Below are 117,411 nucleotides of genomic sequence, written 5' to 3'. Positions count from 1 at the left end.
CCCACTCTCGCCTGCTGGGGATGCTGGTCCTGTGCCATCCAGGGGCCCTTTCAGCCTCCTCATCCCTCCATGCAAAAAGCACATGGGTGAGGGCCCCCTCCACACGAGAGGGATGTTTTTTCCACCTCCCAGTGAGACTTTCCAGCCCAGCCAGGGTGGGCAACCATGCCACCATTCACCTGGGCTGTGCCTTGGCTGCCAGAGGCTGCAGGGTATGGCTGAGGTTGTTGGATGTGGGTGACAAGAAAGCTGACACACAGTGTGATTTGTCTCTGTTATGCACTGCTTCAGGACAGTTCCAAGTTGTTTCTCATGACCTTGTGGTATTTCCTCAACATCACTGGGTCAGGATGCTTCCTCTTCTGCTGCCTTTGCTTTCCTGTCCTCATTTTTTTGTGTTTTGGGATTTTTTCTTTGTTGTTAATAGGCTCTAAGCTGTTAAGCAACATCAGTATTCTTTGTTCAGTCAGGGGTTTTGCAAGTTGGATGCAGGATCACCCCTTAGTTCTCACTCCCTCTGGTTTTGTCCATAACCTCGAGTGATCTGCTGTTCTTGATTCCTGGCTGTTTTGGTGGGTTTCAAACTGCCTTACTCAGGTCCATGGGTCTGACTGCACAGCAGTCACACTTGTCTAGACCCAGCCCTTTTCCCTCATTCCTCACCTGGCAGTGATTCAGACAGGGCCTGTTCCCAAGCTCTGGCTGTGGGTGGCAGGATGTGACACACAGCCAGGCTGGGCACAGGCTGCAGCAGGACACCACAGCTCTAAGCTCTCCTGGCCTCTTTCACCACCTTATACTTGCACTTAATTGTACAGGAGAGCACTCTGAATGACATTCTAAGTCGTACTCTTGTCCCGAAATGGCTTTTTTAGTCCTGTGTGCAGGAGGCTGATCCACACACAGAGTTGAGGTATTTGGTTTATTTACAGCTCTGCACAGAAGGAAGTGCTGGGTGGCAAATCCACAAAGCCAGCACAGCGACTACCAAAACTTTTCACTATTTATACACAAAGGCATTTATGTTCACTGGCTACAAGTCACAGAGTTCTCTTCTTAACTAGTATTTTATCTTCTACTGATTAAATGATTCTCTCACTTCTTTTGCTAATTAGTCCTCATGCTCAGTCTTTCTCCTCTTTTGAATCAGTGAGTTTTTTGGGTAGGTGGGTGGTGAGTCAGTGGTTGTGATCTCCCCTTGCCAAAATTACCCATTCCCGATTTAATGAGCTGGCCTTGCTTTGTTCCTTGCTATCTGGCATTATCTTAGTTTATTCACCAAATGTCCTTGGGTTTTGGTTCAGCAGTGAGCTCTGTCTGGCTGCAGTTGATACATTAGCTCAAGTTTCTTCTATTCTTTTTTTTCTACGGCTGCTGCAATTACTGAGACACACTAAACATAATTTATCTTTTAGGGAGTTGTTCATCATTTCCTCCAGTTGAGGTTATGAAGCCACAACAGCACTCAAAAGCCTCACTTTTTATGAACATCACACATTTTCCTGAAATTAATCACAGGGATGACTGGCAAGTTAATTGCTTCAGGATTTTTCAAATGCAAATATTCAGTGCTGCAATTAAGACAAAGCATAATAGGGTTAGCATTAAGAGAGCAACAACAGGGTGAAGTATCTTACTGAAAATCCCTGTAAGCAGTTGGTGACCATCCAAAAACAGTGTCCCACCATTGATGTTCTGCAGGAATAGCTGCACCTTTCTTTCTGTTGTCAGATTTCCCCCCTCAACACAAAGTCTGGCTCTGCTCATCCTCCAGAATGCAAAAAAAAGCATCTTTTAAATCCAAAGCAGTCAAATAATTATTTGTCCATGATTGTTTTACTGCTCTTAAATCCTGTACCAGCCTATACTGCTGAGAACGAGGCTTCTTTTCTGGGGTCTGATTCAGACTGACCCTCTCCAAGCAGTATTCAGGATGCCATTCTCAGGTTCCTCTGAGCTCTGGTTCATTATTAAATGGATTCAAGCCTCCCGTGCCTTTTCTTGTGAAATACATAGAGGTTTTCTGAAAAAGGTTTTCAAGCATTTAACTTGCAGAGTACATCTTGTCCTAACAATTAGGGGACACCCTGGCATACAGAAACTCGTCAGTTAGTTTAGTGTCTCCAGCTGTGCATTCCATGGGTTGTAAGAATGGCTGTGAAGCTCATTTTCCCATTACCCCAACAACCAGAATTTTAACTCAGCAGGCCCTTGCAGAGAGTTATTACTGAATGTCTGGCTCTGCTATCCACCAGAAATGCCTGGTTTCAGCTGATGTATTATCTTAAATTTCTGTCTTCTACTCTTTGTTTTCTATAGCTGATGCAATTACTGAGACACGTTAAACATAATTGCTCTATTTGGGATCCGTACATCAATACAAGTGATTAACTTATGAATTTTCAGCAGTGCCTTTGTTATGTGATCAGTTTTGTTTAATCACAGGACTATGTTTCAAAAAAAGGAGGAACTCTGAGCAGTATCACTTGCTGTGAAGGGTGAAATCAGGGTTCTCCTTTCTCGACACATCAAGTACTTTGGTTCTCATATTTTGTCCTGAAACAGCAACATAAAAACTTGAGCCCCTTACTGGGAAATGTTTTAGTGTAAGGCACTGAAAACAGTTTTCATGTTTATGTAATGATTTATAACAGCTTGTTTCACTGGCAATACAGTTCTACAGATTAACACAACACAACAGGGATGTTTAAAATAGACTAAGCAAAATTTAATTAAAATCTGAGAGCAGAGAGTATGTTTTGAAATAATTTTAATGAACAGAAAAAATGGGGCATGATGCAAAAGATGAATGACCAAGCATTTTTCAAAGCCATTTCACACCATAATTTAAAAAGAAATCAAAATATTGTGTAAATGCAGTAGTTGGCAGGATCCTTATGTGACAGAAACAACTAGGCAAAATCCTTACTCATAAAATTATGCAGGTATTATACAGGATGTTGTCTAGTCAAACCTTATAAATCAAAGTGGTTCAGACCATGTTGCCTCAGGCTTTATCCCAGTGAGTCTTGAAAACCCTCAGGTATAGAAATTCCACAGCCTCACAATGATATTCATTCAAATGACTGGCTAATGACTTTTTTCCCTTCTTCAGATCCAGTTGGATGTACTCCCCATGTTCCTACCCCGTCTCTCATTCCCCCACTGAGCATCTCTGCACAGATCCCAGTGCCACCCCATCAGACAGGGGTGCTGGGGGGCTGCTACAGCCCCACCCCCAGAACCACCCCTTCCCCAGTGTCCTGAATATGGCTGGGACAGAGTTAATTTTCTTCCTGGTAGCTGGTGCAGAGCTGTGTTTGGAGAATAGTGTTGATACCACACAGATGTTTCATTGTTGCTAACTACTGTTTACCCTCAGTCAAGGGCATTTCAGTTTCCAGTGCTCTGCCAGTGAGGAGAGGCACAAAAATCCAGGAGGGAGCAGAGCTGGAATGGCCAAAGGGATATTCCATACCATGGAATGCCATGCTCAGTGTTTAAATGGGTAGAGTTAGCAGAGGGGTCCTACTGCTGATCAGGGACAGGCTGGGCATCAATCATGGGTGGTGAGCAACTCTGCATCACTTGGGCTTTATTTCTTTAAATTTCAATTAGTAATTATTACGATAATATTTTACTTGTTCCAATTATTCAACTGTTCTGATCCCAACTCACAAGGGTTTTTTGTGATTCTCTTCCCCATCCCACTGTGGGGGGATAGATGAGGGAGTTACAGCTCCTGCAGGAGCTTTGCAGCTCCAGTGCAAAGCTGGTTCAGTGCAAGCAAAAAGCAGCATGTCCCACGTGGTGGGAAGGAGTGGGTGGGGATTTGAAAGGCTTTAAAATAAACAGAGGAATGGAAAGATCAGAGAGAAAATATAACTGGCAGAGGGTGCATTCTTGGGGGGGGGGGGTGTGTGCATGAAAGGGTCTGAAAAATACATCAGTGGGTAGAATGCTCTCCCTGGTTTGGAGCAGAGAGAAACACTTAAACCCGAGGCATTCTCTTTAGTTACGTGTTCCTGAGCCTTGTTCTTCTCTAGTAAGGGATGAGCTATAGGGAATTGGGTGATTTGCTGTGTATGAACTCTTCCACCTCTTCCTGCAAATGTCTCAAGTGTATTTGTCTGCTGTTTGACTTGGCTGAAGTTTGGGTCACAGTGTTTGACATGCAGGTTTCATCCTTACAATGAGAAGGACAATTCTGAAGAGTGTGAATGGTGGGATGAAACCAGTCCTCATTCATGTGAGAATCCATCCCTGTGTGGCTTCCTGTTAGTCACAGAGAGGGAGCCAAGAGTGTCTTTGTCTGAGTGTGGTTTGGTGGGGCCTGATTGCCTTATGTAAATTGGATATTGTAATTAAGGGGATCTTTTTCCAGTACAAAAATACCTGAAATTTGAGAGATCCAAATTACTTGAAGCAGTCAGAGCTGCTGACATCACTAATACCAGGGTAATCCCATGTGCATTGGACTATCCAGGTAATGAGTTTTCTGCAGTCTCAGGTCCTTCCTACCATCGCCTTGTGGGCTGTGTTCTCTTCAGCTGCGTGCAGAGACTTACGGCTCCCATTACCTATTCACTGTCTGGGGGCTTTCCCTTCTTCCAGCTTTCCTGCACATTTGTTAGGCATTTCTGGGCAGAGGGGGTGGTTCAAACTGTGCAGGGCAGACAGGGGAAGTTCAGGTTAGACATCGAGAAGAATTTCTTCACTGAAAGGGTTGTTAAGCACTGGGAGGGACTGCCCAGGGAGGTGATAGTGGTGTTCAAGAGACAACTGGATGTGGCACTCAGTGCTGTGGTTTAGTTGATATTATGGTGTGTGGTCAAAGGTTGGACTTGATCTTGGAGGTCTTTTCCAACCTAATTGATTCTGTGATTCTGTGATTTGTTAGACTTCAAGCTTTCTGGGCAGAGGGGGTGGTTCAGACTGTGCAGGGCAGATAGTATCTCTCCTGTTTTTACTGCAGTGATCCTTCCTTCCGCCTGCCCTCCCTTCTGCCCCCCTCCTCTCTTCCTCTTTCTCTTGTGTAATCCTTGCATGGCTCCCCCCACTTGGAACTTTCCACCCTGTGGCATGCTAGCTACTATCAAGGCAGACAAAGAACGCCACAACAACGAGTTTTGATGTAAAAAGTCGTTGTCTTCGTCTGGCTTTATTGCAGCATCAGCTACATTTATACTGGTTCAATATACATACTGTTCTAAAAATAGCATAGCGTTATTTCCAAACATGGCATAACAATAACTCATTAATTAATTTCAGCATCTTACACAGTTGTCAGTTCTAACATCCTATCTTATCGTTTGCATCCTGTCCACAGCAACTATCCAACAGTCGACCTCCCTGCTTCTCTTGGCTTGCTTCTGCTTTCTAGTTCCTCCTCACGTCTCAGGGGTAGATGATGATTGGTTTGTGGTCAGAGGACAACTCTGCAAGGTCATCAAGCCAGCTGACGGCCTTCACACCACCCCACCATGGAGCCAGGCACATGGAGCTCATCATCCTGGAGACCCTGACCCGTGATCACCAGAGGGGATCTGCAGGGAGCAAAGGGACCAGACCCAGATGTCACCCCCAAGGTTGGTGTGTGAGGACTCCAGTGGCTTCTGTGGTGGACAGAAGGGATTCCTACATTTGAGTGTTGAGCAGTGGTTTATTCTATATGAACAGGACAGTTTGAAGAACATGTGGATCTTCTTGGAGTCCTTTACTGCAAATTTTGTGGTCATCGGAAGTGATTGTGGTAATGGGTAAAGCAAAGTGAAATTCAGATGTTCTGCTTGAGAGGCATGGAAGAGACTGTGGTTTCAGTTGATGCTTTAGCAGAATGTTGAGTAAATATACAAATCTAATGATGTAGAAACTTGGGTTCAACTTTCAAACATAGAGATTTATGTTTCCTTTCTGCTTTAAACAAAATATTTCTTTATTTCTCATAAATATTTATGGAGAGTCCTGTAGCTAGTCCCAACTCAATGTGAATTCCCAGGCTGGTTACTCTCAGCCAGAGCTGGATTCATCAACCAGAGCAATGATTTCACCTGAAAATGCTGTAACTGTTGGCTCTGTTTACAAATTGTCTGTGCTGGTGCGTTTGCCAAAGCCATTTTGCCTGCCTGGACACTGAATATTGACCTAGGGCTTTTCTTTTTTACACTATGAAAACCTCCACTCCTGGCCCAGAAGTAGCTTAAAAAGAGAGTCTGAAGTCAGTCCAGGAACTAACATCTGAACTCCCTCTTAGTTGTTGTTGTCCAGGCTCCTGAGCTTGTTTTCAATTACATGTTGCATTTTTTTATCTCTTTCGAAAATGATGAAATTTCCTATTGTACAGGGAGTATATGGTACAAACTTCACTGAATAAAGGAGTAAAGATTTGCTGAGAAGCAACAAAGAGCCTAACCCACCAACAGCTGATAAGGTGATGTATTTTTCTGTCTTCAAATTGCAAGGTAATCAGAAGTAAAAACTGAACTAATGTATCAAAAAAGAAAGAAGAGCTTTAACTGTGCAGTGGATTGGACACTCCCCCAAAGCAAACTCTACACAGCAAGTCCCAAAATTAATTAAATAACCCCAATGAGTAGAAGCCATCAAAAATGGGGAAGAGGAAAAAATGAAGAAAAATATCCCCCCTCCAAGACAGGGACCATTTCTTCAATTTATATAGGACAGTGTGACTAAGAATTAAAACTTTGTTATCTAGAATATTAAACCTATTTGTTCAAGGGGTATTGAAATCTGTTAATGATCATTATGATGACGGTATTTAAACAGTTGCCACCGGGACATTTACAAGTGGTGATATTTTTCTCTAACCATTTTTCTACTTTCCTGGTTTCTGATAATAAAATAGGAATAGAAGAGTGCCAGCTGTTACCGATAAGGCAAATAAAGGCAGTTCCTCACAGCTGTTTAGCATTAAAATATTACAATTTGGGTGGGGCAGGGAGAGTCTGAAACCTAAAACACAGCACGTGGTGTGTTTGATTGTCCGTGAACTGCTCAGGTGCAACTGGCTTTGCATCACCTTCCTCCTGCCGGTCCCTTTAATCTTGTTACATTAAAAATTACAGAGATGAGCTCCTCCATTCATGTAAAGTACTACTGCTAACAGGAAATTAAATGGTAGCAAAGGATTCAGCAGAACAATGTTGGGAGACTTTTGTATCCCTCGAGGTGGATTAAGCATGTTTGTGCTTAAATGCAAAAACATTTAATGAACAATGTCCAGAGCAGAGTCCTACTGCCATAACTGGTTCTACAAGGACAGTGCAAAGATGTGGCACGGACTGATTCCTTACATTTGCCCTGGAATCCATCGTGTCAGTGCTGGCACAGGGCACCTCATCCCTGTGGTCCAGTCCCCAGCACCAGCTCTGCTTCCCAAAAGTGGCTCCTGAGTGCCCCCATTGCACCACTGCTACCAAAATGCTGCAGCATTTCTTATCTCATCACCCAGTGGAAACTCCCTCCCTCCCTCACAGGGAGCAGCCCTGGCTCTGGCATCCCTGCCTCCAGCCAGGGTAACCCTTTCTTGCCCTCATTCTGTCCACGCCAGAACATTCCTTGGTCAGGAATGACCATTGCTAGGCAGTTACAATTTGAATTATCCCTCCTATGCCATACAAGAAAACATGTTATGGACTTAATTGATGCTTGCTCTTTGCTATGAAATACGTTGGTATTTCACTGACATATTCACTTCACTGCAGTAAAACACAAATAGAGGCGCAGACACCAAGCAGTGGACTGTGAGAGAAGGAAAATGCTTTCCCCACACCACAGAGTTGAGGAATACAATCAGTGCAGGTGGCTCAGGATGCAGCTGCAGGAGCTGCAGGTTGAGCTCTGGTGGGTGGGAGCCCCAGGCAAGAACTGGCACTGACCCTTTGCCCCTCAAAGGTCACAGGAACCTGTGGCACCAGCGAGGGGAATAAATTGCTTTAAGGATCCAGATGCCTGAGACTCTGCTATGGGAAACCTGGGCTTGAGCTGCCAAGTCCACAAGGAAGCCATGTTATCTCAGGAATAAACATGGGAAAACAGCATCATGAAATGTGCAGGGTCATATCTGAATTGCACCAGTTGTGCCTTATAAACGTTCAAGAACACCAGAAACAGTCTTTTTCCAAGGAACAACGTGATCCCTGACTGATCACATACACGTTCCACTGATGTTTTCTGGCTAAATTACATATATATGAAACAAACCCTGTAAAACTCTAAATGCAAATTTCTCTGTGGGAAATCCCTGGGATGTTAGACATCAATATCAGCAGCATTAGAAAATGATGATCATAGTGAAATATGCATAAACAAGGAGTATTTATGCTCTTCTGAGCAGGGTGAGGAAGCCTTCCTTTCATTAGTTTTACTGCATCCCTAATGGAGTTAGAGCCAGCCCAGATAGATAAGGGATATGTTGCATTCCTGTTGAGGTGCTGTGCAACAAAAACTGTGGGAAATTATATCTTAGGAAACTCTTGAGTCCTCATTTCTAGTACAGTGCTATGAAAGTTTTAAGATAACAACAACAAAATAAAACCTCCCCTTTTTTGTCCATGGGATTGTTAGGCAAGGGATCAGAGGAGTGTACCATTGGACTGGGGTCCTATCTGACTGGAATGTTACATAATCCAGAAGAGAAGAGCTGGGAAATTTACTTTGTTGAAGTTCCCCGGGGTTTTTAGGAAAGTCCTTGGAGCTGTACATCGACATGGGGTTTGTGACAGGGAAGCCATGAACTTTCTGTGATTCTGGCCCATTTCCTGAAATGACACAAAAAAACCCTCACAGTTCATCCATATGAGCTCTGAGAAGTGGGACTCAGTAAAGAAGAAGAGATTGCTCTAAATCAGTTGCTGGTTATGTGCAGAGCTGCTCTCAGGCCAGTGCTACAGTCGAAGTGAACAGGGATGCAGGGCGTTCTGGTGAACCCTGAGCTCCACACATTTTACATATCACTAACAATCATCAGTTGTTTATTTGTGCAGGAGATGTAGCTGTGTCCCCCAATCCTGTCTGTCAAGCTGAGCAAACAGTTCCTAAACCAGGTCTAACTATAATATACTTGGACATGCACATATACGATGAGTTGTAAGTGAAGGAAATGAAAAGCTTGATCAGGAGATTCTCCATGTCAGGAGAAAGCAAGCACCACAATAAATGTCAATTCCCTGTTCTTTAATATTGGGCAACTGCAGAACAATTATGGGGTGTGCCTTAAAAAGATGAAAGACAGATTTGTGATGAGTCACACAGCAGTGATCTCTGAAGGGCAGGTGAACATTTGTTTTTCATTCATCTGTAAAAAGGGGTTGCTTTCATTTTCCTTTTAACACATCAGCTCCTGCAGCACAGTGAGGGAGAACTGATTTTCTGTTCTGATTTATTTTTGTAGCTCCTCTGAATAAATATTCCTGTAGATAGAGTGAGTATTTGGCCTCCTGTCTCTAGACCAGGATTTAATGGTTGCTAGCGGAAGGGTCTTAAAGATCATCTAGTCCCAACTGATTATCTTCTGCTCTGTCTCTGAGACCTCTTTCCTACTTCTTTCTATCTCTCTACCTCCCCTTTCTTGGTAAATAAAATCCATATTAAATAAAATCCCTATGTTGTCCTCATATGGTCTCCTTTGCACTTTCATTCGGGCAGAGGCATCTCTCCCTCATGGGATCTTAACACCTGCGCAGGGTCCCTTCCAGCCACAAGCATTCCCGGATTCTGCCAGCTCCTCGCTTCCCTTTTCTTCTTCCCTCTGCTTCGAGCTGGGGCTGTGCTTGGGAATGTCCAGCAAAGAAGCCTTTGCTGTTTGCTCTGGGAGCCCACTCAGCTTCGGGACCTTGTCACCTGAACGTGTCTCTGTCACACCAGAACGCCTCTCCTGGCCTACTCTCCCTAAGGAAAGTGCCCCTTTTTGCCCATCCTTGGCAGCGCTCTTCTCGTCCCATTCTGCCCGTTCTGGATGGTGGGGCAGAGCCTGCCTTCAGCGAGTTTGCTGGTGACACAAAACTGGGAGGTGTGGCTGACACACCAGAGGGTCATGCTGGCATCCTGAGGGATGGGGACAGGCTGGAGAAATGGGCTGAACCTGGCAAAGTTCCACACGACAAAGTGCCAAGTCCTGCACCCGGGCAGGAACAACTGCAGGCACCGGCACATGCTGGGAACAGCTGGCTGCAAAGGAGTTTTGTGGAAAGGACCTGGGGGTCTTGGTCCACAGCAAATTTCATACGAGCCAAAAACATCTCCTTGCAGCAAAGAAGGCTAAGGGCAGCCTGGACTGTATTAGGAGCATTGCTGGCAGGCTGAGGGAAGGAGCCCTTGCCCTCTTCTCAGCAATGGTGAGGCCACTCCTGAAGTGCTGTGTCTCCACTGGAGAGGGGCCACTGAAAGGCCATGAAGATGATTCACAGGCTGGAGCATCTCTCAGAGGAAGAAAGGCTGAGGGAACTGGGGAGGAGAGACTACAGAAGTCCACGGGGGTGTAATAAATGAATTGGTTTCAGGGTGTTGGTTATTACTGTTTAGATGAGATATAAAAGAGGGGAGTTGAGGGTGGAATAGATGGACATGTTAATTGAAGGGAAGTTGCGAGACTGTACGGGTGTAATGCTGGAATGTAACCACTGGAAGGGGATATAACAAGGACCCAATGGGTTTAATGGAAGGAACTTTCTAGTACATTGCTTCGTAGGGTACAAGGGATGAGGACGATGCCCTGGACTGGGATTGGAGAACGAGCCAACCAATGAAGAGAACTCATTTGAAAATGATTGGTGAGGGATGCACGGAGGAATGGACCAACCAGCAAGCAGGAAAGGGACCAATCAGCACGAGGATTGAGAAATGCACCAATCCGGTGGCACCAAAGGCTTTAAAAGCTACCAGGTGCTCTGCGTCTGGTCCTCCTGCGGAACTTGGAGTCCAAGGCAGCACCTAGTGGATCTCACTGTCTTTTCTTTGTGTATTGTTTTACTCTGGTTTGTCATGTGGAGCCTGGGCTTATCCTGGGTTCCCGCTCTCAGCAGTTAATAAATAAACGAGTTGACTTTTCTTCTCAAAAGTCTCAGCCTTGTTTCACAACAGGGGGGCTTGATCAGGGTATAGAAATGCCTGAAGGGAGGGTGCCAAGAGGACAGAGCCAGGCTCTTGGCACTGGTGCCTAAGCGACAGAACAAGACACAAAGGGCACAAACTGAAACGCAGGAGGTTCCCTCTGAGCAGGAGGAAAAGTGTCAAGGCCCCGCAGGTGGCGGCCGGCCCGGAGCCTGCCCGGCGTCCTGAGGGAGCCACACGGGCTGCCTTTGATGTCCAGGTGTCAGGGACATCAGTTCCTTGTCGGGAGAATCTCCTGGCTGAGGCTTAGGGCTTGACAGGCACCAGTGGTGTCAGAGCTAAGGGCAGGTGCCCAAAGCCTGGGGAGAAGGAGCTCCTGCTCAGAGGGGACACCAAGGATGCAGGAGGGACAGGCCACAAGGACATTCGGCAGAACTTCCCAGATGAGGAAGAAACTCATAAAGCCAACTCAGCAGCTGTGCTGAAATCGGCTCTGACCGGGGATAAAAGTGCTTCAGTCATGGGGAGACGGCGACCACCGACCCCCAGCTCAGTGACCCCAGAAACCCAGCGAGAACAAAGGAAACTCTTCAAAAGAAGAGACAGACTGAGCACAGAGAAGGACTAGTTAGCATAAGAAGCGGGGAAACCTTCTAGCCAACAGAAAAATAGTAAGAAATTAATATTAAGATATTGATACTACTAAGGTATCAGTAAGTTATTGCAATTTGATATTAGTAAGAGAAAGCATTAATTTAATATTCAATAAACAGCAAAACTGGCTAAAGGGTCTATGTTCTCATCTTCTGAAGAAGGAGCTGCTAGTGTAAAGCCTGTATTTTTGAGAAGCGACATTTCCTATGCTGCTAAAAACGTCTCCCAGAAAGAAAAACAAGACAAAAAACCAAACCAAAACAACCAAACAAAAAGCCAAAGCAAAACAAAAAACCCAAATCTAAAGCAAAACAAAAACACAGCACAAAGAAAACCCCAAAAACAGAGCAGAGAATTGAAATCAAAACTTCAGAGTCCCCAGAAATGACGAACTGCTGTCACTCAAATGTTATTAAAACCACCCATCTCAATCCCCTGAATTCTAGTCATTGTTCAGCATTTCACTGCAGCTAAGAAGAGATCACATAAATCACAGTCATATATTACTTCCCTCCCTCCAGGCACTATGTTTAAGTAAAAGCATCAGCTTCTCTTTGCTTGTCTGGGTGGATTGCACTTGGTCAGAGTCTTCCTTTAAGCACAGCCTGCCTCAAAATGAGCATCTTTCACCTTTCTTTCCTTTCTTGTATTTTGCTTTTAAATATAGTGGAAACTTTCCACTTTGAGTTAGGTATCACTACACAAAGAACATGAAGAAATGGTTGCCACTGAGAAACTGAAAATGTTACCTATTATTTGATCAATATTTCCTACGGCTGCCATTGAATTGGACCGCCAGGGATCCATGGAATTTTAACAGACATGTCAGGACCCTGAAACTCTTCTCATGCTCTTAAATGGAGAAATAAAAAAGGAACTCTGTCCGGGTACTTTGTTCTTTATAGGACTGGTTGTTATGTTAACATAGGAGATAAAAATGGGAGCATCTAAAATGTGTTTCTACATGGTCAGGGGGTACGAGGGACTTCTTCCTGTGGAATGCTCTGCTAGGGATATTTGAAATGGGAGCCTGCCCCTGGCAAAGTGTGGGAAAGGAAGGTCTGGCACATTAGGGACAAAGCTGCTGGTGTCCATCCAAGGTGACCACCACCCATGTCTGTGGCTTCCATTGTCTGCCCAGGACAGGAAAGCACCTAAAGGTTGGGTATTTCTAGAGATGCAGACCATCTGGAAGCCACTGCTGCCACCTGCTGTGCCATCCCATCTTTAAATCCACAAACCCACGCCTTGAGTAGTGCCACAGCCTAAAGCTCATGGCTACCCATGGGATTTACCTACTGGGGTTAGAAAAAGATGGATTGCTGTGCAGGCTTTAACCTTATTGCATGGTGGTGACCCCACGTGTGTAATAAGCACCCAGAGGTATTACTGCTGGCCTGGTTCCTACGGTATATCACCGTGTCCTGCAGCCATAGCGGAGGAGGAGGAGGAGGAGGAGAAGAAGATCCAGCAGGCAGGAATTGTGCAGCAAGATTGATTTATTTAATTATTTTACAAACTCTTTATAGACTTTTTTCTTCATAGTCTAATTGGACAAAGGACCAGCCACCCCTTGGGGATGATTGGCCAAAATCCTAAAACATCCATTGTCAAAATATTTTTCTACTATACCATAAACAAGACTTTTCAAGGTTGCAGGTGGCTTGGTTGTTTACATTCCCTGCTACCTCTTCTGTGAGAGAGAAAAATCTCTCACGGACTTAGAAAATAGCAAGAAAATCCTTGCTAGCAGCATTTTTGTACCTACACAGAGGTGTTTCCCAGCCCTTTCCCAGCTCAGGAGAACACAGGAAATCACTTCCTACCTGCTGCCTGTGGTTGGAAGCGCCACCTGGCATAGAGAACATTGACCTCCACCACTGCAGCTGTTTTTTTCCCCCAGATTAGTTTTTCAGAATTAGGATTCCATGAAAAAGCTTTTCACTTCTTCCTAGGAGGCAGTTCCCTTGAAAGTGTTCAAGTTGTAGGTGCCAAGTCAAAATCCCACTTTCAAAGCAACTCTGCAAGATTGCTTCTAATCTGAAAAGTGACTGAAAAAGTGGCAAGTGGTCACTTTCCCATGATTTCTTCAGATCAGAGGGTTGCCAAAGTATTTGAGGGTCTTCTGCCTGCCATATTTAAGTACTGTGTCATGAACAAATGAAAACAAAGCTGATGATGGCTATTCAGCCCTGCAGATTATCAACACACTTCAGTCCAGTCCAGGCGACTCAGCTTCATCTCTGAAAAAGTGAAAACCCCATGGAGTTAAAGACCATTTTTCAGGAGTTTGTGCTGTGAAAGGTTCTCGGGGTGGTTCGATCTTTGATTCAGATGACTTGGATGATGATTGCTTTTACTGTTGCAAAGAGTGGAACACTTGCACAGAGCATGAAGAACAGAGCAAATGTAAAGCCATAAGAATGTTGTACTTCATGGTAACTGCTAAACAGAAAGTGAAGTAAAATTTAATTGTAATTGATGCGAGATTAATTGTGGCCTGGAGCAGAAGGCAGTGACTGCCAGACTGCACAAAGCTCGAGGGCTGTCTCAGAGCTTGGCACTCTGAGGACTGCCAGCCATTAGCACTGCAATTATGTTATTTTTACAATTCAGGCATGTAGCAGAGGGTGACTGTGATGAAAAGGAATAAACGTCCTGCCAGTAACACAATCACCACCAAAAGAATTATTATTATTAAGAAGAATTACTTAATGTGGAAAAACATTGAAACAGCTATTGAAGTGCTCAGTTTGTATCCACCTCATCAGCAGCAAGGTGCTAAGGAGCAACCACTGAGTCTGCCAAAGTCAAATTGAGTCAAACTAATTTAAGTGTTTTTTTGGTAGTGCCCCTGGGCTGTGGAGCAGTTTGCCAACCAGTAGCAGGAAACTTCAGGGACTGGTGAGGGACACACCACCAGAAAGCTGCTGGGAACACAGCAGTGACCACAAGTGGCAGCCATGGTTGGAAACTTGAAGCTTTCAAGCTTCATTTGACGTTTCAAAGGCGGCTTCAAGCAGGAACCACAGAACTAATATTTTAATGGTGAGAAAAATGTAAAGAAAGATTAAAACAGGTGGGTTCAGTCTAAGGAGGAGAGAGTAGATGAGGACAATCATCAGACACATAATGGACCGGTATAAAAAGAATAGTGATGAGTTATTCTCCTTGCAATTGGCTTGGTCCTTTTTGGCTAATTCCATATATGGAATGCTGCAGGAAGCAACTTAAGTTAGGGAATCAGGGAATCAGCCATATGGGAGACTTCTGAACAACAGGGGGACACCACTTACAGCCAGTCCAGACACTTTCTGTGCTTCAAAAAAAGGGAAATTGAATAAATGTTCCTACAGCTTCCTTTCAGTCATGTGCTTGATTCTATAGTTAACATGGACAACACTTAAGCTTGCATGAAGTCACTGCAGTTTTTAAAGTAAGTTAAACTTACAGGAAGAAAAAATAATTACATCAAACTGTGTAGACTTGCAGCTTAAATTTGGCAAAATAATTCAGGTAACTGGATCTTTACATGTTAGCATTGCTGTTCTGTGTTGTCAGCGTCACTAAAATCAGCTCAACAGATATAACTGCTCTTGCCATACTTTCTCCGAAGAGATGTTATTAATAAACTGACATCAAAGTAATTTGCTGTATTGCTAGTGTTTTTATATTACAACTTACATGAAGTTCCATTTGCATATTAGTATTTAAAGGGAACCAAAAGAAAAGACATACTAAAAAGAAACAAGTAAAACCAACCCCCTAAAAGTATTAATGATAATGTACACTCACTTTCAAAAATCCCACCATTTTATGACTAACTTCCTGAACATAGTAATTCCAAACCAGTCTATTCCAATTCCAGACTATTTTATTTCCACTTACCAAAATACCTATTTGTTTTCAGATTAGAATAAAACCACAGAGGGGAAAGAAAGGTTAAAAACTGTGCATTTGACCTGTTTTATAAAACTTTTATATACTAAAAAGCTAGGAGCAGAGGAATTTTCCAGCTGCTGCAGCATCCTGTGAAGTTCTTCTTTCTCATGCAAGCTAACTGAGAAACAGTTTGAGGTTTTTGTAAACCAAGGCTTTATCTCACAGGTGCTAACTTGTTATGCACAGTCTTGTTATGGTACACTGAAGAAAATATTTTGAAATGGGTGTCAGAGCATTCCACCAATTACCCTGAGAGGTGGATGGTCAAGCAACCAATGGTGTTAATGCCACCCTTGCAAACAAAGCTATATAAACTGATTTCTATAATTAAATATAGCCACTTATCCTGAAACTGGACTCATGTTGTCTTTTCACTGTTCTCGGTACAACAGCGACAGTTTTACCATTGGTGTTTGGATGCTTACTGCGTTCTGGAGGCAATTTAATAGAGCCATAGATATAAAAATATAGAATTGTCTTTATTAATGAGGTATGCATTTGTTCAGATCAGGTTTCTTGGGATACAGCCTTCTATTTGGATTTCGGCTGGCCAGCCATTGTATCTGTTGTTCTTCTGGTCAGAGTGGTTTATCTGTAAAAATAAAATAGTTTTTTTAAAAAAAAAAATCAATATTTAGTTTTTTCTATTTACATACCAGTTTGTCAAACCTCATACAAGAGGAGGGGGTACTGAAGGAGGACTGGGAAGCTGAGGAGAATGTTGCACATCTTGCTTAATATAATGGGTGAAGATTCTGCCAGTTTCTCTCTTACACAGAGTGCTTTATTTATTTCCCAGATGGCTGTCATGATATACACTAAAATGAATATCTTTGTCCAGCAGAAGCTCTGGAATGTGAAGAATATTGCAACAATATTCTGCACCAGCACAAGCTGGGGGTGACCTGCTGGGGAAAAGCTCTGTGGAGAAGCACCTGGGGACAATGAGCTGTGCCTGACCAGCAGAGTGCAGAAGGCCAGTGGTGTCCTGGGGTGCAGTGGGAAGAGCATTCCCAGCAGGTCAGGGTTATCCTGCCCCTGTGCCCAGCCCTGGGGGCACCTCTGGGGTGCCGTGCCCAGCTCTGGCTCCTCAGCCCAGCAGGGCCAGGGAGCTCCTGGAGCGGGGCCGGCGGAGGCTGCGCAGCTGAGGAAGGGCCTGGAGCAGCTCCGTGCCCAGCACAGGCTGAGGGAGCCGGGGCTGCTCAGCCTTGAGAGGAGCCCCAGCTGAGAGGGGCCCTCAGCCCTGGCTGTCCCTGGCTGCAGGGAGGGCTCAGGGCAGGGCCCGGGCTCTGCTCCGGGGCCCGGCAGCGGCACCAGAGCCACGGGCAGGGCCTGAGCCCGGCAATTGCCCTGCACAGGAGGCAGAACTGCTGCCCTGGGCAGGGACAGCCCTGAGCAGATTGGCCACAGAGGCTCTGGGGTCTCCTCCCTGGGGATATTCCAGAGCCATCTGGACACAACCCTGTGCTCTGGAATGGCCGTGCTGGAGCCACCGTGGGAGGTGGAACCAGAAGACCCTCTGTGGTCCCTTCCAGCCTGACCCATTCTATGAGTGTGTGATATTCTGGGAAAAGAGCCCCATTGTGGAAGATTGACATGACTGTGGAGGGAATCAGCATCATCCGTGGACCTGACCTGTGTGTTGGGTTTTCTCGTTTGTGTCTGCCTCAGCCACACAGATGAATGTGACCGGGCTTACAGAAAGTGAACACAACAAGGGCACAGATGGAAACAGAAATCTCTGTGAAAAACAGTATCTTTAGTCCTCCTGAAACCTGCAGGCAAGTTATTCCTAAAGTTTTTGTTTCGGTATGCACACAAATATGAAGTGAAAATAAACCAAATCTGACCTTTTCTTTTTGGAGATTATCTGGCAGCTTGAAGCCTTTGGCAGCTATAAAAACCCAGCTTGACCTGAACTTTATATTCTTTATTTCTGTACTTCCCAGTTCTTCTACTAATTTTTTGGCGTCATCTTTCAACCTAGGAGAACATAGTGAAAAAAATAAGTGTTAAAAATTCAGGATGTGAAAAATGATGAAAAATATCATGGCTGATTCATGCTTTACATTCAGCATTAAGCCTGCAGAAGCAAAAATAAGATTTAAATAGTCCTGAGAGCTGTGGTAGTAGCATGACATTGAATTCACAGAGAATTGAATTTATCAATGTTTTTCCTTCTCAGTAAGTTCCTGATGTTAATACAACAGCATAGTAACAGCATAGCAGAAAGAAAAATGTATCTCAAAAACTATCTGATGTTTCAACAGAACAAAGGACAAGGGCATTAAACATGGATTAAGTCTTTTCCTGGACAATTATCATATCATGAGCTTAGCTAAAAACCCTTGAGATTCAGAAGCACCTGAATAATCAGGTTAAATGTAATAAGGAACCTAAACTAGAGACATCATAATTGGGGGTGTGGATAAATAACATTTCAGAATAAAGAAGGTTATAACCCAGAGGTAACAGCAGTGCTCTTTGGGGTGCTTTTAAACAATGTAATTTCTACCCATCCTAGGGAGCACCAACACACAGATATGTGCAATCATGGGAAAAGACATGGAAGTAAAACTTTCAGAGAGGAAATGAGAGAACAACACTGAGTATAGAATGGAATTTACCATTCCTTTACACCAATTCACAACAGTAATTTCCCAGCTTTTAACTGCTCTGCACCTCAGCCTCCATAACCTCCTTACTTGGTGCTTCCATCATCGTGAGTGGCCATCAGAAGGAGGGTCCCTTCTGGTGCATTCCTGACAAAATCCGTCATCTCACTTGAGTGGTCTGTGGAATCAGTCACACAGCTGGTTATTCATGGCACACACACCACACTCCTGTCCATGCACCCATGGTCACGAGCATTTTTAGGGAGCCAGGGAATCAACTTCCAGTGCCTCGGAGCGTTCTGTTTCTCCTCACTAATAGGTGAGGAAACTTATTGTTCAAAGTTTAGGAAATGTGTTAAAAGCTATTCTTTAAGTAGATTATCTTTTCAGATATGTGGAAGGATGTTAAGAGACAGATTAGCAAATTTCCTATGATGATTTTATAGCTATGATGATTTTGTAACTAAACTAGTACAAGATACATCACAAAGAGGAATTTTGCTGAGTGAAGTATCTGGATGTAGTATCTGGTTAAGTGCTATTCCTACCACAGTGAAATAAAGAAAAAGACAAAACAAAAAAAGGGAAAAGAACAAGATAGTTAATTTTTTAAAAATTATCTCAAACAGAGAGAAATTCAGCTTTTCAGGCAAAATTTGTCATCATAGCTGGCCAGAATATATTTTATGAAGACAGCAGCTCTTTGTTTCTAGCTGATCCCTATTGATAATACAGTCAAAGTCAAGCAGGAAAGAGGAGGATAATGATGTGAATATAAGTATTTTATTAATACTGAAACACTGACAAAAGCTCTATTACCCTCTTTTCCTTACCTCCTGTCCACATTTCAAAAAATTTTGTCGATATAGCTTTTCCTGTTTTATCTGTAATTAAAAAAAAAAAGTCTAAATATGAGGAAACATTATTTTATTCAATCTGCAAACATAGCATTTTCAGCTAAAGCTAAGCATCTCTACTTTTGTGTATTATTTGGCTTCTTTTGTTTCAGTTCTTAAATTGGAAGAAATACGAAATAGCACAAGTTTAAGATTTGGGGAGAATATATTTTGTTTCATGTAGTCTCCAAATCATCAAATGCAACTACAAAATCTGTATTACTTTTATTTTAAAGAAAAATTCTTTTTTTGGTGTGTGCTTCCATGTTTTTATATCTAAATGCACTATCCTAGGTCACAACCATAGATAGGAAAACTGGTTAAGCCAAAGACTATTTGAATGAGCTTAATTCTGTGCAGTGTTTGAGATGTCCAACCTTTCATCCCATTTGAATGCCATAAGACACTTACTGAGAACAGTCATTATCTTGCCTAATTAATTAGTGGACATGTGAAAAAATGCGTTTTACTACAGACTGGTGCAGGATAGTGGACAGATTTACCTGCTCCTATTTGCCATCATTTTTCTTGTGCATTCAAGATGAGTATTTCTCCTCTTACTCTCATTTTTAACTCATTTTTATCTGTTATACCTACCCAGTAAAGATTTTATGATTATTGGAAAAAAAGGCAGTAGTTAACTGGGAAAACATTTGGAACAGATTCTTGTCCATGGTTAATTTAACCTTCAACAAAATCATGCAAGTTTAGAGAAAGCCAAGAGCTTAGCAATAGTGAGACAAAAAAATTGGAATGTAAGTATTTTGTAATCAAAGCCAACTTGACTGTGCCTGTGAACTCCCTTTCTTCCTCTTGCCCACAAAATTTAGGGATTCATTCTTCCCTGGATCTGTTGTTGAATACACTGCACTTCATCACCATTCCCATTTGTCTAAATCAAAATTTAGGATTTAGGTGCCTCCAAACCTGGAATAAAGTGCACCTGCTGCTTTCCAGTGGCTTTTACTATAAGCAAAGACATGTAACGACAGTTTAATATTAATTAAACTTTGAGTTTGTCTTTCTGTACCCTGACCAAGTCTGGAAAAGGAATTTGTACCATGGCTACACCTTTAGGCAGTACTGCAACTCTCAGTTCCTGCTTCCTCCTTATCAGTGGAGCAGCAGATGTATTTTATCAAGGACTGAAGCTGAAAGTTGAGTTCTGCTGCTGGAGATCACAGATATTCTTGCTGTGCTACAATTCTTTTGTCTAATAAAATACACTTATACCACTTCTGTGGACACATTTTCTGTTCTGTTTTCCTATACTGATTATGAACATGTTTCTTTTGTTTACCCAGAAGACTGTTTTTATCACACAGATTTGTTTTTCTTACATTAATGTGAATTAAGTTTGCAGTATTTTCCCTTCCATACTAGCTATTAAAAAACCCCACAAACCAAAATATCCAACCCCCCAAGAACATTGGTAATTTATTGCACTACAAAAGTATGTCTTTCTCTAACATTTTTTTCTCGTACTTACAATTCACAATGGCAATGTTTATACCACTTCCAGCATCATCATTCCCTTCACTTACAAGCCTGGAATTGAAATTAACACAATATCAGTAAAATACATCTGTTTGGCAGGGCTGGTGCAAAATTATGTTTACCAGTGCTAAGTAATTTTCTGATATTTATGTTTTCTTCAGTTATTTAATTCAAGAGTTTGTTGTAAACAAGAGCTTAAAAATCTTGCACAATGCATCAGTCAGTTTCCTTCAGTGACTCTTTCAAAATGAGCCATATAAAGAAAATATTCCATACAAGTGCAGCCAGAAAGATAAAGAAGAAAAAAACCCCAAAACCAAGATAAAGTGGTTTTGTGGCTGTATGCTCTGTGGATTATGTCTCCAGAAAAGGTCACTGCAAGGTTTTGAAGTTATTCCACCTGTCCAGTAAGAAAAGCCATGAAAGAACCTGACTTTCAGAAGGTGCTGAGCAATCAACCTTCTGTAAATCTGCTATCCTGCACCATGAAAATTAAAAATCCCACTGAAAGCTAACAGTTGTCTGCAGCTTATGTAGAGGAACAAAGAAAATCACTGGAGATTAGGTTAAAAAAAAAAAGATAGAAGAAGAAGAGTTAAATGTTGTCAGATAAATTCTGATGTTTTCTACCAGAATAGGAGCCCCTGGATGGAGCTCAGTTGCTGCTACTGAACCAAACCCAAACACCTTTCCTCACAGTACAAAGCACTTGCTTAGATGCCAACTTGGAGTGGTACTCACTGCTCATCCTCAAAACAAATTTTAGCCCTCCTCTGTTTGCCACCGCCGCTGAGGATGCGATAGGCAAAGTTCCCAGGCGGGCAGGGAGACCAGTGGTCACACTTCTGCCTTTTGGGGGCTGGGGCTGCAACAGCAAAGATGAAAAAATGTTTTACTGGATCCTGCATGAACAATTTCTACATGGGATCAACCCCCAAAAGTCAAGGTGCTAAACTCAAACATCTAAACACAGAATCCTGACAGTTCTCTGGGATCATGGCAACATTATCACAGGTTTGTTTGGGCTGAAGGTGATCACTGATTATCAAATAGATGTTGGGTCCAAGTGCAAGCTTATCCAGGGAAAAATGCCCCATGTGGTAGGATTTGGTATGAATACAAGGTAATTATTATCTGTTATTCCATCCACAAGGGCTACAAGGATAAAGGTTTCCTACCCACAGCTTGAAGTGAATAGTTATCATTCTTATTTTAAGCCCTTTTTTTACACAGTAACTTACTTGTAGAATGACAAAAATATACACATAAGTCACCTGAGCTAAAAAATAATGAGAATTTAATCACAAAGTTTAGTTAGTGGTTCAACTGCTTATCATAAATATAAACTACATGTGATGGAAGATACAGCTTTGCACTTCTATGCCAGCAAACAGATACAGTGTTCTTATATCAGTGTTCAATTAATTACATTTACACACTGTCAGATACAGGCTGACATTGTGTTTCTTCAAAAACAGTGTCTAAGAAAAAGTTTAGCTTTGCTTTGATTAACTTTACAGTCAATTTTACTCTTACAATAGCACATAAGTAATTTCTTAGCTAACAAGCCATCTGTCATTTAGCACATAAATACACAATATCAGATATAAGAAAAAAAAGAGGAAATAAATACAGCTACACACCCCTCAACACTGGTTTCTTTCCCATCTCTTGAAATACAGCAATAGATACTGTGTTTTGGGGTACATGAGCAGCAACAAAGTACCCCAAATACCAAGCAGCCAACGATGTCAACAGCAGTCCGAATAATCTCCAAACAGCTGTGAAGGCAAAAATAAAAAAAACAACACCCCACAGACATAAAAATGTTTTCATAGCAACAAAAAAAATCTTGTAATATTTTCTGGATTGCTACCCAAACTGGCTGTTTTCTGTCTGATTCACTGTGCTAACCACAGCCTTCAGAGATGTGGCAAATAGAGTATTTGTGGCATTCCTATCTAGGACAACCCCTTTCATTTCTAAAACTTGATCTTCAAGCAGAAAATTCCCCCCAACACTCCCTTTAATCCACATCTATAATACCCCAAAGAAACAAGAAATTCAACTTAATCCTAGTAGGATTTTGACTCTGAAAAGTAAGTACCAGCTATTACAGAGGTGTTTTGCAGTTACTATTGATTTTTTGAGACAGGCAAACACTCCAGGAATAGTTTTAAATGCTGACCACACAGGGAATTCCCTGCACCCACCCTTGCAACACGCTGGGTTAAAACAGCAGAAGGCCCAAACAACCCCTTTCACACCATGAGCTCTGACTGCATCCAAAGAATCACAGAATAATTTGGATTGGAAGGGACCCTCACAGTTAATCTATCTGACCTCCTTTCAATGAGCAGGGGAATCTTCAACTGCCTCAGGTTGCTCAGAGCCCTGTCCAGCCTGACCATGGGTATTTCCAGTGATGGGGCAGCCACCACCTCCCTGGAGAACCTGTGGCAGTGTTTTACCACCCTTGTTGTGAAAAGCTCCCTCCTCATATTGAATATCTACTTTTCCTCAACACCAGAAGTGCTAACAGGCTTTCCTGATGAAATACACCACCTAATTTTATGATGCTAAACAAGGAAATATCACACTGCAGTAGTGGAACAGGCTGTTTGAGGCATGAGTCACTTCCTGATGTGTAAAGAAACATGTCCTTGAAAACAAGGGTCTGTTAAGTGGAGAAAAAGAAAATTATTAGTTTTATAGTCCTGAAAACTGAGTTCGACAGGACCAATGTCCAAAAATACCCAGTATGTTCACTTTGCTAGCCTTCTAGAAAATACTGTGTATTATCTAGTCTAAATCTTCCTTTTAACAGTTTACACTCATAAGATACTTCTTTCCTTTCCTTCTTGGAACTGCCTTCTATAAACATTAAGATTTCTGCCCTACCCTTTCTTTAGAATAAGGCCAAATTTTTCACTTGTCCTTGTCAAGTCCTGTTTTGCTAGTTCTGCCACTTTCCTGTGAATTCTGCCCATCTGGTCTGCATCCAAATTCTGAGAAATTCTGCAGAATGAACACACTGCTCCAACACAGACATTCCTGAGCCTTTGCTTCTGGTTATTCATGCCAGAAGGAACTTTGATTTTTTTTTCCATAAGAGGAGACTTTACTGACTCAGGTTCTGTTGATAATCCACCGTAAAGATTGAATTTTCCCTCTTTAGCTACTCCCTATTTGTATTTGTCCACATGGTTATTCCTGCATTCTACCAGCTTTAAAAATAAAAAGCCCAGAAAAACATTGCAGAACCATTTGTGTGACTGCAGGGAAATATTATGAGAAACTTGCTGTGTTTTCATCAAAGGATTAAGATTGAGAAAGTAATATAATGCATCTTCAGATATTATAAATTTCCCTGAGTATTCCCCATGAGAAATCTCTCATTCCACCACGAGCAGTGGTGCAAACCCACTCTAAAATAATACTGAAGATTACTCTGACACTTCATTTGTGCAGTGATGTGAACACAAACACTGACAAAGTTCACATGCAGAAATCAGGAAGCTGCTGGAACCAAGCAGAATGACACCAAACTTTGCTCTTTCCTGAATGTTCAAAAAAATTACCAGATTTATACACAAAATATATTTAATTCATAAAGGAGGCCAAGTCACAAGTTTCAAAGACAAAATCCAGGAAGAATGACGTGAAAATGACAATTCTATTGAGAGATTTTAGTGACTGTTTTTGGGGAGGGGATGGGGCGTGGTACATTGCAAAGATCTGTGAGAGCACGAGTCAGATTTTGTTTTGCTCATTCCATAGTTACCTTGGCAGGTTTACCCTAACAGTGATTTTGCACTGTTTTTCATCCTTATTATGGAGCAACCCTGTTGCAAAATGGGCTCAACAGTGCAGCATTTTACCTAAATAGACGAGAAAGTACAAATGTCTAACTGCTGTTATGCCTGATGTTATTCCCTGGTGGCTGGGAAAACCATGGAACAGATCATCCTGAGTGTGATCACATGGCACAAACAGGACAACCAAGGGATCAGCAGCATCCAGCATGGGTTTAGGAAAGGCAAGTCCTGCCTGACCAACCTGATTTCCTTTTATGATCAGATGACCGCCCTGGAGGATACGGGGAAGGCTGTGGATGTGTGTACCTGGACTTCAGCAAAGCCTTGGCAGCATCTCCTGGAAAAGCTGCAGCTCAGGGCTTGGACAGGTGCCTGGGTTAAGAACTGTCTTAACGTCCAAGCCCAGAGAGTGCTGGCGAGTAGTGCCACACCGAGCTGGTGTCCAGTCATGAGTGGTGTCCCCCAGGATCACTTCTGGGGCCGTCAGGTTCAATGTCTTTATTGATGATCTGGGTGAGGGGTTTGAGGGCACATTCAGTCAGTTTGCAGACAACACGAAGTTGGGTGGGAGTGTTGATCTGCTATAGGGCAGGAAGGCTCTGCAGAGCCATCTGGGCAGGCTGGATCGATGGACTGAGGTTTGGATCAGGAATAGTGTGGCCACAGGACCAGGACCCACCTGTGCTGGGCACTGGTGGGGCCACACCTCGAATCCTGTGTCCAGTTCTGGGCCCCTTGCTACGAGAAAGACATTGAGGGGCTGGAGCGTGTCCAGAACGGAGCTGGGAATGGAGCACCAGGAGCAGCTGAGGGAGCTGGGAAAGGGGCTCAGGAACAGGAGGAAAGGGAACGGCCTCAGGCTGGGCCAGGGGAGGCTCAGGCTGAACACCAGGAAGAATTTCTTCATGGAAAGGGTGGTCAGACCTTGGAAAGAGCTGCCCAGGGAGGTGGTGGAGTCCCCATCCCTGGAGGAACTCAGGAAACAACTGGATATGGCACTCAGTGCTACTCTCTAGTTCACAGGGTGGTGATAAATCAAAGGTTGGACTCTAGGAGCTTGGAGATTTTTTCCAACCTAAATCATTCTATATATATCCTGTATTTTACTTAAAACACAAGCTTCTTAAATATTTTTGAAATATGCCTTTCAAGGCTCATACATTTACCAGCCCTCCCGCACAGTTTGTACTTGGTTCTCAAAACTCATGGAGTATTTTCACTGTCGACCAACTTTTGGTTTTGCTTTTGGGGACTCAGAAGGCACTGAGGGACCTCACTGACCCAAACTGCTGGGTCCAGCTGGCTCTCTTAGGTTTAAATTTACTGAGGTTATTTATCCTGCACACGTACATCATTTTTGGGTTTCTCCATAGACACGTGCAAACCTCTACACAGTAACAGCAAAGCCATAAACTCAGACAAAGTTAACATAGCCAAGAGAGCTTGATATTTGTGATTAAGCAATTAAGAGTTATAAAGCACAAAGTCTAGCCAGCACGCAGGAAAGTCAGACTCTGCTTTTGCTGCTAGTAGAGGCTGTGGCTGCTCAGCAACAAGGAGCAGTGTGGGGACTGTGAGCTGCTTGTTGTGCCTCCCTTGCTCCATTTGCCACGGAGGAGCTCCCTGAGAGCTACTGCTCTGTTACTGTCATGAGGCAGAGATACTCAGCAATACTCACAGTGCAGGCAGAGAAGGCGGCAGAGAGGAGCCGGGAGGAAGGACAGTCAGGACGGAGGTGTGGCAGGACACATAAAACAGCAGAGCGCAAGGAAAAGATGGCAGAATCACAGAATACCCTGAGTTTAAAGGGAACGACAAGGATCATCCAGTCCAGCTCCTGGCCCAATACAGGACACGCCAACAATCCCACCCTGTGCATTCTTGAGAGCGTTGTCCAAACACTTCTTGGCGCTCTGTCAGGTTCGGTGCTCCCCACTTCCCTGGGGAGCCTGTTCCGTGCCCGACCACCCTGTGGGTGAGAAACCTTCCCCTAATACCCAACCTAAACGTCCCCTGAGAGAGCTTCCTGACATTCCCTCCGGGTCCTGTGTCGGCAATCCCACCTTTCAGCAGCTCCCAATTTCCCTTCTCGCTCAGGTGCCCCTTGGCAGCAACTAAATCACCAAATATAAGCCCAGTATTGGGTTATTTTGTGTTTAGCTGATTCAAAAACCCCACGTAGCCACACCTCGCTAATACACACACCCACCCGCACGCAGCTGGGCTTGAACAGAGGAAAAAAAGCAAAAAAGAGAATATATTTAAGACTCGAGCATGAATTATTCCAGACTAAGAGCTGGGTTTTGAGGCGGGATCCGCCTTCTCGCCCCTTCCCCATGGCGAGGGGGTCTCAGCCCGCCCGGAGCGGCTCCGGGGCGCATCCTACTCACAGTGCCGGATCAACTTCATTATTCCTCCTCCTCTCCTCCTCCTCCGCTTCGTCCCTCTCGCGGCCTTCCCGTGCCAGCACCGGGAAGGGAGCGGGAAGGGGAGCGGCCGCCTGTCAGCACCGCACCGCCCCGCTTAAAGTTAAATCACTTTAAATTATCTTCCGCAGAAAGCACGCAGCTGGCCGGCGGCACAGAAGGAGAGCTCATATGCCACTCACTCACATGCCCGTTCGGAAAGCTGGACTTTTTCTTTTTTCTTTCTCCCCCTCCCCCCAATGTTAAAATCATACAATCACAGAATGGCTGGGTTGGAAGGGACCTTAAAGATCATCTGGTCCCAGCCCCGCTGCCGTGGGCAGGGAACTTCCCACTAATTACATCAGGTTACTCAGAGCCCCGTCCAACCTGGCTTTGGACACTTCCAGGAATGGTACAGCCACAGCCCCCACTGTTCCAGTGCCCCACCAAGCTCACAGGGGAGAATTCCTTCCTAATATCCGATCTAAACCTTCTCTCTTTGAGTTTGGGTCCATTCTGCAGATGAGCCAGTTATTTCTGAGTTGAACCCAACCCAGGACTTTTTTCCACTGGAGACCCCTCCTCCTTCTTCCACCCCTTGCCACAGCATTGGGATGACACCAGCCCACCCTTGGTTCATCTTTTCTTGTGTGCCAGGTGTTACACACCATCATCTGTAGGTTTCCTTCCTGCTGGGATAGCTGGAATTTTCATTTAGAAAATCGCTCCAACTACACTGTGATTCTGTAGTTGCCCTTAAAACATCTCAGATTTAGTTTCCATTTTCATCCCCTCTGCCTCTAACGATGCACAGGAATTATGTTTAGCTCTGCAAAGAGATGAATAAAATCCTACAGGAGGATCCATACAGGAACAGAGTGGGGCTTTTGCATTCCTCCCAGGACACCCCTTAAAGCTGTAAATGTTTGCAGTCCCTGGAGGAGAGCTGTTTCTTGTCCTTGTCTGTGAGTTGTATGTTATAATATCCCATCAATTGCAGATGAAACCTAAGGGAGTAATTGCTGCTGGTTATTTTCAGCTTGCAAATGAAAAAGCAACGTCGCATAAAAACTGGGAGCGTGAATAATTAAAGAGGTAGCATGGGACAAATAAACTTAAGGAATGAAAAGCATAGGACAGAAAAGAAAAAGAGTTCTAAGAGGGCAGGAGGAAGTTAAGGACAACACTAGTCTGGCATACTTCCAACATATGCAATTATTTCTGCAGGAAGTGTTATCCTGCAAGCTGGCACATCAGAAAATTATGCCTCTGTTAATAAATGATTGAAACTGTTGAAGACTGCAATTCTAGCCCTTAAAGTAACAATAATCCATCTCTAAACCCAAAACCCTGTGTGATAACCAAATGAAAAATTCCTCTATTTTTATTTAAGCCAGGAATATTAACTAAGACTTGGAATAATTTAATTTTGAAATAAATTTCTTGTACGAGCACTGGTGGGTCACAGATTCCATAGAGAAAAATTTTAAGCCTTTAGGAACTTTGTCACCACCTCAATACGGTGAAAAAACCACTTCACTGGCAATCAGTGTCTATTGGAAAACTGCAATTTTACCTGCTTTTACCCACAAGAAAAGTGTAGCAGGTTACTTCCTTTTCATTACTGCCTAAACTACATGGAACTACACCCAGGCATTTGCTACAAATCCTGGTTTGCTGGCCTGCCAAATCCCAGGGATCCAGTGGCTGAGGGGATTTTAAGTGCCTAAGGATGAGGAAACTCTAAAATGTTTTACTTCAGATATCTCAGTTTTGCATCTGCAAAAAACCAAGCGATGCTGTCCTTTCTTTAGTGATTAATAGAAGATGTGGGGTGCAGAACCCTTCTGAAATACCAGTTCTGATTTTATCCTGCAAACATTCATTCTGTCATTTGAAATCTTAGGGGAAAACTTACAAAATATTAATCTTCACTCTTAATTCACGTGAGGCTGTAAGACCCTTTGGTGATAAGCAGGACAGGAAATCTATTCAGGAAACAAATGGCACTGAATGGAGCAGGTGAACGCATCTACAAGGTCTTAGTCTTGTCTTATCATCACAAAATCCAGTCAGCAGAGGAAGTTTATGGGCTAACACAGTTAAAACTACACCAGAGAGCAAGTTCCTGCTTTCCCTTTGAGTCATGGCACCAACAGAGAGCTTTTCTGCAAACACCCCACTTGAATAACAAATGAGCAGAAGTGTCATTGCAGCCCTCATAGGAATTTAATTTACATGTTTTCTGCTTGCCCACAAATGGCCAACAGTGCGTTTTCAATCCTGCTAGGACCAGTTCAAAGAATTTAATGATTTGAAATGGAGGCAGAGTTTGCAAGGCAGGGAGAGAATGCTGGACTAAATCTTTGCTTGTAGAGCTCACAAGAACTTAAAAAACCAGACCTCCTACATAAAGTGTGCAGCTGATGACTAAGTTAAGTAATCTTACCAAGACTTGGGGCAGACAGGAACATGCACATGGACAGCAGGGCCAGCAATGTGGAAGAGCAGTTATTTAACTCACCCGTAATTCGCCATGTGCCTGTGCCATAATTCAGCATCCTGTGTGGTGGTGGCATGAAGAGGAATGTGGAAAAATAGAGATGTAAATGTGTATTGTAATACAATTACTGTTTTTTTTATTGTTTTTTTCTGTTCTGGTATACCTTGACTGTCTTTATGAAATCCAGGAGCAAATAATTAAAACAAGATGAGAGCTTTCAGATATTTCTTTTGTGGATATAAAAGATTAAAATCACCTTCCCCAAGATATGCAAAAATGGATCATTTAACAAAGGGAAAAGAGCAAGCCTTGATTACTTTCAGCTGATAAGGTGGAAAACCTGTAATGCTTGTGAGCCTGGGACATTGCCGGCCTGCTAACAACACAAAGGTAGGGCTAATTTGTGTGTTTTTCTTCTGCTTTGTTAATTCAGAGGAACAGGTGGAAAATATATGGAATTGCACTTCATCCAGATAGAAGACAGTTACATCAGCAATCAAAAATAAATCAGCAGCTAAAAAATCAATATAAACTACCAGCCTAGAGAATGTTCAAGATGTCCAACAATAAAAATAATTTCATACAGTAAGAATACAGAAAGCTGAAAGTAATGTTAAATTTACAATTAAAAAGCACTCAAGGGAAAAGTAAATAGTATTCCTACTCATAGTACTTCAGAACAATTCTGTGTGCATGAAAAGAAAGAATTTGAAGAATCACAATACCTTGTTTATTAAGAAAAAGCAGTCTTTTCTAGCTAACAGCTATAAAAATCCAACACTCTAACATTTGTGTAGGTACTGGCAGCACAGATCCTTGCATTCTTTACAACAACCTGCGTTTCTTGGGGTATGCTGTTGAATTCCCTAGACAAACAAATGATGAGTCAAGGTGCAACCAGATGGTATTTGTCAGCCTCTAGAACAAAAAAAAAAAAAAAAAAAAAAAAAAAAGAAAAAAAAGAACCCACAAGCCATTTATTTTTAAAGAGTTTCTTTTGGTGGAGAAAGGGAAGAATGGTTAACGTTTACTGTTTAAGTAACACATTGTCCTGAAAAATTACACTGAGCACTTGCATCGTCAGCCTTCACATATTTGTCTACACTCCACTGTCATTATCAAAAAAAGCCGTATTCTTGCAATAAATTCTTACTTTTGTGTTTCATACACAAAGTGAAAAGCTGTTTTGTTTAAACAATCCAGTTTCCATGGGCAAAGATGAGCAAGAGAAGTGTGAATAAACAGTTCTGCAGCTTTGGATTCCGTGAGCCTGAAGTCTGGAGGGTGCCCTGAAGATGATGGTAATTTCAAGAGCGTAAGAGAAGTTTAGGCACAAGTAAAAGAATGAAAAGTTGTGAGCAGAGCTGTGTAATAATAGAATCATGGAATGGTTTGGGTTGGAAGGAATTTCAGAGACCATCCACGTAGTCTCAGCTCCCATACCATGGGCAGGGAGGACACCTTCCACTATCCCAGGTTGCTCCAAGCCCCATCCAACCTGGCCTTGGACACTTTCAGGGATGGGGCACCCACAGCTGCTCTGGGCACCCTGTGCCAGTAATGGAGAGGCTTCACTGAATATCAGGACAGAAATAAGCAAAACCTGCCAGCTTTGAAGGAAAAATATTAAACAGTTGGTGCCACTCCATCGTACTTGACCAACGCCCTTAATTTGCAACATAGACAATAAATACACCCTGCTGCCTTTAAAAAGCTCAGGGCTTAAAATAAGCGACTTTCTAAGGAGGCGTTTAGGTGGAGGGAGGAGGGAGATGGTAAACGATCAGAAGACCCTAAGCTAAGGGCCTTTGAGGCCGGATATTTAGAAAAGAAAATGAAAGTACTTTTAATGGGATTCGGGCAAGGAACAGAAACTGCTGGGAGGGTCCCGGAGTTGGGAAACGCCCCTTGGGCTCCACCTGGCGGGGAAAGAGCGCGGAGCAGGGCGGGCTCTGCCATGGGGACAGGGACAGGGACAGGGACAGGGATAGGGACAGGGATAGGGACAGGGATTTGTGTCCCTTCCCCGCCCGCAGTACAGGGCAGCAACAGCCCAGCTATGAGCCGAATCCACCCCAAACCAGCAGCACCTTCTCAGCTTCATGCTTTCTCTGCTCGATGCTGTCCAACACTGACATGAAAAGCTGAAGCAGAAACATCTGTTATTCGGGAATAAGCAGGGAAAAATCACCTCGGAGCGAAACACGGCCACCTCCTCCTCCTCCTGCCAGGGTCAGATGGGACCTAAAGCAGCTCTGCTTTCCCCGCAGAGCTACAGCCAGAAGGTGGAATTGAGAGTCACAGGAGGAATCTGGACCGATAAAATTGATCAGCTTTGAAGTTCATCTTAACAGGATTTAAAAAGACACACAGAATAGGCTGAAAGAATTAATAATTTATTTTACGCAGCATAAAATTTGATTTTTTACATAGTGTTTATCTGAAAATGGCAAGACCTGAAAGTACAAAGTATCAATTTTTGAAAAATTGAGTAATGAGGCTTGACAGTAAGTGGGATAGAGATCCTAACATAACCTGAAGATTGAATTAGAAAGACTATACCCCTGTTTTCAAAGTTTTGATCCCATTTTCTTTTCAGTCAATGTTAAAAACATTGTCTAATAAAAAACCAAAACAAAGCAACAGGTGAAGAAATGCCTCTCTAAGTTGGAATAATTTCCTTAAAGGTGAAATCCTTTCCACACTTCCTGAATAACTATCAAACAGCAGTTAATGTAGTGTTAAAACCTTAAAAGATCTCTGCATCTCCATATAAAATTTGCAATAAAAAATGTGAACTGCCTGTTTCAGGTAAGTCTTAAACACTGAACTTCGTATAGTTTATGCACACACACAGAGTATTGGCTACCAAAGCGATTTTTTCCCCAGCACATATTGCAGTAATCCATGCCTTTGTGCTGTCAAGAAATTGTTAGTTGTCTTTTTATTTCCTCTTCAACATTCTCAAGTCCATTTTTCTTTTACCACAGAATTTTCCAAAGGACAACCATGCTGCAAATAACCATTTAAACATTCAGCTCTATAATCCCTCTCTGAAAACACAGGGATAAACATGCCCTTTGCAGGTTTGACTTGGCCCTGTGAAAATTTCCCTCATCAGAGGGGGACACGATGAGAGCATTGTTACAAACAATGTCATTTGTTCAAGTGTTTTGCCTAAGTACACATTGCTGTAAAATCAGAGCAAACTCAGTTGCTCAGCTGGAGTTGTTTTTAGGACAAAAAATGTCACGGAAGGAGCTCTCACAGCTCCTTGTGGTCCTCCTCTCCACCCTCGTATTTCCCAAGGGCAGAGAAAAAGGAGAATGTACAGGACCAGGGAGTTATTTCCACGTGGGAAGTGAAAGAAATCCAGGGAACGTAGTCAAATGCACAAAGGAGTTCTTGGCACACAGTAAAATTCAGGGAGCATTGGCACAGGTAAAGCTTTGGCTCCGATTCTTCTCCTAATGGCACTGCAAGTATTTTCAACCTGCAGCTAATTTTTCAAGTGCTAAGGAACTACTTTAAAACAGGTCTGTGAAATGGTAAACAAGAAAAATGTACCTTTTGTTAGAAGGCTGAATTTGGAATATGGAGGTCGTCAGCTTTTAGGAACTTTTGGTTTTCTGGGAAAGAGAAGGGGTGAGTGGGCCAGAAGACAAATTAGAAAAATCAGATTTACACCCAGCAAATAAGTAGGACAGCAAACATACTAAAATATATTTATTTTAAGTGATTGTTATAAATTAAAAAAAAAAAAAAAAGAACACTTATTGAGGGCTACTTCTTTTTAAATTCCGAAAATTACCTTTTGTGTTTTACTCATTGCCTAGCTCAAAAGAAATTCTGTGTGTGCTTCCCTAGTCTAATCTAAAATTCCCAGTATTTCAAAGACTACCTGACCACAAAGATCCAGCCAAATGCAAACCATTTTTGTATCACTACTGCACAGTCACTGATGTCAGCATGTTTTATGAGATCCTGTCCTGTTGCTTACAAACTGGCCACTGCTGGGGGTGAGAAACAGCTGTGTGTGCCCTGTTATATGGAGAGGGGAATATTCAGCAGGTGGGCAACGATCCTACCTAAAGATGATCGTTGCCCTTTGTTCACCTGGGAGTGGATAATTCCCAGTAGCACCAACAGGCACCTTGGAGTGCTGGTTTCCAAAACATCCAGGCAAGTGGACCCTTATCAAAGGAACTGGGGACTGGCTGATGTTGCACCTACAGCAGCTTCTCAGCAGCTGCTGTTGCTCTCTGGCTTTTGTGTTTTGGAGCCATCCCATCCAGAAGTTTGGCTGAAGCCAAGTATTTCTGCTAGCATTCCCAAAGCTATAAGCAGGATGCTGGATTGCTCACAAGCCTGGATTAGCATCTAATTAGGCCTCAAAAGCCAGCAAATCTAACTGGCTCAGAAGATTGCTTGTATCCCATTACCAATCTGTCTTCACTTCTCTCATCAGCAGCAAGGGCTTCGGCAGCCAGAAATGAACAATTTATCAATCAGAGAGTCAAGTCTGACAGCAACTAATGTCTTGGTAAAAAGTACAGTACTTTTGAAAAGGATCAACCTGTTACGCTCTTGCCATTTTTAATGAAACTAAAGGCATCCTATTTATTTTTCTTTCCATAGTTTCCTTTACTTCTACCTCCATAGGTCACTGTACCAACACCTTTCATTACACAGCTCATATTGCCATTTATATTCAGGGCTGAGATGAGGATATGACAACCAACCAGCCCAGTTGTTGGAAACCCTACAGAAATCAAAGAAACTTCCAGCAGCACAATCATTTTGTAATATTGGAAAATTTAAAGACTTCTCTCTCTCTCTCTTTCTCTGGAAATGTGCTGTGTTAAGCAACTCTCACAAGCTTTTTAATATTTAAAAGGAAAAGGTTGGCAGACAAATGGCTCATCCTTCAGTGAAACAAAGCCAGCATACACAACAAGGAACTGGGTGGGGTACTCACAGGTTAACTTTAGACGATAAATTTTACAGTTGTTGAGCACAAGAGATACCAAACCCCCTTATACGTTGCATTTAGGTTGATCCAACATGCACATCCTAAGCACAGTCCTTCACCTTAGAAACAGAACAATCCCCTCTACCTAACTTCTTTTACAGCACCTAAATAAAAGCCTTATTAAAATGCCTCATTTATTTCCCTCAGCATTTAAATTGCGCCAAAAAACCCCCCATGATAACTCTAAAACTTGCGAAGGCAGGGGGATAGGATTAACCTATTCCGAGGGCTGGGCTCAGGTTTAACCACTCGAACTCAAACCACACCCCCTCAAACCCCTGGCGATTGCACCGATGGCATCAAATTCCCTGCAGGGCTGCAGCCAGGGGCACACGGCTTTCTGACACTTTCCGGGGACGTGGTGTTACATTCCCATCAGAGGAGAGCTGGGTCAGCAAGAAATATGGACACGTGTACAAGAGATGGTTTGGAGTGCTGTGATTTGGAGCATCCTGCCTTCCATAATAAACAAAGGATATTTTCCAGTATCATCTTTACTCAATGCTCTGGTTTTTTTCACTCCTCTTCCCTCCTTTTTTTATTTTATTTTTTTTTTCAAGGTGTGGTTTATTCTTACACCTGAAGTTGGTTAACAGGAGCATAAGATACCTCACAACATATGTATTTTTTGAAATATATCAGGGAAAGAGATCACTACAAGTTACCAAGTGATTACACCTGGTTATAGTGTAGTCTGTCACTGCGTTTCATCTTCTGTACAAAACTGCTAAAGAGCATTATTTTTCTTAATGTGTTGTAGGCTAAAAAGGAACCCTCAAGGGTTTCTATTGCTCTCTTTGTTGCCAGAGCAACAGAGCAATGCTCACCTGAATATCTGCCAGTGTAACTATCAATTTACAAGCCCAGATGAAGTTTGTGCTGCTCACAGGTGTCACTCCCACCATTTTTACTATAAGCCACATTTTAATTGTGAAGGAATGGCAGGAAAACTCAAGAATATGTTAGTATTTCATATGTGCTACTTGATTATTGCTCCTCTTCACTCAAGTGTTTCTCTTAAAATACCTTGACCAATGATATTCTAAGGGAAAGAGTAACACTTAAATCTTTTAAATGAAATACAGTGCACTAAGAAGACTTTGTTAACCAACTCAGAAGAAACCTCAGCTGTCATTAAAAACCCTCCTCAGAACCTTTCCCAATGAATTCCTTCAGAAAACTCATTGTGGTGAGGAGATAAGAGGTTCTGGGGTGAGGGGAGCAGTGATGAAACTTTTTAAGAGCATACAAGTTGTTTTTACTTTCTGAAATGAAAGAGGGTTTATTAACACTGTATCCACCCAAAATCCATACTGTGTTTCTGTTTGAAACAAGTGACAGAAGAATAACTTCTATTGCCATACTGTAGAAAAAGAAGGAATACAACTCTGAAGTTATTTGTTACGTGTAAAACCAAACCCAGGAGCACAACGTGGAACTCTTAATTAAAATATATTAAGAAAGAGATATGGAAAATAGAACACTGAGAAAACAGCTAAGCTCTATGGCTTATTTCATGTAATTCACAATTCTTCTCCTCCTAAAAACTAAGAGGCAGAGGAAGAAGGAGACAAACTCAAAATTCCCTCCTGTTTCCAACTCCGAATTCCAAGAGAAATCATTTTCAGATGTTGGATCACAGCATCAATTATTTTACTCTATTGAGCCAAGCAATCTGAAAGTGCAAGAATTGAAAAGAAAACCACAGGCACTTCCAGTTATGACGTGAAAGACACAAGTCAGTTAAAAAACCCCCCACAGTGTTTTATTTTTGCACACATGACGTGCACCTCTGTAAATGCACCATTTCTGGAAAAAAATTAAAAAAATCTTTCCTTATTCCATGCAGAGTCAGATGCAGAGGCAGCGTGAATCAGAGCTATATGAAGGGATTTTGGGCAGAAAATCGTCTAGGCGAGGGATTGGGAAATTCAGAGCTAAGCTTTTTTTCTTTTCTTCATTTCCCATACAGATATGCAAACTGCTCTGCTATCAAAATGCAAAGGAATACTTTTTCCTTTTTCTTTATAAAAAAAAATCCTCAATGTTGCATTGTTTATCTTTCCAATCCAAACACTTAGGCCGGTGTTACAGAGAAGCCACGGAGGTCTTGCAACTAGAGAAAAGAAAAGAAAAATTGTCCTATCTGCAAAGAAAACACCTCGTTCTGACCTCAGCATGACGATGTGCACTTGCAGAATAGAAGCCTGGTCAAATACATTCTGCCCTGCTCTCTCCCACTGTTGTTTCCAGTCCCACCTACATGTTTGTTTTCAGCCAGGCAGGACATACACTTTTCATTTGATTGACACCAAAATGAACACCTCCAACTGCTGCTCAAGCTGAAAAACAAGCCAGCATAAAGACTTTCACGTCACAGCCTGTCCATAAAGACAGGTACTTCTCCCTTGAATTTCTAGGTTGCTGAGCTCAGCCAAATTAAAACAAAAGAACGTGTCTTATTTAGTTTTCTTTTTGTTACATGCTCTCTAGAAATACAGCAGAACACAGACCTTGCTCTCTTGTCTGTCCATACATCAGCCTTTTCTAAATATCAAACTCAACTCAGAAAAAAAACAACAAACCCCACATGAGGGGGGGGAAACTGAAAGGTTTCTTTGTTTTTTTGTGCACCGAAGTGGAAAGTCATGAAGTATTAACTTTTATAAAATCCAAAAAAATTTCAAAGCCAAGCAGTTCTGTTTGGTTCTATGGAGCACCTTTGTGCTTCAAGACCAGTTCTAATCCACACACTTACCAGTGGTAGCATCCTTGTAAATTAAGAGAGGTAGTCTTGTTTTACTCTAAGGCTGAATAAGTTTGTTTCCCAGTTTTCACCACCTTGGACTATTTTGTTACAATTCTCAGGGAGGGTGACCCTCTCAAGTGGCAGCAGTGATCTTGAGGGCAAGAAACCACAAACCAACATTTCTTCTTGATCTCACTTGCTTTCCTCTGCTGCTTAAGTCTGACTTTCTCCCTCCCCCATACCATAAGCACAGTTTCAAAATAAACTGATGTAAACAGAAAGCAGTATTCATTTAATGCAATTAATAAGAAAGATTATTAATTTTTTTTCTCTTTTCCTACAGTCAGGGCTTGATTAGTTAGAAAATACTGACAGCTCCTTTTTCTTTGTGAAAGAGAGATGGACAATTTTGTTCAGACAGTGGAAGAACATCATGGTGTGGTTTTTTATCTTTTTTTTTTTTAACTTTTTTTAAAGTTTTTTTTGTTAAACAAGGTACTGTAGAGACCATAAAGGCTCGTTGTACTGCAGTAGCAAATCCAGTACCGTAGCACTTCAGAGGTGGTTAACAGTGCTTTGGTTCAGAACTGGTGTTAGAAAATAAAGCTATAAAAGTCATGATGCAGGGTATTTGGTGGGATTTTCAACAGCGTTTTGTAAGGAACGTAGAAAGGACTGAGGAGGCATTGGCTTCTTCCCCTTGGCAGAGCTCTTTGTCCTTGGTCTTGTTTTAAGTCTCAGTTTTCAGGATCCAGCCTCTCATTTCCACCGGTGGCGCACGAGGGAGGACTCGTCGTTGACCACGTCATTGTCCGTGTAGCGGTGCTGGCAGCGGGGTGGGATGAGCAGCAGGATGATCAGGACGAGCAGGATGATCCCACACAGGCTCATCAGGGCATAGGAGGCGATCCACAGCACTGGCTCGTGGAAGGAAAGGCTGGAAACGCAGTTGCTGGCGACGTCTGCTGTTGAGAAAGGGCCTTCGATCTCCGACACGGGAGACCCGTCAACTTCTGAGGAGTTACAGACAGAAAAGGATCAGGTCTACAGACACCATTTAAAACCACTTGTATATCCCTCTCCCTCTGTCACCACACATCTCAGCCCATTCACGTTTTACTGCATTTCTCATTGCAATAAAAATGCAAGAATCTCATGTTTATAAAAAGGAACTCTGAAGCATAAGGAGACCGTGACACTCCCTCATCTCCACAAGCTGTCTAGGAGAGAACAGACATTTCAATCAGTCAAAGCCCAAACCACTCGATCACTTTTTTCTCTCTGGACTAACCTTTCAGAAATGTCCTTTTAAATATCCTATGACAACCACCCTGCTGTAGGGCAGGGCCTGGGCAGTTTTTTGTTTGTTTCTGATATTTCCAACAACTGGAACAGCACCACAGGTGATATTGTGATCGTCTGTGTTTGCTGTCTTCTTAGGGAGCAGCAGGAAGGTTCATCAGTCCTTAAAGGACTTCATCCTAAACACAAGATGCAGCGTGGAAAGCAGCACAGATACTCTTGGGGGTGAAAATCCAGAAGGAAGGGGAGGTGAGGCAGGAGAGCTGGGTGACAGCTGTCCATGAAAGGGGAGTGGAGGAGAGGAAGGTCAGTGTCAGGAGTGAGGAACAGGAACACGAAGGAGCAATGGTGCTGGGCAGGGAGAGCTAACCCAGCTGCTCAAAAAATGATGACAAAGTTAAGGCAAGAAGCAGTCATAATTCACTTCTCTAGTCAGCCACTTCCAAGACACATCTGAGTATTTTTTTATAAAGGTCTCAGTTTTAACTGTCCTGCTCAATTTCTCACACATTTTATACATATATACACAGGCACACTCTTTACTGATTGGAAGTGATCCCATCTACTGAAAACTGGATTTCTTATTTTCACATATCTTAGTCATGACTGCTGAAACCATGTTTGAAGAGATTACCATAAAATATCCCTTGGAAGGAAGAAGGGAGCCTAGATTTGCAAAGGCAGGAAGGTGGTCTTTAAGGTTCTTTGTGGACAAAAAAATGCAGAATAGGTTGGTTGCTTTATCTGCATAGATTTTAGTCATCATTCAGTCCCTGGCCTCATAAGACCTTGTATTATTTTAAGATTTATGTTTTGTTAGACTTAATTCAACTTAATTGTGGGCTGGTGTTGAAAGGGACAATCCTGCACCCTCACTCCTGTCTCTCAGAGCCTCTTTTGTGTTGGTGGAGGGAATGGGAGGCTGCAACTTGCAGATCAGATGGGAAACCAACCTTCACAACAAACAAAATGCCCAAACAAGGAATTTTCTGTGGAATCACTCATCTGAACCAATCCCTTCTCCACCCCTAAGTGTGGGAAGACTCCTTTAGCAGGAATATGCCGTGAGAGCAAACCGGGGGAACCCGAGGCTGCACCCACGAGGACCCTGGCACTGGTGAATAACCAAACACCCACTCCCTAAATTCATTAGATGGTAAAATTCTGCCTAGAAGGTCTGTGGCAGAAATCCTTTTTGTCCAGAGTCCCAGGATTTCACTTCGTCTGCCATGCAATTATTTCTTCTGGACATCTCACCCCCACACACCGTTTGTTTGTCTCTATCAAGTTCTGCAACAACACCACTCAACCACATTTAACACCACTCTGAAATGCAAGGCCTAAGTATCATTACTTAGTAGTATTTTGAAAAAGTGGGGGGAAAGAAAAAACAGTGCAATTTCCCACCTTGGAAATAGCTTTGAAAATAAACAGTCTCTAATTACTCATTATTTGGCTTGAGCACAGTAATTACTCCTATTAAAGAAGAAAAGACAAAACTGTTTCCATAGTGGCTGACATTTTAAACTGCATTTTGAGAATGCTTGATAGCAGCACAGACTCTGCTTTCTCCCCTCCAAAAGGCAAAAAAGATTTCCCTCACACTCTTCCACCCCCAGAGAAATTGAGAGGAAATTTGCCTAAATTGTTCAAAGAAGCCCTTAACATAAACTAACAGTCACACTCAGCATATTACACATTAACTAAATTAGAGTATTTCGGTGTATTATTTTAGAGTATCTGGTGGTACCTAACTACAATACTTTTATAACCTTGAATAAATGAGATTTTCTTCTCTGTTGATGATTACAGGACAAAAAGGCGCCTCTGTGTAGAACTCAACACATGCTAGCTCACCCACTTGGGTGGTTACAAAGGAAAAAAACCTGGGATTAGATCAAATTCCTCATAAAATTGTAAAGTACAGCTTGAAAAGGGCCCCTGGAAGTTACCTAGACCAGGATCCTACTCAGAACAGGACTGTCAGGATCAACAGATCAGTTCTGCTGCAGATTTTATTTATCCAGCCAGGCCTTGTAAAACCCTGAGGATGGGGACCTGTTTCAGTGCTGTACCACCCTCCTGGTGAAGAAAAAACTCCTCATGTCCAGTTCCTGAATGTCCCTGGTGAACGTTGCTCTATGTTATGTAATTTCACCTTCACCTACCTTGGCTTGCATTCAACTTAGGGCCTACCGAAACTTTCCCACAGGGCTTTTTTTTTTTCTTCCTTATTTTTTTTTCCTTTGTTTGGGTTGGAAGGGACCTTAAACATTATCTAGTTTTAACCCCCTGCCATGGGCAGGGAACTTTCCATTAGACCAGGTTGTTCAAAGCCCCATCCAACCCGGCCTTGAACATTTCCAGGCTGCTTCAGTGAAACCAACTCGTTGATCTGAATATCCTGTCTCAAGAAGGGACCTGATCCAAAAACCTGTCCTAGTCATCCTGTAAACAGTCGTTTATCAATGGGCAACTTGAAATTATTTGTCTAAGTCTTAAAGGGTTTCATGTAATGAGGAAAAGGCATATTTCCTGCTACAATGGAGTATCTTCCTGCAGCAGTCTATCTAACTTTCCTCACTCTTGGTACATCCTGGAGAATTACAACAGTCCAAGGAATATTGTGGGATAAGCCAGTTCTCATCTCTAGCCAAATCTGAAAAGTAACCAGGAAGTTCAATGAAATAAAGGTTTTTAGTCCTGTTCCCTTAATTATTCTATTCATCAAGTACAGCTTTAACACCTTATAAAAGCACGGATTTAACTTAATGTTCACTCTAACAAAGCAAAGGTCATTGCAAAGCCACACCAAACTGTCTTTAACATTTGTCCATTTCTGAAGATTCAAGCCATCAGCAATTCAGTTTAATTTATGCCCACGAACAGCCTGGAAGGCTCCAAATAAATGGGATGAATGTAGTTGCTGTGGAGGGCATGGCTGGCCTCCACGGGAAGCCAGTTCGGCAGCTCAATCCCTCACCCTGCACCGAGGTGCTCCACTCGCAGCCGTGGCTCTCTGATGAAAGTGCTGTTAAATATGGAAACCACAAGCTGTGAAGAAGTGAGACTCAGCAGAACTGGCACATCCAGCGAAATGTCATCTGCCCCATGTGAGTGGAACCTGACAACTCCGTGCATCTTGTCCCGGCCAGTCAGATGATTCCTCAGGAAGCCGAGTTCCTGTGATGCTGGGTTAGACATATGCAGAAAACGTGGACGAAGAGACAAGGAGGAAATGTCTTGGAGCACCAGCTGGGTGTAATCATGTGTCCAAGCTCATGTAAATTCCAATGGCAGTTCTGTTCAGCAAGCTCAGTTCTTCGTCTCTGGCAGAGCTACGTGAAGTGGTCAAACTATGCTTGCAGGTAGCAATATTAACACCGAGGTGTTACTATGCTTCCCCGATTATTTTCCTCAACAAAGAAGGGCTGTCAGAGCAGTTCTTATGCACAGCAGCTGCCTCGTGTCCCCTGCTGACCACACGTGGTCAATATGTTCTGTCAAATGCCCCCTCCTCCCCCCACTGATGGCTGCAGCGGGACAGGGACAGGAGGCAGCTCCACACTTGCTCCCGCTGCAGTCAGGAGGCACCAGGAAGAATGAAAGGCAGTGAAACCTGGCCTGCATTGTTTGTCCAGTTACACTCTCCTGCCAGATACATTCATGAAGTGTCTTTCATCACTGCATGGCACCTCACAGGGGTGTCCATTAAGCAACTCTCACCAATATCGAGATTTTCTTTGGGAACGAGCTAAAACCTGACAAGTCTGAGCCTGTTAACAATGTAGAGATCAAAAAAACAAGCTTTAAAATTGCCCTAGAGCTGCAACTCAGCCAGCCAGTTCTCTCTTCCTCCTCTCTATTACCTGATTGCTTAAGCACTCCAGTCCTAACTACCTTCACCCTCTCTAAGAGCTTAAAGAAGCACTGTCAGTTCCAGTCCTTTTCTCATGCAAACCTCAGGTGAGACAATGTTTTTCAGGGCACAGACCACTCCTGTTTGGGACAGAGACCTGCATATGGGTGCACATCCTTCCCCTCCTCTCCCACTTGGATGTTCTTGTCATGTTAAAGCAATGTCTGAACAACAAGGAGAAGAAACCCCAAAATTTTTGGATTTAGCTACCCTTGGTAAGAAAAGAATAATCATGAAAGTTACCCAGCACAGTAAAATCAGCCAAAAATTACGAGCTCTTTTATATCTCCTCAGCAGCTAGTTAAAAAATTAATGGCTTTCTGCTTACACTGAGAAAAGTATTTGTTTAGAACTAACACAAACACTGCAAGTCTAAATGTGAGTCCAATTTTCACCTCAGCTCTTTCTTTGCAAATTTCTGAGGGGCTGAACAGGCTCAATTTACATGAAGAGAAAAGTGTGAGTAAGGCACTTCACTGCACACTGCAAGAGTTGGTTGAAGAATCCATTTATGCCCAGCTTTGAGCAGGAACTAGCCCAAAATGAAGTTGCATTATAAGCAGGGACTCATTTGATGTAACTGTTGGGGAAACTGCACACACAGACAGATGTTCCAGAAAGACCATCTCTGTGAGAGGGAAGAACCCAGCACAGATACCCAGAGCTGAGGCTGATTCACTTCATGCCAAAAGATGTTGCAATACAGTTGGGGTTTTTTTCCTTCCTTTGAAATGTGAATGGCTTGGAACTTCTTCAAAATACACCCTCACACTGCGGGAGTCACCACGCTTTTCCCCAACAGATAAATGGCAAAGGTGTTTCTCTGAGTTTCCTCACTCAAGTCCTGAGATATGTTTCTCTTACCTGCACAGGGGCTCACTGCAAAGCCCACTCTCCTCTGGGCTCTGTCAAAGATGACATAGAATCCTTCCATGACTGTAGCACCAATGACCAGAGCGTTTGTGGAGGAGGAGATGCCGAATCGGTAGCACTGCAAATTATCTCCTATCACAAGGATGGGTTGAATATAAAGCTGTTAAAAAGAAAATTTAAAAAAAGAAAAATAAATTTAAAAAAGGAAGCCAGAGTGTAAAAAGCAACACCTCACAGCAGGTAGAAGTTCAGACTTCTTCGTTTTTATAGTTCAAGCACACAAATCCCACTGGAAATAGAGAATGGATTGGGGCAAACAGATTTCTGTACATGATTTAAAACCAGTCAAAACTGACAGGCAGGTAAGAGGTAAAGCTTGTGGATTCTAAGATAAAGTTGAACACAGTCAGTCACGGCATGCAGGTCAGCAGCAAATTCTCGAGATTCTCACTATTTACCATCTTTTCCATAAGGGAAGGATGGCTGAGGAAGAACTTGGGATATGAACTCAAATTAGAGAATAATTTAGTTATTAAAAAAATTACTAGGATGGAGTTGATTCAGAGAGAATTCAGTGTCAGCTTCAAGGTTCTAGATCTTACAAATTCAAGTCACATTTCACCCCCTGTCTCCCCGAGGAAGATGAACGATTGCCAAGCTACATGATCAATACAGAAAAAGCTTATCATAAGGCTGTACTATATTTCAAGTTAAAATGTACTTAATAGGTTCATTCTTTCCTTTGCTCCTGCCTGTCCCTTGAGGTAAAAGAATGTATTAATAATGTTGGAGGATACCAGCCTGTAGTGCACCTTATACTGGGAGGAGAAGACAGAGAAGAAAGACAAAAGTGGCACATTATATTCTAAAAGTTGGGATGGAATATTAATAAAAGATAAACCAAGTGAGTTACAGAAACTGGTGAAGAGCTCACAAAGGGTCAATTGCCAAGATTTTCATATTCAGAAGAAGTGCTCCAACTCAAAATGCCTGGAGAAACAAATCAATTCCCTTCGCAAAACGAGAAGATCAAAACGAGCAGAGACATTCTGTATTGACATCTGATGTGGCCAAAGCTCATGAAAACAAAACAATAACTTGCCTATTTTTCCCAGAAAATTGAAAAAAAAAAAAATTCCCAACTAGATGGACTGCACTGAGAGGGAAATTGTGCTTTGTGCTTTTCCTTTTTGCTTTTAGGTTTGACAAGTTTGTTATTTTCCCTACTTAAAAAAATTTGATTAAAAAAGGTTTCCCTGGCATACAATAAGCCAGTCCCCTATTACTGCTAAAAATAGCTCCTGTTTTTTAAGAGCTGTATAATGTGCTTTACAATAGTAAAAATAAATGCACAGATGAATAAACAAAGAAGGTTGAGACCTGTGGTAGGATAGAGATCCGAAACGACCTACTGGAGTTTTCATCCCTCAGGTAAATGGAGAGTTTGGGAAATAAGGACCAGGGTTTTTCAGTTCTATCCCAGCATGCAAGCTGTGAACCAGTCCAGAAACCGGAAGAGAATTCTTGTATCTGTAAAACAAACCAAGCAAACAAAATTACACTTACAGATTACAGACATTTTGATAGATTTTTGTAAATGATCACTGCCACTTGGATACTTCTTTCACTCCCATGGAGAAATTCAAGCATGAACACAAATCTCAGCTGCTTCTTTAAGGACCAAAGCAAAAACCCAAGCCCCAACACCCAAAGTGAGGTGTGTCATAACCCATCATGACTTGGGAGAAGGGGGAAGAGGCAAAAGCCAGTTTAGCTCTCCCTTCCCCCTCTGTGTCTCACTGTTTCCACTGCTGCAGAGAACATGTGTGGTGCCACAGAGCCAAAGCATCACTGGGATTTCACTGCCTCCCTACCTCCTCTCTGACCAAACACCAACGTTTTGAAGCAGCATGTTACATTTTATAAAATACACAAACCAAAATACAAACCATGTGAATATGTAATGAGGTCCTCCCTGCTCCTCATGCACCTACAGCTTCTTACTCAGCTTCAGAGTTTTGAAGCCAAGGGCTAAGCCAAAAATCTCCTGGCTTCTAAGGGAACCAAGGTTTGCTGGAATGGAAAAGAACACATCCCTCTGTCTCTTTTGCTGCCCTGTCACTCCCTACCAGTATAACCTGACATGCTTTTGAAATAAAATTGATTAACAGCACTTAATATATCCATGGAACTAACAAAACAAAAAGCAAACTCCTACAGAGCTTGTTTGGCTAAGACAAACATCTTGCTCAATGCTCCTGCTCCCTGAGGTTGACCTGCTGCCAGATCTGAGCAAAAACCTTCCTTGTTTCACTGCATTACTTTGGCTGCTGGTTCTTGTTCCCCCACAAAGCAGCATTCAAGGGAGGAGCTTGATCTGAGGCTGCCCAGCCAAAGCCTCCCATCTGGGTGAAGAAAAAGATGGAATCCAGCCTCTGCACTGTCCTCATTTGTATTTATCTGTGATATTGATTATTCTGTAAGCATCAGCTCATTCATTAATATATGGCATATTACTGCTGACAGGCACTCGCCACACACCTGCCTGTGAAGTGTTTGTTGGGGCTGCACAGAGACATTTTCCTATTTCCAAGTGCTCTGCTCTGTTCTTGGGCCAACAAGCACAGACTCATGTGAACAAGGAGATTTACCACCACAAACAGGCCTTTTACCCGTAACTCTCAGTACAGGCTGAAGTGCATCCCTTGGCAAGGGGCAGAACACTCTTCCCTCACAGCTAAGTCCCAGGCCAGACCTGCTGAGAAATACAGTTCTTCTCTCTCTCCATTTTGTCTTGAAAAGCAGATCTGAGAAAAATCACAAGATACCACCCAGACAGGTCAGGCCAAGCCTGTGAAGTGCTCTGTTTTAAGTGCCTGCTTTAATTTCCCACAAAGATTGCTTAATGCACTGCACTTCTTTCCCTTCCTTCTGCATGCTGCAGCAATGCACTGGGGAGATGGGAGTGCATGATACCCAAAAGGCTATTAAAACAAAGATTTTAGGATTATCTGAGCCTTCCTTTGTTCAACTTTTTAACTTAGCATTGTATTAATGCTGTCCTGACTTCAGCTCAGTGAGGTGCAGTAGCTGCCTGGCTCATCTCTGCTCATCTGCCAAAATCACCACCCTGCAACACCAAACTACATCTTAACAGCTGCTCCCTAAAAGACTTCAGTCCACAGAAGTAAGGTTTAAAAAACCATCTGCACCACTAAAGAGCACAGAGCTCACAGCCTTGTTTTTTAACGAAGCTGAATACAGGGATGTGTCACACACAGTTAACCCAGCGTACCTGAGGGGGAAATAACTTCTGGCTGGGATGCTCATAACAAGCTATGAGGAGCAGGAACTTGTTAACCTGGCTCGCCTGTGGTCAGAAAAGTGTGTCTGACTACAGCAGATGATTTTTTTTTCAGTGGTACATCTCCTGCCAGAAGCACAGAGCCGCAGTACAATTGCTGAAAATACCCGTTTTCCTGACATTGCTCCTACACAGCTGGAATCCCATCCTTGCACCCTGTAACTACTTTCTTATTTAGCAGGCTATCTCCTTTGTTTAGAGCTGTCAAAGTAAATTTTGGGGTGTGTGGAGGGAAAGGGGTACAGCAAGCAGGTCCTTGAGATTAAAAAGAACTCCGAAAAAAAGCTACTGTATGCATTTTCTGTAGGAACAGAAGAAAAACCATTAAGCAGAGTGAATGGTTCCCCTCTAACACCTTAGTGATCTGTCCACTATTTCCTTGTCAGGTGGAAGGCCCCAGTTCAAATGTCCTGACCAACATCAGAGAGGAGTGTGGACCACTGTGACCCACTTCCCAGGAGGATTCCTTATCCACAGGGTGACGTTACAAGAGCCCTTGGGGTGGCTTCTTTCAGTTCCACCCCCATGGACTGAACTTGTTCCAGTCAACACTTAAGGGTTGTGCAATAGAGAAGAACTTGTACCTGGTACATTTATTTCAGATACTGGACATCTGCAGGCAGAGAAGAACACTTCATGCCACATCTCTGCTCTCAATCAAGTAGGGAAAAGGATCTCAATCTTGAATTGTCAGCACACAGGCAAATGCTCTGTCTTTGGGGCAGCTGCTTACTGTGTTTCCTGTGATTTGCATCAACAGCCACTGTCTGACTGTGAATCCATGACAAAAATACCAAGTTTGTTCACACTGAAATAGCTGGTATTTATTCTTCCTCTTTAACCTTCTTGGTGCTTTTCCTTGCATTGAACAAAAATTTATGAATAGTTTTTATTAACCAGAAAATGCTGCTTCAGCCACTCTACATACAGAGAACTCCACCATCCCCATGCCCTACTTCTAAAGCCCACTCTATTTCCAAAGAAAGATGCTTTTGAACATAAATAATTCAATAATGAAGGTCAAAAGCAGCTTTATTGATATGAATAATCCTAATGAATGACATTTATTCTAGACAGCAGTAAGAATTACACTTGGAAAGGAACTGCTTGCAGCAGCAGGTTCTCCTACTTTACAAACACTCTGTTTTGAATGAAATGACTGATTTTTGCACTCTTAATACTTTGACTCAGAGCAACAGGGATTATGTCCTGTGTTTCTGAAATGCTTAGAATAAAATACTCCATCTCTGACCTATTTCTGATGCATTGCCATACACACACTTCTTGTCTGCACTTGGCCCCCCCCTTTTCCCTCCTCCCTTTTTTTTTCACCTCTTCCTTTCCATCAAAGGCCATCAGTCATTTCTGCCTTATTAACAGGGCTAGACCAAGAAAGATTCTGCTCCCCTCAGGTGAAAAACCCACGACTTGCAAGGCAGGCAGCAGAGATGACACTCCTTTCAAAGACCCTGTGATCGTTTCCCAGGAATTTCACATTTTTGAGCAGGTTTCATGGCGTTATCTTACCAGGGACGTGCGAGCTATTGCCTGCACCACAGCACTGAAGACTTTCTCTGGCAGTCGAAGGAGAGTGGTTCCACTGTCTACTATGGCTTTATCAGCATTGTACTGGGGAGGGGAGAAGAAAAAAGGAGAGAAGTTGCACGCTGTAGTCACTGTAATGCACATCCCACTGTCTCCTAACCAGAACAAAGCTGCTCCTTTTTGGCAGCTGCCTTCCCAGAACTGCATGTCACACTTGTCAGCAGCTCTCTCCAGCTGATAGCTTCAATTCCAATGAAATCTGAGAGCAAAAAAAGCAAGATACTATCAGCCCAGACGAAAGAGTGGGTTTATCTGCACCAGTCAGGAAATTACTGTGTCACCACAGCTGGTGCAAATGGTCACACTGCTGTAAAAAAGTGAAGTCTGGCCCCTCTCAGAGGGGGCAAAAGCACTTTATTATTCAGTAGAGAGGTGCTGAACATCCTGATGCAGCTTCCTGCATCAAGGTCTATGCTAGCATGGGTACAACTCTAGTTTAAACACAGCAGCCTCTTTTAATGGCAGGCATATCTAATGTAAGAATAGTCAGAAAAAAATTAGGCCTTATTACATGTCTGTACTGGCTCAAGAGTACAAATGCTACACCTTCATCCCTTGACTGCTGAAAACTGCTAAAACACAAACAAAAGCAAGAAACTTGAAATTTCAGTCTTGCTGCCTTAAAATCTGCACCACTCCCCCCAGCAAACAATGCTCTTATTATTAAAACTTCAACCCTCAAATTAAGAGATTTCAGCAAACTTCAGATATGGTCCATGAAATAGAAACTTTTTAAAGGGTAAATCCTTTTTCATGAACTCTTTAAAAACTATGATTAATTGTGGGGAGAAAAAAAAAGGCAAGCAGCAGTGGCAGCTATTTGCATTAACTACTTTTGCTGCCAGCTTAGGCAGCAGGATTAATATAACTGAGCTGTGACATGTTTATGGCATAATCATAAGACACAGGATGATATACAGCCTAAGCTACTTAGGAAGAGGTCAAATAGCAAGTGAATTTAAAATACACTGATTTAGATGTTATCAAGTCACATGGAGTCCCTTTAGTGCAGTGATGAAAATAAAACACACCAAAAAAGTAAGAAAAAGTAACTCTGATGGTGATTTCTACATTTCTTTTTGAAAGAGCTGCTGTAGGGCTGCCATACAGAGCTGACAGAAAAGCAAACAGGAAACCATTTATTACACACTTGGAAATACTGTTAAAGAGTGGAGAGAAATTCCATGGCAGTTTGCAGTTCATTTTAACAGATTTGTACCACAAAATACACAATCACTGGCATCCTGGAATGCCACCCTTGGAAAAAAATAGTTAAAGAAGGTCGACCATTAATATAAAACTGTGCAAAAATCTGGGTGTAGCGGGATTGTTCACACTGGGGCTAAGCACCTGGTTTTGCCTTCTTGGCTTTCCTGGTTAATATTTACCAGTGCAAAGTGCACTTTTGGCAGCTCAGGACTTCTCCCAGCCCCGGCTGCCAGGCTCAGGGCCACTGCTGTGGTGTAGCTCTGGACAGATTCCCAGCATTGAAGCAAGGGAACAAGTTTTCCCTGGCAAGGAAAGGAGCAGTCCCTGGTGAAGGCTGCAAAAAAATGTTCCATTTCCTAGAAAACAACGGAGAGGAGACAACAACATAGCTCCTCATCCTAGAGTGAATCATGCATCCTCTGCAAGCTCCTAACCAGCCAAAATTTAATTGTACTACTCCCATGTTACTGCTCTTCCTCTAAATTTCTGTGGGAAGGTCTCCTTTGATCCGGGAAGGTTTGATCCTTCTGCACCAGTGAAAGCAACCCCTGGCTCAGAAGAGAGCAACAATTACAGGAAACTTTCCTAACACACCACTAAATTTTTCAGTGAGTTGTTTTCTGGCAACAGCATGTATTAAACCACTGAAGGGCTCCCCTTCAAAAACATGTTGACTGTTTTTTAAGGCAAGAAAGAAAAGCAAACATTTGTTTTAAAGGACCAGTGGTTTTGCTTTCCTAACAGCACAATAGAGGCATTTAAATAGACCTTGTTTTGCTTATTGAGTTGAAAGATGCTGCGACTAATTTTAAATAATTTATATGGGATTATGATTTCAATATTTTGCATGGAAATATAATATTTATGCACATGTAATATTGTAATAATGAATTTCACTTAATTTATATGAACTGTAAAAACTTTAAACTTATCATGTCCCATTGATCTCCAACTAAGAGCATGAGCGTAAAATGAAATTAGGATGCCTAAAGAAATTGGGGCATAAAAATTACAGAACCAAAATCAAAACATGAATAGCAACAAGCAATAGTAAGAAAGAGATAAAACACACACATACACATATATACTCCACAAAAAAAAAAAAAAAAAGAAATGGCTTTGGAATAAAAATTGCAACAGCACGGTCTCATTAGACCGATCCAGATACAGCAGAACATTATTCCTAATAAAAACAGAAAGCTTATCCATCAGGAATAATAACTGCCAACCACAGGGGAGCAAAAGTTGATTGCAAAAATATAAAATCGAAAAGGAGGCATAGGATGAGAACTTGATGAAGCAACCCAGGATGACACCTGTGCACTGCCACCGTGAACTGTGAGCTTAGACAGCTCTACAGGGGTTAGTCCAAAATCACCCACTGCCTTTGTTAGACCAGAATTGCTTTAATTTAATTCTCAGGAGACTGCGGTGCACATCTGCTTGCCAAGACAAAACTGATCAATCAGGGGTTTTTTCTCAGCCAAACTTGCATTTTATAGAGACAGGAACACAGAAGAGCCAATACCTCCCTGCAGTCCAGTTCGAGGTTCTGTCCCCCGACCTCCAGTTTGAGGATTTCAACCTGGTAATACCACTCCTCTTTGATGGGTGTGTACCAGATATCCCCCGTGTACAGACTTGGCTCAATTCCACCCAGGACCTAAGGGAGAGGAGAAAAGAAGTCACATACTTTAAATTCCCAAATGTTCACTTTTGGGGCAAGTACACGCAGAAAGGGGATACTTAGTTGTGATACCCAGGGGCATGAAAATTTAATTTAGCATCATTTGTAAGGATTTTACTGTCAAGTTCTCTGTCAATAATAGAGCAGTATGAAACATCTAGACATTAAACAAACTGTCCTTCAAACAGAATTCCCATACTGGACCAAATTAGCAGCATCTTCATCTACAACCTCACACTGATTCTGTTGTGAAAACTCCACTGTTGAAAATCAACACAGTGTCTTCAGTGGTTAAATCTAGGTAATGTATAAAAATGGGACAGAATATTGAACTTACACGTGGAAAACTTGCTTTATCAGATCAGAAAAGCTTTAACACTGTCCAAGAACATTTCATTTTTTCTTACACACAAAATGGAATCCCATCCTGTCACTGCTATCACTATTAGCTTCCATCAAAACCTAGGCTGAGGATGGCTGGGAGCATTTGTGGACCCTCAGACTCTGAACTGAACATAAGCAAATTCTCTCTTGGTCTTCAATTATATGAATAACATTTACAATATGCTAATTCTCTTGAAAACGAGTATTTGTGATCAGCTCCTGTGCTGAGATGCTTATTTCAGCATCATTTGGGAAAGTCATTCCATCTCCCAGTTCCAGATACATAATGGCCGATTCATGGTCCCACTACAGCTGATGGAAAGACTTTCCAGAATAACAACAAGCAGTAGATCTGATCTACAGATTTCTCCCTTTAATATGTTGTTGACAAAAAAAGAAAAGCCCCTTGATTCCTCTCCCCCTTTTCACATCATGTACCAAAAAAAAAAATTACTGGAGCATTTTGATGAGATTGAACAAATTTATCAGCTGAATAAGGGACTACTCAGTTTGAGAAATATAGCAGAATCTGCCCTGAGGAAACACCACAACATTCATGTTTTCCTTTGTTGAAAGATGAAAAGTTTACTCAAACTTGAGAGAAAAAAAAGAATCGAGAATGAAAATAAATAACACTCGAATTTTGCCTAAGGGTTTAATTTTCTTTCAAAAAAAAAAGATAGAAAGCATATTTAAAATATGAAAATATATTTAAACACTAAATTTGGCAGAAGTAGGGGATAGTCAGAGAAAAGAGGGAGAGAGATGAACAAAGATACATCTTCCCTCTCCTATTGACAGATACCCACAAGACTACCTCCGTTGGTACCACTTCCAGAAACAGGGAGTCCAGCACCACACATCTGCAGGGAGAAAATGTTGGGGATCTTTGCCTGCCTCACAAGGGAATCAAAGAATGTCTCCACAGAACTCGAAGGCTTGAAGGTGTTGAAAAACAAAACAAACAAACAAAAAAGAATTGCAGGGTTCATTAGAAAGTTTCTCTGCAGAAATCAGCAAATCATTCAAACAAGACCACTTTTCATGAGTAAATTGAATTTCTGACAACCAACTGATGAAAATTCTAGACATAAGTCATTAAAACCTCAGTATCTGTCATTTTTCTGTTTCTGTTGTTTTTAAAACATTTTTACTCTTGACCACTGTCAGTGCTGCCGCCACCAAATCCCTAAAACACCAAGAGTAATTTTCAATTGCAGTTTTCAAACTCAAACACCAGTTTCAGACAGAAGCTCTCACTGATAATTTCTGTCTGGAAGAAGCTTTGTGTTATTAGAACACTAAAATGTAACTTGTCTTTCACACCTTTCCATAGTTAAAAAGCAGAATTTTAAAGTCAGGATTTTCAGTTTTTCAAGACTACTGAATTCTAATGAACTTTGAATTCAGTGGCCCTTGTTTCCTCTCTTTTCTTTTGCAGAACTTCATGTCCAAGCACACTCTCTTCAGCTGGTTACTGGCCAACAGGCTCTTCCCTACGCTGCAGGTCCTGTTTTCCTTTGCTATCACTGGAGTGCTGCAACTTCCCTGTAATTCACATTTCTGTGCACGAAGGTCTCATGATGGGCAGAGCCCCTGGCTCCCTCCAAGGGGCCAGGTGCTCTCACTACACAAACCCAGAGCAGCCTCAGAAGCCAACAACCCCTAAGTCCTTGGAAGAAGAGAAGAACAAATGCCCTGAGTACTCTGTTTGCCCAAGCCAGGGTTTGAGAAGAAGCTCTTCTCTTCCTGCTGACAGTCCATGAAGTCAATAAATACAACGCTCACACAACTCTGGAGTAAAGCAGAGTCGTCAGGCAGAGTTGAATTGTTTGTTCTGTCTGCGTAGAACTCACTTTGAAAATTGTAACTATGTAGCGTTCCAATCACATTTTCAGTTTGCCATTTAAGGTTATGCATTTTGGACTAAAAATTTCAGGTTTTAATTGAATCTTCTACCTGAATTTCCTACCTCCAGAGGAGCAGGATGTGCTTGGTTCTATGTTCCTGAAAACACTGTAGCTAATATTCATTCTGAAATTATCCATCCACCTCAGCTTTTACTTGATGAATGGACAATCTCCTAGAATGAACTGCCAAGGGCTTTGCCTTGGACCAGTCTTGAGAAATGTCATCAGAGCTCCAACACCTCCCTCCACACACATCCCAACACCACTCTGATACTACGAGCTCTGTAAAAATGTATTCATTCCAGAGGAGCTAAAATCAGCATTTTCAGCACCAGAAAAGCCAAAATCCTCACATGGGACTGTGGTACCATCACAACCCAATTTACTCTTTCTGGAACAAAGACAGAAGATCGGTAGGAAAGAGTGGCTGGAAGGGTGGAGTCTAATGCTGACAGATCATCTGCTGGCTTTATTTTAATAGATTTCTGTTTACTGTCCTTGTGGAAGACAATCAGTGGGGAAGGGATGGTTTACCTTGGCTAAGGCATCGTAGGCAAGACCAAGGATCCCGTGCCATTTAACCCCTGGCAGGAAGAAATTCTCTGACTCGAGGATAGTGGCAATGTTGATGGTGTAGCTGCCATAGAGTCCTTTGGGCATGGTAATGACATCTGTGCCCAGCACTCCAGTCCAGCTGCCTTGGCTGTACTTCACTGTGACTTCAATCCCTTCAGATCTGTATGTGCTTGACCTTTAAAAGGAAAGGATACACTCATGCACGAGCTGTTCATTTACAATGCAAGGCAACAGAATATATTTGAGCTCAATTTTTCCCAGAGAGGGGAAAAAAATAAAGTGTGTAAAATATATATTCATACTGTTTGTAAAAGCAGTAAAAAGCAGAAATTAAAAAAAACCAAAACTCAAGGCCCCATTTTTATGCAGAAGCTATCAATAACTCAAATCTTCACAATGTGTGTTTAAAAAAAATAAATGATCTAAGGTATTATGTCACCTAGTGCAGTGTCCCTGGCTCAGACTGGTCCACCACAATAGGAGCAACACTTTTGACTGGAGAAGGAATGCATTAGATGGCACTAGGAAATGAAAAGCTGCTGAATTCAAATCTAAAATTGAAATGCCAAGCTAACTAAATAGCTGTAGACTAATACCTCATTAATATTCTTAAAAGGTCCATTTTGGGTAAATTGGAATATTATTGTGAGTATCAACAGCAAGACAGAGGTTTCCTAAATCTGCAGGCTGGCCTATCTATGACCAAGTAATAGACTTGGATATTATTAACAAAAGATTCACTGACTTGGAGGAGGAAAGGAACTGATTTTTTCTAGACCAGGGAAGCAAAGGAAAAGAAGCAGTTAAGTATGGCAAGCAAAGGAAGGAACAGAATCCTGTTTAAAAGGCTTAACAAAAACATTAGTAAAAGCTTCAACAGATTTTTCATTTTAAAGACCTGTAATCTGTAAGTATTGTAATCATATTCCACCCACAGCTCTGCTGAAGAGCTACAAAATTTCTAGATCCCTTACAATTTATTTTGGAGCCACTCCTTGGCATACAGCTTCCCCTTTTGAACAGACCAGACTCAGTGCATCTGAAGAGACTTTTCACAGCAATCCAGCTTTAATCTAACAGCCACGTGAAGTGGCTTCACAGCCCCTGTGCCTGAGCTTGCCAGCATGAATTTGGTGTGATTTTCATTATTATGAGGAACAACCTTCAGATGGCAACATGGACAAGCCCCGTAATTCAAACACTTTATCCTGAGGGACACTTTGGCCATATGGATCATGCAACTGACTCCTCCTAGCTGAGGGAGGGAGGGAGGAAGGAATAAGGAAGGAATAAGAGGCCAGGTTCTAACCCTAAGAAGTTCTGGATACTCCCAAGACCTAACCCTTCAAGGGTTAACATCCAAGGCAGCAGAAATACATGAGATAATATTAAAAAAGGCAGGAGTTCCAGAGATATTACCTGTATCTGATAATTTCCACTGCTACTGTGTAGTTCTGCATTTGTATGACACTTACACAAAGGGACATCTCAGCTCAGGCAGGGTCTTCAGAACACCGCTGTGACACTGGCAGTACATTTTATAAATCAAAATAGAGTCTGAATAATTAGTGGCATAAGAGAAACTGGGGGGCAGGAAATGAAAGGGAGAATACAGGGTTCTTCATGTAGAAAAGTGTCAGGCTGGGCAGCAGAAGAGGAAACATCTGAAATCAGAGAGAAAATTGAGTGCTGGGAGAATAAAGCGAAGCAAATCTGCAAATACAAGTAGTGCATGACTAGAACAGCAGCAGCACATGGCTCTTCCATAAGCAGGAAGAGCCTGATGGATCAAGCTGTGGACCAGGACACAGAAAGACTGGATTCATTTTCCAGCACAGCTGGTGACCTTTCTTGTGGAAAGGCACGGCAAGTCCCTTCCTCACCATTTGTGCCTCAGCTTCCCCACCTGTAGAAATGGATATGAAGACACTCATCTTATCTGTAAAGCTCACAAATGTCATATTGAAGAGAAGACTTTATTATTTCCTTCAAGGAGTAAAATTGCTAACGTGGGAAGGGATCCCGCATAAACCTTGTAGCAGTAAATTGTATTTTGTTCTGCAAAACCACCTCCTGCCCCATCTTCTTGCCTGTAATCAGCCACTCTGAGTTTTTTCACCTTTCCACCTCGCTGATCTAAAGCAAGAAAACTTTAGAGGTCAAAACTAGAGACTTATTGTAATTCATGGGCAGAGGGTTTTAAAACAAACACGCAGCACAGAAAAGAAAATTATAAACAAGCTGTTTTGGCTGTGATGAGAAAAGAAGAAATTCACATCTTCCAGCAGGACAAAGTGTATCTTAGCCAGAGGCAAAGAATAAGGTCTCCTAGATCGTGGTGCTGTAGTGACCCTACTCCCTCCTCCCTCTCCTTCCCATTTCTATCTTCTCTCCAAAGCACCCACCAGAAACCTGGTCCTCAAACCTCAAATGGATCTCAAGCCTCAGCTGAGCAAACTAGCAATGGGGTAATTTTCTCTTGCAGAGTTAATCCTCATTACCAGCACACAGCACAGAACAAAACACAACCAAAATGTTATTTCTTATGTCACGAACCCTTTGCAGCAAGCTCAACACGGCAACAGCAAATCCACCACCTGCAGTAACACCAACCTCACCAAACAACTTTAAGACAAAGCAAACATGAAAATACAGCAGAAATTATTGATTTCTAACCAAGAAGTCCCATTTAATCTGCAGGTTTCCCACAACAAGTTTATAATTCACCCCAAACCACCAGCTGTACAGTGCACACAACCAACGCCACAGGATCACACTGCAAAAGCAGCAGGTTTTTTTGTTTGCTGGTATATAACTTATTGTATTACCTCAATTTATTGCCTATATTTCTCTTACCTCCCTATCTCTTGGAAAGATCAACACTTGAGCAGCTTGCTTTTGAACCTTCAGATGGTGAGGCAGTAGTACTCACACTGAAAAAAATGAATACTGTTCCTGAATAGTGAAAGCCCTGAGCATGTCATATTTACATATTGCTGCAGAGCCATTACTGATCACTTGGGTTCAGGTGTAAAAATCCCTCTGTATGTCTGTTTAAGTAGCTCTTTTATCTTAAGTAGAGTACTCAACAAAACTACTTGTTATTTTGAACGGTGTGAGAAACAAACACTGTGATTTCTTTTCAGTTCAGGACAAATTTTGCAAAACCTTTTACATTGTGGTGACTTAGCGTGATTATCACAGCAAACTCAAAACTTTTCACAGCAAAGGTTTGTCAGAGCCACTCAAAAGCCAAGTTGTGAAAGAGTTCATGGCAACAGCTTTACTCGCCTTGTACAGAAAGAGCCAGGCAATTGAACAGCAGGATTATATCACATAGATTATATGATACACAACATCATTTAACAGGTTAGTTCTAGAATTGCTCCAGGAGGGCTCTTCCTGAAAAACACACTCTTCAGGTCCTTCGAAACAGAGATAATGCCTTTCCCATGCACCCCCCTCTATTTCAGTCAAAATAGAATCATGCATTCAATTTCTGATTTTGATCATCTGAATAAAATTAAACTAAGAGTGTGGCATCAGGAAATTAAGACCCATCACTCTCTCCAACACAACATGAATATTCTAATAAGCACACATCTATAACTCATAACCCATTAATTTAACTAATTACTAATCTTTCTTTCCCCTTGTCTTCAACTTGCAGTTTAAGACGTCGGAAGCACTCCATGACAATATAGGGAAAAACTGCAGGAGTGATTACCAGATGAGAGGAAACCTCTTTATCTAATCTTGAAGTGTTCCACCTAGGAAGGAAGAAAAGTGCCCATAGGTCATTTTTCTCATTTACACATGGGCAAAGGTCGCTCTTGGGTAATTTTACAGATCCAGCTGATGTGATGTCAATGCCCCTGTTTACCATCTCTGCAAAATCATGACAACCAAGTGTGCTGGTTTGGGCTGGGGATAGAGTTAATTTTCTTCACAGTAGCTAGCACAGGCTGTGTTTTGGGTTTGTGCTGAAAACAGGGTTGAAATATAGAGATGTTTTTGTTATTACTGAGCAGCTCTTGCCCAGAGCTGAGGCTTTTTCTCCTTCTCACCCCACCCCACCCTTGCTAGGCTTGGTGTGCACAAGAATTTGGGAGGGGACACAGCCAGGACAGCTGACCCCAGCTGACCCCAGGGATATCCCACACCATGGTGTCATGCTCAGCATATAGAGCTGGGGAAAGAAGGGGAAAGGGAGGGATGTTTGGGGTTACGTTGTTTGTCTTCCCAAATCCCTACTACATGAGTTGGAGCCCTGCTTGATGGCTCAACACCTGCCTGCCATGGGAAGTGGTGAACCAATTCCTGGTTTTCCTCTGCTTTTGCACACGTCTTGGGCTTTACCTGTTACACTGTCTTTATCTCAACCCAGGAGTTTTACCACTTCTACACTTCTGATTCTCCCTCTGACCCCACTGCTGAGGGAGGGAGTGGCTGTGTGGGGCAGAGCTGCCATTGAGGTTTAAACCACGACACCAGGGAAGGTGTTCCGACTGCTCGGAAAAGTCTGTCCTAGGGCCAGTCTCAAAAAGAGACAAGCAGCAGGACTCAAGGGACTGGAGCTGACTGGGCTTCACCTCAGTTCAGAAAAAGTCTCCAAGAACAACCTCCCAGAATTGTTTCCAAGCACCTGAAGGACAGTAGTGCAGTCACAGGCACTCAATGAGGAATTTCACAGGCACATCACACGTGACCAGTCTCACTGCCTTCTACAACAAGACTGGATGCACAGACGAGGAGAACAGTGGCTGTAGCACATCTTGGCTTCAGTCAGGCTTTGGACACCGCCTCTCATGGCATTCCCATGTGGAAGCTGAGGATGTGGGGCTGAACACATGAGCCACTGTGTGGGCTGAAGATGGGCTGCACCCCTGGGTCCAAAGGGTGGTGATCATTGACTCATGACAAGCAGAGAGCCCCACAGGTTGTGAGTGGAGGAAAAACTGTCCACAGCCTGAAGGAAAGGAGGCTCAGCAGAGACTTCCTCACTCTTTACAACTCCCTGGCAGGAGGGTGCAGGCAGCTGAGAGTCAGTCTCTTCTCCCAGGCAACAGCAACAGGACAAGAGGACATAGCATCAAGCTGTGCAGGAGAGGTTCAGGCTCGACATCAGGAGGAATTTCTTCATGGGAAGGGTTGTTAAAAACTGGAACAGGCTGCCCAGGGAGGTGGTGGACTCATCCTGCGTGGAGGTGTACAAGGAAGGCCTGGATGTGGCACTCAGTGCTCTGGGCTGGGTGACAAGTGGGGATTTGTCACAGGTTGGACTCAATGACCTTGGAGGTCTTTTCCAACCTAAACGATTCTGTGACTCTGTGAATGTCTTCATCAAGAACCTACATGAAGGACAGGCTGCACACTCAGATTTGCACAGGTCCTACATCAAAGGGACTAGTTGACATGCTGACTGCCAGAGCCATGAGTTACATTTTTTGAGGTTCAGGTTGGACAACAGGAAGTATTTCCTCCACAGGAGATTGTGGCATGGCACAGGAACACGCTGCCTGGATAGAGCATGGATTCTCAGAGGTTTATAGGACTTGGCTGGACACAGCCATGGCTCACCTGCTCCGGTGACAGCCCTGCCTCATTCAGGATGTGTGCTAGGTGACCTACAGAGCTTTCTTGCAACCAGTGTTTTTGAAACATCTCCCTGATTTCACTGGGACCAGGATGCCTCCGAGACGGCATTTATTTAAACGTAGTTAAAATATTTAAAATGGAAGCAGCATGGTGTACCCAGGAGTCTGCTGATGTTTGTATTCTGAGCACACTGCAGGACTCCATCAGTGCAACCCAAACCAGAAACTGTTGCTGCAATTGCTCTGGAGTGTAATGACTTGATTTGGAATTTTACAAAGCACTCTTAACTAACTAACTCTTCAGGGTGCAGACTCCAAGGTTTCATTATCAACCTTATATTAAACTTCTCAAAACACAGTATCCACTGAGAACACCGACCAGAGGCTGTAACCTTCACATGATTCCACAGTCTGTCCTTTTCCCCACACAAGCTCTGCTGTTGCTGTTTCTAATGGTTTATGTTTCTTATGAGAGAGGCCTTGTCCTTCCAGTCTCAATAACATCAATTAAGAGACAAGGGAGAAAGAATGCTTGTGCTTTTAATTCCTTGCAATTAAATTTTCTCTAGCCACTGCCTATGGAAGCGGATAACTGGCTGGCAAGGAATACTCTGCAGTAGCACAGAAATAGTTATCAAGTGCAAATTCTGGATTTTCCAGACCCGTATCATATCAGTGTGATGTGAAATATCTCTGTTAACATCTAAATATATGACAGGAGGTGAGGCTACTCTAGTAAGCAGTATGGAAATAATGGATTTCCCTCCATTACCAGTGCATCTTACTGGAAAAAGTGTAAAACCCCATGTTAAAACACCTATGAGGTAGTGAGAAGGGTGATACTCTCCAGTTTCCCAGCCCTCTAAGTATTTTTATCCATATGCTTCAGCTAAAGATAGACACTGCATTTTGGAGAAGTTTACCTGAAATAATTGAAACTAGAGAAAGGCAGAAAGGGAGGAAGAAAAGAGGGAGAGTGATTCAGACAGACAAAGCTGTGCTTGGCTGTGATTAATGTCAGCTTATGTTAAACACAGCAAATTTACTGCATAACAAACACCAGAACCACCAAGCTGTATTTTATAAATAACAAGATTCATCAGGGTCTGTCCGGATCACTGACTGATTGAGGCCTGAGGCCTCAACTAAACAACAAATTAGGTTTTGACTAAGTAATTTTACTTCTGGATGAAATGTCAAGTAACTGATACAATTACTGGGTTTTAATTTTTGTTTTCAAACCAAGGCAAAGCATATTGAAACTTTTAATTTCTTGCAAGTCTATTCAGGTAAGAAATTGGTGTGATTTGCAAATGATTTTTTACCTTCTCTTTTCTCTAGCCCTAATTAGTGCTGCTGATGTTCAGCCAGAGCTCAGTGCACTGCCATCAGTGGGGCTGTTCATGGTGTCAGGCAGGATTTTGCATCAGGCAAGGCCAAAATTCCCACCAGGCAACCAACATCCACGGGATGTCACAGGTGCCCCAGGAGCTGCCTTATCATCCTGTCTTGCACGGAGGAGCCAGAATCCAAAAGACGCGCTAATCTCCACCACGGGGTGTTGGGGTCCCTTCCCCCCTGCCATGTAGCCCTGAGAGAGGGGCCCTGAGGGGACAGACACGGGCTTTCCCTGCCCCTGGTCAGCCTCGTTCCCCGTTGGTTCTTTTGTGTTCCCCTGTGCGGGCAAAGACCCTCGGGTCCCGTGACTGAGCAGCTCCTCGGCAGAGGCCCGGCCATGCAGCTGGAGAAACAAACATCTCTCTGAAACAGCTATCAAGAGTCGGTCCATATAGATTTCTTTTCCACAGGCCTTGTTGTCTGATACACGTGTTGCAATATCCACACTGTAACAAATGGTGGATAATGCAGGCAGAACAATCCCTGATCCCTAAGGACAGCAACTGATTTGTGAGTAAACTCCGGATTTCTCTTCTTGTTTTTGTTTTGCTGTTCCATCTCTAAACTATGGAGGAACCGTGGGAAGACTCTTGGCTCTCAGAGCTGCATATGGACATTTATCTTAAACTTGAAAAGATTCTTGAACAACGATTTATAAATTTTAGCTTAATTCAAGCTCAAAAGGAACTGAAACATTTCCTTTCATGGTTGTTTAAGAACTTTTTCTACATTTCTTGGGATTTGATTCATACCGAAGACTTTTGGAAGACTGTTTGGACACAGTTAATTTCTGAGTCAAAATATATGCCGATGGAAAAATATTTTCGTGAATATTATTTAATTACCGAGACTATTGAGCAATGTCAGCTGTGTCCTGGTGAAAGCAAGCCTGACTCAGGGACTGTGTGACCCAGGCCACGTGCACCGAGTGCTCTGCGAGCAGCAGCGAGGCGGTTCCCGCGTGCAGGCGCAGTGGCGCGAGCCGCAGTGTCGGCAGCAGAGTGAGGCGCAGTGGGAGCAGCACGACCCAGCGGTGCCCGCCCGGCCCCACACAACATGTGGTGGAGCGAGCCCTGTGAGAGGAGTGGTGGCTGGTGGCGGTGGTGGCGGAGCAGAGCCGCGCCCAGCTGAGACGTGCGCTGGAGCAGGGCACGGGGGGGGTCAGTGCTCGGGGGCCTGGCCAAGATGTGGGCATAGCCCCAGGCAGCGGCTGTGCAGCTGAGAGCAGAGGCGGCGGCGCGCAGGGAGCTGAGCGGTGCGGCCCGGCCCACGCGGCCCTGAATGCGACCCCGGGAAGAGCGCGCAGGCACCAGCAGCCCCGATGGCCCCAGCAGCCCTGGCAGTTCCAACACGGGAGTGAACGAAAGCGAAAGAGAAAGCAAAAACGCAGCGAGACAGAAAACAGCAGCCACTCGGAAAAAGGAAAAAATCACCGTAGCTAAGGTTTTAGGGATAGTAAAATGGTACAATGTTAAACAAAATTATGGTTTTATAACAAGATGTGACAACCAGGAAGACATACTTGTTCATAGACCTGCTATTAAAAAGAATAACCCTGAAAAATACATCCCAAGTTTAGGAGATGGAGAAGTAGTAGAGTTCAAAATTGTACAAGGTAGAAGAGGGTTACAAGCAGCAGAGGTCACTGGGCCTGATGGTGTTTTTGTGAAAGGCAGCATATATGCTAAAAACTGTAGTCATGTTAGACAGTATCCGCATTATAAACAGTCCCTACAGTCTCCCTTTCCTAATCCCACCTTTCCCTTTTACCCTATATCCTATTACCCCCAGTGTATTCCCAATCCGTTTTTTCACTCGTGGTTTCCCTCACAAGACCATGCCTTTGCCAATTGTTTCCCCAAAAATCCCTTTCCAATGCCAAGTGGGGGATGAAGAGGGGGAGGGAAGAAATTAACTATTGTTGTTTAGAGTTCCAACAGGTACAAATGGAAGAAACTCTCTCCTGCCTCAGTTTCCCCACAAAGCATGCCCGGAGAGTCCTGTCTCCCTTCTGTCAGCCTTAAGATGTTCCAGAGAATCTGTTTGGACATTTAAAGACTCAGGAGGGTGGCTAGTTTTGTTTTGAAACTGTTCTTGTCATGTTTATCCAGTTGTTTTCAATGTTAAGTTTAAAATCTCTTTTTGTTAAAAATAAATGGGTGAAATGTCAGGGTCTCCTCCCCCTGCCATGTGGTCCTGGGAGAGGGGCCCTGAGGGGAGGCACGGGCTTTCCCTGCCCCTGGTCAGCCTCGTTCCCCGTTGGTTGTTTTGTGTTCCCCTGTGGGCAAGGACCCTCGGGTCCTGTGACTGCCTCAGTTCCTCAGCAGAGCCCCGGCCACGCGGCTAGAGAAATAAACATCTCTGAAACATCTATCAAGAATCAGTCCATATAGATTTCTTTTCCACGGGCCTCGTTGTCTGATACACGTGTTGCAGTATCCGCACTGTAACAATGGGCAGCAGAACAGGTACTTACAGCTCGGGATTGAAGTAGGACGTGACATCAGGATCAGGCACACCTGCTACAGCAAAATTACTGCTCCCAGTGTCAACCAGAATATTTAACTGCCAAAAAGAGAAGAAAGGAGAGGTGATTTGCATATCCAATTAAACAAACGAACCAAAAAGATAAAAAAACCCAATCATTGCAGTTTTTATCTAAACTCCCTTCAGTTTTAAAATCATGGTGAGCATTGCCCTGAGAAATAAATTTAGTGTCACTTTTGGGAAAGATATGCTGCTGCAGCCCCTCCAAAACAGCTGATCATGCTGAAATGCTTTAAAATAGTCCTGTTCCTGGAAGGGGGAAAACCCGCCAAGCCCACATTTGCACAGCAGATGAATTCTTGATCATCTCAAATTTTTTTGGCCCAACCCATGAGTCTTGGCAAGCTGTCCAGGAGATAGGCTGAATTATGGACTGCTTAAAGCACTGTTTGCCTTAGAGCTTATGAGATTCCAAGGTAGGGGCTGAGTGCAGGTCTGGACAGAAATAAGCAGGAGCAGGAAGCTGCCTCGTGGCTTGGAAAACATGGGAGCGATGCCCAGTTCATCCCAAACAGCAGCAACCTTCCACAGCCTTCACCACCTTTAAAAATGAGGGTGGCAGATTTATTAACACCGTGATTGAAAGGTGGCCTAAGAGGGGGCCACTTGTTTGGTTAATTGGGAGGGTGATTTAGGCTGAAAACTGCCTCACAAAACCACATGGACAAAACAAGACACCTCCTTTCCCCATCTGGCTCAGGTAACCAGGCTGGTCCATCACAGCTGCACAGTGGCAAAGCTGAAGGAAAACGCAGCCACATGCAGGATCACTTCTTTCAGTGAGACCTGGAAACTACATTAGGTACAGAGCCATTAAATGCTAAGTTCAAATCAGTCAGGGACTCTGCTGCTACCAAAAGAATGGTCACACTTCTTCTCTGCTCTTGGCTGGATGCTTCCCAGGGCTCCCTGGCGCAGCCACGGGGCTGTGATGCAAATCAGATCAGGTTCCTCATCTACAGGTACCCAAAAAAAGAAAAAAAAAAGCAATCTGCCCTATCAGGCAGCTACTCAAATGGAGATGGTAGGAGCAGATACCAAAAAAAGGCAACCATGCCTCCTTTGGTGACAACACGGTCTCAGATTGGCTTAAAACACCTGTCCCCAGAAAAATATTAAGGAATTAAGAATTTTCCTGTAGGAGGGAGTGAGACACGAAGATTTGGTTGCCCATGCCTTAAAGCCAGCTCAAACCAGCCCCTTTGGTTGTCCTCATCACTCCTTAAGACGTGATGTAGCTTGGGATCTAGAACCGGAAGGGGAGGTGGGAAGGGCAAGAGAGAACAATCAGGGAAACAGGTTTGGTGTTGACACGGGAAGTGGAGAAACAGGGCTGAACTGAGAAATGAGTGTAAACACAAAGGAGAAAGCATTTGAAGAAGACGTGCTGAATCCTTCTCTAACAAGACTGAGCGTAGACAAAAAGTGTGAGTCAATGCTCAAAAACATCTTTGGTTTGCTCATGGAGGGGGAGGGAGGTGATGGTTACTCTCGTTTTACCCCCTTAAAGTTTTACCCCCTTAAGTATGGGAGTGAGGATCCCTGAAATTTAGACAAGAACACAAAACCAAGCAGTAGTTTCTGAGAATCTCTTCTCAACTGCACGCACACTCTGTCATTGGTATTCCCAGCTCCAATCTTGCAGAAATTTTAAGACTAAAAAGAAACAAACCTACAACCTTAGCCAAGCACCTCGCTGCATCCCAGACTTTAGATTAAGCAAAGACAATACATTAAAATTTATTTTGCACCCACACGAGTGAGACAGAGACATCTAAAAACAAAAGGATATCCTCAAGTTCACCTGGCTCCAGGAGCTGGGGCTTTAAAAGAAAATAAGAACCTCTGAGACACTGCAATAAAATCCAAAGTTTGCTACATACTTCATTTCAATGATATCAAAACCCAAACATTTTTTCAACCACCTAACAAAGTACAAACTATTCATTTCCTCCCCCCCCCCCCCCCCTTCCCTGGCATAGAAACCATATGAAAAATAAATAACAAAGACCAGCTACAATGTGTGCATCTATCAGGACCGACAAAATTTGCCTCAAAGGGGTGCTGCAGGGCTTAAATTAATTAGCCTTTCCGAGGTAGTCCATGAAGCTTGAGTAATGGGCACTGTACATCAGCTGCATAAATACATGTAGGTGTTACCTTAGCCTCAGTGATATGCATGGCACCGTACACGGAGGAGAACTTGGGGAAAAAAAAACAACCAACCAAAACCAACCAAAAATCACTAAATATGACACATATGAAAGATATTTTATCCCCGCACCTTAAATACAATGTTATCGTCAAGGAATTCACAAACCATCGGAGGAAAGAGCAAATTTACTACCCACAAGACGGAGCAAAATCAAGATTTCCAGAAGAAAATAGATATCCCCCACAAAGAAGGAGGGAAAGCACAAAGCCGGCTAACCATGCAAGCTCCAGCCCACTCAGACACAGCAGAGCTCACATGACAGATGCTATTGAGGCTGACATTCTCTATCCACATGTTTGTGCATAATGAGATGCAGGCGGCCAGGGCAGACACTGATTTATTGTAGTCCTCACAATAGCGCCAGTGATTAGCAGCTCATTTTGGGGTGGGTATAACTTACTGAGTTCTCTTTCTCTCCTGGCTACCCTTCGGGTCTGAATTTTCTTTAGTGCCTTCACGTCTCATTAAGAGCCACTTTCATGTTGTGAAGGCTCCACTGGAGCCTACTTCATTCCACGGTGCCTGCCGGGCTCATGGTGCTGCTGGGGCAGCTTCAGGCAAGCTCTGGAGAGTCACAAGGTGGCCACTGAAGGAGCCATGGTCCAGGGCTGTCCATCCTGTCCTGTCTTGATCAACCGTGGAGAGCAGCCCTACCGAGAAGGACTTGGGGGTGCTGGTGGCTGAGAGGTTGGAGATGTCCTAGGAAATGTCAACTTAAAGCCCGGAAACCAGCTGTGTCCTGGGCTGCATCCAAAGCAGTGTGGGCAGAGGTGAGGGGGGGGATTGTGCCCCTGTGCTCAGGTGAGAGCCCACCTGCAGAGCTGCCCCAGCCCTGGGACCAGCACAGGGAGGACGTGGAGCTGCTGGAGAGAAGCCAGAGGAGGCACCAGGATGAGCAGAGGGATGGAGCAGCTCTGCTGGGAGGAAAGGCTGCGAGAGCTGGGATTGTTCAGCCTGGAGAGGAGAAGCTTTGGGCTGAGCTCAGTGTGGCCTTGCAGAGCCTGAAGGAACCACAGGAAACCTGGAGAGAGACAATTCCCAAGGAATGGCTTCAAACTGACAAGAGTGGGTTAGATTAAATATTAGAAAATACTTCCTCCCTGCGAGGGTGATGAGGCACTGGAACAAGTCACCCAGAGCAGCTGTGGCTGCCCCATGATCCCTGGCAGTGTCCAAGGCCAGGTTGGATGGGGCTTGGAGCAGCCTGGGATAGTGGAAGGTGCCCTTGCCATGGCAGGAGGGTTGGATTTGGATGATCTCTAATTTCCCTTCCAACCCAAACCATTCTATGATTCTGTGATCTCCAGAGGACAGCCCTGCCCTCTCCTAAAACACGAAGCCACACTTTGTGCTCACTCCCCAGCTGCTGCACTTTGCTGCCTGGCTCACAAGCAAAAACTGAATTCCATGGCACCTCAGCCTGATTCCCTGAGCAATCCGCTGACAGCTGGAGGGTGACCACACCTCTCTGTGCCTTCACCGTTCTCCCACAGGGACAGAGGACCCTGACACCGAGGCAGAGCCAGCAGTGGTGGCACGGTTGGTAAATCGGAGCTCTCACGGGCAGGCAGAGCAGCTTCCTTGGGTTTATCATAGCCATCCCGAGTGGAACACTTCCAGTCACCCAGAGATGCTTGTTTAGTGATCCCCTTGTTCTGCCACAGATTGTCAGATGAAACCAGGTTTTGCACAGGCCACCTTCAGAGAGACTTGGCTGGATGAGGCTTTGGAGTAAAACTGCACAAAGACTGCTGACTGATCATGTGCCCAGCATTAAAACCAATGAAAAATTACTTTCCTTTTTCTTTTGGAAGAAGAAAAGCCTTGTCTGGGATTTTTTTTTTTTTTTTTGTGGTTTCCAAGTGCAATTTCAGACCTAGACAGCAGACACTGAGAGCAAATGCACTAAATTGTTTCTTCCCCTCAAAGGTCATCTTTACCACAGCTGTGGGGCATGAAACCTGCACCTAGTAAAGCACCTGGAGATTATTTTGCTGTCTGCATTTCCTATATGCAAATAGTGTTATTATTAATAGGAGGTTCACAAAGATCCCTACTTTACAGAAAGCAAGACAGAAACATCCACCTCTGCCATGACAAACTTACAGAGGGAATCTGGCACTATCTATATGCCATTAAGTTGTGGCTATAAAAACAAGCAAATCCAAACTTCTTTACTGAAAGTCACAAACACTGAAAGCAGAAGCCTCGGAGGTCATGCATTTTACATTTTTTCTACTCTGAAAGGGTAGAGACACTAAAAAAATCCCCAGTCCTAATGATTTCTTTCCACTAGAAGTCAAACACTTTGTCAATTCTTCAAGGATCCCTTAAACTTCCCACTGCTTGATTTAGCACCAGCATCAAATAGCACTTACTGTATGCTATGCTGCTTCAATAATTTAACTTACCGCTATGTTTTTAATATTTCTTAGCCTTCCATTGCTAAATATTGTTGTATTTTGCTATCAGAAAAAAAAAAATTGCCTATTGATGTGTTATCTTTTTTTCATTCAGCAAAGCTTTGGCACTCTGTGCTTCAGGCACCTGCCCTGGAACAGCAGGTGATGTCAATATGACGACATCCACACTAGAATGGTTATTCTTCATGCCTCATTTAACTGCCTGGCATAAAACAATTTGCAGTTATCCACCATGCATTCAGAAAGTGACTTCCTTCACATTTTGAAGGAAAGTGAGAGCAGCAATCATTCATTTTTTGCTGCAGAGTGGTTGCTCGTATCCCTTAGCTGGGACAGAAGTTGCCTCTGTTCTCATACACGGCCCGCTCAGACTTTGTAGAAGTTTCTCTTCCCTCTTTTAGTATGAGGCTGGGAGGTTTTGGTAACTTCCAGAAAAATATACAAAACAAATCCCACAGGCTGAAAGTGCAAAATGCACTTCTTTGAAGCAGCTGTCTGCATGGTTTAGCATCCACAGCCTTTTCCAGGTGTGGAATCCTAGGGCTTGCCATCAAACCTCCCGCTTTTGATGTGATTCCCCAGGTCACCCACACTGAGCTAGGGATACTCTTCATCCTCACTAAGAGACTGGTCCATAGAAAAAAACACTTTATTTTTTTTTCCCCAAGTTCACAGGTCTGATCAATCCCTTTAGGTCAAGCAGTAAAGTTCCACAACTGGACAGGCTGCAATTTCTACAACTGCTTGAAAGGAGGTTGTAGTGAGCTGGTGTCAGTCTTTTCTCCCAGGAAGCAAGTGACAGGATGAGGGGGAATGGCCTCAAGCTGCACCAGGGGAGGTTTAGACTGGATATTAGGGAAAAATTTTACTCGGAAATTGTTGTAAAGCACTGGACCAGACTGACCAGGGGAGTGGTAGAGTCACCATGCCTGGAAGTGTTCAACAAACATGTGGATGTGGCACTTGAGAACATGGTTAATTGATGAACATGGAAGGTGGTGCTGGGTTGATGGCTGGACTGAAAGGTCTTTCCCAGCCTTAACTATTCCATGATTCTGTAAAGAAACCAGATTGCAAAAATGTATTTGGCTCTTCATTCCTGCTTCAGCTGAAGCATAGGCAGTCGGAAGAAAAATAAAAAAAGGAATAGGATTTGCACAGAAAGGTCCATAAATGCAATAAAACAATCTCATTCAGCCTCACATTTACTCTGGGATTCAGACAAAACCTTAATGATAATTGATAATTTTCCTTCACAAGGCAGCAGAGCAAAGAATCTGGCTCTGTAAGAATTCATAGAATCATTGAATGGTTTGGGTTGGAAAGAACCACAAAGATCATCCAGTCCCACCCCCAGGGACACCTTCCACTATCCCAGGTTGCTCCAAGCCCCAGTGTCCAGCCTGGCCTTGGACAGTGCCAGGGATCCAGGGGCAGCCACAGCTGCTTTGGGCACCCTGTGCCAGGGCCTCACCACCCTCCTCAAGGAAGAATTTTTTAAAATATCTAATCTAAATCTACTCTCTTTTAGCAATGATATCTCTTTTCCTGATGAAAACTACAAGCTATCATGCCTCCTCTGGGATTTTAACTCGACCCAAGGGCGCCCCTTTCTCTTGTCCTCAGTAAAGAGCAGCCATTCCACACCAGTAACATTCATGTGCCACTCAAAATCTTGTCCTGCTGTGCTTTCATGATTTCTCCCAAAGCACACACAAAATAGGGCTTGTAATTCTACTCTGCTTGCTGGAGCATGTCACACAGTGAACTATGACAAAGTAAAAAAGTTTTTTTCCCCATGTAGAGACCAGAAATAGGAATCCTCTCATTACCTGCTCAGGAGCTGTTACCACACATCACAATGTACTGGCTTAGTAGAAGTCCACCCCATCTCACCCCTGAACTTGTACCATCTCTTAACTCTCTTTCTTATTTTGCCCTACACATAATAAACCCCCCAGAAAATAATCTGCTAGACAGTACTTAAAAAAAAAGACTTCAAAGAAATGCTGTTTCTTGTTAGGGATTAGCAGCTAGAAATCATTTGGGTAACAGCTCTTCTTTTTCAAGCTGGTTAATAGATAGGAAAATTAGTTGGCAATTTAAATGCTGCCTCATTTAACACAATGATTCCTAATTACATTATCAGCCCATCTGGCAAGAATTGCTTACAACCATCACACAGAAAAGAAAACACCAGTAACTATGTGCTGTGTTTGCCCACAGTTATTACGTGTTATTATTGGCACTGACTGTCAGTCAGGTTATTTCAGCAATTTGTTTCTACAAATTAGTAATATTACAATATGCGGTGGCTTTTTAAGCACAGACACACTGTATGTTTTTTTTCCCCTCTGTGTTACTCAGAGTTAGCATTTACAGCCTACTTTCTAATAAAAAAAAAAATCAGAAGGCTAGGCTTTAATATAGGTTCTTCATCTGTTCCCCTAAAGATGCAGAAATAAAAGCAATTTAAAAGACAAGTTAGAGAAATCTTTGGAAGCATTTCTAGATGTAGAGGACTGCAAAGTCAGACATAAAACTTAAAAAGCCTCCACAGAAACACATTTCTGCTTGCAGAATAACATGTACTTTGTTTAAAAGGTAAGACTGAAAATAAAAATAGGTAAACTTGTTGGGCTGGCACACTGCCCATGAACATTGGGGCAGGGATGGACTCTCCCATTTCTCACTGCTCACAAGCAGTCCCTGCAGCAGAGGAACATCTCACCCCAAAGCCAAATGAGCCTCTGCACCTTGGATGGAATTATGCTTCACCTTGGAGAAGGAGGAAGAGGAGGAGGAAGGGCACAGACCCACATTTTACACCAAGTCCAGGAGGAGAAGTATTTCCAGTGTTGCCCTGAGTGAGGTCACCTCACCAGAGAAAACCTGTCTGCTCCTACCTCCAAAAAAACCCCCTCCAGTAGTCATAAGAAGGGTTCACCCATGCACCCAAGATAAGAGAGGCATTGTGAGGAAGTAAAAAAAAAGAATGGAGATAATTTTCTAATGACGTTTGTTCAGCAGGTGGTGCCCACATTTCGCTGCAGCTCCGGGGATGCAAAGGAAGGTGATTTATTGCTGCATGAAAACATGGGCAAACCAGAAGGTCAAGTTTATCACCAAAGATAATTCCTGCTTTCACAACAGCAGAAGTTTGTCACAGAAACTGTGCTGTGTTTGTAGTCTGGGGAGTCAACAGGAGAACAAGCGGCAGCAGCAGGCCAAGCTCTCCAGAGTGTGTTTGGCCTTTGCTGCCATTCCCCTCACTCCATTCCCAGCTGGTGCCAGGACCTGGGATTTATATTTGCTGCCTTTACATTTGCTACCTTCACATTTACCACCTTCACACTCACTCTCTTCCCCAGCCACTTAAAACATCTATTCCCAGAAACTCTGACACCCTCACTGGGCCCCACAGAAGATTTTTTCCCCTCGATCTCTTCATGATCTGCACTGCTAGACTGGGAGGAATACTTTCTTTTCCCTGCCTGAAAAGCAATAATCTCTTTGCCAGAAGATTACAAAGTACTATCTGGATTAGCCAATCTATCCATGCTTAAGAGCACTGCATGCTTCTGTAGTGGAGATTTGTATAAAAACCACAAATGCTAAAATGACAGATTGCTCTGAAGTATAAACTTGCTAAACTAAATTGTGAGTTGAAATATGAGCATCTGACTGCAGGACTGATGAATAGTCATTTTGAAGAAAAATATTACAGGAAGTGCTTTATATATATTATCATTTTGACAATAAGGGAAGGCTATTATGGTTTAAAGACAAAAAAAATAGTCAGCCAATCAATCCTGGTAACAAAACAAAATATCTATTCTTCATTTCTATGCTCTCCTTCCTGCCAGTGCCCTCGGTTTCCTAAACATTAGCATTCTTTCTGCACATGCCATCTCATGTGCTATCTTATTTTTCAGGCTGAAATTTATTTGCTGTGTCTAGATTTATCATACAGCACATCCATCCTATTCATGCTATATGAACATGCTTTGCTGTTGAACATGAGCCATTACTTGCTTATCTTAGAGCTGTGTGAATCGTAGCAATTTTGTCTCATTGCCTTTTCAGAAAAGATTAACCTTTTTTTCCTCTTTTTTGTATTTTTCCCCCCAGACACAAGTCTCTCTCCCACCTCACAACCTAGAGCAGACAAAACCAGGTGTGTGAAGCGATCCTGTGGTTCACATAAACCAGCTGCAGCTGAAGTCCTGCTCTAGGCACTGGGTTTTGAGTAAAATCTGGACTTATTAGAGAGTAACAACAATGATCTAGAGAGCTAGAAAAAAAATCACCTGTAAATAAGCATTGACAGGCTTTAAATGGCTTGAGAAGACTAAGGGAAAAGTGGTAGTCTTTTAACAGATGTAGGGTGCCACAGAGACCCCCAGGGAGCCAAACCCTTCAGAAGGAAGGGGTTGCACAGAAGCCAAGAGGTGCCTTCATCAGCTTTCCTCAGTGCAGCCACCAACACTTAACCACAAGCAGAGTTAGTGCTTACTGAGAGCAGCAGGTTCCTCGAGGGCTCCCAAATCTGAGTGAGGAAAATCTGTAAATTCACTGTACTTATACCACACACGTTCTTGAATGGAAAGATAATGAGTGCCTAGATAAATGAGGGATTAAAAAAACCCCCACAAACACTCTGAAATTCAAGAATGAATGCATGAGACATCAGCTATTTGCGCTCAAGTGCACACAAAGCTCTTGTTAAATACAAAAGCCTGTTTCCACCTGTTAGTAGGTGTAAAGGAACTAAATTAATCAATTTCCTGGTAATTACAGCACAGCACTGACGAGACAGGGAGGCTGTAAGCCGAATGCCACTGGGAGCAACTCTCACATTTAACTGCAAGCCTCATGAGGAATCCCAGTGCCCACGCAGCCTCGGTTTAGAGACGGGCTACGTCTAAGCTCTGTGCCATGTCCTAAATTAGCAAGAGTCTCATCCAGAGCTCACCCCTCCCTCACTGGAGAACAGGGTGACTTAAGGTGCAGGAGAGACAGCTACTGATTCAATAATTCCCCAGCTAGAAAGAGCCTAACTCTTGGAGATGTGCTTGTGAATGGCATCACTCATCTCACAGGCTCCTTCCCAGCATAAAACTTTCTCACTCGGAAACCCCAGACTGTACCCACCTCAGAGCAGACCTGCTGGGCACTGTCCAGCAGGATCTTGAGCTCTTTGGGACAAGGGCCAGCCACATCAGATGGAGCTAAGGGTGCTGTAGGAGGACCTGAGGAGAGGGAGAGCTTCCAGCTCCACAGTAAACACGGCACTGTCTGAGGTTAAGTGTCTGCTGTGGCTGTTCTGTTCACCAGCACTGCTTAGGGCATGCTCCTTCTAAAAAAGCAGAATCATGTCAAAGAATTTTAGAGGTTGGGTTTTCTTATGGGAGTGAAAAAGAAAAACAAACAAAAAAGGAATTATGCTAATACGTTACCTTTCAGAATACAATATTAAGGAGGACTTTTTGCTCTGGTTTTTTTTTTTTTTTTTGGGTTAAGGTAATGAAATCAGTAAGCCTACATTAATGTATTATATCCAGTGAATGATTACAGTTAGAAGCTGCAAACAGTTCAGAATTTCAATTTTCCGAGGCTTTTGCTCTCCAAAATTAGCTTCCAATTTATTTTGTCAGGTCATTCTTCTCTTTTCCTCTATCACTCATTAGACTCAGAGAAACTGCTATGAAACTGAAAAAAAAAACCAAACAGGCATTTTTAACTCTTCTTCTCTACCTAGCCTCAGAAGTCCTACACTACAGAAAAAAAAAAAAAAAAGCTTGTTTTGAAACTAAATCAACAGCTCTCCAACTGCAGTGAGACCAAAACAGTTTTATACATATGTACACAGCCAAGACATGCTAGGCAAACTCAAGAAGGCTTGAAGTGACTAATCTTTAAACCTTCCTCACCCTGTAGGTGAGTCACTGCCCATGTTTACTGTGCCATCTGGAAATAACAAAATTAATCAGGGGAATGAAGCCCACTCCTGATGTTCTTGAGCTTAGGCTAGGAGGCACCCCTAGCCTCATGAGCACTGCTATTTTTTTGGTAATCTCCCTTTTGCCAAAGACACCACAGTCCCTCTGTCCTTCAGCAGCAGGCAGAAACCCTTCAGGAGAAGTTCAGTCTCACTCCTTTATTTCTACCTCTATTTAAAGGTCTGCCTCACACCACAGATCTGAACTTCAAACTCAAATTTAAGTAAGATCCCAGCTTTCAAACTGCACTGGAGATGTGAAACCAAGTGCCAAAGCTGCTCCTTCAGTATTTAAGAAGGTGTTTTTTTGTTTTGGTTTTGAGAGAGACTATTTACAAGATCATGGGGAATGGCTTCAAGCTGACAGAGAGTAGGGTTAGGTGGGATATTAGGAAAAACTTCTTCCCTGTGAGGGTGGTGAGGCCCTGGCACAGGGTGCCCAGAGAAGTTTCGGATGGCCCATCCCTGGCAGTGTTCAAGGCCAGGCTGGATGGGGCTTGGAGCAACCTGGGATAGTGGAAGGTGTCCCTGCCCATGGCAGGGGGTGGGAATGGATGAGTTTTAAGTTCTCTTTCTACCCAGGCCATTCTATAATTCTGTGATTTGAAGGCAGCAAAAAACTTTGAGAAAAGGCTGTATTTTGGAGGCAAATAGAAAGAAAATGAAACTTGCACAGGACAGCAGTGAGAAAAATCAGATTTTTCAGAAGGCTGCATGCCAGGTCGGATCTCTCACCTCTCCTCCCCCCATCACCTTGCTTTTGTAGTGACACGATTCTTTCCAGGCTTTTTTTCCCCCTCCTCTGTCAAGATGTTAGGTTTGGAGATGAGGTTTTGTTAGCAAAGGTTTTTGAAAGCCTGGAGAGCTGTGAGGAGGAGAGGTGAAAGCAGGACACTCCTGACTCATCAAGTCTTATCTGTTCTCCCCAGAACGAGCTCTTTCCAACAGCACTTCCATACCCACACTGTGGGGCACCACTCATTAGAGAGAACATCCTCCTAGCTGCACTTACTGCCTGCTTTCAGGAAGTCCTCCTTATGTTTTTTTAGTGCTTCCCTTCAAGGGCACTGAATGCTTAGAGACATTTTCCAGTCTGTTCCCCTAAATGCTGTAACAAACCCAAAGTGGATAAGCACAGGTTTCCCTGGGTCCCCTCTATCCACACACCACAACAGTGAAGCAACCAACCTCCCCTAAACATGAAAGTCAATGGATATGATTCCATGGGAACACCCACCTTACTGCTTACGTGAAGTTCATGGCTCTGAAAGCAGCCTGTCCCTCCTGGAGGCCAGGAAAGAAAGTACAGACATGTTCACGCAGTGAGATCCCTGGATTAGCCGGGATAGTTGGGTATGGAGAGGTAAATAAAGAAGAACACACCTTGGAAAACCAGCTGTGAACTCCCTGTACTTCAAGGCATGACCTCTGCTGTAAAAATGCCATGACTTGTTCTTCAGGACTGAACTGCAGCACTGCCAGATTTTATTTAACACGAGATCTGGGTTGTGTCAGCCTGAGGAGCTGAAAAGGCCGATCCCACCCTCTTAACTACCTTGAACCACCTCTTCCTCACCTGTCATAGCAGCTCCCACCTCTTTCCTCCCTTTCTGCCCAGAAACAGCCACCATCCCACACTTTCACACACCTACTGGGCTGGTAGGGTGGTAAAGGGACATGACTGGATCTGCCAGTGCAGGCGAGGGAGGGGAAGGAGGGAAAGATCAGGCTAAAACCCCCAAGTTCAGCTATGTCAGTCACAAGGACTGGAATTTGGTTATTCTGATTGTGTTTCCTGTTAAAAACGTTGTGCCACCCCTCTGGGGAAAAGGTGTAGGGCCAGGCAGCTTCCCACTGCTCCGTGCCATCTTCGGTGGCCACAGGAATGTGCACAGGCAGTCCTAGGTCTCAGAGCACAAACAAGGTGATGCAACTCCAGTGGTTTTATTTCCCCGGCAATTAATAAAGGGAATACAGCAGATGGAAGGCTTTTGCTCCCCATTGCACCTGACCTATTTAGGATACTGCCAAGCAGAATTTGATTGTCATCATGGGTGTTCCTTGGAATTATACAAGGGAGTTCAAAGGCACAAACAGAAAACAGCTTTATGCTCCATATTATCAGGAAGGACTATTTGATTGAGAAAAGAAAAAAAAAAAAAAAAGGAAAGGAAAAAAAAGCTGTTAAGCAATGTCATAATGATGTGTTCGATTAATTAAAAATAAGAATCATGTTTTATATTCATATTTGTTCTAACATTTTTACTTAAAAATTTGGCAGGACAATTTAAAAGGCAGTTTTGATTCTCACATGAAATAAGATATGCTTTTAAAAAAAAACCTCTCTTTTTTGAAAGCAGCACTGTTCCTCCCCCTGCTATTGGAGTCATTTATTTTGCTCTCTCCTTCTCAAACATTCATACTTTACTCTTTCCCCTGGCTAATACTGGAGAGGCAGCAGCTCTGGGAAATGAACCAGCTTTGCCCGTGGCTCATACATCATTACAATTGTTAACCAAGTTCCACTATAAAAATCTTGATTACACAGGAGAACACAGAGGCATGCAGGAACACAGCTTCATTTCCAGATACCAGATTGAGTTTGTAGGGCAGGAAGTTAAAAGACTTTGTTATGCTCTGGGGTTGGTAAAGCCTGCCAGGACACACCGTAACAGCACACGCCAGACTACAGCTTCCTGCAACCCATTCCTCCACACAGCAACCTGCAGGTAGGACTGAGCTACCTTCTACCCTGGCCAGGGGTTACCTCCTGCTGTGAGATGGTGGATGTGTGATGGGAGCTGGAATTGGATGATCCTGAAGGTCCTTTTCAACCCAAACCATTCTATCCATACCACTGGAGCTGATGGTGCTCAGGGCATTGGAATTGTGGAATTTCGCCCACTGGCAACAGCAAATGTTGTTGTGCACACCTGCCACGGAGAAAAGCTCCCAAACCTGGATTAAAAGCTGCAGGTAGTACCACTGGCATCTGGTCACTTGCCACTGACCAAAAGTCATTCAAGGTTAACCTGAAGGCTCAGCAGAGTGCAAATGAAAGTTAATTTTAGCTGGAACATGTAGCACACACCAGCGTTCATAACCACAGCTCCTGAGCAATTTTGGGAATTTTCCCCATCCCCAACATTATTTATCACAGCAGTTCAAATGCAAAAAATCTGGCACTTTGGATCATGTGAAATGTTTGTGTTATTCCCTGAAGGACTTTGCTTCTGAGAAGTAATGAGAAGATTACTCTCTGACAGTTAAACTGAAGCACTGTGACTGCATCAGATGTTATATTGCTCCAGCAGCTCCCAGACTTTTGGGAAGTGTGACCACCTTTGAACTCCTCTGTCTTATTCGCAACCCGAGAGTCACTGAGAAGAAAAATGAATGAATTAAATAAAAATATCTTTAGTCACAGAAAAGGTAGGATTGATGAATCATTCTCTGACACGCCTCACACCTCACTCTTTCCTGTAGCAGGCATCTACCAGGCAGCACAGCAAACAAAAGCACAGCCTTTCCAAACCATGCTTAAGCAGCACAGTAATACTGCCCTGAAGAACTTCCAAGTTGGTGTAGTGTGCTCTGGCTTGAATCAGAGAATCATGGAGTGGTTTGGGTTGGGAGGGACCTTAAAGATCATCTCGTTCCAGCCCCCTTGCTGTGGGCAGGGAACCTTCCACTAGAGCAGGTTGCTAAAAGCCCCATCCAACCTGGCCTTGAAAAGATGCCACAACTGTTAATTCCTTGTACTGCAAACACTGACAGTCAGGGTTTCTGTATCAGCACGTATCATAACGGAATTTTGGAAGTAAAGTTTCCATTTACATAGGAAAAAAAATGTGAGGGAAAAAACCTCCCTCGAGATTTCACAAAGTCACAATTTTGAAAATAGATCCAAATCCCACAGTCGAAATGAGACACCCCAGTATTTTATTGTCTGTGTCAAAACTATTGCTGCCAATGGCATTCTTCAAATTCTTTTCTTCCCAAACAGCACAATAAAATTTTCAAGTTGGCATATGCAGGACCCAAAGCAGGTAAGCCTTTTGTTCCTGTAGAAGCCCCAAATCCTGATTTTCTCTGGTGTGAAGCTTCTTATGGCAGCAAAGTAGGAAACAGAAAGAGCCTGGGTGGTGAGAAAATGCTCACATCTGACCTTGACCTGAGCCTGGGCACCAGGTGGGCTCCAAGGTGCTCTTCTGAGAGCCACTCTCACAGGCAGATCCACTCACAAATACGAAGGAATTATCTGAGAGATGGCTGCCAAAAGTATCCAGTTATTTTTCCCCTGTCAAATGGCAGGAGCTGGCCTTTAATCCTTCCCTCAAGTGGAAAGGTGACTCTCAGTTCTTGAGTTGTCAAGTCTTTTTCTTTAAAGAAAAAATGCCAGTTTTGGAGTTTTGGATCCCTAAGGATGGATTCTTCTCTGTATTTAGGGAGGAGGAGCTTACCAAGTGTTACTGCAGCATTAATACCTTTCCTCTTTTAAAATACGACCAGCCTAGGATGTGAGACCAGCATTTTCCCTGAAAGCATGCAATGTAGCTCAACAGCAGTTTTTGCTAGTAAATAGGTATAAAAATAAGCCAACCACAAAGCTAAATAAAATCAACTAATTTTAGTACTTGCAAACTGAGCAGAGAGGACAAAATCTACAAGTAATTTGTTTTTCACAATATCAAATTATTAGTAAGCAGTGGTGAGGGAAAAAAGGGATTGCAGAGTGCAATTACTGTCTTAACAGATTCCCTTCAAAAGGGCCTAATTATGACACATTAATTGTATTCAGTGAATTGTAATTTTCACTCGAATAAGATTTTTTCCCCCATCTAGCTTGTTTTATTCAAGTTCCCTCCCCATGATACCCCACAGGTTTTATCTGTTTGAGAAGGACTCTTAAAAAAAAAACCAAAATAAAAGTCTAAAACATTTGTCCCCTGCTGCCCTCCCCAAAAAATACCCTTAGACATAAAAAGGCAGCGAGACCAGTAGGAAAGACAGGCAAAATGAAGAATGAGGGAAGAACTCTGAGGGAGGAGAGAGAACAGGGGAAAAAAGGTGCTATTTTATCAGCCTTTGGCAAAAGAGGAAGCAAACATTGATTCTGGCCCCGAGGCTTTCTGAAGGCTCCAGGGCTGACTTTGCTACGTGGCTGCTCTTGGATGTGCACAGCCAAAAGTCCATTGGACAGCCACGCCTGGAGCAAGGCTGCTGAACAGGCTGGGCATGTGGGCAGCAGCAGCTGCCATGGCCAAACTTTCATCCTAAGAGGGAGAAGTTTGCAGAGTTCCTTGGTGAGGCTCTCAGGTGATCCCAGGCTGCTGCATCTTTCACTGTGCAGAGCACGCAGGAGCTACTGCAGCAAAACCAAAATCATGGGGTTGGTGCAGACTCAAGCTCCCTCAGGTGCTGCCAGTGGTAGAGGAGCTCCCGGAGTGTTGCAAGTCAAGGGAAAAGCACAGAGGATTGCTCATGCTGAGGTCCTGGTCTCAACTAGGCTGTTACTAGCCCGAGTGAGCTGGGTCCTGCCAGCCCAGTTCCTTAATGCCACGATCCAGTCACACGGCGGGCTGTGATGGAGGCACATGCAGAAAGGAAAATAAGATCTATCAAGTTGTGGGCTACTTTAAGTGCTTTGAAAAGCACTGAGCTAATGGATACAAATTCAGGTGTAAAAGTGACCTTGGAACAAGCTCTGTGTTTGCTTCATGAGCTGGATCTGCAGAGCAAACCCAGGCTGGGAAGCACCAAGACATAGGACAGGCCCATCAATGGCAGGAAAAAACACTTCCTTTTTTAAGGCAGCTGAGCCTTACTTTTTACTGCCTCCTTTACTTTGAAGATTTGATCTCAAGCCTTAATCTATGCTGAAATAGAAGCAACAAGTTCCTTCACTTATTTACACAAGTTGTTTGTATGATTAAAACTGTATTTTACAGCCAGTAGGAAAAGGGAGAGAGGTCTGTCCATCTCGTACTGGAGAGGCACACGTGCAAGCCATTGTACCAGCTTTCTTCTTCAAACAGAGCTGTACTTGACAATGACCAGACAACATTTCAGGTCAGACTCGTCTCACTTACACTGAGTGAGAAAATTTCAAAGATAATAATATGTGGAGGCAATGTAATAGCTAATGTGTCCTCACATACTCAAAGTCGTAACTGCTCTTCAAGAAAATGAAGACTCCTGAAAGGTGTAGTAGCTTTTAAATCTCTCTTGGCAGATGCTGTCCCTAGAGCTCACAGTCCTCTAGTTGGGGGGGGGAGAAGGAAGAAAAAACAAAACAAAAACCCAAAAACAACAAGAAGAGAAAGATTTCTTCCTTAATAATTCAAATGAACCAAACACATGGAAATTCCACGTGGGCTTTCTTTCGTCCACTGGTTCATTTTCATCTCATTTCTACTCCAAATCTCAACTAATTTACACCTTAATCAGACAAAACAGTTATTTGCTCATCCTCTACTTTCCTCTTTCCAGATTTAACTGATGCTTTTTCCTTGATAGAGAATGAAATGCAAAGAGTGTAAAAAATGTGAGCCTGACACTTATTCCCACCACCCCTGCTCCTCACAACAGCTCTTCTGCACCAACCCACCAGGATCTGAATTCAGGATTGCCATGACCAGAGACCCTGGATAATAAAGCTTCCACTAATCCTCTGAAGAGGAGAAAGCACCTTTAAAGGAGCAGTTAGTGGGGCTCTAATCCCTAACTCTGGGAGAAGAGCACATCCTGAGGAATGACCACGGTGAGCATCTTCCATTTACTGTAACTAGCACTCGTATTTTGGGTTATTCCATAGTACAGGCTCTACTCCCTCCATGCAGTCCCTTTTGCCAGGGCTAATTTTGAATGGAAGGAGGTGCTGGAATGCTCATTTGTAAAGGCAGGGATTTTTCTGTCAACCCAAACCTGGTATGTTTGTTTGCTTTGTCTTGGGTCAAAAATACAACACAGCCCACTAGGCCGCAGCTGTTCACTGAATTAGTCCTGAATTACGACTGCCAGGTCTTTGTCCTTTTTATTTTACAGGTATCCAACAGCAACAACCACCAAAATCTACTCATCTCATCATTTAACAACAGGCATATTTTGCATTTCAATAGTGTTTCTGTGAGACAGATCTGGAGGGATTTTGATGCTGCCACCTCAAAACACTCCAGTGCACCACAGAACTCGTCGTTGCTTCTCAACTCTTTGTTTTTTCAGCTTTCATTAAGAAATCATAAATAAACACAAAAGACCCTAGTAATCACGGAACAAAGTAAAATTAAAAAGACAGAAAGAAGGAGAGATTTGAGATGGAACCTGCCTTCTAGTATTTGAACCAAGAAAGATCACATTTTAAAACTTATCTAGAAAGACAGTGCGCCCCTTTTCAACAAAATTAAGAAAGTGGAGCTGAGGTTGTTGGGGAAGAGCACACCAGAAATCAGATTACAAGAGCAGCTGAATCTTTCCTCACATCTTCATTCCCTCCAACACTCAGGGAGTGAGAGCCACCAGCAATTAAGGAATAATGGCTGCAAGTTCAGAACTTGTTAATGTGTGTGTACATCACCTTCAGAACACGAAGCCATAAATTCTGAGTCCGTGACACACTAGAGGTATTTAATACATATCCTTCTTTATCATTCCTTTCTTTAATAGCTGGAAGAAATAGAAGGGAAAATAACCTCCCACCAATTATGTGGGAACTGAAGTTTGTGTTTTGCAGCGGAGGCCGTTAGACCCAACATCCACGCTGACCTTAAAACTTGGGAGCAAGTTTATAGAAGGGGTTTTTGCTCACCCCATGCACAGAACAAACTGCCATTAGGATAAACAGCAGATAGAAAAGCCTCTTCGTGCACAGAATGAAAAACTGACACTGAAAGAAAGAAGCAGTGGCATTCAGAGTACAAGTTGGATTCTTCCGTCGTTAATCAGACCCGGAGCTCTCAGGGGCCACACACCCAGCCACTCTTTCACAGAGAAGTTGCAGGAGTAACATTTACCTGTTCTCAATAAAAACACAGCTCAGAAATGCAGTGGGACCAGCAGGACTACCACCACCTCATACAAGAGACAAGATGAGGCAGTGGTAGTGTCCCTGCAAACATTTAATGCAGTCCAGATGGACTTCAAGAAAGCTGTGAAAAGCATGAGTTTTTTTAAGAGTGACTATTCTTTTGGTCAAAAGCTTGTAGGAGAAACAAAATTAATATGAAGAGAACTGCAGCGAAGATAGCAAAAACCCCTAAATGATCTTTGATTCAATTTCTCCCAGTGCCTATAATCTCAGGGTAGGCAAAATAATAAAAGATAGAGCAAAGGAATTCTATCGGATTATTTAAAGAAATAACTAAGAACACTGCATACAATTCATATTGGGCTCTTGCCACCTCTTATTTAAATCTGGAATTGGAAGAAGTGCACCTGTACAGACAGATATAAAGCACATCATCCATCAGAAGTAGGACACATAACACATCCATGAAATAAGGGACAAATACACAACACCCTTCAATTCAATAGACTGTTTTCACCTTTCACATAATCTTAAGTAGGTCTACATGTGAATGAGTAAGAATTAATGGGAGTAATAACATTTGACACCGACCTGGTAGCTGGGCTGGAGATCTGATAGGATTAGGAAGGATACTGTATCATAAAACTGGAAATGATCAGAAACACTTTGGCTGCAAACACTTTGCAAAACTGGATTGACTGCACTGAAGTTTCCTGTCTTGGAAATAAAATAAATTTTGACTTCACACAGCTGCTCTATTTTTGTACCGTCAGAACAAGTGTTTCAGAACTGCCATTGTGAATCGCAGTTCTGTGCTGTGTTTATCTGCTATATGACAAATCAGAATTGGAATGAAAGCCAAAAAGTATGCCTTAAATGACCTGAAAAACGAAATTCTGTCATCGTAGCTTCCTTCCAAGAACAGAAATTAAAAAAGGAAAAATTCTAAAAATGCAGCTGAGCAGTAAAGCAAGCCCTGCAGTGCTGAAGCCTTTCACAAATGTTCATTCCCCATTCTGGCACAGCAGCTTCCAACACTTGACGCACACGCTCCCGAAGTCACTGGGCACCAACACTGATGTGACCACGACATCAAACCTGGTGCCTCTTCTCACAGCCTGCTACTTGGTCATGGTCCCCCACTGCCCTGTGTGCACTTCCCCATCCCCTCTCTCTCCCATCCAGAGCAGCAGCCGTGCCATCCACCTTTCAGTACAGAAGCGCAGCCGCGCTGCTCCTCCGCTCTTCCTTGCCAGCATCCTCCTTCCTTTTTGGCAAAATGTCAGGGCAGTGTTCCTGCTCTCTGGGCTGGCAGTCCTGGGGCAGGCCTGGCTGAGGCAGGGAGCTGGGAAGTCCCAAGCTGGAGGGGTGCAAGAGCAAAGGAAGGTGTCCAAGCATCACTTAACAGCGCAGCTTCTGACGTGAAGCGAAGTCAGGTTGGGAGGAGCATTTAAATCAGGAAAAGATTTTCTTTTTCTACATGATCATGCACAGCCCACTCCCAGCTCCAGCAACGACTTGCCCAAGGAGCTTAACACAATCCAACGCTTGGCACTATCCAGACACTTGCTTTTAGTAGCAGCATGTGAAGCATTCCAGCACCAACAGTAGCAGCTTTGTAGCTTTATACTACTCATTGCAAAGCAGAAAAACAGCAAGTACATTTGTGATCTTTAAGTCTTCTGGTTTTAGCCAGGGAACGAGAGAACAAATTCATCCTCATCAAAAGTAGCGAATAAATTCTAACTGCTCCACTGAGTCATTACACACCAAGATCTGATTTGGGAAATAGAAGCATTTATAACCTTACTTACAACCTCAGTGGGTCTACTTGTAAATAAAGCCTCACATGTGTCAAACCAGTGGTGGTCTTTAAAATAATTAACTTTGCAAGAAGTCTGAACTAGTTCAAAATAGTAAAAGCTTTGCAGCCAGATTCAAAGTATGTTTTTTTCATGTGGAAAAAATAAAAATCAGAGACAAGTTCAGCTGAAACCTTACATCACCCATCATACAAGTGATACGAGCTGTTAAGCATAAGTGAAGCCTCTGGGTGTACTGAGGGCAGCACATTTCTCCCTCTTAGACCTCCAGTCATATCATTAAAGGCCTGTCACATTTTTCCTTCTCCACTTCTTCCAATTTCAGAATCCCCCAAGACATGTAAGGAGATAATATGCTTGATAGCCACTTTTTCTACCTGAAATTTTTTTTTTTTTCATTTAACACATGCTGAATTGGGTGATTAGTCCAATCAAATCTGGTGCCTCGATTCTGGCAGAAGCCAATACTGAATGTTTGAATGTTCCCTGGAGTTATGAAGCACACACCACGCCACACTAACAGAACTACTCAAATATGCATCACTCAACATGGAGGAAAATTTATTTCATGGCCTCTGTGGCTACTGGGCCACACCTTGATATGTCAGACCTAGTTAGATTTTTTTTTTTAAACCCTATTTATTGATTATAAAACAATGCCAGCCTTTCTCAATGCATGCATTGATCCTAGTGTGATACCTTTTGATTAGAGAGATGATGTGGTCAATCCTCATACATTCGAGGGTCAAAAAAAAGAAAGAGCTCACAGACGTCCAAAAAATGCAATGACGGCTGAACACTCCCTATTGGCTGCACATTTTGGCATTCATTGGCTTTTTATTACGTAGGGGAGTTAAGCAGAAGAATAAAGAATTTTTTTTCCCTGTCTACACTGGGAACATAAGGACCCAAACTCCTGAAGCAAACAAAAAGTTCTGAAGGAAAGCCCCGAGGGCTCTCAGGAAATTAATCCCAACTCAGCTGACTAGTCATCCCCACCAGCAGCCCAGCACCGCTCCGCCTGGGATCTCATGACACGGATGGAAGAGCAACTACACGGCAAAAAAAAAAAAAACCAAAAACCCTGAAACAAACTTCGGCCACTCTGCTGGAGGCAGAGAGGGAAGATTCAAGGCAACACGCTCTATTTGAAAACAATATCCAGAACACACACATTCTTTGCCCTGTTAATGAGCAACACATGGATTCCCGACAGAAGGGGCTGGTTGTGCCCAGCCATCACTTAGTTTAGCAGGAAGATGCCGAGTGATTCTCCCGGGAGCACCGGGAAGATCTTCCAAAGCATCCAATCACGATGCAGAGCAGCTTAAAAAAGCAAAGAATAATAAAAAAAGCACCCTCTGTCTCTAGAACACGGTCAGTTCGACTGGCAGAACAACTCGCTTCGGATCCAAACGCCGTGACACAGCCTAAAAAAAAGCCTGGGGACCAGATCCGCAGATTTCCAGAGCAGTGCCCGGGCAGGGGCAGGACAGGGCAGCCGGGGGCTGCTTCTCTGCTTTCTTCCCTCCCTGCCGGCCGGCGGAAAGTCGCTGCCGCCGCCGCCGCTCCCCCGCGCCGGGCACCGGCCCCGTCTCCCGGGAAGGGGGAGAAAGGGGAAGGAGGAGGCGCCAGCGCCGAGCACGGCGACGAAGTTGCGTTGGAACCGGGGGAGCCCGGCAGAGTCGCTCCCACCCAGGACAAGTTTGGCCCTCTCCTTCCTTCCCCTCCCCTCCCCGCGCCCCCAGCCCGCAGCCCCCGGCCCGCTCCTACCGCCTGCGGCGGGGTCCCGATCAGCATCTCCAGGTAGTAGCCGCGGCCGGAGTCGCCCTGAAGGTTCTCCACCATGGCTAAAAAGTTGAGGGTGCCGCCGGGATCCGAGGCCAAGGCCAAGCCGTCCGCAGCCCCGGGGGCATCCTGCTGCCGGCTGCCGCTCGCCGGCCGCAGCACCACCGGGGCGGGCGGCGAGCCGGCGGGGGCGGCGGGGTGGGACACGCGGAGCGGGAGGGAGAAGAGCGCCCGGCAGAGCCCCGCGGTGCCGGCCAGGAGGAGCAGCAACCCGGGAGCCGCCAGCGGCGTCCCCATCCCGGCGGCAGCGCGGGGCCGGGAATCGCTTCCCAAGTGCGGCGGCTCCGGCCGGAGGCAGCGGCCGCCTGGCTGCCAGACTGGAGCAGCCGAGGGGGGAGGAGGAGGAGGAGGAGGAGGAGGAAGAAGAAGGGAGCGGCTTACCCACGCCCCGACTCCATCTCCCCCTCCCCCGAAGCGAGCTCCTCCTCGCGTTTCTCCCGCACGGCCCCCGGAGTTCCGAGCGCTCCGGTTGCCCGGGGGCCGTGCGGGAAAGTTGCTCCGACCCAGCGCCCACGGGAGAAACTTCCCGGCTCGGCTCAGCCCTGCCCGCAGCCCCGCTATCGGAGCGTGACGGCACGGTGGGGAGAAAAGTTTCCGAAAGCCTTAAAGGGAGAGCGGCGGAGCGGGGATGTGGTGGCGGGGGTGACCGGGGCTCCAGGCTCCTGCAGCCTCCGTGGGGAGCCGCTGCCATCACTTCCCCGCGGCAGCGGAGGCTGTGGTCGGGCAGGAGGAGGTGGAGGTGGGAATTCGGGGTCACTCGGGGATGCGGGAGCGTGTCCCCGTGTGCCAGTTCACACGGTGGCGGCTGGTGTGAGGAGCGGGCGTGTGTGTGTGCGCGTGTGGAAATTCATCTGCTGCACCGGCAGGAGCGAGGCACGCAAGGCGTCTGCTTGAGAGAGCATGCGAGGCTTTAAATGTCTTCATCATGCACGGAATTAATAACGGCAGTCAAGTGTGGCCTTTTGAAAGATGGGAACACTTAGGATGGAATTAGTCTCGACATCTCTGGACTAATGACAGTGCCTGATGGATCGTTGGATGGAGCAGATAGTCCAAAAGCCTTGAAATGTAACACTGGGCAAGTCTAAGCAGAGTCACTCTGTGGTTGTTTCTGGCTCTTCCCCCAAGTCCTGGCTAGTAGATAAAAGTTGAAAAATATCCAGCTTAAGTCATGTGTTCTCTCGGTGTCCCCTGATCAATTTGCTGTCCTAGGCAACCACCTGGTCTCTCCCTGTGTGTGAATCTGTGCCAAACTGCGTGGACTAAGATCCCTCCCCTGCCAGAGTAAACTGAAAGAGCTCCCTCCTTCCCTTCCTTGAGCTGGAGTAATCGTCCGCAAGCTTTCCAGGTGCTTCACAGGTATTAAATGAAGTTTCCCTAAGAGGTAGACAGTAGTGGTGTTCATTCCTGGGAAGGCTGAGCAGCCTGTTTGGGGGAAGGATACTCGAGTGACGCTGTTAATCGTAGCCATTTGTCAGAGTTGCTTGAAGATGGTAATTCTTACAAGGAAAGTGGGAGCCCACCTTCCCTTGCTGAAGGAAAATAGGTGTTTTCACATTTTTTCACTGATGTTTTCATTACTCTGGCTCTGCCACCTCAGATCTGGAGCCCTTGTGGTCACTTTGTAGGGCCTCCCTTGGATCATTTCAGTGCTTCTGGTGCAGCTGGATGCTTTTCCTCCTGCATCTATGGCAGGAGGGGGATGCAGACCCTGTCCTGGCTGGTGGAGCTCTCTGAAAGAAGGAAAGTGCTGCAGGGGATGTGGGAAAACCTGCAAGGACCTTGGCCTGGCTGGGGATGGAGGAGAGGATGTAAATGAAGCTTCCTCTCAGGAGGTTGTTGTGCTTGTGGGAAACCACACACCTCGCTAAGAGGTGAAATTGTGCAAAGTTCCCCTGCTGCACAAAGCTCCCTATTTGCCTGACAAGTAGGAATGTGAAATATCACAGCCCTGATCTGTCTAGTCTCACCTGCTCCAGACAGAGGGAAAATGCTGCTGTGGGCTGATGGTAGCAGAACACCTGAGGGAGTGGCAGCCAGGCTCACACAAAGAGGTTATCTCCGGGGTGCTACAGTAATGGCTTTTCCTAACGTAGCTGGGATAGTGACAGGTTACATTGTGGGGTCTGTCTAGTTGCAGATGAAGCTGAAGGGGAATTAAAATGCTTGGGGCTCTTCATGGGTGAGCTGAAAACTGGAGAAATGCCCCCGCCCCTTTGGAAAAGGGAATGTGAAAAGTAATCAGGAGTATAATTGAACACCCCCTCAGAGTGGTAGGGATGTATTTAGAACAGTCAGCAGCTATGTGCATTTTGTTTTAATTCTTTTACAGTACAGTAAGTCTTCCCCCTTGCTGCTGTTGCTAAGATACGTTACCACACTCCTGGCTAAAGCAATTCCAGTCCAAGGAGTGTATAGTTTTCAGAGCATAGAAGATATAGCATAGCCTTTAAGTGTTTAAGAGAAAACTTGTCCTTTTTTTCATGCTGTTTGGTAAAAGTTCTTCTCATCCTGTATTCCACAGCCCTGGATCGGTCTCGTAGTAAATACACATCAGGCAGCTGCTGCACAGGAGATGCTGTGTGTGAAACCTTCTGTGAACCATCCCAGCAGGGCCTGTTGTGGGGTTTCTGCCTTGCCTCCTCTGTTCCTTTTATTTATTTAAGCATCTGATAAGGATTAGGCTGTGCCACGTACAGGTGAGAAGTTCCAGTGCATTTCTGAATGCTGGCAGGAATGGGCCTTAGAAGAGCAATGTGAACAGCTGCTCAAGAAAGGAGATATAAAAAAAAGTCCTCCCAGAGAGCCAAATGTAACTACATCCAAGATGTTCCTTGGAGAGGAAGTCATCTGTATGCAATGAATGCCACAGTCAACATGCACATTTGGTTTTTTATGTATCACATACAGAAAATAAATGAAATGTCAGAAGTAGGCACAAGTTTACGTGTCTATATGCTTTGTATTCTACAATATTTGGTGAATCTTGTTTTTCTCTATTTTTGTGATTCCAAATATGTGTTCTTTGAGTAAATAACAATAAAAATAATTTAAAATATCAGCCTCTGTGAAAAGGTGTTTTTTTTTTTTTTAAAGTCAACTGTCCACATATAAATTTTCAGGTAAATCTTGACTTTAATCCAACTCTGCATTAATTTTATTCATTGGTACCATGGTGCTTTAAACCGTGAGGCACTTGACAGTGAATTAACATCTGTCTCTATAACACGATCTTCCACCAATATTTACAGGATACAGAGCATCATAAAAATGCAACTGCTCTGTGCTGTGGGCAAGGTGTCTGAACTCAGTCAGAGGGGACAGTTGCTCTGTGGAGATGTTAGATCAGGCCTGTTGAGAAAACAAGCAGGAACAGAGAAGGCATCTGAAGATGCAGAGGAAGTGCTGGAGCTGATCTGAGCAGAGGAACTGTGTGTGGCTAAAAAGAGATCCTCTCCTTCCCAAAGAGGAAGCTATTAGGGGACTGCTCAGATCGAAGCGCCTTCTGCTGAGCTTCTGAAGGAGTCAGACTGACCTGTGCTATCGTTACACAATCATAAGGGCAGACGGACACAAAGACCTCTGTCCTAAAATTGCTTTGTCTACTTTCTGTGTTCTTGCTCTTAGCATAATCAATACTTTGGTTTTAAGAAGAGTGATTGTTCCTTGCTGCTAATTCCGCACTGTTCTGGAAGGAAGCCCAGCTGGACCTGCAGTGTGCAAAGGGTTAATTCACAGACTTCAGCAGCCCTGGGAGAGGGGAGGTTTTGTTCTTCCTGAACCTTACTGGGAAAAGGTCTTCTCTGTCTGTAGTTGTCTTGCAATCAGCTTTTTCATATTTTGGGCCTAATCCAGTGCAGTACTGCTTGTATGAGACAGAAGTGCAAACAATCAAGTGGCAGCAGAGGCCACAAGGTCTGGCTCTGTTTTGTGTCTGCCAAGGTTTGGCTCTGTCGTCAAAGGCCACGAATAAAACAGCCGCCCCATGGGATGAGAAATGTGCCACCCAGGAGAGCTGTTCCAGTCGTATTCCTGGGGCTCTAAAATGTCCCCTGTGCCAAAGGGAGGGCAGGGACACTTCTGGACTTTTATAAGGATGGAGTCTGTGCCCTGTGTGTAGAGCTCATGCAGAATGAATCTTGTGGCTGAAGACTCTGTGCTTGGGGATGTAGGTGCAAATCCTTGTCACCATCCATCTCTTTATTTTGGGTAGAGGATCTGTGGATCTGTGGGTGGGGGTGTCTTCTCTGGTCACTGTCTGTGCAATGAGTTGTCTGAATGATGATATCACCCTCTGGCTGCAGGTGAACACGTAAGGTGGTGTAGAGCCAAGGTGAGCAGAGGGATGGAGCTGCTCTCCTGTGAGGAAAGGCTGAGAGAATTGGGATTGCTCAGCCTGGAGAAGAGAAGCTTTGGGGTGACCTCATTGTGGCCTTCGAAGAAAGATGGGGAGAGGCTTTTTACAAGGGCATGCAGTGACAGGACAAGAGGGAATGGCTCCAAACTGACAGAGAATAGGTTTAAATTAGATGTTAGGAAGGAGCTCTTCTGTGAGGGTAGTGAGGCACTGGAAAAGGTTGCCTGGAGGAGCTGTGGTGGCCCCATCCCTGGAAGTGTCCAAGGCCAAGTTGGACAGGGCTTGGAACAACCTGGGACAGTGGAAGGTGTCCCTGCCCATGGCAGGGGGGATGGAATGATCTTTAAGTTTCCATCCAACCTAAACCATTCCATGGTTTTATGATCCTTTTTTCTCTAACAGAGTGGTGTGTGACCAACCAAAGGGCAGAGATGCAAAATACACCTTGTTTTGTGCTTGTCCCAGTGCTAAAGCAGAGGGGCTGTGCAGAAGCCATGGTCCCTCTTTGTGGAAAGGAGTAGGAACCAAGGAAGGGGAGGCAGAAACAGCTGCAGGTCCAAGGGGCTCCAAGCAGGGCTTGCTCAGGCCCCACAGTCTCAAAGGGCAGCAGAGAGCTGAGGTTAAGGGAAGGGTCATGAACACCCTGGTGCTACAGCACCATCAATATATTTGGTATTATGTTTGTTCTGATGGTTTATCACCTTCTGTTTGAGTGTTTCTGGTCTGGTGTAACTCGCTGCTGTCTGGGGAGCTGCTGTTTGAGCTCCTGCTCCACATCTGAGGCAACCTGCAGAGCTCTAGATAAATGCATTGACCACTCTCACAAAAGTGTTATTTCTCCTCAGAAAGTTCTGCAGGCTTCCTCAACTCTGTTCTCTAGTTGGCACAGGGGAAGAAATAATTTGTGGGTTAGACCTTCAAATGATCCAATATCGACCTCCTGATTCCAGACCTTCCTACACCACAAACAGCAATGGTTATAAATTCATAAACTATGAAAAATTAAACATGCAGTGAACTATAACAGGGCTTTGAAAACAACACATTGAGAGCTGGCACTGCTGAGATTACCCAGACATAAATGTGGGGCTGCAGCCCACTTGGCCAGAACTGCTAGACTGTTCATTTATTGTTAATAGTAAGAGTAGTAGGAACAGCTTGTTACTGAATGTTCAGGATACCCCTCAGCTAGGTCAAGACTTTTCAGAAGTGCTTAGACTCCACAGTATTTACTTGGAAGTGGAGGACATGGGATAGAGAGTCCTCATGGAAGTCTAGGCAATAGTTGTTGAACTGCAAAGTTCAACAAATAAAGGAGCTCACACAGAGCAAAATTAGTTCCTGCAACCTGTCTTTATAACCTGCTGCTTTTTTTGGTTCACCTTTCTTTATGACCCTGGTGCTGACCCTGGCAGAGCCTCTGAAGACTGGTAAATTTTGTCATAATCTATGAAAACCTGCAGTTTCCTTAACTTGGGGGCCTCAACTCAGTGACTGCCAGCCGGGCAGAGAGCTTCCTTCCTTTCCTCCCTTCCTGGGCCAGTGCATCTCTGGATTCTGGTTTAGATATGCTGCTGTAGTAAATAAAATCTGAAATGCTAAGGCTGAGCATGAACCACGTGCCTGAGTGATTCTGGGAGGAAGGAGAATTTAGAGGGGCAACCTAGGGACATGCAATTAGCAGCAATTTTTAAAAAGTTTGTTTTGATAGAAGATTATTTGCAACCTGACAATGAGCTCTTTATTTTTCGTTTTTGGCTTTTTGGTCTTGAAATGGTACTTTGTTTAAGAATTTTGCTTTTTTTTTAAGTTCGGTTTTTTTTTTTTTAATCCAAAAAAGTAACAAACACTGGAAAAAAATTGTTACACTCTTCCCAGTGACCTTGATCAAAATAACTTATTTTGTATCCTATTTCTTTCTAATTAGAAAACCAAAACCATAAAAAAACCCAACAAAACAAACAAAATGAAACAAAACAAAAACCACAAAACAAAACCAAAAAACCCAAAAAAACAAAAACCAAAAAACCAACCAACCAACCAAAAAAACAAAACAAACAAACAAAACCCCAAAAAACACCCCCCCATACACCAAAAACCAACCAAAAAGACCAAACAAAATTGAGCTCTGTTTTTCCAGAAGTCTTAGAAAGGTTGAAGTTGCTCAGTTCATGCATGTAAAGAAAAACATGTACATGACAAATGAAGATGTCACCAGCAAAGTAAGTCCACAGGCACTGAAATATTCTGGGCTTCTAAGCCATGGGGAAAATCTGATGCACCAAAGAGAGGTTTGCATCTATCAGCTTTGCAAAATAAGGTCGTCTTGTCATCCTTCTGGGCCTCTGGAGATCTCTGGAAATGCCAGAGAAAGGTGGAATGGAATTGTGTTCTACAGAATGAACTTTGAGTTCAGGATGTACCAGGGTATATTTAGACTTTTGAGTGTTTGTGCTAACGATAAACCCAAAATGCTACTTAAAACTCATGCATACTCTAAAAAAAAGTGATAATGAGCTCTTTTCAGCTCTGAATGTTGGACTTTCTGCAGGATAGAGCTGAAAAATGGTTTAGGTGCTTTAAGGTTAAGTAAGTCAATTAGTAAAAGGACTGTTATCCTACATTCACCTGGTAATGACAGTAATGAAATGGTCCAGAAAAAAATGTCCTAAGGCAAAAGACTCTGATCCCTTTCTAGAAAGATGAGTAAAAAATGGGCAACTTAAAAAGTTTGATTATGTTATTAATGTGTAGAATGTTACACAACTTTGCACTTCAATTTTTTGCTGTCTTTCCAGCAGTTCATTATTCGTCATCAGACACAGACTTAGAGGTCTTCTCATCAGTTATGTCTCCTGCCATTTGTTTCCAGAACCCAACAATGAGAATAATTATGCTTGCCTCTTGGAATTCTTTGTTTTCAGGAAACAGTGCATCAGGGAGGCTGTTTCAGAGATGCAGCCTCTGCCAGGCAGCCAGCCAAAAAGAGGCAGAAGGCTGAAAATAAAGCTTAAAAAACTTCAGGTGATTCTTCCCTCATTTGTAATGGTAGAGCCCACTGAAGTAAACTAGATTGATTTACTGCTTGTAAGGGCAAGATCTGGTAACTTTACTTCAATTTGTCTTTCCTTCTTAAATAGTTTGCACTGTTTCTTATGTTGGGCATCAGAAATATATTTCTTGGAGTTGTTTGCATGATTTCTGATTAATAATGCACAGAACCTCGAATTAGAGAAGCTTGTAACTGCTAAACTCAGAGGCTGAAGTCCTTTGGGCTGCAGGTCTGCCAGAGACTCACCCTATTTTCTGCAAGTTTGTTCCAGGCAGTTCTGAGGAATGCACTGGAGAAAAGCATATTGTGCTGCAGTTTGTGTTTTTTTTTTTTTTTTTAAATCAGTCCATTTGGGGTATTCATGTGTGAGAAGCAAATCTGGGATGTCCAGGTGCTAGAAAACAAAAAAAAAGACTCAAAGGAAATTTGCCTTTGTATGAGGTATATATAATAAAACCAAATGTGACATTATTTTCCTGCAAAAATCAGTTTACATGTGCTCAGTGGCAACCCATCTGGCAGCTCCTTTCTTCCCAGGGTCCCTTTTACACCACATTCCATTCCTCTGTTGGTCTGCACCCTCAGGCTGGAGGAAGCTCTTTGGTCCTGGTGTGGGGCTGGATCAGACTTTCCTTGGAGGTTCTGCTCTTGGGCACTGCAGTGCTGAACACGGGGACAGAAATCACAGAAGTGACAAGAGGCTCTCAGGAGAATGCAGGGAGGGAGACAGCTTCCAGCTGAAGTGGCCTGGCGTGCTCAGGGGTGGACAGAAGAGCTGTGACAGCACAAAGAGAAAGGGACCTGTGCAGTGACGTGACTTGGAGGAAGAAAAGGGCCCTGTTGGAGTGACAGGAACAGGCTGTGGACACAGAGCACAAGAGCTTTAGAGCACTTCTTACCCAGTGAGGGTGTGAGTGCAGGAATCCAATACGCCTCAGATGAAGTGGTTTGGTAACTAATTAAGATTTTCCATACAGGAATCTGTTCTGTCTCATTTTGAGAGCAACGAGACCTTCTGGATTCTCCCTTTTCCTTCTTAGTCTCTACTGGATGAGTTTATTGACTGCATTTTAACAGTTTCTGAAGGACCACAAAAAAACCCTTCAGGGTTTCTTTCACCTTCTACTCTGGTCCCCATGGCAAAGGTTTGGCTGGTGTTGCTTTTGAATATGATTTTCAGGATTTAGTACTGATAATCCTATTAGTCTATTTAGGAAATGGAAAAAATAAGAAATAGAAGCTGACTCAATGTTGGAGGTAATCTCCTTTATTAGACTTGTATGAGAGAATACATGTTTTAAAGAGGAAAAGCACTCAGGATTTTCTGCTTCATCTTTCTAGGGTCTCAATAGAAGTAGGCTGAATATAATGTCTGTGCAAAAGTGCTGAATAAGTTTTTGGTTACCTCGTATTAGCAATACCCTTATCCATCTCCTGTACCCTATTAGCACTTGAGTAAATCTTACCCATTTACAACAAAAGAGGGCTGTAACACGTAGTTCGGGTTCACTCCACCTTGTATAAGCAAGTTCTGCTTTAAATAGTTCATAATAAGTATTTGGATTTGAAGGGAAGTTGGCAGGAATGCCTTCTGCTAGGTGACCTTTGCAAATGCTTCTGCTGCTGCTACATGTAGTACCTAAGGAGATGGTGTTTACTGCGCTGGTTCTCTCCTGGGAGCTGGGAAAGAGGACAAAGCAGCTCTTTGAGGCTTGGCAGAAGATAACCAGAGGTGTCACTCCCCACTCCATTCCTGCCAAATGCAATTAGGACTTTTGCCGGGGAGAAAATCATTTAGGGGTTGCAGTTAACATCTTCGAAGGCACATGTGAAATGCTTCATTTTCGGCAGCTGATGCTGTTAACAGAATGTAGATACGAATAATGGAGTAGAATTTGTTTTTCTTGCAATGAATACAAGGTATAAAGTGTTTATTGACTTAAAAAGAAAAACTGAACAAACAGAATAAAGAAGAAAGTGTTCATGGCTGCTTTGAAGGAAAGAATGTTTTTATTTCATACTTTGAAGAAATTGTTCAAGTAGTTCAGCTGTGTAAAAATGTGACCCCCTCTAATGCTGCCAAGGGCAGTGAGATCAGGGATAATCTGCTGAGGAAATGCAGCTCACGCAAGCCAAAGGCAGAGTTTTAAACTTACAGCACCAATTTTTTCCAAGAGTGAAGCATGGGCAGAAGGGGTTTTTTTGCTTCCTGAAGAATCCCATTACCTGTTTTGATGAATGTTCTCTCTTTGCTGTAGATGCATGTGGATGTGAGGGACAGTCTGACACATCTTCTCCCTCCATGCTCTCTGTCTTCCCAGTTAAAAGCTCCACATAAGAGTAAAGGGACTTTAGGAAAACTATCTAAAAGTTACCTTTCATCTTGCATTATTCTTCTAAAAGAATTGCAGGGTAGGTGCCAGAAAAAGTAGACCAAACTGGTACTTTGCAGCACTTTTATATTAAGCAGGGACACTTTCCACTATCCCAGGTTGCACAAACCCTGTCCAACCTGGCCTTGGACACTTCCAGGGATTCAGGGGTAGCCACAGCTGCTCTGGGCACCCTGTGCCAGGGCCTGCCCACCCTCATAGGGAGGAATTTCTTCCCAGTACCCAATCTAAACCTATTCTCTTTCAGTTTGAAGCTGTTTCTGTGGCTATAGAGAGATGAATGCTGTTGTCACTGCTGTGGTGAGAGGTGATGTGCGCATGCCAGGCTCATCACGGTTCTGGGTGTGTGCAATTTACTCTTCATATTTGTGTGGTGCTGTAGGGTGCCCTTGGACACTGCTGCCTGTGCCCTCTGGTTCCCAGTTTCCACTGGAAAATTTTGGCAGTGCTTCCCCTCCACAGGAAGAATGGATGGAGAACTTTTCCTCCTTACCTCTCCCTTTGGGATCAGTGCTGCCAGGTCTGTGTGGTGCTGTGAGTACTGAAAGAGTGTCTGAAAGAAGGGTTCTGTGACACAGGTGGTCCTACAGTCCTTGCATTGACACGAGAGAGATGAAGTATCCTAGAGCAGGTCTTTATAATTAGAGAGAGAGAGATGCCACCTCCAACACTCTGCTTCTCCTAAAATGTCACTGACTTCTTGTTCCTGGAATATTATAACATCTCTCTTTGCTATTCCTGTTGTGAGAAAACTCCAGTGCAATTGCTCAGTAGTCCCTCGCAGTTCCAAATATAAAGTCCTATTTAAAACAGGCTCCTTCAGAGGGCCAGAACCCCCAAGTAGTTTGCTGTGCAGTGAGGAGGCACCCTCTGGCCATGCCTGGGATTGGGCTTTCAGGATTTCTGTCTGAGTGGGCTGTGAACCTGACCTTCAGGATGGTGTTTCTTAGGACAGTGTGGGTGTACGTGTTAAGAGCACTGGTGAGGCCACACCTCGAGGGCTGTGCCCAGTTCTGGGCCATGCAGTACAAGAGAGACCTTGAGGGGCTGGAGCGTGTCCAGGGCAGGGAAGGGAGCTGGGAAGGGGCTGGAGCCCCAGGAGCGGGTGAGGGAGCTGGGAAAGGGGCTCAGGCTGGAGCAAAGGAGGCTCAGGGGGGACCTTGTGGCTCTGCACAAGTCCCTGACAGGAGGGGGCAGCCGGGGGGGTCGGGCTCTGCTGCCAGGGAACAGGGACAGGAGGAGAGGGAACGGCCTCAGGCTGGGCCAGCGCAGGCTCAGGGTGGACAGCAGCAGGAATTTCCCCATGGAAAGGGAGCTCAGGCCTTGGAAAGGGCTGCCCAGGGAGGTTTGGAGTGCCCATCCCTGGAGGTGTCCCAGGAAGGGCTGGAGGTGGCACTCAGAGCTCTGGGCTGGGGACAAGGTGGGCATCGGGCACAGCTTGGACTGGATGGGCTGGGAGGGCTTTTCCAACCTCAGGGATTCTGTGATTTCTCTTTCTCCATGTATTTCTTTGTAAGCTTAAAAGGTTCCCTACCATATGAGCAGCCATCAACACTTGCCTTAAAGCAATGGCATCACTTTCTGAAGCATCTTTCTGTCCCATGGACAACAGGCTGCTGGAGTCTTTACATCTTGTTCTCATCCTTGCCCTGTAATTTGTTTTGGCTGTTGTCACTGAGCACTTCCATTCTCTTGTTTTCAAAGTCTTCCCCAGTGCTGCTTATGCTGTAGCTGAAGTCTGTAAGGTCAAAATATCAATTTACTTGAGTGGGCAGTGCTGCTGTAGCTGTTGTAACACAGACAAATGGTGGTGCTATACTTCCCTGCACATCAGACTTTGTTCCTTCACCCTCCCCTGTTTCTGCTTTTCCCCTTCTGGGAAGAGAACCCCAGACACAAGTCAGTGGAATTTACCAAGTTAGGAGCATGCCGAGTTAGAAAGAAATGCTGCAGGATGTACAGAAGGGTACAGAAATGTACCCTTAATGATAATCCTCAAGCATTAAGGGAGGAGCTGCTTTGTAGCACTTTTCCCTTCAGTGCTCTTGCTCTGTGTCATCCTGCTACCAGACATCCTTGCTTTGCTCAGGAATCACATCTCCAGTGCTGTGTTTGACCCAACAGTTTGTTCCTCCTTCTTTATCGTGGTGCTGGGGTTTCACTTCACCTCATTTCCAGCTTGACTGCTCAAGTTCTTAGCAGTTTTGAGGTGCCTCTTTTAGCACTGTGCCCAAGGTAGTGTTTTGGCCTCTGTGTTGTCTCTTTATTTACGCTATCAGCAGCACTTTTGCTCCTGGCCAGTGATATTGGTATGCTCACAGCACCCAGGTATGTTCCTTCTTTCCTGTCTGCTCACGTACCCATCAATAATTCTGTTTCTGCCTCCCTTATCTCCCTTTTGGAGAGATACAACTGCTTTAAAGATAACAAAACCCAGAAATTCTATTCTTCCCATCTGATTCTCACCACTCATCTTTCTCCCCTCACTGGCAACGGTTGTGTCATTTTTGTTGTCACTGCCAAGAAAATACCTTTTTTAAAAACAGTGGTGCTCTGCTTTGGACCCGTCTCGCCCACACTATCAAAACATGCCATGTGTATTTTTAGGCACAGTTCATCACAATTCTTAATTTTGGTTCAGTGGATAAGCCCTTCCATGTGCCTTTGTTTTGTGCCTCAACATCACCCATATTATCTATGATTATTTCTTCATTTCCCTGCCCTGCACTCTCGTAAAGCTGATACAAACCAGACTGATTTTTTCACTTTTTTTCTGTTCCTCATAATCCCCATCTTTTCTGAAGACTACCTTTTATAGTCTGATATTCTCACCTTATGCTTATTGTGGCTGTTCTGTTTATTTTTCTCATCTCCCTCACCACCTGCCAATTCACTTTTTTTTTTCATTTTAGCATACTTTTCTCAATCCTTGCTCTTTCTACATCAAGCTTTTCTCATTTTGTACTTTAGATTTTTTTTTTAATAACTCCTTTCACTTCTTGTCTGTTTCCAAAGTTTAAATCCCTTCTTAAAAGGACTTTCTGTGTTTTTCTCCTTAATCCCAAGCATATTGTCTCTTATAGATCAGCATTGGTTGTTTTCTTTACTAGGCTATATTGCCCTGGAAGATACTGAGCTTGCCTGATGTTTTTATGTTTTTGTTGTTGTTGGTTTCTTTATATAATCCTCCTCCAAGTGTCATATTAGAAACCTTTGCAAAGGGTATGGACCTTTTATTCCAACTTCATCATTATTCTGTTTCTGCTCAAAACTAGCATAATTTTAAGACTATATTTTCCAGCAAGACAAAAACATAAGAGGGCTTCTTTTCAAAGGAATCAAAGATATAAGAACTCACAAACAACTTCTTCAGAGCCTGAAAAAATATTGCATTGGGCAATCCAACTGTGGAAGGGAAAGGGAAGCTTTGGAGACGGTTCAAGGCCCAGCTAAATGTAACACCTTGGGCTGCAGACAGTTTCTTGGCCTTTTTTTATCTGGTGTGTTTTCATCCCAAATGCCAAGCACAGCTGGTCACAGATTTCTGAAGTGCTGAATGAGACACAAGGAGAAAGAAAAAGACTACAAAACTGTGCTTGATGGGTGGCTGTAAGCATGGAGGCAATCACCCAACTCTGAAAGCCAGAGAAAAATACTTCTGGTTTGGTGATTCAATGCGTTGTTTAGGGTGCTGATTCCATCTCAAATCTCTCTGTGTTTGAGACAACACTCAGTTCCTGAAGACAGATACTTTCCGTGCAATTCTCCTCTTTCACTGGAAAAAAACACCAAACATTATCTATCCTTTACATCTCTAGGGGAAAGAACATTTGATGTGACTGTGTCTGAAAGATTCATAAACCGGAATGTGTATGAAGTCTTTTAAGATTTAAAAAAAAATGATGCTACAATTTTTAAATCCATCTTCTTGATTCATGGGACAGGTGATTTGTCATTTGCCATCACAATCAGAATACAAATACCTCTCATTCCTACCAGAGGTGGGGAGATGTGGAAAGCCCAGTTCCTTCAGAAGGCCTTTGTAGGCAGATGGACAGTGGGGAAGAGGAGTATTTCTATGGGAAAATCAAGGAAGCTGCATTTATGTGGCACAACTACTGGGAAAAGCTTCATCAGGTACAAACTGAGGAAACTAGGAGAGAATTGTGAGATACTGTTCCACATGGTGGCATGCCTGGGAGGATTAAGGTCTCTTAAAATGCTCTTAGCTGTAGCTAAGCCTGGAGTGGGCTAACACCTCTATTTCAGGCTTGGAGGCTTGGAGATGTGTAAAAAAGCTCACAGGACCTTTAAGGACCTGGAAGGATGGTGATGTTCCCTGTGCAATCCAGTGATGCATAGCTGCAGGGATTTAGACCAGGCATTGGATTTCCTGTCTGGCTTATAGAAACCAGCAAGGGAAGAGGTGGGGGGAAGTGCTCCTGGGAAAGGGAAAGGTTATGCTTTGGGTAAGGGAAGATTGAGGGATCCTGGTCTTCACTGTACAGAGCTGCCCTGGGCTTTTTATGGGGGAGGACATGAGGTTTATCATAAGGTTGTTGTGATCCTCCCTGTCCTGGAAGATGAAAGCAGCCTGTGGCCCCTTTCAATATGTTATCAAAACAGTGGGTCTGGCTCAGGGGCTCTGACAGTGGATTTGCTGCTGCCTCCTTGGCACCCCAGGGGTGTGCTGAGGTGCAGGAATGGTTCTGTCAGCTTAGAGGGATTCTCTGGAATGTCACACTGCACAACACAGCTGTACTCCCTTTGGGCCTCAGCCAGGATGTGTAGGTGCTGCTGTGCTGAACAAGGCAGATTTGTTGGTCTGGGGAACATCTGCTTGGTGGTCTCCTGAAAAAGTAGAGACAAATCTGCAACTTCAGGATGGATGCAGATTGATGAAACTGGTCTGAATGCTGGACTCAACATGCGGACCCTTCTCTGTGTCCTGCACTGCAGAGTGTTGTATTGTCTGCACTCCCAAAATAGCTCTGGTAAGAATTGTTCTCCATCAGAAAACCCTCTGAAATGTATTTTCTTCCATGCCGTGGAAAAGCCTTCATGCAAACTCACACCTGGGCTGTATTTTATCAATAAAGTATAGAAATTGGCAGTAGTCCATATGGGCTGATTTAAGGGGTAGGAAGAAGAGATTTTCATGTGCTTCCCACCTGCCTGCAGTGGCACGGGAATATCTGTGTTGAAGGCAAAAGTCACAATGTGGCACTGTGGTGTCAGTCCTGGATTTTTATTTTCCTCATTGTTTTCTCACACAGACACATTCAAAAGCCATAAAATCCTTACGTGGATTTTAGGTTCCAACTATGATACTGAGGACCTTGTTACCATATTAACTTGTAGACTGCTGAGGGTTTTTTTTGTTTTCTCTTTTCCTTTTCCCTGGCATTTTGCTCCCCTGAAATATACCTGAATGAATGTATGCATACATAGAGACACAATCATTTCAATATCACAGAATCATGGAAAGATCTGGTTGGAAAAGACTTCTGGAGGGTACAGCAATCAGATTTCTTTTCTTGCAGTGAACCCAAAGCCCAGCTCCTCTCAGCTTCTCCTCGCAGGTCCTGTGTTTGTGCACCCTGAGCTATCTGGTAGCCCTCTGCCTGTCTCTCTTGTGCCAGAACCCTGCTGAACTGGGTTCCCACAGCTGTCCTCAGTCTGTGATCTCACCCGTGCTGACCAGAGGGGAAGAGTCACTTCCTTGGATATGTTGTCCTGGCCTCCGGATGTGGCCTGGTGAGGAGCTTGCTGTGTGCACAGGGTGAGTTGCAGTGTTGGCTCTTTTTCAGCCTGGTGTCCACCATCCCCCCAAATCCTTTGGAGCTCTTTTCCGTTGTTTCCCAGTCTGTCCTGATGCATGGAGTTGTTTCCTCTCAGCTCCAAAACTTTGGGCTTCTCCTTGTTGAATGCCAGAAGGGTTTTAGTTGGCCCAATCCTTCTGTTTTACAGGACTCCTCTGAATTCAAGCTCTGACATTCAGCATGTGAATTACTCCCCTTTTCCTGGTAGCCAGGTCATTTTCCCTGATTGTCATGAATTTGCATAGATGGCAGACAGGGGCCTTGCTATCACATCAGCCAGCACTTTCAGCACTCCTGCAGGTCTGAGTGAGCTTTTCTGTATCATTTGCAACCAGTTGCTCTCCCACTGTTTGCTGTCCTCCTTCCCAGACTCCATCTCCATGGTAAAACACTGAGGAATTGAACAAGACTTTGAATTTGAATACTAAGGAAAAAAAAAAGCATTGAGCACGCTGCCACTTTCTGCATTGCCCATCTCTGTGCCTTTTGCTGAGGTACACGCTGAGGTTCACGCTGTCTGTGCAGGCACTGTTGGGATGTGCTCAGAGAGTTTTTAGTGTAAACTGCCCGTAGTGATTGAGAAAATAATACCTTTGCATTGCAGCAAATTGGCCCTGTTTGTAGTACTCAAAACTGCCTTAGCTGAGGCACAGCGTGTTCCGTCTGAAAATGTCACTGGAAACGACTCAGGCAGCCTTCATTCTGATGAAACAATCGTGCTCTACAACTCCATCTAATGCAAAAGAATGTGCACCGGTGTTAAATCTTTTCCCTGAGGATTTATGAGGTTTCAGAACACAGGAATGCTGATGTAATGGCCATGGCTCAGCTGGTACACGTAATTTGTTAAGGTGCAATGTGATGGAATCCCCAGAGGGCTTTGGAGGGGGATGCACAAAAGTAATGGGGTGGGAGACAGGCTAGTCTTCATACTCAGGACATTTGCTGTGTTTAGGGTATTTGTATTCCCATGAGGACAAAGGCAGCAGAACTGTGTGAGACTGACATCCTCCTGTGTTTTGCTTCTACTGACAGGCAGTGATCCAAACAAGAGTTGGGCAGGCCAGTATTAGAATCACAGAATCCTAGAATGGTTTGGGTTGGAAGGGACCTCAAAGATTGTGTAGTTCCACTATCCCAGGTTGCTCCAAGCACTGTCCAACCTGGCCTTGAACACTTCTAGGGATGGGACAGCCACAGCTTCTCTGGGAAACCTGTGCCAGGGCCTCACCACCCTCCCAGGGAAGAATTTCTTCCTAATATCTAAGCTAAATGTCCCTTCTTTCAGTTTGAACCTATTACTCCTTGTCCTATCACTACAGCTACTGATAAATGGTCCGTCTCTTCTATCATTTGAAACAAGAAAAATCAAATTATCTGAGACATCGGACGCATTTGATGAAGGTGGACCAGAGCTGCCACGCTTCTGCACGAGAACCTTAAACACAGTGCTTGTATAACTTGCTAAAGAGTTCAGATTAAAAGATTATGAAACAAGCTTTTTTTTTTTTTGTCCTCTGAAACTCTCTCCCACTTCAAAGAACAAGAAGTTTCCTTACAAGAATGAAAGGCGGTGCATTGATAACAAACAAGTCAAACCACAAGTGCTTTGTGTAGCAGCGACCTGCTGCAGGCAGCAGAGATGAAGGGCTCATTTCCTTGTAGGAGCTGAGGGTGGCTGGGGAGGTGCACTGGACCATGAACCTTCTGAGCTCAGAGCCTGGCAAACTTCCACCCAATGCCTGGCTGGAGCTGGAGCAGTTCTGGGGAAGCTTCAGTTACCTGGATCTACGAGCCATGCTTCTCCCTGTTGTGTCCACGTGCCAACATCATCTCACAGGACCCTCCCTCAGCAGGGAGTGGGAGAAATGCCAGAAAAAGGCCATTGTGTTAGCTCTTCCTGGTGGAAAAGGAGCCTTGTGTAAAGCCTCATGTTGCCTTGTGCTACTTCTTCCCTCCCGTAACATCAAAAAATAAAGTTTGTGTCCATGCTAAAAATACAGGGGGGAGCAGAGCTGACGTTTAACATGCAGAATTCAGCTCTCAGAGAGTGCTTCCAGTCACAGAACCAAACTAATGTTGAGCTTGTTCTGGGTTTCGTTTTTTCCTTGGGAATATCTGAAGTTTAGTGTTGTAACAAATGCTGCACCTTGAGTCACAACTCTTCTCCTTTTGTCTATGCAAGTCTGTGTAAGTGTGTGAAGGTTGAAAAACACTTCCATCTCTTTAATAATTAAAACTTCCCTGACTTAAAAAATGTCCAGCAAATCCTCTGTGAGGCAATTAATGTGCTGGGGTATTCGCTTCAAGACAACATTGTGATGATTTGTAGTGTCAAACTATCTCATCTGAAGGTGAAAATGCAGCAGGCTCTCACTATTCTTTGTCATGAAAAACCCTGCACTTAAATACCTGGTAGTTTTCATATCTTTAAGTGAAATGTAATAAGGAATAATGGTCCAAAAGGTGAAAATATTCAGTACTCTGAAAACACTTTTTGCTATTCATGAACTGTTTATTAACTGTATCTGGACTCTGCAAATCTGTTCAGTGGATAATACAGATAAACAATTGTCAATTTACATGTGCAAACTATCTCGTTTGACTTTTTGCCCTCTCTGCTATGTTGCTGGTTGTGTGGCTTTGTAGTTATTCACGGACTGGAGGACAGATTTTTGCAGTGGAATACCAAATAGCAAATATTTGTGCTGCTGCATTGAAAAACTCAATTATGTGCAGGCATTTTGCAGGGAATAGGTATTTTTCAAGCATTCACATGAATCAAAAAGCTATTCACTGGAATGTTTATGAACTTCAAAGCGGTGGTACATGAACAGAAAAGAGCATAAGAGTGCTTCAGAATTCAAAGAGACATTCTTAAACATCGCTTGGCAGTGCCAGCCTTAGGCCAAGTGTCAATGCTATCTCCCTGCTTAGTATTTATTATTCTGCTGATATATGCACTGAGCAGTTGGGATGGCAAAGTATTCTAAGTTTCTGTTTTGCTTAAAATATTTGTGTCAGCGAGGGGTTGTAATCCAGGGAGCTGCTTGGAGCTGCAGGCAACCAGGAAGGGGAATCAAGACATTAAATCTCACTGCCACTCTTCATAAGAGACAACATTTTTTCCTTATCCTCTCTTCACAAAGGATACCTGGAAACTATTTGACTGGGTGAATGATCATGGGATTAGTGAAGAGCGTGAATAAATTTTCATCAGTTGATTTTTGAAGGACTCCGAAAGAAGTCTGGGAGGAGTATGGGCTGATTTTTGGCTTGTTTACATGGAATTTCCCAAGTTGCACCAGCCTGTCTTGGAGAGACAGAGGAGAATAGAAAGTAAGCTGGAGTTGGCCACTTATCAAAAGAGGTATTTTGGACTACAAATGTCATCCCTGCAGCATGGTGTAGCTGTTTGATTTATAAATTACCTGCAGACTTATCACTCACCTCATGATCCTTTGGTGAAGGATGCACTGGAATTGGGGAGGGATATCCCACACAGGAGAGTGGTTCAGTAGTGGAACAGGTGCTTGGAGATGGCTGTGATACCTGCGTCCTGGGAGATTTCCAAAACCCTTTTGGATGGGGCCTGGATCCACGTGATCTCACTGTGAAGATGGCCATGCCCTGAGGAGTGGGGTGGACCAGAAGTCTCATCTAACCCAAATTTTCTGTGGCTCTAGGTGCTGAGAGAGGTGTCCCCAGGGAAAAAGCAGAGGGAGAAAGGCATGAGATTAATATCTGTTTCCTATCTGGGCTGCAGGGCAGAATTCCTAAGAGCATAAATAGCTGGAGTCTCATCTCTGCGCAGTCAGCCTTGCACAGATTCTTTATTCAGCCTCGATTTTTCTCTTGCGGATTTTATCTCGTCTCTAAAGTCATGGGAACTGAAATTTCATGTTACAACTTTTCTCCTCTTATCAGAGATGCATTGCTTTGTGTTATGTTATCTGTCTTATCTACAACCATTTTACCCTGTTGGTTTTTTTTTTTTAAAACAGCATAAATATCAGACCAGGAAGAGAATTATTGTGTAATTAGATACTACGGTATGAAACGAAGAGCAAGCTTAAGGGCAGACAACAAGGAACCCTTTCACTGCAAGACTTCAAGGGATGTAGCCGCATTAAGTCATTTAAAACAAGTCTGAGCAACTTCTTGAGACTAATACTGTGGAGAAATACCCAAGATTTCTTGTCTGGAAACTACTGAGTTCTCTCAGTCCAGTTGTAGAGGATAGAGCATATATTCAACTCCAGTCTTTTTACAGCCCAACAATTTCCACAGTAACACACTACAATAACTTTATAAATAACATTAAATTTTTTATGTGCTGGCCTAAACTCTCGGTTTTCTTATCAGAAAGTATTGAATGAGACCTTCGGTGGATCGATGCCGTGTTTGTCCCTGCTGGGTCCCTTGTGGACACGCTTAGGTGGCACTCTGCCAGCACCCACGTGTGCACCCATCTCACCCTCACAGGTGGTTGTGAACAGCAGCTCACACACACAGTCTGTGCATGAACTGGAGACAGAGAGGGGTTCTCTGCACGCAATTCCGAGGTGTTTAATGGAACCAACACACCCAAAGGGAACAGAGGCAAGAAGAACCCAGAACTGAACGCCTGTGCTGGTTTTATCCCAAAAACGCCCAAAGGCGGGCAGAGCATCCAAAACCAATGGTCTGAGGGCTAGGGGGCAGAGGCAAGGTTGAGTGGCATAACAGGGGTCAATGGGAAAAGGGATGGGAGGGGGAGAGGGCCTGTGACCAGCAGGATCTAGACAAGGGAGAACTTTCCAGCACAGTGTTGTAAGGAGAGGCCACTTTTAAGGCAACTTGAGGGCTGTAAAGTGGACTTAGCCACCACAACATCTCCCCCTAATTTACCTTAAAAGGAGGCCTCCCGCAATTACTCCAAACTAACCAAGGTGGGAACTGTTCTTCTCCTTTCTATGAATGAGGAAAGTGTATTTTAACAGTGAGGGTCCAGGGTTGTGGCAATACTTCAAACAATGAAAGGATGGCAGAACAACCAGAAACACCCGCAAAGCCTCTGGAGGGAGGCAACCCCTCCCCCAAATTCCCAATGTCCCAACAAGTCCCGAGTTCCTTTGATGGTGTTGGATGTGGTTTTGGGCTACTGAGGCTGCTGTTTCCATGCTCTTATCAGCCACAGCAGCGTCTCTGGGTGCTTGCTCAGGTTAGGGACATCTAGGAGACGGCAGGATGATGGGTGCCAGGCTCCATGGGGGAGTTGGGGCCGGTGTCTCTGTAAGGGTCTCAAACAAAGTTGTTAAGGATCATGGCAAGATCATTGAAAGGTCGAATCATTTCATTCTCCCTTTGTCAACTTCCCTTTTCCATCCCACCTTTTCAAAAAAAGAGGGCAGGTATGGGGTGTAGGAAGGGGAAGGGATCCAAACCCAATGTTCTGAGGGCTAGGGGGCAGAGGCAAGGGTGAGTGACATAACAGGGGCCAATGGGAAAAGGGATGGGAGGGGGAGAGGGCCTGTGACCAGCAGGATCTAGACAAAGGGAGAACTTTCTAGCACAGTGTTGTAAGGAGAGACCACTTTTGGGGTAACTTGGGGGGTATAAAGTGGACTTAGCCACCGCAGCAAGAAAGGACTTGGGGATATCTAAAAGCTCAGCAGACTCTTTTATCTGCACACATGGGGGAGAAGTTTGGTAGTGTTTGTTTCTATTGGAATACAGAATAGAAAAATGAATAAAAATCTTGCTTTTTGGGGGGCTAGATTGAAATGGCTTGATTGAAGCTAAAATATATTTAGGGTATTTAAAATACGGGGCAGGCTACGTTCTCATGGGAGTACAAGAAGTTTTGAGGTGGAAAGTCCAGGTGGGTTCCCTCAGCCAGGACTGGACAAATAAGGGTTGGACTTCATGTTGCTTCAGCTGCTGGAAAAGTGAAATTATGAGAGCAGAACTTTGGTGTGACCTCTAATCCCCCTGGGGCTGTGCAGAGGATGGTCAGCACCTCAACCATTGGGGTTTTCATTGGGGTGATGACAGTTCAGGACTGTCCTGATCCTGTGCTTGCTCACCTTTAAAAATTCTCTGCTGTGCCAGGCCAGATGTCACCAGGTCTCTCTGAAAGCCAAAAGGCTGATACTGAGAGTCCTGGGTGGGGCTAGCACATAAAGACATAACATTCCCTCATAAAGCTATTACCATTAAAAAATAAATTAAATTTGAGGTAGTGTTGTCTCTTACTTCAGCCTTGAATAATGCCATCAACATTTTAAAAAGAACAGCTTGGAACTTTGTTTTGCAAAATATATGCAACCAATGTTCTTGACCAAAGAAAGAAATTAATAAATAATTAACCACTTCCATAGATCACAACATGTTCAAAGCAAGGGGGCCTGCTTTGAGACGACAGTCATAAATTGCAGAGCTAAGGCAGCTGAAAGCTGATGAGGACTGGGCTTGAACTTAGGCAGGGGTAACTCTGTGATCTATGAGAGTCCTTCAGTGAGACAGTTTCTCCACGCTTGTGCCAAGTATGCTGATGAAGTTTCAAGGGGTTACCAGTCATGCATAGTCCACAGATATTTGTACTACTGAGCGAATCAGATGTGAAAGATAGCTGTTGTAGTCAGGGAAATGACTAATGAGGAAGGTTACCAGGAATTTTGCATTTTAAAGCCTTCTCAGTGAAAAATGGTGTAGGAGACAGAGGCTCCTTGCATGCTGATGTGTCGGGTCTCCCCCCTCAGCCTCTCATTCAAATCATGAAGCTTCCTACCACAGTGCTTTGTTTGATGAGCACGATGTTGTGTGCATGAGGCAAGATTTCCTACCTGGAAATGGAATGTTTTCCAGCATTTTGGTACATGCTGTGGTTTGTGAAGCAAGATTTTGTTGAAGCCCAGAGTGTTGATACAGAAGCTTGTGAAAATGGTGATTGTAGCAGAGGACAAGGCTAGACCACTGAATTTCTCGCTGATAAAAGCTCCAGACCAGCAGGAGTATGGCCTGATGTCAGGTTGAGGCAGGAATCTGATATTCTTGTTATGGTCTGAGGTGGTGAAGTGTCTGTGAGCCTGAAAATGGGAATCCCACTGTCAAACACCCTCAATACAAGAGCTGTCAGTCCCCAATAGTTACTGTGGTGATGTGCATGGAGGAGATTATAGCTCTGATCTCGACTTCAGTTGCATTCAGTTGCACAGGACTTTGCTCTGTGATTTCAGGCACCTTCCTTCTCCCTGGAATGTTGACTTCTCCAAGTTCTGGTCTTTCTGACCACTAATTATTTTTCTAATGGAACAATATAGTCCCAGGTCATGTAAATGAGATAACCAGTACAGCTGATAAAGAGCTCAGACACTCATCCCATAATCTTGTCCTTGCCACTTGAATGCTTTATCTTTTAGAAGATAAACAGAATCACAGAATCATGGAATGGTTTGAGTTGGAAAAGACCAAAAAGATCATCCAGCTCCACCCCCTGCCATGGGCAGGGACAGCTTCCACTGTCCCAGGTTGCTCCAAGCCCCAATGTCCAGCCTGGCCTTGGGCACTGCCAGGGATCCAGGGGCAGCCCCAGCTGCTCTGGGCACCCTGTGCCAGGGCCTCCCCACCCTCACAGTAAATAAAATATTGCATTTTTTTTTGTGTTTATATTTTGCATACTATATGAAAGAAAAGCAATTTAGTTCTGGTTGTACCTCAGAGCAAGCTGACAAGGTAGGAATATATTTCCAGTTTGATTTTGCAAAGATGGGAGCATCAGCCTCTGTGTGGAAAAATGTTTGTGAATTGATTAATCATAAGAATAAGTAGTAAGCATCATAAAAAAATCCGTTTGACTAATAACCACATATCCTGTATGCATTTAGTTTTTAGCTGTGCCTATTTTATCACAAAAAGAAAAAGATAAAAAATCCTGTTTAGATTTCTCTAATGAAGATACATCTAATTGTTTTTTTTTTAGTTGTCAAAAAGAGTCTAATTATAAATAATTTTCACTTTCTGCTCACATGTTGACACTTCAGGATGCATTTTTGTCTGCAGTAAAGCAGGAGCAGCCAAGCTCTCTCACCGAGGTCCATTCATGCTCACGGCCACCGGGTGTCACTATGATATAGATAAAAAGAGGCTTCAGCAGAAGAAAAAACAAATTCCAGCTCTGCAAAGCTTTTCTGCCAGAATTGATTAGTCGTGGCAGTCTTGTAAAGCACATTCATCTCTTCAGGTCCAGGGTAATGGAGTCTATAAGGAACAGTTTTGACTCTGGTGGTGCTGGCACTCATTCAGGATTCCAAAATCATGCCAAGGTTGAGTCTCTGATTTTGAACTTGGGCCCGGGTCTGGAGTGTTGGGATGTTCAGTAATTAAGGCACGTGGCAGGAAGGAGCAGCATTTGTTTATGAGCATAGTGGGGTTTCTGGTTTTACTGTTTTTCATTATACATTCCTGTGGCCAAAATGTGAGGCAAAACAGCCTCGTGCTTCATCTCTCCAGCACCCCCTCGAATTTGTAACTCTGGAGCTGTAATGACAGTTAATTGGAACCTTTTGTCCTTGCAGTGCTCCCATTTCCCAGTTTTTCCTGTATTATTCCAACTTCTCTTCACCCTGCCTCATCTCTGAGATGGGCCTTGATCTGCAGATGAAGATACAGCCCTGGGAAAGGCATTCATTCCACATGGGAACTGTGCTGCTGGGAGAAGGAAGACATCTTGTGGAATCACTTACTTCTTTGTTTGTTTCTTTGATTTTTCTGTTTGTTTTTCAGCCACCTTGTCCGGTCCTTGGCAAATTGAGTCCCTGAAGACTCCTGAATTCTGCCTGTGTGGGTGACAGCAGTGCAATTAAAGGAAGGTGCTACTAAAAATAACAGGCTTGGGGTTTTTTTCTGCATGGGACAAGATTCCTGTTGGTTGTGCCTGGGCTTGGTGGGTGGACATTTACTGGTGGGACACGACAGAACTCTATTGCTCTCCTTGCCATTTGTTTTTCATGCTTTCTAGGAGAATGTGGATGCTGTTCTGCAGCCTCTGGCTTTTCCCACAACTTTAGGCTCCTCCCTATGATAGGTCATGGTTAGAGGTGGAGATTCTTCACCTCCTTCACACCAAGCTCCCTTTGTCTCTGTTGTAGCAAGGTGGGGTTGGAAGGGACCAGGCAGGTCCATCTTAAACAACTGGCAAACAGCACATGATGCTTCAGACTTCACAAAAAAAGATCAAGGAGACAACTGCCTATCTCCTGATCCTAGTGAGGAGTTCAGGGTGTGTCTTCCATCTGGATACTATTAAAGGAAACATTTCCATCTACTCTGCTTTGTGGGGAAGGAGAAAATCCGGAGGTGTGGAATGACTCCCTCCCGATCAGCCTTGGAGTTTGCATCTTCCATGATCCTAACAAGAGCTTGATCCAGCTTCCATAGCCAGACTGGGGGGCATGTCTTGTATTGTGCAAACTCTGACATTCATTTTTCAAAATTACCAAGGAGTGTTGTGCAGCAGGCTTTTTTTATATGCCTCATTATATTTTTTTGGCTGGTGCATTGCTGGCTGCCATACAGCTCAATATAAAAATCTTTATGGGTATCTGCTGTCTCTCACAATACATAAAGTTATGTTAATTAACACTAATTAAATCAATCTAAAACATATATGAAACATAGCCCCACAAATTAGATAATTGAAGTGAGCTGGCCAAGTCCGTAGATTTTTGCTAAGGGCTGTTGGTGCCTCACGAAAGCACTGATAGCACTCTCCTACTCAGCCTGTGCTGTGCAGACATTCCTGGGCAGATCCTGGTGCTCCTGAGTTTTCTTATTTGCTGGAGATGCAGGACCAGGAAGGTAAATGCCTGTTGTCATTTTGAATACAGCTGGAAAACCTAAGTTGCAGCACAGTGGCATTTCTTGCTGTTGCTCTGAAATTTTCTCAAGTGTCCTGCTGACATCAGTGGCCAAAAGTGGCCTATGGTGTAGCAGATTCAGCAGGGCTGAATGTATAACCTGAGTTAGGAAGTAGGAAACAGAAGGCAGGTTTGTTTAGATGAAAGTGTCTGGAAGTTTTTTTCAGAATAATGAGGAAACACAAAGTATCACAGGCAAAATGTCTCTACTCAAGGAATTTCACTTGATTTATTGTTATTTAATATAACCCCCTAATTACTGATTCAGACATTGAGAAAAGATGGAGAGAGAAATGATTAAGCACTTAGGGAAACACTTTTCCTCCCCTTTCTCAGGATAAGCTTCACCCCAGCACATCTCCTCCTTCGTGCCCCCCTCCACATCCCTTGTCCCTGTGTGCCACAGTGAGTCCCCACTGGCTCCTTTGGGCAGGTGATGGGCAGAGGGAAACTTCATCTGGCAATTCTTGCCTTCCAGGAGTGCTTCTCCAGCTCTGTTCTCAGGAGCATCTTCCACGTGCCCCTTCCATTCCTCCAAATCTCTCTTTTTCCTTTCTCTTCACAGTTTTTTTGGCATCCAAAGAAGGTGCCTTTGTCTCCTTTGTCTCCTGCCCTCAGTGCTTGCCCCTGTTTCTTAAATATGTTTGAGCAGAGGAGCCAAGTACTCCTCTGGCTGGTTGAAATTTTGAGATTTAGGTTGTTTTCATGTTCCAGAGCTGTCTGGATGTGGCTGTAATCAGCTCAGGGCAGTTCATGGCCTCCTCCCACACAGGTCACCCCTGCAGTCCTCTGCTACCCAAATCCTGCCAGTGATGCCCAGTACAAGTATTCCCAGTGGGGTGTGAAGAATGTCCTCACTTGCCCTCCAGGTTCCTCTAAAGCACTGAAGCACAGCTCTGTTATCCAGAAAGAAATAGCGAATGCAGCAGTTACAAAATGGAAAAGAAAGTATAAAATAAGAAAGAATAAAGGTGGGTTTTTTGGTTGTTGTTTGTTTTTGGTTTTGTTTTTTTTTTTTGTCTAAAAGATTTCTCCAGCTTGTTTATTTTCTTTCAGATTACTTATTTATTTTAAGGAATAAAGTGTTTGCTGACAGAGGCATAAGACCTTTTATAGGCTAAAATAACAGCAATCCATCTCCTCCTGTAACTCTGTGACAGCTACTAAATCAATGACAATAAAGCATCAATGGTTAACACTGTACAGTTTATTCTGGAAAAAAATAGCTGTGAGGGTGGTTATTGTGATCCCATAGTTATGGACAAAAGGGAACTCAGTCTAAAACTGGGCATTTGGCGTCTTCTTATGCAGAAAAACATAACCCTAACCCTAACTCAAACCAACAGGGTTAGAGCTGGACCCAGACAGAATGTTGGAGCTCAAGGGCAAAATTCCTGAGCTGGGCACTGCTTTCCTGTTTGACCTTGAGAAATGGCTTCAATCTTTGATGAAGGCAGGGCTGCTGGTATTTTACCACTGGTGAAATGAGAATAGCATCAGTTTTTGATCAGTTATTCGAGGGTGCCTGATGGAAGGCACTGAGCAGGTATTGATTATAGGAATTCAGTTCATACTTTTCCCACAGGAACAGGAGGGTCAGCATTGTGAAAGAACCTGCACATGATGTGAATAACTTGGTTTTCTGGTTTGATTGGGGTTGCTTACACATAAATCCTAGTTTGGAACGAAGTGAAACAGCATTTATTTGGCTGGGTTTTTTTGCTGATAACGTTACTTACTAGTAAATTTTAAACTTTGTTGTGTCTCTGAAAAGAACAGAAAGCGCTAGTAAAATATTGCATCTGTTTAGATTGCATTTTAAACAGGATTAGCTATTAAAGGAGAGGCATGTATACATTTCCTGAAACAAGACTGGTTAAACACAAGATAGAATTTTGCCAACAGTGAAAGGAAAAGTCATTTTTAAAAGTCTCAGAATTAAAAACCAACCATGTTGCTTATGCAGAGGAAAGAGCTGGACTCAGAAAACACTTTGATCATGAGGTGTGGAGTGATGGGCAATAGGCAGCTTGGCTGGAGCTAGGTCACTCATTAAGATTAGGGTTCATTTGCTGTGGTCAGCTTATGAATGACATAAGTGTTAAGTGTAGGGCAGAGAGGAAACTCCAGAGCTCAGGTGGTCCATTCCCCTGAAGAGGATCAAGCAGACCTTGATGATTTCTGACACGTTTCTCTAACGTACTCTTAGACCTCCAGAGATGGAGAGACAGCCCCAGCAGGAGTTCTGCTGTCCTCCTTCACCAGGCTTTCCAGTAAAATGTTTTTCCTAATGTTTTAATCTTTCTTGCTGTGAATTAAACCTTCTCTCCTAGCTATATTTCCACAAAGAACAGCTTATTCCCTGCCTTTATACGACAGCTTTCTATGTGAAGATGGCTACCTGGTACATTTTTCTCTGTTTTCAGCTACATATCCCAGTTCTTTCAACGTTTCCTCCCCTTTGGACTATTTTCTTTTACTGCAGACTTTCCTGGAGTGCAGTGCCCAGCTCAGCTGCGTTCTTACCAGTGCTGGGCAGAACAGAAGGATTGATTCACGTCTCAGAAACCTTATTTTTGTTTCCGTATCTCAGCGTGACACTTGCCATTTTCACAACAGTGTGACACTGCTGACTCATGCTCGGTTTGTCATTGACTCTAACACCTACACCCATCTTTGCAGAGCTGTTACCTAACCTGCTTCTCCACATCCAGTATTTGCACTGTCAGTTGAGTGTAGGATATTGCAGTTGCATTTATTGAACTTTATTTTTTTCCCCCTATTTTGCTAGTTTGCAGACACAATTTTACGTTCTATTCCCATGTGCCTCTAGTTTCTTCCAGCTTTATTCCATGGTCGTAGCTATGAATGAAAACACTGAACTGGACTGAATCTAGATTATATCTACATAGTTCCTCCTAGACTGGATTTTGCAACTTGCTTGTGTAAATGTTAGATCAGTTCATATAAAAATTCTTATTAAAGTCAAAACAGAGGACACAGAATCACAGAATGGTTTGGGTTGGAAGAGAGCTTAAAGATCATCCCATCCCACCCCCTGCCATGGGCAGGGACACCTTCCACTATCCCAGGTTGCTCCAAGCCCCATCCAACCTGGCCTTGGACACTTCCAGGGATGGGCCAGCCACAGCTTCTCTAGGTAACCTGTGCCATGACTTTCCTACCCTCACAGGGAAGAATTTTTTCCTAATATCTAATCTAACCTTACTCCCTTTCAGCTTGAAGCTGTTCCCCCTTGTCCTGTCACTCCAGGCCCTTATAAATAGTCTCTCTCCATATTTCTTTTCTGTCTCTCCTAAATTCAAAAGACGTTTCATCATTAAAATTAACTGACTTGAAGTAAAAACCTTTGTAGTTCCCATTTTTTTAGGGAAGACTTGATGCAAAAGGGGCATTTACCATTGTGGTCTTCTTGGTGTCACCTGACAGTCACTTTCCCTGCCTGTTAAATAGCAGAGTAACACTCTCCTTGTTTATAGTGAACAAAGCTTTTCTCACTCTCTATTAGTGTATTTATGGAATGTTACCCTCTGTGTCCCCTGATTATGGCTTTCTCCTTTATCCTTATGTGCTTATGTTTTTCTTTTTTACTTGTCCTTGGCAATCTGATTTAGTTCCCATCTTTTGGGTTCCTCTGACTTCGGTCTGACATCAATGAGCAGCTTATGATATATCTTAATTGGTCCATTATGCATGGTGGCAGAATGAAGGATAAACAGTTTCAGCTCCTGATAATTTTTTGCCTAAATTGCTGCCATGCAATAAGGGTCACTCACTGATAACCTTTATCATTCATCATTTTGGGAGCTTTGACAAGGTGAATGTTCAGAACTCGCTTTTCTTCCCCCACATTCCCTCTCACTGCAAAATCATAGCAAATGCCTACCCAAAGGTTCCTAGGTGTGATTAGAAGTAGGGTGACCTATGGTTTATTCTGCTGTTCTGCAGAGATAGACCTCTGCTAGTGCTTTGTGTCCAAAGAGGTGCCAAATGTTCTCTTTGCTCCACTTAGTGGCTCATAATTAACAGGCACTGATCTCTTCTCTCTGTCACCAGGCACAGGACCTGAGGGAATGGCTGGAGCTGTGTCAGGGAAGGTTGAGGTTGGATATTAGGAAAAGATTCTTCCCCCAGAGGGTGTTCGGGCACTAGAACAGCTCCCCAGGGAATGGTCACAGCACCAAGCCTGGCAGAGTTCAAGAAGTGTTTGGACAACGCTCTCAGGCACAGGGTGGGATTTTTGGGGATGACACTGTGCAGGGCCAGGACTGTGATGATCCTTGTGGGCCTCTTCCAACTCAGCATATTCTATGATTCTATGATTAATAACAACGCTGAATCAACCCTAGAGCTGACTTCAGTCTGTGTTTTGGTTTTAGATCCATATTTGAACTTCCAGGGCTCAGTGTGGTGAGATGATGGCTGTGGTTTTACACTAATGATGATCATCTGCAACTCCCACGGGGGTGAGCAGAATGGTTTATATTAAGTGCTGTAATTCAGCATCTCATTGTATATGAAAATGAAAGAGGATTGTGCATTTGTGCTGAACGTATTTCCACATCAGTGCAGTGAGGGTGCGGTGACAAGACAGCTCTCTAAACCCAATTAGCTGAATGAATCCCAGAGATCTGGTCCTATCTTGTCTGAGAAATGTCACCTAACACTGTAACATGTGTTAGCAGGAAACACAGCTCCTGATCATGTCAGGAGCCTTCAAGGAACCAGTGTTCAGGTAACCTGCAGATCCTCTGTCAGCAGGTATGTGAAGGGAAACACGAGGCAACTTCAGAGAACTCCTTTGCAGGGCTTTAAATCAATGCAACTCATCAAAATCCTCCAACAAAAACCCATTTAAAATGAAAATAAAAAGAATACGACCTTAGATGATTAATTTCATTAGTTTGACTAATGCTGGTTGGGGATTTTGAAGATTTAAAGCACCATATGAAGCTCAGTATTCTTTTAGACTGCTGCAGGGTTGGATAAATGATCTCACATTTCTCACCTGCCTACACTCTGTGTTTCCACCCCCTCTGCTCACAATCTGGGTTTTGCTACTCTCTCTGGCCTAACGTCTCAGCGTGTTCTGACTCCTCCTTCTGGGTGCCAAGACGTTCCGAGGAACGGGCTAGAAATAAAGGCAGAGGCAGATTCATGTTTACTTTGTACCCATACTCAGACATTATGTAATTTCTATGGATCCTAATAGATGCAGGAAAAGACACATTTGTGGGCCACTGGAAATACAGATTCATTTTTATGTTCAGTGTACTTGATATTGAGCTGGAACTCATGCTCGGGTATTTTCTTAGAAGACAGTGCCCAAAGCAAGGACCAGAACAGTCCTTTGTACAGAAGGGGGGGTTTGTAGCAGGGGTTTCCTGCACATTGTTGTTAAACAAGCAGGAGAGTGCTGCTTGATACCTCTTAAAGCCCTCATTTTGCAGAAAAAAATAATCCTGCAAGGCCCCATAATTTGGTTAACTACTCAGGCCTGACACTGAATCCTTGGAGACATCATGAAGAGGCCTTCATTCTGTAGCAAACAGATTGGCACTGCAGTGATGATAATTGTAATTATCATGAGCATAATAAATAAATGGCAATGCATTTTGCTAGCTTTAGGAGACTGAGTAATCTGGCAAACAGCTTGCTGCACTCTATCACACAATAATGATATTCACTGCCAGCCCAGGAAGTTTACCTAGGGGCTGTGACTCATGTTTGTTTTGAAAGGCACAGCATTAAAGGCCTGTGAATTATGTCTGTTGTGAAGAACACTGCATTTAAGTAATTACAAATGCAAAACTAAAGCAAATCCACCAGGCAAAAAAAAAAAAAAAAAAAGCTAATTGATCTCCCTGTTCCACACCCTTTCAGTCCTCGTTTTTCTTCATGAAATTTTTGCCGCTGGGGTGGCGTTCTTGGGATGGTTTGATTTCTGGTGCATCTTCTGGGGTCACTCTCTGGTCA

The 117,411-nt window shown here is 43.7% G+C and overlaps 2 protein-coding genes and 1 long non-coding RNA gene across 10 annotated transcripts; 1 reads left to right on the top strand and 2 right to left on the bottom strand.

Annotated features, from left to right (window-relative positions):
• Positions 1-16,126: 16,126 nt before the first annotated feature.
• On the bottom strand, positions 16,127-31,623 carry FAM3B (FAM3 metabolism regulating signaling molecule B). 3 transcript variants are annotated; one of them, XM_042033421.1, is made up of 9 exons: positions 31,610-31,623; positions 26,883-26,923; positions 22,318-22,455; positions 21,416-21,539; positions 20,667-20,725; positions 19,115-19,165; positions 18,372-18,459; positions 17,517-17,649; positions 16,127-16,258 (listed from the first exon to the last, which is right to left on the bottom strand). In XM_042033421.1, the coding sequence occupies exons 2-9, from the start codon at positions 26,899-26,901 to the stop codon at positions 16,169-16,171; spliced, it is 702 nt and encodes a 233-aa protein (XP_041889355.1). In that variant the 5' UTR covers positions 26,902-26,923; positions 31,610-31,623; the 3' UTR covers positions 16,127-16,168. The 3 variants fall into 3 exon arrangements, with proteins under 3 accessions (XP_041889355.1, XP_041889365.1, XP_041889375.1); XM_042033431.1 differs by having other exon boundaries at positions 31,616-31,623; XM_042033441.1 differs by lacking the exon at positions 31,610-31,623 and adding an exon at positions 26,171-26,288 and having other exon boundaries at positions 26,883-27,191.
• A 155-nt stretch (positions 31,624-31,778) lies between these two features.
• On the bottom strand, positions 31,779-86,128 carry BACE2 (beta-secretase 2). 3 transcript variants are annotated; one of them, XR_006016932.1, is made up of 10 exons: positions 85,817-86,128; positions 63,485-63,573; positions 53,972-54,188; positions 52,337-52,465; positions 50,985-51,119; positions 48,170-48,271; positions 44,659-44,808; positions 43,270-43,438; positions 37,194-38,197; positions 31,779-36,551 (listed from the first exon to the last, which is right to left on the bottom strand). XR_006016932.1 is itself a non-coding variant. In XM_042033394.1 (9 exons), exons 1-9 carry the CDS (start codon positions 86,126-86,128, stop codon positions 37,944-37,946), a joined length of 1,557 nt encoding a protein of 518 aa, XP_041889328.1. In that variant the 3' UTR covers positions 31,779-37,943. The 3 variants fall into 3 exon arrangements, 2 of the variants coding, with proteins under 2 accessions (XP_041889328.1, XP_041889341.1); XM_042033394.1 differs by having other exon boundaries at positions 31,779-38,197; XM_042033407.1 differs by lacking the exon at positions 85,817-86,128 and adding an exon at positions 75,578-75,655 and having other exon boundaries at positions 31,779-38,197.
• Positions 85,618-88,952, top strand: LOC121667141. Of its 4 annotated transcripts, none has more exons than XR_006016939.1 (3): positions 85,618-85,849; positions 86,758-87,250; positions 88,416-88,952. It is a non-coding gene; the product is annotated as an uncharacterized LOC121667141 (long non-coding RNA). The 4 variants fall into 4 exon arrangements; XR_006016938.1 differs by lacking the exon at positions 85,618-85,849 and adding an exon at positions 86,380-86,469; XR_006016937.1 differs by lacking the exon at positions 85,618-85,849 and adding an exon at positions 86,411-86,630.
• The last annotated feature ends 28,459 nt before the right edge of the window (positions 88,953-117,411 follow it).

Source organism: Corvus kubaryi, unplaced genomic scaffold, assembly GCF_017639235.1.
Source record: "Corvus kubaryi isolate FWS band 111438036 unplaced genomic scaffold, C.kubaryi_AGA036_p1.0 133, whole genome shotgun sequence".
Taxonomy (NCBI): domain Eukaryota; kingdom Metazoa; phylum Chordata; class Aves; order Passeriformes; family Corvidae; genus Corvus; species Corvus kubaryi.
This window is presented reverse-complemented; position numbering and strand designations above follow the sequence as displayed.

Bases quoted from the DNA above. Each gene is read 5' to 3' on its own strand.
- FAM3B (XM_042033421.1), bottom strand. The intron at 20,726-21,415 runs GTGAGTACCACT...TTTCAATTCCAG, and splicing joins ATTTGTTTTGAGGATGAGCA to GCTTGTAAGTGAAGGGAATG. The intron at 16,259-17,516 runs GTCAGATTTGGT...TTATTTTTACAG, and splicing joins ATAATCTCCAAAAAGAAAAG to ATAAACCACTCTGACCAGAA.
- BACE2 (XM_042033394.1), bottom strand. From the start codon at position 86,128: ATGGGGACGCCGCTGGCGGCTCCCGGGTTGCTGCTCCTCCTGGCCGGC. The intron at 48,272-50,984 runs GTATTGGCTCTT...TCCCCTCCCCAG, and splicing joins TCGAACTGGACTGCAGGGAG to TACAATGCTGATAAAGCCAT. The intron at 38,198-43,269 runs GTAAGAGAAACA...GTAACTCCTCAG, and splicing joins TGCAGTGAGCCCCTGTGCAG to AAGTTGACGGGTCTCCCGTG.